Source organism: Colossoma macropomum, unplaced genomic scaffold, assembly GCF_904425465.1.
Source record: "Colossoma macropomum unplaced genomic scaffold, Colossoma_macropomum, whole genome shotgun sequence".
Taxonomy (NCBI): domain Eukaryota; kingdom Metazoa; phylum Chordata; class Actinopteri; order Characiformes; family Serrasalmidae; genus Colossoma; species Colossoma macropomum.
Window position 1 is genome coordinate 7,601,584 of NW_023494808.1, and position 144,179 is coordinate 7,745,762.

At 39.2% G+C, this 144,179-nt stretch overlaps 5 protein-coding genes across 5 annotated transcripts in view; all 5 read right to left on the minus strand.

The window, feature by feature from the left end:
- Positions 1-5,918, minus strand: part of samd1b (sterile alpha motif domain containing 1b) — a 13,681-nt gene extending 7,763 nt beyond the window's left edge. The window contains exons 1-4 of the mRNA XM_036557244.1: positions 5,038-5,918; positions 3,839-4,037; positions 2,283-2,586; positions 795-889 (exon numbers count right to left, since the gene is read on the minus strand). Of these exons, the coding sequence (XP_036413137.1) occupies positions 795-889; positions 2,283-2,586; positions 3,839-4,037; positions 5,038-5,918 (1,479 nt within the window). The remainder of the gene's footprint in view (positions 1-794; positions 890-2,282; positions 2,587-3,838; positions 4,038-5,037) is intronic.
- A 6,386-nt stretch (positions 5,919-12,304) lies between these two features.
- On the minus strand, positions 12,305-35,183 carry prkacab (protein kinase, cAMP-dependent, catalytic, alpha, genome duplicate b). Its single transcript, XM_036557093.1, has 10 exons — positions 34,983-35,183; positions 28,855-28,916; positions 26,709-26,837; positions 22,716-22,814; positions 22,531-22,613; positions 20,472-20,598; positions 19,424-19,519; positions 19,209-19,331; positions 16,831-16,995; positions 12,305-13,835 (listed from the first exon to the last, which is right to left on the minus strand). Exons 1-10 carry the CDS (start codon positions 35,026-35,028, stop codon positions 13,710-13,712), a joined length of 1,056 nt encoding a protein of 351 aa, XP_036412986.1. The 5' UTR covers positions 35,029-35,183; the 3' UTR covers positions 12,305-13,709.
- Positions 35,184-40,072: 4,889 nt separating this feature from the next.
- Positions 40,073-48,677, minus strand: asf1bb (anti-silencing function 1Bb histone chaperone). The gene is made up of 4 exons (XM_036557109.1): positions 48,060-48,677; positions 44,599-44,714; positions 42,842-43,018; positions 40,073-41,231 (listed from the first exon to the last, which is right to left on the minus strand). Exons 1-4 carry the CDS (start codon positions 48,166-48,168, stop codon positions 41,040-41,042), a joined length of 594 nt encoding a protein of 197 aa, XP_036413002.1. The 5' UTR covers positions 48,169-48,677; the 3' UTR covers positions 40,073-41,039.
- Positions 48,678-52,794: 4,117 nt separating this feature from the next.
- On the minus strand, positions 52,795-116,642 carry LOC118797790 (complement C3-like). Its single transcript, XM_036557057.1, has 41 exons — positions 116,468-116,642; positions 113,096-113,294; positions 112,599-112,770; positions 112,367-112,437; positions 108,428-108,507; positions 106,960-107,042; positions 106,735-106,822; positions 104,955-105,057; positions 104,380-104,500; positions 102,800-102,915; positions 102,316-102,462; positions 101,554-101,742; positions 100,870-101,061; positions 99,455-99,610; positions 97,804-97,933; positions 97,236-97,307; positions 95,863-96,057; positions 93,176-93,290; positions 92,131-92,210; positions 91,456-91,598; positions 89,911-90,120; positions 88,795-88,855; positions 88,010-88,096; positions 85,015-85,218; positions 82,415-82,490; positions 81,756-81,915; positions 77,190-77,273; positions 75,737-75,887; positions 74,549-74,712; positions 71,790-71,951; positions 70,569-70,628; positions 70,034-70,124; positions 68,363-68,411; positions 67,791-67,878; positions 67,564-67,650; positions 66,211-66,316; positions 65,796-65,888; positions 61,030-61,110; positions 60,746-60,829; positions 59,368-59,497; positions 52,795-53,223 (listed from the first exon to the last, which is right to left on the minus strand). Exons 1-41 carry the CDS (start codon positions 116,539-116,541, stop codon positions 53,079-53,081), a joined length of 4,899 nt encoding a protein of 1,632 aa, XP_036412950.1. The 5' UTR covers positions 116,542-116,642; the 3' UTR covers positions 52,795-53,078.
- Positions 116,643-129,221: 12,579 nt separating this feature from the next.
- On the minus strand, positions 129,222-138,553 carry LOC118797814 (complement C3-like). Its single transcript, XM_036557085.1, has 12 exons — positions 138,370-138,553; positions 138,006-138,065; positions 137,816-137,906; positions 137,653-137,701; positions 137,391-137,481; positions 136,904-136,993; positions 136,002-136,107; positions 131,734-131,829; positions 131,452-131,532; positions 131,221-131,304; positions 130,896-131,031; positions 129,222-129,541 (listed from the first exon to the last, which is right to left on the minus strand). The coding sequence occupies exons 1-12, from the start codon at positions 138,517-138,519 to the stop codon at positions 129,400-129,402; spliced, it is 1,176 nt and encodes a 391-aa protein (XP_036412978.1). The 5' UTR covers positions 138,520-138,553; the 3' UTR covers positions 129,222-129,399.
- Positions 138,554-144,179: the final 5,626 nt, after the last annotated feature.

The window sequence follows — 144,179 nt, forward strand, 5'->3', positions numbered from 1 at the left end:
TGGGGGAGACAGGGGGCCATCCTACCCACCCAGAGAGAGCGAGGCCAGTTGTGATCTTTTGGACTTCTGGCCACAGATGGTGAGCGTGTTTTTGAGTGGGGTTACCTGTATGTTGTTCAAGTGTAGATTTGAGTGGGTTACCTGTGTGTTTGAGAAGCGTAAATTTGAGTGGGATTACTTGTGTGTTGGGCAGGCGAAGATTTGAATGGGGTTACTTGTGTGCTTGGGACGTCTAGATTTGACTGGCTTACCTGTGTGTTGGTCAGATGTAGATTTTGGTGGGTTACCTGTGTGTTTGGTAGGTGTAGATTTGAGGGAGTTCCCTGTACCTTGGTCAAGTGTAGATTTGACTGGGTTATCCGTGAGTTGGTCAGGTGTAGATTTGAATGGGAATGGGTTACCTGTGTGTTGGTCAAGTGTAGATGTCAGTGGGTTATGTGTGTGTTTGGGAGGTGTAGCTTTGTGTGGGGTTACCTATATGTTTGGCAGGTGTGGATTGGAGTGGGGTCACCTGTGCGTTGGACAGGTGTAAATTTACATGGGGTTACTTGTGTGTTGGGCAGATGAAGATTTTAGTGGGTAATCTGTGTGTTTGGGATGTGTGGATTTGAGTTATTTGTTTGTTTGGGAGGTGCATATTTGACTGGGTTACCTGTGTGTTTGCTAGGTGTAGATTTGAGTGAGTTACCTGTATGTTGGTCAAGTGTTATTTCAATGGGTTACTTGTGTGTTGGTCAAGTGTAGATTTCAGTGAGTTACATGTGTTTGGGAGGTGTCGATTTGTGTGGAATCACCTGTATATTGGTCTGCAGTTGGTTTGGTGTGGCTGCCCTTTGTTCCTCTCTCAAACATGCTGTCCCAAAAGATGCCACCTGTTTCATCATGTCACCTACAGTGGGAAAGAGAGATGCATGGACATGTCAGATTCATTGGAGAGGTCAGGTTAGAATCCATCCAGGAATCCTCAACCTTCTTGTGGAGAACCCGTCAAAAATCCTGGCTGGAAATGAATCACCACAAAAAGCACACTCTGCATGGCATTTGTTGAAACTTAGCAACTGTGTCTGTCCAGTGAGGCAAGCAACCAGGTGATATTTAGATCAATCACAGACAGGAAGAGGTCATAAAACAAAAGACACCATGTTATGAGTTCTATTTGCACACAGTGCACCACAGAAATTTAAACCACAGTGTCTTTCCTGCTCAAAAGATGTCTTTGAGTTATTTTGGTGACTCACCTTAACAATCACAATGGCGCACAATTTACGTCTTATGTTTCAAATACAGTTATTATACACTATTTCTTCCCATTATTACCAAACAATGCAAAACAGACTTATGAAATATGTTTTGGGAAGAGGGCCGTGTCTGAAGCTCCTCCTTTTTCCAATCTAAGGTGCTATAAACTCTACCTTCTTGTTTCCTGTGAAGAAGTTTTCATACCACACCACCTCTCCAGGTCCTCCCTGTTCCTCAGTCCTATCTCTCCTACATCTGTTCATTAAGGGTGGTTCTGGTCTTCTAGCTTGAAGCAGAAGCTCAACAGAACTGGGGTTCAAGTTCTCAGAGTCATATTGCCCCTTCTCACAACCACATCGCTGCTGTCCCTTTTTTACACAGTGTTTGTGAGTTCAGACCATGCCTTCAACATGGCGGTGGTAGTATTAGGGGAGACTGATTGAGGGAGGGGGAGAACTCTTAGAATTTGGGCTGGAGTTCTGGGCAGCTTCTGCCTGTAGCTGGAAGGCCGGACCCCCTCATAGCTGTAGTAGGACTGATGCAGGGAGATAGGGAGGCGGTGGGGATTGCGAACCTTTCGTCAAGGGAATGAAAGGCAAGGATGTGGATTTATTGGCGGTTAGACTGGAAGAAGTAGGGGTTTCAGCCATGTTCCTCCCCCCAAACCTCAGTAACCTACATTAAAGGGCTGCTGCCGAGGTAAAATTTTTCAGGAAACCAAAAATCGCCAAAAAAGTGAGACACTTTTGTGTTGTTTCCACGGTGACAATATGTTGAAGATGTGGCTCGTACCAGCAAAACAGCATTTGGGGCTCTTTTGGCTCTATGAATTTTAGAAGGCAAGCCATTTCCTTTAGTATAACAATAATAAAATGAGTTCCAGACTTGTTACTCTATTTTTTTCCGGAATCTCTAATTGTGTAGTTCGGTAGCTTGGATAATTAACTGGATTTATTTATTTATATATATTTAACAACACTCAGTCTTGTCAGACATCAACTGTTTCTGTTTCACACAGTTACACAAACAGAGACTGGGAATACCTTCACTATCTGCTTCCTGATGAAGAGAATTGAGTTTTGCTGGTGGTGGTGATGCCAACAACAAAGACGGGCGTTTCTCCACTGGCATCATCGCTGGCTGAGCGTTTTCACTCGGCTTCACCTCCAGACTGACTGAAACTGGACTGTGCTCTTGACTCGTGACTCCTGCTTGACCTTCACCCTTGGTTGTCTGGGTGTCGACCGGTGTGGGACTTTCACCCTCTTCCTCCACCTTCTCCTCCTCCTCCTCCTCCTCCTCCTCCTCACTCTCAGTCTCCATCGGCTCTTCATCCTTCTCTTCTTCCTGTAGAACAAGCGGAGAGACTGTCTGTCAGACAGATGCTCCTTGTTTTTGAACTCCTCCTGCAAATTTCTCGGGGAACTCAGCTATGCAGTGATGATGTGCAGGAGTCCCTGCTCTACTGAAACGTCTTACTGATTTCTATCAAGCCTGACTGAACCAAATCAAGCATTTCATAACTGTCCACTGAGCTGAATCAGGTGTACAGTGGGTCTCCACTGCTGTAGATCACACTATACAAATGACTCTAAATGTACAGTAACTTACTGGCAGTGATTTAAAGTTTTTTGAAGGATCAAATACCCTAATAAAGAATCAACGGTTTTCTGGAAAAGAAAAGAAAAGAAAAGAATGAAAAGAAGAAAAGGAGGAAGGGAAAGGAAAGGATAAAAGAAAAGGAAAGGAAAGAAAAGGAAAGGACAGGGAAGGAAAGAAAAGGAAAGGACAGGGAAGGAAAGGAAAGGAAAGGAAAACTGATTCTGGACAAAAGAAATCGCGCGAGCTGATGAGTAAGGCTGTAGCCCGTGTCTCGCGCCCCGTCCCCCCTCCCTCCCTCCCGTCCGTAACCCGCGGATTCCGAGTCCGTCTTATTAGACCAGTAATGAGCGGCGCGAGGAGGGAACCGGCGCGCTCACGCCTCTCAGCTATGTCGCGCGCATTTCCGCCATCGCAGCATTTTCCCCCGTTTTTTCTTTTCCTGCTCCTCCTTTTAACCTCCTTCATCCCCCGCTTCTGTCGCGCTCTCCTTCTCTTTTTGTTCTCTCTCTCTCTGTCTCTCAATCATTCTCTCATTCACACTTTCTTTCTCATTCTGTCTCTCTCTCTCTTTTCTCTCTCTGTGTTCTCTCTCTCTCTCTCTTTCTCTCTCTCTCTCTCTCTCTCTCTCTCTCTCTTTCTCTCTCTCTCTCTCTCTCTGTTCTCCCTCTCTCTCTCTCTCTCTCTCTCTCTGTCTCTCAATCATTCTCTCTCATTCACACTTTCTCATTCTGTCTCTCTCTCTCTTTTCTCTCTCTGTGTTCTCTCTCTCTCTTTGTCTCTCTCTCTGTTCTCTCTCTCTCTCTCTGTTCTCTCTCTCTCTCTCTCTGTTCTCTCTCTCTCTCTGTTTCTCCCTCTCTCTCTCTCTCGCTCTCTCTCTGTCTCTCAATCATTGTCTCTCATTCACACTTTCTCATTCTGTCTCTCTCTCTCTCTCTCTCTCTCTCTCTCAGCGTGTTAGAGTTCAGAGGCGCCGCCTTAGTGAAAACACAACTCTCACGTGGAGGAAAATGAAATGAAACAATGCCCCTCCGGCTCCTCCGGCCCCGCGCGCGGCGTGGAGAACAAAACACATCGTCATTTGTCTCGCTCGGGCGGGGGTGAGGGGGGGGGGGGGTTGGGGGGGTCCGTTCTTCTCGGGGCTCGCGTTCGCGAGTATTTGTGACTGTAAAGGGTGAAGATCAGCGGACGAGGAGCAGCTGGAGCAGACAGACAGACAGACAGACAGACAGGTGAACAAACAGACAGACAGACAGACAGACAAACAGACAGATAAACAGACAAGAGAGACAGACAGGTGAACAGACAGACAGACAGACAGACAAACAGACAGATAAACAGACAGGCAGGCAGACAGACAGACAGATAGGCAAGTGAACAGACAGACAGATAAACAGAAAGACAAACAGAAAGGTGGACAGATAGACAGACAGACAAGTAAACAGACAGACAGGCAGACAGATATGCAGACAGACCGACAGACAAAAAGACTGACAAACAGTTAGAGAAACAGACAGAAAGGTGGACAGATAGACAGACAGACAGATATAAACAGACAGAAAGGCAGATAGACATACAGATAAAGACAAAGACAGACGGACAGATAAACAGACAGACAGACAGACAGAGGGGGCGCGAGCTGAGGCGGGAGCCCGCCGCACCTTTTCGTGCTGCTGAAGTGAAACACAAGCAGTCGAACTGTGTCGCGCGGGGCCGTCACGTTCGCAAAACACACATGCACGCACGCATATACACGAACATGCGCGCACGCACGCGCACGAAAACATGCGCTCGAGCGCGCACACACACACACACACACACACATACGAGCGCAGACAGGGGCGCTCGTGCACTGACACGCACACAACAAAAGAAGTCGCGCGCGCCTGAGTCCATGCAAAACAGACGCGCCACTTCAGCAAAGCGACACAAACACAAACAAACGCACAGACGCCGCGCGCTCGAGCCGCCCCGCCCCGCCCCAGCCCGCCGCTCTGCTCTTTCTCTCCTCCGCGCGATCATTTATTCAAACGCAGACATATAAAGAAACGAGCGCGCGCCTGCCCGTTTTCGCGGGACGTGCGCGCCATGTCAAACTTCACCTTGCTCTCGTCGTCCCGCGCGCCTCCTCCTCCTCCTCCTCCTCCTCCTCCGCTCTGCTTCTTCTTCTTCTTCTTTTTCTTCTTCTTCTTCCTGGACAGTCGCGCGCCTTCTGCTCCTCCTCCCCCCCCTCCTCCCGAGCCGGTGTGCGCGAGCACACACGCCGCTGTCCCGCGCTGCTGCTGCTGCTGCTGCTGCTGCACGCGGCCCGCTTTGTTCTTGCTCTTCGTCATCATCATCATCACCACCGCTTTGTTCTTCTTCACGCCGTTGTTCTTCTTCTTCTCCAGCATCTCGCGCTCCAGCTGCAGGGCTCGCGCGCGGCGCCGCGTCAGCGTCTCGTCCTGCTCGCGCGCGCTGAGGCAGCCCAGGATCTCCCTCAGTCCCAGCAGCGCGTGACCACCACCAGCGGCGGCGGCAGCAGCTGCACGAGCGGACAGACTCTCGCGCCCGGCGTCGCTCTCGCCGCAAGTTTGCCGCTCTCGCGCTTCGGCGGCGCTCGAGCCCCCTCCGCCGCAGCTCTCGCGCGACGACTTTGCAGAACTCTCCGAGCGCGAGGGCTCGGGCTTTTGTTGCTCGTGCTCGCGATCCGCGGGACCGAGCACGCGCTCGCCGCTCCGGCTGTTCCCGTCGTTGTTATTACTGCCGCCACTGTTATTAATGTTATTATTAACAGTGTTATTATTGGTATTATTAGTCCTCGCGCCGTCGTGCGAAGGGCGCTCGAGCCCGCTGTCGGTCCTCCGGCCCTTCCGCTGCACTCTGGCCGCGTTCCGGTACGAGATGGAGCCCTTGTAGCTGACTTTCAGCACCGTCCGCTCCTGGATCAGCTTCTCCAGCTCGGCGCGCGTGCGCTCCGGGTCCGAGCCGTGCCGCCGCCGCACCATCCGGCAGATCCGCTCCAGGTCCGGGCGCGCCTTCCGCGAGCGCAGCGAGTCGATGGTCTCCAGGATCCAGTCTCGGTAGCGCGGCTCCGACATGGCTCCGTGTCCGCGTGCGGCTCCTCCTCCTCCTCCTCCGCCTCCTCCTCCTCCGCCTCCTCCGGACACCGAGCACCGATCACCGCCCCGCAGCGCCGCCGCCGCTCCTCTTTTCTCTCCCTCTATTTTCCTCCTTTCTTTCTTCTCTTCTCGTTTATCTCCGCTCTGCTCCGAGCTGAAGCGGAAGCCCCGCTCTACGCCTGCGTTCAGCGCTTAAGGTGGAGCGGGGCAGATGAACGGAGCGCGCTTAAGGTGGAGCGGCGTAGATGAACGGAGCGCGCTTAAGGTGGAGCGGGGCAGAGTGCACTTAAGGTGGAGCGGCGTAGACGAACGGAGCGCGCTTAAGGTGGAGCGGGGCAGAGTGCACTTAAGGTGGAGCGGCGTAGACGAACGGAGCGCGCTTAAGGTGGAGCGGCAAAGATAAACAGAGCGCGCTTAAGGTGGAGCGAGGCAGATGAAAAGAGTGCACTTAAGGTGGAGCGGGGTAGATGAACGGAGCGTGCTTAAGGTGGAGCGGCGCAGGTAGAAAAAGTGCACCTAAGGTGGAGCGGCGCAGATGAACGGAGCGCGCTTAAGGTGGAGCGGAGTAGATGAACGGGGCGCGTTTTAGGACGATCAGGGCAGATCAAAAAAGTGCACTTAAGGTGGAGCGGCGTAGATTAACAGAGCGCACTTAAGGTGGAGCGGATATATTTATTGCTTTTTAGGCTGAACTGATGTTTTTTTTACAGCATAGAGAAGAGTGAAAGTGTACCAACCAACCCCGCTGAACAGAGTGATGAATAGAGTGCACTTAAGGTGGACCGGGGCAGATAAACACGGCGCTTTTGAGGTGGTCGTTAAGTATAATAAACAATTGATGATAATAATAATAAAGGCTATAAAAGGATGTGGCATGGTTGGTGAGTGAACAAATAGGTAAACAAACAAACAAACAAATAAAACTACTAAAAATACTAAAAATACTGCATAATAGAGTTACAAGCTGCGTCCAGCCTGACGTGCTATAGTAGCGGATGAGCTAGAGGAGCTGAATAAAGCCAGTTAAGCTGCTTTTGAGCATCTGAAGTTTTTCAGGCTGAAGTGTTTTGCTTACAGTGTGTTTTATGTCAGCCTGACAGAATCAGGCCTTATGAAAACAGCTGCTTATGGGAATAAACCTTTATAAATGTTTATGCAGGTTTATGTGGGTCTGAAGTGAAAGGCTGATGTAACTGTAGCCTTATGACCGTGACCTGCGGTAGAGGGTTCACGTTTTATTTACCACAGAGATGATTTTCTTAAACATTACATGAAGAAACACAAAGGTCTTCCTTAACTGCTGAACCACTGGTGTTGTTTTTGTACGTATGTGTTTGATCTGTGCCGTTAAACGGAACTTCACTGCACTCTGGACTAACATCACTGAAACGTTCAGTCGTTTGAACGGCACTTGAAATATGAAGTGACTCACCAGCTTCAAACCCTGAAACACCTTCACACTGAACTGGTTTCCATTAGCAGCTGCTGAATGCCGTCAGCATACTTACTACACAGTCTTATGCAAAAGTGTGTGCACCCCTGGTCAAAATACACATTGTGTTCACTTTTATAACTGCAACACAACCCATCCTCTAAAAGGTTCTGCTATTGCTAAAGCCATTTACCTGCTGAATATATATATATATATATATATTATATATATATATATATGTAATTTTGCATCAAACTTTTGCATAAGACCCTATAAACCACCCAGCAGATGTGTTTGAACTGAAAGCTACTTAAATAAACAAATAAATATATAAATAGACAAATAAATACGTAAATAAATAAGTAAATAAATAAATACCGCCCCATGGGTTCAATGATGTGATAGATAGACAGATAGATAAATAGATAGATAGATAGATAGATAGATAGATAGATAGATAAATAAATGAATAATATCCCATGGGCTCTATGATGTGATAGATAGATAGATAGATAGATAGATAGATAGATAGATAGATAGATAGATAGATAAATGAATAATATCCCATGGGCTCTATGATGTGATAGATAGATAGATAGATAGATAGATAGATAGATAGATAGATAGATAGATAGATAAATTAATACCACCCCATGGGTTCTATGATGTGATAGATAGATAGATAGATAGATAGATAGATAAATTAATACCACCCCATGGGTTTTATGATGTGATAGATAGATAGATAGATAGATAGATAGATAGATAGATAGATAGATAGATAGATAGATAAATTAATACCACCCCATGGGTTCTATGATGTGATAGATAGATAGATAGATAGATAGATAGATAGATAGATAGATGGATAGATAAATTAATACCACCCCATGGGTTCTATGATGTGTTTAAAACCATAACAATGTGCCACGTATTAAAACAGACAATGAATAATTAATTAATTAATTAATTAATTAATAATTTACAACAAAGATAAGAGTACTAAAATAACACAACATAAGAGAACCATTCTCCAGGGCTGGTAAGTAAGTAAATAAATGCATAAATAAATAAGTCCTATGCTTGGTTAAGTAAACAAATACATACACACACACACACACACACACACACACACACACACACTGTCTAAGCTGCTTATCCTTCTGGGTCGCAGGGGGGAGCTGGAGCCTATCAAGGTGGGCAATGGGCAGAGGGCAAGATACACCCTGGACAGTCCATCATAGCCCACAGACAGACATATACAGTCACACACTGGAAATAAATGGACAATACTTATAATAAACACACTGAACGTTTAGCTTTACAAGCTGGTCATGTTCTCATATTCTCTGATGCAGGATTAAAACCCGACATCCCAGATGTTGCGACCTGAACTGAGCCATCACGCCGGTACAGCTGTGGTATTTACACAGTAAAACTTTATTGGAATGATTCTTGTGGTGCAAAATATCACAAGAGAGCTCTGCTGCTGTGTGTTCAGTCGGTAACGCCGTTATATATTCGCTCTGTGGAACCTGGAGAGTTAATATAGACTCAAGTATTACAAAATCGCCCAGTTTCACTTTAACCATCCACGGAGGAAGGAGAACAGACCTTCAGCGGCTGAGGAAATGCAGAAATGGAGGGTGGAAAAGGGGAAGAAAGAGACGGGCTGTAAAGTCCAGGCTCAGCAGTGCAGTCGTGTGTCGCACTGATTGTATAAGATCAAAACAAAAAACTGTATAAAAAGTGTTTTTCTGTCGAGTGGTTGGCAAAACCTTCTGAGACACCTCTAACAGCCCTCTTCTTCACGTCAAGTTCTTTGGGCGCCTGAATGCAAACGAAATACAGCAGATATAACTAAACGCATCTTCACTATTTACTGGAAAAAGGCCAACTTGAAACAGAATTCCACCAACTCTTCTCCAACATCTGCAGAATTCAATGGCTCAGATGTAAACAGAGTCATTCAGAGTGGTTTGGTGTGAAACGCTCTGTTCTAGAAAAACTTACAGAGTCAGAATTGTTCACAGTGGTGGTGATAGGAACCAGACGTCCACCTCTAAAAGCTCCCTCACATAGTTATTACAGGACATGGTTATGAATTCAGTGCCTGATGACTGGCCACGCCATATTAACGCATGGGAACGAGATCCTAATGCATGGCCACGACTTACTAAGGCGTGGGAATGATTAAGTCGTGGCCATGACTCAGTAAGTCGTGGCCATCGAGATCATGCCTTATTAAGCTGTGGTCAAGGCTTAATCATCTCATTTCCACACCTTACTAAGTCGTGGTAACGCATCAGGATCTCATGGCCATACCGTATTAAGGCGTGGGAATGAGATCCTAGAGTGTGGCCACGACTTAGTAAGGCATGGGAATTATATAATTAAGTCGTGGCCATGACTTAGTAAGGAGTGGGAACCAGATCATGCCTTATTAAGCTGTGGTCATAGCTTAATCATCTCATTCCCACACCTCATGCATTAGGATCTCGTTGCCATACCATATTAATATGTGGGAATGAGATCTTGTGGTCACACATCAGGGTCTCATTCCCATGCCTTACTAAGTCATGGCCACGCATTAGGATCTCATTCCCATGCCTTACTAAGTCGTGGCCACGCATTAGGATCTCATTCTTGTGTCTTACTAAGTCGTGGCCACGCATTAAGATCTCATTCCCATGTCTTACTAAGTCATGGCCACGCATTAGGATCTCATTCCCATGCCTTACTAAGTCATGGCAACGCATTGGCATCTCATTCCCATGTCTTACTAAGTCATGGCCACGCATTAGGATCTCATTCTCATGTCTTACTAAGTCATGGCCACGCATTAGCATCTCATTCCCATGTCTTACTACGTCATGGCCACGCATTGGCATCTCATTCCCATGTCTTACTAAGTCATGGCCACGCATTAGGATCTCATTCCCATGTTTTACTAAGTCATGGCCACGCATTAGGATCTCATTCCCATGTCTTACTAAGTTGTGGCCACGCATCAGGATCTCATTCCCATGCCTTACTAAGTCATGGCCACGCATTAGGATCTCATTCCCATGTCTTATTAAGTCATGGCCACGCATTAGGATCTCATTCCCATGTCTTACTAAGTCATGGCCACGCATTAGGATCTCATTCCCATGTCTTACTAAGTCATGACCACGCATTAGGATCTCATTCCCATGTCTTACTAAGTTGTGGCCATGCATTCTTTTTATTTACACGGGATGTCACTAGCAGGGCTCCTGATTTTGGCCTAAAGCATATTTTTTTAATGTATTCATGGTTTAGGGGTGCATGCAGGGCGCAGGGCGCTTCGAAAACCATCAAAAACTCTCGTAGGTTCACTGATGGTTTTGGATAGTAAATGTCTATATCTGTGTTGTAGTCATGGCGACCCCTGGTTCCTATCAGCACCACTGTAAAGACATCTGAGTCTGTAAGTTTCTCTACAGTGAACCACTTCACTCGAAAACACAATGAACTCTGTTTACATCTCAACCACTGAATTATGCTGAGCTTTGAAAAATTAGTGACGTTCCCCTTCAAACACTGTTGCTAACTGCTACGCTAGCTGGAGGAGAATGTCTGAGGGGGGTTCATGGCCTTGATAAACATCTCAGTCAAGCTTTTTTGAATATTATGCCACACTGTACTTCCCAAGACCCACCCTGCTTCCATATTCCCATTCTGTAATAAGGCTACAGCAGATCCAGATACATGTAGAGTTCAAGGAGGCCGAAATCACGACTAGTGAAACATTAGCGCCATCAGATCAGTAGTGAGTCGCAGTAGCTTGGTGAGTTCAGCGCAATCTCATAAAGTCATGTGACTGCTTGCATAAAACATCTTAAGTGTTCCTCTTAAAGCTGCACTATGTACGATTTGGCGACCTCTCTGGTGGAAATGAGTAACTGCATGTGACGTGTGGAACAACATTCGAATCAGAACCATTAGCCTACTGTGTTTGCACACAGAGGCATTTAACTCATCCGTGCAGTGAAACACCCACAAACATGCACACTAGTTAACATACACACTAGGGGGCAGTGAGCACACCTGCCCGGAGCAGTGGGCAGCCCTATCCACAGCGCCCGGGGAGCAATTGGGGGTTAGGTGCCTTGCTCAAGGGCTTTTCAGTCACGTGCTATCAACTGAGGGGATCGAACCGGCGACCTTCTGGCCACAAGGCTGGACTTCTGTAACGTGGATTGTTGTTCTGATCCCCTTTCATGGTTTTGAATGTGTTGAAAGTGAAGTCAAAGCGAAACCTGGTTAAGGACTCGTCGTCTGAGGATGCGAGTGAATCATCTTATCATCTTATCTTCATCAGTATAAAGTTGACTTTGCTCATGAGGCCTAAACATCGAGCTGGACCTTCTTCCTGAGCCTGTGTGTGTTGATGTGGTGTGAAGAACTCAGACTTTTAAATATCACACTTCAGCCTGTCTTCTTCTCCTGTGTCAGTAAAGCTAATACTTTCAATTTTAACAAAAAAATTGTACACAGTGCAGCTTTAAGTCAAGCAACGAATTCAACTAATAGTTGCATTTAAGCGAATTTAAACATAAAACGGCCTGTGATTTAAATTCACCTTCAACATTTGATGCAAGCGGTCACTGCCATTGTAAGGCAGCTAGTGGAGTTCCCTTTAGGCAAAAGTGTCAAATAAATCAACATTTAATGATTAAATATATAGATTTTTAAATCTATACTTCCCTCTCCATACAATCAGAGCGTAATGTAACCTGCCTGCCCCTCCTAGGCATTAAAGGGCGGCTGGTGCACCCAGCCTATCACTTAACTGTTCAGCCAATCAAAGAGAAACTCCACCCATTTTTCAAAATCTCTGCATAATTAAGTGGTTAAGATGTAAACAGAGTCGTTCAGAGTGGTTTGGTGTGAAACGCTCTGTTCTAGAGAAACTTACCGAGTCAGAACTGTTCACAGTGGTGGTGATCGGAACCAGACGTCCACCTCTAAAAGCTCCCTCACAGAGAGTTACTACAGGAAATGGCTTTGAATATGCTGCTGAATGTCTGATACACTGGTTTATGGTAGTTTTGAGAATACTTTGTCTCTAAAACAGGTTCACTCGTGGTTTGGAAAGTAAACAAATTGGTTATACTGTCGTATGCAAAAGTCTGGGCCCCCCCGGTCAAATTAGCTGTTGAGTTTCTAAGTGAAGAGTTAACACAACACATCAGAGAAAACGTCTCTGCACATTTTAATGCACAATTACTGTCTATTTCCTCAATTTAACTTAAAAAATGACCCCCGCCCCCCCGCCAACATGTTCAACTTTATTAAATTTATGTTACATTATGCAGAAAATGCCATATTTAAGTGTGTTTGTAGATGATGTGTGAACTTTGTGAGTTTATAATTTATACATTTTTTTTAAAGGGGTGCTTAAACTTTTGCACACCACTGTATTTGCGTCCCCTTGGTTCCTATCGCCACCACTGCAAGGACTCGTTTCTCTAACATGGAGCATTTCACGACAAGCCACTGTGAATGACTTTGTTTTACGTCTCTAGAATTATTTAAATTTTGAAAAATTGGTGGACTTCCCCTGTAACACCCAAACAGTCCACCAATGAGCTGATTTTAAGTGTCAATTTATGGCACGTTTTCACGAGATTAATCAATGAGATATGCTGACACAGACACCCTCCCACAGACAAATAATAAACAAGAACAAATAATAATAATAATAATGATAATAATAATAATAATGATAATATTAATAATAATAATTCCTACACTCGGCACTAAAACATGACAGAATCATGGCTTTTTTCACCACCATTCAAAACCACTGTGACTCCTTTTCAATGTAAAACAACACAAAGGCCTAAAAGTAACACAAAGGATCCAAAATATGTCAATTATCACACAGGAATTATATATATTTTTGTCTTGGTGGTTGATATGACGGCCTAGCACGGCTCTGAACGGTCCTGAGGTGTAGATGAATGTCGCCGGAGCGCGCTCTCTCCGGACGGACGCTCGTTTTCGCGCCGAGCGCTCGTTTATCTGGTTCTCGACTGCTATCGGACACTTCACTGGCACCAGATCGTACGTGATCGACATCACATCAATGGAAATCAAAGCCAAAAGAATAAATATGAGCATCGGTGAAGAAACGAGATGGTGAAGGCATCGTTTGTCTGTCCTTCAAGGTCGTCGCTGTGCTCCTTTAGCTGCTCTCACTGATTCTAAACACAGAAAACAAATCATCCGTCATGCGTATTCTCCCTCTTCCTCTCTCTATCGCCCTCTCTCTCTCTCTCTTCCCCTCTATCCTCTATTCTCACGCTTTTCTAAAACTCGGCAAACTCTTTCGCGCATTTCTCTGTGACGGACACTCGGATCTCTTCCTCTTCGTAGTCGTCAAAGTTGCTGGTGTCGCCAGGGCCCCTGCACTTCGGGATAAACGGAGCCTCCACCTGTGGACGAACGCACAAAACACACCCACAGAGTTAGCTTTGTTCTCTACAACGGCGTTTCAGGGCCACTGTTAATAAAATAATAAAAATAATAAAAATAGTAGACTTCAAGAATAACGTCGCAATATTTCGAGAAAAAAGTCATAATATATTGAGAAAAAAGTCGTAATATTTCGAGGAAAAAAGGTCGTAATATTTTGACAACAAAAGTCGTAGAATTATGACATTAAAGGGTCATTAATACCAGGAAAGGTTGTAATATTGTGGCCAAAGCCTTTTCAAAGGGAAGCAGCACCTCCTGGTGTTAAATGAGGGGCGGTGAGTTGGTGGAGTTCTACTTTCATATCGATTTCACCCATAAAGAAACACTCAGTCTCCCTGTCTCTCCTGCACATCAGCACCAGCCTGTTATTAGTATAAGAACCGGCTGAAACAGCTGAGCAGGAAACTGTTTATCTAGAATAAAGAGCTAGACGGACTCGGAGGAAACTGTCTGTCTGTGGTGTTGAAGGAGAACCGCAGGCAGGGTCGTCTACACGGCTATCGGGGGCTACATCTCCCCCCATTCAAAGAGGGCATGAAGTTTCACAGACAGTGAGAATGATGATCAACATGATCCACAGAGAGACAGGAGTCAGTGGAGCTCCGGCGCCAGTACAGCAACCGAGACCCCAACGCGTTATGGTAGCCCCCTACAGTTAGCCCCCCTACAGTTAGCCCCCCTACAGTTAGCCCACTTTATCCCGGAAATATTACAATTTTTTCCTCGAAATATTACAACTTTATTTTTGAAGTCTACTGTTTTTATTTTTATTAACAGTGGCCCTAAAAACGCCGTCGCAGTTTTCAGTGTCAGAGACTGTTTAGTGATGTTTAATCTCAACTAACTCATGTTAACAGCTAAAATGTTAAACGTCCTTTGGTCTAAATGTCCTCTGAGCAAAAATCTGAAAAAATTTCTCAAAATCCATTAAACCACATGGCTAAAAAGAGAGTTTTATCTCTTAATTTATCATTAAAGTCATTCATTTTGGACACTTTGAGCTACTGACTTTGAAACCAGAAAATTCAGTACCACTTTAAAATAAGACTACACTTACAAAGCATTCATGAATGGTTTAAAATAAGTTTATTAATGGTTATTAATTAGGCCTTAAAATCACTAATAAGCATTTATAACACAATAAAAAGGGCAACAGGGACCTGTTATTTGCCAAATTGTGAACCCACATTCATTTGTACAGTTATACCTCAGATTTTGATGTTTACTGATCTCATTTTGTCATCATCAGTCAGCATTAAACCTCTCAGCTTCATCACATATTCGTATTCATCAGATACAACAGCTCACTTTTGCCTTTTTATTAATGTGTTGTAACCGTGAAGTGTTTATGACATAGCTAATAACCATTAACACACTATTTTTAAACCATTCATGAACGCTTTATAAGGATAGACTTACATTAAAGTGGTACTGAAAACTCATTTTCGATGTAACTGTAACTAAAAACAGAATTATTACATGTAATAAAAATGGTCAGTTGGTATTTTTTCCAAGGTATAACTATACAAAGTTTACACATCCTTTTCCACCAATCAGAACAAGTTCTGTAGTATTTCTTTCTATTCAGACTAAATTCAGCTGTTGGACATGAACGAACACATTTTATAATAAACATAATGTTATTGATACTTGCTTAATAATAAGGATGTCATAATGAGTTCTTTGGACAAAACCACAGAAGAACCACTTTTGTTTCCCTGAAAAAAGTATATTTTGGTTCCCTAAAGAACCTTTTAATGTTCCTGGAAAGAACCTTTCAAATGTATATGTTTTAGAGAATCATCTTTTGGTTCCCTCAAGAACCTTTCACTGGTCCTGTAAAGAACCTTGCAAATGTTTATTTTTTGGAGAATTATCTTTTGGCTCTCTAAAGAACCTTTCAAATGTATATGTTTTGGAGAATCATCTTTTGGTTCCCTAAAGAACCTTTCAATGGTTTTGTAAAGAATTTTTTAAATGTATGTGTGTTGGAGAAACATCTTTTGGTTACTAAAGAACCTTTCAAAAGGTCTTGTAAAGAACCTTTCAAATCTGTATGTTTTGCTGAATCATCTTTTGGTACCCCAAAAACTGAATGGACATTTTTCGTAGAAACACCTTTTGGTTCCCTAATGAGCCTTTCAATGAAAGGATCTTTGTAGAACCACTTTTGCTACGAAAACCTTACGATGTATGGTTCTTTAAATAGCCCTATTTTTTTTCCCTAAAGCAGCGGTTCTCAAACTGGTCCTCAGGGTCCCCCAGATTTACAATGCATAGTGACAGAGCGAAAAATGTGGACTGTCTGAGCCCTGAAGTCCGGTTTGACAACCACTGCAATGTGGACTCTTTCAACGGACGGTTCTTTGAAGAATCACATTTGTTTCCCTAAAGAACCATTAAAAAATGTGTTCATTCCTTAGTTTTCTAAAGAACCTTTAAACTGATGTTCTTTAAGAACCAACTTTTGGTTTTCTAAATAACATTTTAATATATGCTTCTTTGACAAAATCGTCTTTGGCTTCCCTACAGAATCTTTTAATGCATGGATTTGTGTATGATCACGTTGGTTTTCTAAAGAACCTCTCACTGAATGTTTTTTGAAGAATCTTTTTTTAGGTTTTTGGTTCCCTAAAGCAGTGGTTCTCAAACTAGTCTTGAGGACACCCCAAACGACACACATTTTCGCACCAATCTAACACACAATGCATAGAGACAGAGCGAAAATGTACTTGTACTTTCCAGTTGGTCTAGTTCTGTATGAATTTTAGAGAGTAACTTAGAAGTAAAGTAATGAGTAGTGAAGTTACTTCTTTCAGGAAGTAGTAAGTGCAGTAATCCTGTTACACTTTTAGAGTAACAGTAACAGTAATTAGTAATTTGTAACTGATTTCTTTTTGAGTATCAAACCCAACGCTGGCGTGTGTGTGTGTGTGTGTACGTGAACCTCACCCTCCGCTGGTAAATGGCTATCCAGTCAGTGGTAGAGAACCACTTATGACCCTTGATGTCGTTGACACCGTTCTTGAGGTTTCCGTAGCGCTTGGTGAGGTCCACCTGGAGCAGGTTCCTCAGCAGCTCCTTCAGGTCTGAGCTGAAGTGGGAAGGGAAGCGCACCTGGGAATAAAACACCACACGGATCAGCCCACCAGCTACTTTGCTACAGGTCTGGGCAAAAATAATTAGCACTAGATTTTCTTAGACCAGGAGTCGGCATCATGTGACCCTGGAGAAGCATGCAGCTCTTTCACTGCCCTGTTGCGGCTTCACAGCAGAATTAGATTTTAGGTAATAATAAAATAATCCTCCATTGCAGTAAAATAAAGCTCTGCTGATCGTTCCACACAGTTTAACAATAAATGGTCCTAAACTCTGGAGTTAATGTAGAAACGCTGATTCACCCTTTAACACTGAAGATCAGCGCAGACTGATGGTCACATAGCAACGCAGACAACAGTCTCACCTAGTTAGTAGCTAACAAAAAGGCAAGAAAAAGATTTAAGACGAATATCGGCAATTTGGAGACGAATGGACTTGTTTGCATTTTAATCACTCCAGCTGGTTTCCTGATACATTTAACCAACAACGAGAAACTGTCAAACACTAGAAAGTCACAAAGTTGAAGTCAGCTTCTCATTCCCCAGCTTCTTGTTCGAATTTTCCCGTTCCACCTTAAATGGTACAGTGGTAACATTTAAGGTGGAATGGGGAAATTTGAACAAGAAGCTTCAGTTTCTCAAGAAGCCAAACACTGAAAGAGATTTTACAAGAAACTGGGCAATTTAGCTCATTATATCGTACAACCTGGAATATGCATCACCACCAAAATCATTATGAACCAAGCTTTTGAATGCAAACAGCAGGGGGCGCTCTGATCACTGTCCTTTCCAGTAGTACTTTTGACACCCAAGCTAGGCTACCATTTAGTCATTATAAAGACATCTTCTCAAACGTCAGTTGGCCAGAGCCCACTGGCAGGCCTAAAGTTTTATTACACATTTATAACCCAAGAATAGTTCAACCAGTTTGCATTGAACTTCCCGTAGTTACTGAATAATAAGCCTTAGCATGTAATAAGCCTGGAATTAAAATGGGTTAAAAGAAAGCTTGGCTTTATGAATCGAGGCTACACATAAATTTAGCCTCAGTGGCTCCATTCTTTCTCCATAAAGCTTGGCTAAATCCAGTGGGTCATTTCCAAAACGCTTAGATAATGCAAAATCATGAAGCCTCCAGAGCTCTTATGATCATGGACCAGGAAAAACGGACTGACTGTGAGATAGCACAGATTCACAATATCTGGTGAATCTAACACTCGCCTTGCTTTTAAAATCCAGCAACTGCACAATAAAACAATGAGGACTTTCCCCATATGAAGCAATGAGGATGTAAACAAAGTGCACTTGATTATATTTATTTCAGCCCCGAAAGCTGCACAATGCACCCAAAGCCAGCAAACCAGCTTACGAAGTCACAGTGGAGCTTTACAGGCTAATTCGAGCACCTGTTTCTGACTCATTTCTTTATGCTTGAGAGCCATCAAGATGGAAAAAGGCTGTGTGAGTTTTTGTGGATGAGGAGGGAACAAACAGAGGAATTCTACATTTTTGGTGCCCATTTACTACATTTGACGTCCAATTATGATGTTTGTGTGGGTTTACGTACCAAAAGAGTCATAATTCTTGCTAACGTGATCATTTTCTAACCTCTCTTCATCCTATAGAACTTTTGTTAGTGTGCCTTAAAGACTGATATATCTCTGTTGTTGGAACAAAACCTCGTATCTATATTTTTGTCGTTTTTGAGTTTTTGATGTAGTTTGAAAGTGCCGGTTGTCCTGTACATTGTGTGTAAGTTTAATGAAGAATGGACCAAAAGAAACAGCCCAAAATGACTTGGAAAAAATTCTGGTTCCATTGACTTACATTAAAAGCACAGCATGTTTTTCCTTTTCCTGTAAAGTTACCAGTTTGGAGATACGTTTTTCTTCCGACAACAGTGATATGTAAATGGGGTCTGTTCTGATTGCCCTGTATTGTGCCTCATTTAAAAATGTTCAATTAATTAATAAAAAACAAATAATTAAACTACTATAAAGTATTCAGTAATGTCAAAAACGTATTCAGTACCTACTATGAATTACTCACCATGTATTAATTACTCCATAATTACTATTAACTGTTTAGTATCTTTAGTATCTGTTTAGAAACTTCTCAGAGCATCATGAAATCTAATATCACCACAAATCGATTCAATTTGATTCATTTGGCACAGTCTTTGGGTCATGCTTCTCTTGTGAGGCTGCGTAAGGTGAGAGTCGGTTTGCTGACCTTTCCTGAGACGATCTTCTCGTAGATGTGGATGGGCTGATCGGCGAAGAACGGAGGATAACCAGCAGCCATCTCATACACCAACACGCCCAGAGCCCACCAGTCCACCGCCTTATTATAACCCTGAGAGAGAGAGAGAGAAAGAGAGAGAACATCACTCATTCATCCACCGCAGGGAAGACAAAGGAGCTCCACTGCAGACGGCAGCAGCTCACCTTGCTCAGGATGATCTCTGGAGCGAGATACTCCGGCGTCCCACACAGCGTCCATGTGCGTCCTTTCACTCGCTTCGCAAAGCCGAAGTCCGTCACCTGCACCAACACCATAAAACGCTCAACGTATCGTCGCTGTCATGAAAAAACCTTTTCTCTTCATTGTTTGGTTTTTTACATAATGTGTACATAAAAACTCCAGCTGCTCTTTGCATCATGTTGAAATTTCATGATGAACAGACCAACAGAAATCTGCTCAAGTAAAAATATGCTCACTTATTTTCACTTAGATCAACTGAATGTGTAATTTGACCGGAGCTGTTCAAACCTTTGCATACTGTACTCTAAAAGAGCAGAACTTTTAGGTGACTCTGCCATTCTGTACTAAAATATATACACTTTATTTATTTTACTGCATTTAAACCCTAATCGGCGGCACGGTGGCGCAGTGGGTAGCGCTGTCGCCTCACAGCAAGAATAGCCTGGGTTCGATTCCCGGCCGGGTGACCCGGGTCATTTCTGTGTGGAGTTAGCCTGTTCTCCCCGTGTCTGCGTGGGTTTCCTCCGGGTACTCCGGTTTCCTCCCACAGTCCAAAAACATGCAGTCAGGCTGATTGGACGTGCTGAATTGCCCCTAGGTGTGAGTGTGTATGTCTGTCTGTCTGCCCTGTGATGGACGGGCGACCTGTCCAGGGTGTATCCTGCCTTCCGCCCAATGACAGCTGGGATAGGCTCCAGAAGGATAAGCGGTTTAGATGATGGATGTATGTATGTATGAAACCCTAAACATATCAATTATTTTTCTCTCTAATGATGATGCAGGTAGATATTTATTTATAATTGTAGTTATTTATTTAACATTAATGTGTCTCAATCGTAAAAGATAAGTACATTAAAGATATCAGATATTGGAATCAGCCCACAATTCCCACATTGGTGCATCCCTAATAAAATTTAAATTTAAAACATAAATATAAACTTGTATAATTCATAGATCCTTAAAACCACAAAGGGTTTATATCAGTGATGTGTGCATGTGTTTGCGAGTCACCTGTATGTAGCCCTGCTGATCAATGAGGAGGTTTTCTGGTTTCAGGTCTCTGTAGATGAGGTCCAGAGCATGCAGATACTCAAACGTTAGAACTATCTGAGATGCATAAAAGCGGGCGTGAGGTTCACTAAAAAACAAAAGAACAGAGAGAATAGTGTTATTACAGGTCACCTGTTTTCAGAGTGTATCATGAAGACTTCCGTATCATGGAAAACTGAATGTAGTACATAAACACTGTTAAGAGTTTCAAATCGTGCCATAGAAACTAAGCAGAAACAGCGTGTTTTTAATTTTTGACTTTTGAATTATGTATTACATACAGTCAGCCGAAAGCTGTTTAGCCCCGCCCAGTCACATTTAAGTGCTGTGGATTGTTCTTAGTGGAGGAATTCTCTGTTTTGTTTACTATAAACAATAGATAAAATTATTTATTGTACAAAGTAGTTTCAAATAAGTTGAGGCACTATGTGAAATGCTAATAAAAACAGGAAGCAGTGATTAGTATATTCTGTTTGGTCTGAATTAAGCTGAAAACAGTACAAAAACACAATATTTAATGTTTTAACTTATGAACATTATTGTTTTGTTGGGAATATAAAGCTCATCCGAAATATGATGCCTGCAGCATGTTCCAAAAAAGTTGGGACAGAAGCGTGTTTACCACTGTGATACATCACCTTTCCCTTTACCATTCATCCATTCATCATCTTAAATGCTTAATCCAGCTAGGGTCACATGAGGAGTTGGGAGAGCAGAGAATCCCAGATGACCCTGTCCTCCGCAACTTCCTCTTGCTCATTTCAGGGGACCCTGAGCTGCTCCCAGGCCAACTTGGAGATATAATCCCTCCAGCAGGTCCTAGGATTACCTCAAGGGTCTCGCCCCAGTAGGCGGTGCCTGGTAAACCTCCACCGGGGGGTGGCCAGGGGGCATCTGGATCAGATGCCCGAATCACCTCAACTAGTTATCATGTTGCATGTTAGCATGTGGGTCCTTGAAAAAGACGGTGTCTAAAAGGCAGCATATGTTGCTCCAAAATGTGTATGTAACTTTCATCGTTAATAGGGCTTTCACAGATGTGCAAGTTACCCACTAATACCCCCCCATATCATGACACACCTTGACCTTCGAACTTTACACTGGTAACAATCTGGATGGTTCTTTATGTCTTTGGCCCATAGAACACGGTAAAATACTATTACTTTCATAACCAATATGGTAGATTGACTCATCAGACCACAATACACGTTTCCACTGAGCGTCATTGCATTTCAGATGAGCTCGAGCCCAGAGAAATCGGCAGCGTTTCTCAGCGCTGTTGACAAATGGCTTCCACTGTGTATAGTACAGTCTTTCCCTGCATTTATGGATGCAGTGATGAAGAGCATGTATTGATAACAGTTTGTCAAAGTATTCCCGAACCCACATGGTGAAATCCATCACAGAAGCATGCTGGATTCTAAAGCAGTGCTTTCTGAGGGATCGAAGGTCACGGAAATTCAGCTGTGGTGTTTGGCCTTGCTTTTTATGGCCAGAGATATTTTCTGGATTCCCTGAATCTTCTATTATGCACTGTAGAGGGTGAAATTCCTTAAACACTGGCTGAGGAACGTTGTTCTTGAACAGTTGACAATCTGCTGAAATATTTTGGCAAGCCTCAACCCATTATTGCTCATAAAGGACTTTCCTGGGTGCTCAATTTATACCCAAGCATGATTACATCACCTCTTTTAAAATGTTTTCTGAAAACTTAAAATGCGCCTAGTCTTAACTTGCCCTTGTCTCAATTTTTCGGAACATGTTACATCAATTTCAGAATGAGCATTTACTTACACAACCAATGAAGCTGATAAGGCAAAACATGAATTATCTTATCTTTTATACTATTTTTGTTTAAATATAGGTCAAAGTGAATTTTCTAATCTCTGCTTTCTCAATTTTTGCCAAATCATTCCTACAAACGTGAAATGCTGTAAGGAGGAAAATGTTCAGCCATTCAGATTTTGGAATTAATCTGAAGCCAAACACAAACAGGTCTGAGCTGTGTGTAAAAACTCACCTGAACCTGCCGATTCTGCGCAGGTGTGAAAACATCTCTCCTCCCTGAACGTATTCCATCACCATGTACAGATTACTGTTATCCTACAACATACAGACAGACCATTCACATCACCATGTTCATCACACCATCCACTCACATTAAAGTCTCTGTATTACAAATGAGAAACACACAAACATACAAACCTTGAAGGAGAATTCCAACTGCACCAGGAACGGAAAACTGACGGCCTGCAGAATCCTCTTCTCATTCAGAGTGTGCTCTATCTGCTTCAGTTTAACCACCTGAGGGAGAGAGAGAGAGAGAGAGAGAGAGAGAGAGAGAATGGTTAGAAAAATAGACTAAACCTGTGCAAAAGTCAGAGACCACCCTAGTCAAAACAAAGGAAGTGCAAAGTATCCATTTTTCAAAGAAATCTGCAGGGATGTTTTTCTACTTTTCCAAAGTTCAGTCTTAGAAGCTGGTTGATCATTTTCTGAAGTAATCAAACACATTCAGTGATGTTGAGGTCTGGACTCTGGGGTGGTCAGTCCATTGTTCAGCTTCTTTGTTTGATGTGTCCGTCTCCTTTTCTCAGTGAGGTTCTTCTTGACAGCTACACATCCTTTCAGACCCACAGCGCTGAGTCGTCTTCTCTCAGTGGAAGGATGCACAGAAACACCTGTGGATGTTTTCAGATCTGAAGCAGCTTGATTTTCTCCTCTCTCTCAGAGATGAAAGCTTTAAGTGCTGTTTATCTGATGGGGGCAGTTTTGGTGTCTACCAGGTCTTCCAGGTGGTTGTTAGGAGGCTCATTTTCTCTTTATCATTTAAACATTTTTTATACTCCAATTTTGGAAACTCCTTTCAGAATAGCCACTGTTTATATTAACAGTTGGAGAGATCCCTGAACAGGAACTATTATGGCCCCACCTAAAATCACCCCTGAATGCACACCTATATAGTATCTGATAGGTGTTTCCAAAAACACAGGCAATTGTACTGAACTGCAAAAGGGACTCTGCTGTTAAAATAAAGCAGACATTCCAGTATGAGTTAATTCCCATCTCCTGTAAGATTGCACCCTTCCATCCACGATGGGGATGGGCATGTGGTCCCCACAATACTTAACAAACACTTCTAATCGGAAGAGTCATGTGTGTTCACTGCTTCAACGGTTCGCTTCATGCAAATCCATAAGGCTGCGGGTTCTATGCAAAACAGCTCCTGCTTTTATAACTGCCACGAGAACCAAATACAGAAGAAATCCTCTTTGGAAAGACAAAAACAGAGCTCAATATTTATCTTTTCACAGCAAAAACTGTACATTTTACATTCATTTACTTCACAAAGGCCTTGAAAGATGTCATTTTTAAAAACCTTATCTGTCCGGTTGCAGGTTTCTCAATAAAAAAGCAAAAATACTAAAGAGTCCATTTCATCCAGTCCTGTGTCGTATTCTTCATAACTTTCATATTTCATAAGCTACATTCAAAAGGTGGGGGTCATATGAGAGCTGTAACTGTCTTCTTTCCAGTCTAATAGATGGGTGATGTAATTCTAAACCCTTATAATAAAAGAAGCTGAACTCAAACAATTTTTTTTTCTACTGAAAGTCGACCCATTTTTCCACAAATCTGGGCTATAAACTATAAACAGATGGCGTCTCTTCAGTGATCTGCTCTGTAAAAATCATTTTTACAAAATAATACAAAGAGCGTCTAAGATTTTTGGCTTTCAGCAGTAAATTGTAAGCATATAGCAATATGTGTGATCATAAAACATGTTCTGTTAATTTGAGGGGAGCTTTTACAAAAAGAAAATAAATAAATAAAATAAAAATTTACATTTATTTCATGCAGTTACTGAATAATTTGCCTTACGATTTGGTCATGTAAATTCAGATGGACAAACCAAAATATACCCTGGTCAATAAGATGTTAAAATATATGAGTTTGATGTAGTTTGTAAGCACTGTTAAAGTACCCAGTACATACAGCCCATTTATGGAAATTAAGCTGCAAAAACAGCCTGTTTAGAATCCACTGTTGTTGTGATGTCACCAATAATGAACACGTGTACAGAGATCAGCCTATTCAGCCTACAGCAGTTAAGCTCCACCCACTCACAGTGAAGTTATAAGGAGTGTTTCAGTCCTGATTTCTGAATGAGTCACGTTACAGGGCAGCCAATCCGCTCACTTTCAAGTATTGGTCTTGAAGGCACAGTAACAACAACAGCCTGTTTAGCACTAATGGATAAAGAGAGGCTGGAAAACTGTAATATAAAAATGAATTATGACTGTTTTTAGTACAGAAAACCACACAAATATTATAAGTGGACCTAAAGGAGAAAAATAAAATAAAAATGTGGGATATGAATCCTTTAACAGATGCTAACTCATAATGTTGGGTCACAAGGCAATCAGTTAGCAAGTCTGAATGTGGTTCACAAACAGATTTTTTGCAAATCCGCGGCTCTTCAAACAACGGCCTCCTAAAACTTTTCGCAAAAATTCAAGAATAATTAGGGTAGCATACTTTTAAAAATATGCAATATCAGATTACATTTACCATTATCAACATTACACGTGAAAACACACAAAATATATATAAATAGGTTCACTGGTGGTTCTGGATAGTAAATAAAATGGCTATATTTGTGTTGTAGTCATGGTGATCCCTGGTTCCCATCACCACCACTATAAAGATATCTGAGTGTGTAAGTTTCTCTACAATGAACCATTTCACACCGAACCACTCTAAAAGACTCTGTCAAGGATTGAATTATGCAGACAGTTGGAAAAATTGGTGGAATTCACCTCAGGCCCGCTGGTGGGCCCAAAGTTTTATTACACACTTCTATAACCTAAGAATAGCTCCACTAGTTTGCGTTGAAGTCCCTGTAATTACTGAATAATAAGCCTTTGTATGAAATAAACCTGGAATGTTAATAGGTTGATTTGTCATTTTAATTACCTTTGGTCACATGGGAGCACTGATTTTTACCAGAACAACAGAAAATCCTATAAAAGCATGAAAACTCATGAGTTCTGTTAGATCCTCATCCATTATATACAACGATACAAGATTTCATCACTTAAGACAAATCAGAACAAGTTCTGTGGCAGTTTTGCTCATGATACTAAATTTAGCTATTAAACTTAATATTTAATTTTATGATTGTGCCCATGAAAAGTATGGTACCTGTGTCACTATGACTGATAACAATGGTTATGTGTAGTTTTGGGAATAAAGGCAAAGGGTCTGACTGCAGAATTCACACCCGCAGTTTCAGGCCAGTGGAACACATGCGCAGTTGGATGTCATGATTGTGGCACCTAAACAAAGTCCTTATAGTGTAGTTGAGCGTTACGAGCGCCTGGCTTCAGCGAACAATATGGCGTAATTGCGGAGAAAATGAACAACATGTCGTGCACATGGCAGCTGAGCGAACTCTGTGGACAAAGACGCTACACAACAAAGCCTCTGATTGGTCGGTAAAAAAAAGTCGTGCCATGATTTCACATTTCACGGTGAAATGCGCATTTGTTAAATAAACAATGAATACTTCCTAAATGTACGATATTAACTCTACTATTCAGTAGTACTAACTAGTACGAAGCACCAAAACATGCAGGTTATCTTATGTTTTGGTTCACAAGAGGACGAGGCTGAGGTTGGCTTTCTATTCACCAGCTTCTTGTTCGAATTTTCCTGCTCCACCTTAAATGGTGGCAGTGTTCTGAACTCAAACGTTGCCACAGATAGAACAGTGAAAGAATCGTTTTCCAGCAGTCATGAAGCTCATCATAAAATGTCATAGCATCACGTAGAAAGTATGCGAGGTTGTAAGCTCGCGAAGGCGCTTTCGGCTTCGCACAACCCCTGAGAATTTCGCTTCGCAAGAAGTACGCTGAGGCCTTTACACCAGGCTGAAACACTCCGTAGAACTTCATCGTGAATGGGCAGAGCTGAACTGTTGTAGCCGGAATAGGAAGGTAAGTGTACGTAAGTAGGTTGGTTTTTGTGACATCACAAAAACAATCAATTCAAATCCGCTTGCCCATATTTGGACTATACGGCCCAGGAGCGAAAGACACATTATGTATTTTCTCCTCTTATTTTTAGAAAATGAGCTCATTTAAAAGGAGGGAAGCAGCACTAGATGTCCGAGTGTCTCCCAGGTGTCATTAGTACCTTCTGCTTGTTGAGGATCTTCATGGCGTAGTGCTGGCCATTCTCTCGGTGTCTGACGAGCATCACTCGGCCAAATGAGCCCGTGCCCAGAGTCTTCAGCAAGTCAAACTGGTCCAGAGACGCTGTGTTCTGAGTGAGGACACACACACGTCCAGAGAAATGATGACACACTAATGCAATCCTGCAGCGAATCTGTTTCAGACCACCGCTTCATGACTCCAGCAATGGGCAGCTACTGCATTTTACCAGGACAGGCCAGAATTTCACATCTGATGTATTGGTAATCTCACACTCCTGAGATTTAGTCCCATTTACTACACTTATTACTCAAGTTATTTACTAACTATGCTAAATTATTCAGTTTCCACTCAAATTTATTCAGTAACTTATCAAATTATGTAGTTTCTGTTAGAAATTATTCAGTATCTACTATAAATTATTCCGTAACTACTAGAAATCATTTCCTACCATAAATTATTTACTACTTACCATAAATAATTTAGTATCTACTCTAAATTATTTACTAATTACCATAAATTTAGTATCTACTACAAATTGTTCAATATCTACTATACAGAATTCAGAAACTACTAGAAATGATTTAGTTTCTATTATGAATTACTCAATATCTACCATAAATTATTGTCACCACTAGAAATTATTTACTACTAGAAATTATTTAGGTTCTGTTATGAATTATTCAATATCTACTAGAAATTATTCAGTAACAACTAGAAATTATTTACTACCATCAATTATTTAGTATCTACTCTAAATTATTAAATAACTACTAGAAATTATTTAGTTTCTATTATGAATTATTCAATATCTACTAGAAATTATTTACTAATTATCATAAATTATCTAGTATCTACTCTAAATTATACTGTAACTACTAGAAATTATTTGCTACCAGAAATTATTTAGTATCTACTATAAATTATTCAGTAACTATTATGAATTTAGTTCATTTCCATTACAAATTATTCAATATCTACTACACATTATTCAGACACTACTAGAAATGATTTAGTTTCTATTATGAATTATTCAATATCTACTACAAATGATTCAGTAACTACTATCAATTATTTACTAATTACCATAAATTATTTAGTATCGACTACAAAATTATTCACTATCTACTATCCATTATTCAGTAACTACTATAAATTATTTACTACCATAAATTATTTATTATCTACTCTAAATTATTCAGTAACTACTATAAATTATTTTCTACCAAAAATTATTTAGAATCTACTATAAATTATTTACTACTACAAATTATCTACTAATTACCATAAATGATTTAGTATCTACTATGAAACTATTTAGTAACTAACATGAATTTATTCAATAACTACTATAGATTATTTACTAATCACTATACATTTTTAACCTATTTTAACCTAAATTATTCACTATTATAAATTATTCACTAATTACTCCAAATTATTCAGGACCTATTATGAATTTAGTTTCTATTACAAATTATTCAATATCTACTATAAATTATTCAGTACGTACTATAAATTATTTATTAATTACCATAAAATATCTAGTATCTACTATAAATTATTTAGTAACTAACATGAATTTATTCAATAAATACTATAAAATTTTAACTTATTACTATAATTTATTTAATACCTGCTATAAATTATTTACTTACTACAATGAATTATTTAGTATCCACTATAACCACTAGTATGAAAGTAATGTGTAATTTCTGTAGTTTTGAGAGTAAAGAACTGAGGTGTGGATCTACACACAGACCCTTATTAAACCTAACGTCATGCTGACAATCCATTCAGAGTCTTTGTGTTTGTCTCCTTTAACTGATTTAGCTCCGTCCTCCAGAGTAGCTGGTGAGCGTTCATGTCCACGTTGGTCAGTAAAATGGATTAGTATGTGGAGTGTTTGTTACATCATGCTCATTCTATTTTAAGAATAGTAAATAAAATGTAATCACGGGCTGCATGTAGTGCTACATGCCTACTGCATATTAAAATAAATGCAACAATAACATTAAGAATCACATTATGAACAGAGGAGATCAAGGGTAACAGAAATAACAGTTTTTTCTGCACATGCCTTAAAGGACTCGAGGTTAAACAGAGTCAATCTATCCTATAACTCTCACCTGTGCAGGATTCTCCCATTTCCTGAGGAAGTCTTCCCTGGCGAGGGCCAAGAACTCTTTGACTGTGGAGAGAAGCAGGTAGAGAGTGAGCAGTTACAAATAAAAACTCACTGTAATTTTATTCTAATTATTTTCTTACTTGTAGCTCATCAAAAAAGTGGAGAAATTGTGTGGAAAGGGCAGATTGTAAACTTCACTCCCCTACCACATTTGTGTGTAAGTAGAATAGGAGATATTTTAATCTGATTTGAATTTGATGAAAAGTTGTTATTGTATCGTGTTATGAAAGCATCTTTACAGTCATTGACATCAAAACAAACAGAAAAAGTCAGAAGTGCAGACTCAAATATGCTGACATAGAATGTAAATGTATATTATGTTCTAAGAACCTATGTAATTAACTGTGTAATTATGTGATTACAGTGAAATAAAAGAGCAAAACAACAGTATTAACATAAGACTTCAAGCATTCAAGCAATCAAAGACAAAAATCACTGTAATTTCCTGTAATCTTTCAGCAAAATGTGAAGACTTATTCCAAACATGCTTTTACAAACAGATACAAAAATACATACATACACATTATATATATATATATATATATATATATATATATATATATATATATATATATATATATATACACACATTGGGGGTTGGGGAAATGGTGCAAATCACACCACCACTGGACTGTGGAGCAGTGGAAATGTATTCTGTGGAGTGATGAATGACGCTTCTCTATCTGTCAGTCTGATGGACGAGTCTGGGTTTGGCGAATGCCAGCAGACTGCACTGTGCCAGCTGTAAAGTTTGGTGGAGGAAGGATAATGATATTGGGTTGTTTTTTTAGAGGCTGGTCTAGAACCCTTAGTACCAGAGAACAGAAATCTTAATGCTTCAGCACCAAGACATTTTGGACAATTCTATGCTTCCAACTTTGTGGGAACAGTTTGGGGAAGAACCTTTTCTGTTCCAGCATGACTGAGCCCCAGTGCACAAAGCAAGGTCCATAAAGGCATGACTGGGTGAGTTTGGTGTGGAAGAACTTGACTGACCCTCAAAGAGCCCTGACCTCAACCCCATCTAACACCTTTGGAATGAACTAGTACAGAGACTGTGAGCCAGGCCCTCACATCCAACATCATTGTCTGACCTCACAAATGCTCGTCTGGATGAATGGACAAAAATTCCCACAGACACAAATCAGACACTCTGAAATATAGAAGAAAGCTTCCCAGAAGAGTGGAAGCTGTTTTAGCTGCAAAGGGGGACCAACTCCATATTAATGCCTAAGGATTTAGAATGGGATGTCATAAAAGCTTTGTGATAACTTCTGATGAGTCTTTTACATCACTGTGGAGGAATTCTGACCCACTCTTCTTAGCAGAATCATTTTAATTCGGCTACATTGGAGGCTTTTCAAGCATGAACTGCCCGTTTAAGGTCTTGCCACAGAATCTCAATGAGATTAAATCAGAACTTTGGTGGACTTGCTTGTCTGCTTTGGATCATTGTCCTGCTGGATAACCCAACTGCGCTTGAGCTTTAGGTCCCAAACTGGCAGATGGACATTCTCCTTCAGGATTTTCTGATAGAGAGCAGAATTTATGGTTCCATCAGTTATGACAAGTCATCCAGGTCCTGCAGAAGCAAAGCAGCCCCAGACCATCACACTACCACCACCATGTTTCACTGTTGGTATGATGTTCTTATGGTGGAATGCAATGTTAGCCTTACACCAGATATAACGGGGCTCATATATACCTATCATGGAGGAAAAACACTGACCTAGTTTCACTCACAAATACGTCAGGAAAATATACTATGATTTCCCATTCACACTTTCTCTAAAAGCAATGTTTCTCCAGAAATGTTCTCATTTCCAAGATATAAGATTTTGTTTTCCCGGGCAACAAAACACTCTTTGCATCCAGAGCAATTTTTAAACAAAAACTTGGACTCCACGGCCAGAGCACAGTGTACATCCATCCTATAGCCATTCACCACCTTAGCCACAGCTGCCCTAACAGACATCCAATGATTCTGACATTGAATCATCATGATTAGTATTTAGCAGTATTCGCTGGCTGACTGTGCTCAGACTAGCCTAAGTCTGCAAGCCTAGGCCTGATCTATGTCAGAGAAGAAACCGAACTGTGTCCTTTAACTTGAAACTGGGTTGATTTAGCTTTTGTGGTGGTACACAATAGAGCTGAAACAATTATTTAACATTATGTCAACAAAAAACTGTCGGCAAATCTTTCCATTTCCATTTTCAAAGCTGTTAGAGTTCATGACTTGACCTGAAGAGGGCAGCAATTCACTTATAGTGCTGTACATATGTGAGCAGATAGCGAAAGAAAAAGAACAATTACGGCTGTGGGTTAAATGAAAGATAAAGTAGTCACACACAACATATACAAGTCTGACTGAGCTTTCTACAGAAACACAATGCTACCCTCGACCACCAGGGGAAAACAAAACACCTGTTGAAGCAGCAGAACGGTCAGTAAACGGTAGCTTTCCCTCCTTGCTGCTGATCTGGCAAACCAAACTCCTACCTGAGGATGTGCACTGAGTTCATGTTCCCCTGACAAATATCATTAAAGCTCATCATGTTACATTACCACGTTAGTCACTGGAATATTAAATAAAACTGCTTAATTAACTTAAAATACAACTAATTCTGTCAACATTTCAAATGAAAAAATGCCATCCGCTCGTCCTGGAAACCTGTTCACACAGAGCTCGTCTAGTGAATCATTAAGCCAGTGAAATGATGCAGCCTGAAGAGCTGTAATGTTAATCTAGCTTTATTATTACATCACTTATATTTAGCTATTGCTTATTGCTTACTGCAGCTCAAAATTATTGGCAGGCTTAAGACAGATGCATGAAACAAATGTGTTTATTTTCCATGTGGGTGACTTAGCTCTTCCTGAAAACTAAACTCAGTTTGTCAGAACATTGCAAGAAATTTTGAATTTTATTTAAAAGTTTGTTTTTTTTTCCCCCAAACATCAGTACAGTAATAAGATGTTAATAAAGTTGATATTCTACAATTATTCTGTTATTTTATGGAAAAAAATAAATATGTCAATTAACTAACATGAAAAATTGACTATGAAAACTATTTTAATGTATAGTGTAATAGGACTATTTTCTGCAGTCCTATTACACTATGTGCAGACCACTAGCCAATCCTGTGGCCTACTGCTCAAACTCATTAAAAAGCCCAAAAAGGGATGTTCAATGGCCAATCACTACTGCACTGCAACTGAATCCATGCCTAGGCTTCATCTGTGCCTGAAAAGCTGGCCTATTTATGAATCAGAACCAGGCTGTGTCCTTTAAGCTGAAACTGGGTTGATCTTGCATTTGTTGCATGCCTCTATGTCCATGCCACGAGGCCAGTTGTTGCTTTGGCCCATTACTAAAAAAGCTGAAAACAGTTTTCAGCAGTGAACGTCCATTGACACTGCTGGTTAGTCCAGGCCTAGGTTCCATCCATGCCTGAGAAAGTGGCCTATTATGAATTCAGACCAGTCTGAGTCTACATTGAAAAGGCTTTTCAATGGTGAATCATTTCAAATCTAGGCTTCATCCACGCCTGAGAAAGTGGCCTGTTATTAATCAGAACCAGGCTGTGTCCTTTAAGGTGAAACTGGGTCGATATAGCATTTGTGGCCACTAGTTAAACCCCTGTCTTACTGCTCTGGCTCATTTCTAAAATGGCCAAAAAGGACACTGAATTGTCAATCACCACTAGCCTTGACAGTCCAAACTCTGCTTCATCCATGCCTGAGAAAGTGGCCTGTTATAAAGCTAAACAAAGCCTGGTCCTTTAGGGTAAAGCTGGATTGAAATAGCATTCGTAGTGTTGCACTATGTACAGGCTAACTTCCTGGCTGTAGCTCATTACTAAAAAGGCCAAAAATGCTGTTGAATGGTCAAACGCTATTGGAGATGTATCTTAGTCCAAGACATCCATGCCTCAGAAACAGATAAGCCTGTCCAAATTATTACATAATCGTGCAATTGCAATTATTTTCCTCAGTTGTTGGCAGTCACAATCGCATATTTATGTCACAACAAACAGAACATGAACTGGCTGTGTTTTCATCAGATGAGTCTTATGAAAACACCACTGGTATTGCAACTAAACCCAAGCCTAGGTTCCATCCATGCCTGAGAAACTAATCCCAAACCAAAACGGATTTCCAACCATGAACCACCACCACTTTCGCACACTCATGCTATGTTCACATTACCAGGCTGAAGTGGCACAAATCAGATTTTTTGCCCTAATGTGACTCAGATCTGATGTTTTCAGGGCTGTGTGGACACAAATCTGATCTTTTCAAATCCGACCTGAGCCACTTTCATATGTGGTCCTAGATCGGATACATATCCGATTCGTGGCCATGTGAACTCAATGTGATGCTCAGATCGGAATTTATGTGTTTTTTTCCACTGCGCGTGACCATCATTCAGCGTTACCATGGCAGCAGCGCCGAACAGAAGTTAAAGCCTGTAAACAGTGGAAAAGCAGCTCATCTCACCTTTTTCTCCTTCGTCTCGCTCTAATAATGAAGCTGAGAGCTGATCAGTGTTAATGATCTTCACAGCGAAGCTCGTTCTGCTCATTAGCTTTTGTGCTGATGATGCACGTGATTCATTCACGTGACGTTACTGAGTAGGATGTGCGCATGCGGGTCATTTCCGGACGCCGGTTTGTCACATTAACGACAGATTTGAGTCACTTACCTAAACGAGTGTGAACCATCGTGTCAGAGAGATCAGATCTGAGCAAAAAATCTGATTTGAGCAATGAACGTAGCCCAAGACTGCATCTAGGCTTCATCCATGTCCTAGAAATTGGCCTCACGAATCAGAACCAGGCTGTATACTGTAAGACGAAATTGGGTCAATACAGCTACTGTGGCCAGTACCTCAACCACCCCGGCTTATTGCCCTGGCTCTTTACAAAAAAGACCAAAAAGAACATTCGATGGTCAATCAGTATTGGCAGTGGCACAGCCTAAAGCCACTGGCTTGATCCATACCTGAGAAACTGGCCTATTAGGCCTAGACTAAAAAGGACTTAATTGGTGACATTTTCTGATTGCTACTGGAACTGAGCCCAGGCCTAGGTTCTATCCATGCCTGAGAAACTTGCCTATTATGGATCCAGACTTGCCTAATCAAAGACCAATAAGCATTTCCAATCGTGATTCGCCATTGGCGTTGCTAATAAAACCGAAGTAGCGCATTATGAATCAGAACCAAACTAAACTGAAACTGGGTGATGTCTCATTTGTGGCTTTGCACTAGGCTTATATCCTGATTTGTTATCCTAGACCAAAAGGGGCCTTTAGTGGTGAAGTGGTGAATGTAGCGTCCTGGTTAACTGCTGCCAAAAGCCAAATGTGATGTTATGAGCTCAATCACCACTGGCATTGCAACCCATGCCTCTTCCATGCCTCAGAAACTGGCCTATTATGAATCCAGACTGGCTTAATCCCAAACCAGTAGCATTTCCAATGGTGATTCACCATTACCATGACTAGGACCAAACCCAGACTGCCGCTTAAACCTGAACCGGGTTGATCCAACATTTGTAGCATCACACTATGTGCACACCACTAGACTCACTGCCCATTATTATGAAACCAAACTAGCCGGGTCCTTGACCAAACAGAACTGTCAGCTGTGACTAGCATCATGGTTTACTGCTATGGCTCAAAGGCCAAATAGGGTATACAATGGGTTCAGTGGTCAGTTACCACTGGCACTGCACCTAAACCCAAGCCTAGGCTTCATTCATGCTTCAGAAAGTGGCCTATTATGAACCCAGACCAGCCTAATTCTAATATCTCCAACAGAGCGTTACCTCTGGCACCGCAAGTTAGTCTAAATCTAGGCTTAATCCATTTCCAGGAAAGTGGCCTACAATGAATCAGAACCGGGCTGGGTCCTTTCAGCTCATACAGGGCTGATGTATCAATGGTGGCACTATGATGATGGGGGTGATGATGATGCTCTCCTGGTATAAACAGTGGAGATCAATAGATCAACATGAAGAAAGGAACAGCAGAAATGACCAAGAGATGGACAGAGCCACCCACCGCTTTCCATCTCGTTTCCTCGCTTGGCAGCCGGCGTGTTGCCCATGACTCTGGGTGCAGCAGCTGCAGGAGGAGGGTCTCGATGCTGCTCTCCTCCTTTCCAGCCTCTTTCGACGCGATACAGCTGCAGGGAGCGCTCACAAAGCCGGTCGTGATGGAGGATGTGGCGGTTCGCGTTAGAGCCGAGGCCGACCCCCCGTCTGCATCTGCATCAGGCCGGGCTCAGAGGCTCTCCAGCCGGCCTGAGCCCCTCTGCAAGACCCGCTGTGGGCCCCCCCCACCCCCGGGGCCCTCGCACCGCTCCCTTCTAGCCGGATGCCTCTCGTCACGCTCCGGTTAAAGCCTCCACAAACCCTCCGCGGCTCTCCGGGGCTCAGCCTGATCTCCCCGCCCGGCGCTGCTCGAGCCTCTGCGCAAACGGAGCATGAAAAATAACAAGGCGGCGGCACAAACGCAGCTTCGCCGCGAGCCCCGCCCACAGGCGCACGCCACTGGTCGACTCCAGCATCCGAACGCTGAACGGCGCGCAACGATTGGGCGCTGACACAGGTACGGAGCCACACGATTGGTCGGTCAGGGCGGAGTCGAAAAGAGTAAAACAAAATATGAAATAATTACTCATTTAAAACCTTAAATATATTTCCTTCAGCGGCTAACGGTCTAATACACTGCAGCGGTTATACATTAATATTGTATGTAAATTATACACCATTCAATAAAGCATATTTATTAAAAAAAAAGCCTCAAATAAGCTTGAAATTGTGTAATATTTCATTCTTTACAATTTTACTCAACAGCAATTCACCCTCAAACTGCATTAAAAAAAGAACATTTTAGAAAAAAAGAAAAAAAAAACAACAACAAAAGATTTTTATATTTGAACTAGATTACAAGGTTTATGGCACATTTACGTTTAAAACTGTGTAAAATTTGATTCTTTACATTTTTACCCAAAAGCAATTCACACCCCAAAAAAAAAAATAATAATAATAATTAGATGAAAATTATTTTGTAAGGAAAAAAAATTCTATATTTGAACTAGATTACAAATTCTAAGGCTTAAATACGTTCGAAATTTTGTAATATTTGATTATTCACATCTTTACCCAACAGAAATTCACACCCAAACTGCATAAAAAATAATTATTTAATAATAAAGTTTTGTTGATTTTCTAAGTGAAGTCATTCACACTGTCACTCAAATGAATTTAAAGACTTAACTCAATAAACTGAGACTATTTATTTATTTATGCATTTATTTATTGTTCCAGTTTATTTCTATTGGTGGAAATGTTGATGTCATATTAGTATAGCTCCCATTAATTTAACAACAGACAGTGGTGTGCAAAAGTTTAAGCAACACTAGGAGAAAAATGGCATGTTGATTTTCTAAGCGAAAATAAGTTACACATCCTCCACATGGAGCACAATTCGGCCTATTTTAATACACGTTTACTGTTTATCTGCTGAATTTAACAGAGGAAAAACATCAAATGTGAGCTGTGCAGAAGTTATAGCATTTTTCCATTACATAAACCTCAGCAGATAAACAGAAATTGTGCAGTAAAATTCACAGAAAAATGCTGTATTTGAGTGTGTTCTCTGTGGAGGACGTGTTAACTTACTTTCACTTAGAAAATGAACAAAATGTCGTTCCACTGGTGTTAAAACGTTTACACACGTTTGGTCTACTGGTAATCAGAGTAACATGTTCAAGTTAAAGTAGCCCAGGAAGAAACAGCTTGAGTAGAAGTTCAAAAGCAGCAGCCCAGAAAAAAACTCTCAACTAACCCGTAACTTATTTTACTCCACAGAGCTTCTTAGTCCATCCAGCATCCGGTTATGTCTCTATTTTAATGTAAAATAAGGCTGTAAATGCTCCCGAGTGAGAGGTGTGAGCAACAGTGAAACAGTTCAGGAGCTGAACCGACACAACAGAATGGGGGGGAAAATTAGGAATTTACTGTTAGTGACTAAAATGGAGTACAGAGTAAGTAAAGGTGTTCTTATTTGATCTTTGTTTGTGTTAATGGTATCTGAGTACACAGAACACAGTAAAGAAAACTAGTTACTACACACTGACAGCCGTATTGATAGACTTCACAAAGCAAATCGCCTCACAAAACATTTCACACATCCCAAAATATTTACACTATTCACACTTTCGAACCAACCCATCATACGGCGCACAGGTCAATCCCTCACAGAAGACAGAAACAGAAGAAAGCAGCAGCTGATGCGTCTCAAACAGCCTCTTTGATAATATTCCACATTTGAGTTTGTAATTAGGAGAGATTTTAAGATTCGAATTGGACAGAAACAGAAAAAAAGACTCAAACTCAATTCAAAATGTAACTGTCATTAATTACTTAATGACATCTAAAGCTGCACTATGTAAGTTTTCTTTTTTTTGGCGAAAATTAAAAGTAGCATTACAGAGTCAGGAGAAACAAAACAGGCTACTATGTTGAACGTTGGCGATCCAAAGTGGGCGGAGTCAGCAACGTGACTAAGTTGAGCAGAGATTAACTTTATGCAAATGAGAAGTGAAGCGATGTGGCGATAACCAATAGGGATTGAGCATTTAGCCGCATAGTACTCGCTTTATCTCGGCCACTGTGAAACGGTACACTCCATTTTCGGATCCTAGATAACTGTCCCTACAACAGGTGGAATAAGGCGGCGGTGTGTTCGTCGCAAACAGAGAGTAAATCACAAAGACCAAATAGCGTTTTCCTCACAGACTGACTGCACAGACAGGGATTAAATTAAAATAAGCACACACAAGATTTCTCACCTGGATATTTATTTTTAGCGGGAACGCCTCTGATTTGTGCTTGGCGTCAGTGAAACCATGGCAACCAACGGTCCGCTCGGGTTCTGAAACACCCACAGGCGATGAGCGACCAGCGATCAGGGCGACAATAGGTGAAAAGTCTCTGCTGGTGTGAACGTAGGGTTAAACGCCACACGCCCAGGCTCAGAAGATCCGGCTCAATGTTTAGGTCTCAAATGCAAAATCAGCATTAGCACATAATTCACTCACATCCTCAGAGGACACGTCCCTCACCGAGCTCTCTCTGAATTCTCTTTGAGTCATCGGATTCATCCGCTCAAGGACGACCTACGTTACAGAATGTTCTTCCACACACTGCGTGCAATTCCACCTTTCCACCAGAGAGGCCTCCAAATCCCCAAAACACACATAGTGTAGCTTTGAATAATGTAATAATAAAAAACTGTAGACGTCAACCACATTCATAGAGACACATCGTAGAAAACCACCGGCGAGGTTAACGTCCACACAAGCATCACTGTCATACGGTATTTATGGGATGGAAGAGGGTACAAATGTTTTATGAAGTTAATAATAATAAGAAGAAAAATATGGGTCTGAAATGGTGTGTGGCTGTCGATTAGCCGTTCCTGAGAAAAGAACAGTAGTTGCACCAGAACACCAAAAACTGTATATTTAAGGTGTGAAAGTTTAGTGAGAAGTAGCAAATGCCACCAACTTCTAAGACTGAACTTTGGAGGTGTGTCTGCAGATTTCTTTGAGAAACTGAAAGTTAGTCTCCCGAAAACAATGGAAGCTGTAATGCAGGTAAAGAGGGACACATTAAATATGAAAAAGCCTGAAATTTGATTGAAGCTTCTGTGTATTTTTCAGTTTAATAAATCGCTGCTGGCGGAACAAAAGCTCGTATCTCCATTTTTGTCGTTTTTCAGTTTTTGACATAATTCGAAAATGCCTGTTGGCCTTTATGTTGTGTGTAAATTTCATGATGAATGGACCAAAAGAAACGACCCAAAATGACTTGGAAAAAAAATCGGGTTCCATTGACTTCCATTAAAAGTAAAGTTATAGTTAAAAATATAGTTAAAAGTTAAATATACACACATACACAAACTTTTCAGGAGAAGGAAAACAATCCTTAACTTGTAATGTAAGTTAATGTAAAAAATAAATAATAATAATAAATCCAAGTTACTTTGGATCATTTCTGTTGGTCACTATCATTGATTTTTTTTACCCAATATAAAAGGCAACAGGGTGTTTACAAATTGTGAAAACAAACAAAATATACAAAAGGGCAGATATGAGCTTTTGTCCCGACAGCAATGATATATAACTAGTACTTTTTCAGTATCCAACTCTTGTCCTAGTATTTCTGATACTCTGTACAGACTGAGCACCACTTTGAACTCGACCTCTTTAAGAGCGAAGATGAGGAACACACTGTTTTTCGGGAAAGGCGCCGGTACACGGTCAGGTTAGCCCAGCGTGTCGGAGCAGAGATGAAACGACAGAGCATGAAAAGAAAAAGGACGAGTGCAAAGGGAGAGACGGGACGAATGAAAGGATGAGAGTGTTTGTGTTTGGGGTGGGGAGGGGGGGGAGGGGGGCCGGGGTAGATCAAAAGGTAGAATACACCAAAGACGTCCCTCACTGCCGTTGCCTGGTAACCTGAGCAAAGCCGAAAGGACGTCACGTGTGAACAGTACAGCAATAAGAGAGAGAGAGCAGCGTTACAAACACAGGTATTTCAATTTATTAACTTCAAGCTTTTTAGGTTTTACATGTGTCACATCAGGAGGACACTGAGGAAAAACGGCAATCAAACTCACACACACACGACAAAAAGAGAGGAAATAACACCAAACTTGAGGATTAAGGCGAGCTCGTCTTCTGGTTTTTAAAAAAAAAAACATAATAATAAACAATCCTAAACCCGGAAGGCCTGACTGTAGCTTGTAGAGCAGAACTGATGGGTTCTTGTATCCATCTGATTATCAAAACCTCTGAGATGAACTGCTGAAGGTAGTTTGTGTCCAAAGCTGCTTCTTTGAGTCACAGAACACTGTAGAAGAACTGAGCTCCTGTAGGGGCTCCTCACGGCCCTCTAGTGGACATGAAGTGCATTGACGTGCCAAAACAGACATCCTGTAAGTGCTGTGCTGCAAAAAAATGTATCTTGTCAACAGAAATCATCTTAAATGTAGCATATATATCGCTGCTGTCTGAACAAAACCTTGTATCTCCATTTTTGTCATTTTTCAGTTTTTAACATAATTTGAAAATACCTGTTGCTCTTTACATTGTGTGTAAATTTCATGATGAATGGACTAAAAGAATTGACCTAAAATGACTTGGAAAAACATCTGTTTCCATTGACTTACATTAAAAATAAAGCAGTTTTTTCATTCTCCCATTTCTCCCATTTTGGAGATATGAGGTCTTTTTTTTGTTCCAACAGCAGCGATATGTGATATTTCATATTTCAGTTCATTATAACCTATTTCTAAATATTAATACTTGATTCCGTTAAGTGAAATTCTCTCTTTCCATTGGTAGATAATTGTGCATCTATAGTTCCTAGAAACAAGCAACATCTGCCCATGGAATTCAAGTGAAATAACTTAAAAATCTAGAAATAGGTTAAACATGATCATATTCTTACATCAACCTAACAATGAGAATTAGTAGCTATATTGACTAAATTTAAAGGAAATATGTTGTTTTAACTTAACACAATTTCCCACTCACCCTAGATGTAGTCAATCAGCCAAGACGCGTCCAAATTTCACTACTGTTACAAACTAACAAACACTAGAAATCAATAGTCACCCAAAAAGCACCAAACCTGAGTATCAAGGCAAGCTTATCTTCCACCTTCCATCTCCAAACCTCTCAACCTGCCGTAAAACACACTGAAAAGTCTGTGTGACCGTAACAGAGACCTGGTTGTGGTTCGTGGGGGCTGAGAGAAGTTTTGGGGATGTATTTACAGAAAGATTTGGGTGACTACTGACTTCTAGTGTTTGTTAGCAATAATAGACTCGTAGCTCTAGTGCAGAACAAAAGAACCAAAACTTGGCTGATGGACTACTTTTGGGGTAAACTGTCCAATGTGATCTTTTGGCAAACCATTTTTTAGATGTCAGCTGATTTAAGTTTTCGCAGCATGAGAGGTCAGAGGTAAGGTCAGCTGAGGACAGTATTCTCAGCGAAGTGCTGCTGACGGATTTTTCAGCCTACGTTTGTGTGGAAATTCTCTACAGGCAGTCCATGGAATTGTCCGGCATGAGCCCCAGGGGCGGGGCTTTTCCCGGCAGGCAGGTGGGCGGGAGCATGGTGTTGGGGGCGGGGTCTACGTTCTCGGAGTCCTCCATTTTGTCCGTGCTCATCTCCCAGTTAATGTGGAAGCGCGTGACGCGCGGGTTCGACGCCAGGATGTTCCTCTGCAACTGAGGATCGTCAACAAAAGTAAATGTTAATATGTAAGTAGTTCAGGTGGAAACAAAATTCAGAATTCAGTTCTATACAGTGGTGCCTGGATCACACACACTCACACACACACACACACACACACACTTTCTATGCCACTTCACACAGTAAGGCCCGTGGTTGCCAGGTCCTTCCCGACTGGGAATCGAACCCAGGCCCTTCTTGCTGTGAGGCGACAGCAGTACAAGCGCCTGGATTCAATAGAGTAAAAAATAAGACCGTCTAAAAATGTGCTTTAGGATTAAGATCTTAATGTTAATGGGAGCTAATTCCTCATTCCATGCACCCTTTTTTGTGGAAATGTTGAAAGTACGTACATTAAATCTGACATTTACACACATCATGGTTACAGTGTGCAAAAAGAGAAGAAGGACAGAAGGGAGGAGAAAAAAATAAAACATACACAGTATGTATACAGTATACAGAGTTTTTTTTCTTCCTGCTAATGAACACCTAATGTCACATAAAACAAAAAAAAAAAATTCACATAAAAATCACATAATTCACAGAAAACGTTTGTTCTTTTCCCTCTTTTTCTCTCCCCTTTTTTTTTCCTTTTACGGGCGGTTGGGGTTGGATGGGTGCTTTGTTGCCAACAACACGTTTTCGACTGATGGAACATCTCAACTAATTAGATTAACTGGCAACAGGTCAGTAACATTACTGGGTTTATAAAGAGCCTTTCAGAAGTAAAGATGAAGAGGGGTTCACCACTCTGTGAAAGACTGCACAATCAAATAGTGCAACAATTCAAGAATAACGTTTCTCAATGTAAAATAGCAAAGAACTTTTGTTTTTCATCATCTACAGAACATGATATCATTAAAAAGATTCAGAGAATCTGGAGAAATCTCTGTATGTAAGGAATAAGGCCAAAAACCAGTATTGGTTGGCCATGATCTTTGGGCCCTCAGGCGGCACTGCATTAAAAACAGACATGATTCTATAGTGGAAATCACTGCATGGGCTCAGAAACACTTCTGAAAACCACTGTCTGTGAAAACAGTTCCACACTGCATCCACAAATGCAAGTTAAAACTCTAAAACACAAAGAAGAGACCATATATAAACAGAATCCAGAAACACCGCCACCTTCTCTGGGCCTGAACTCATTCAAAAAGGATTGAGGGGAAGTGGAGAAGTGTCCTGTGGTCCGACAAAGAAAGACCACAAAGTTTGTTATCAGCACACAGTTTAAACGCCAGCATTCGTGACGGGATGGGGGTCCTTTAGTGGACATGACGTGGGACTTGCACATCTATGAAAGCACCATTAATGCTGAATGATATTTACAGGTTTTAGAGCACGCTATGTTGCCATACAGACAACGTCTTTTTCAGGGAAGGCCTTACTTATTTCAGCAACACAATGCCAAACCACATTCTGCATGTGTTATAACAGTGTGGCTCTGTAGTAAGAGTCTGGGTGCAAAACTGGCCTGCCTGCAGTCCAGACCACAAGGCTTGGGAAAAACACCCCGATCAGCTGTGATCCTGATCTACTGGACATCCCTGGATATCATATTTCGTCAGAATTAAATGTAAATCCCTGCTGTGTTTGTTTTCCTTACCTGTGAGTAGTCAGGTTTGATAGGTGGATTCTCCCGCAGCTCGGGGTCCGTGTACTCATTATTGACATAGTAACCGATGCGGATGAATTCCTGTCCTCGATAGGTGCAGGTGATCAGCACTACAGTCACGCCCACCGCGTCACTCTCAGGAATCAGCCCGGTGTTCGGAGCGTCGGCCTGACAGAGCAGTGGAGAAAAGTAATGAAGACAGGTTTGTACACCTATGATCCACCTGCTCAGTGTATGTACAGCCTAGTGAGGCCTTTGACTCTTCCTACAAAATAAAAGAATTTAAACTTTAAAAACTTTTGCAAGCTGCAGCTCCAAGACTCCCAAAATCTTACTTAATTTCATAAGGCACATTCCTTCTATCGTTCTTTTTAAGACAAAACTGAAAGCTTCATTTTCATTTACAAATAGCTTATAGTAAACACCTGAATGTGTGAAATATCATGGGTCTAATACTGTCTGTGAGGCTTTAAAGCATGCAGGCTTAACACTGGTTGCTTTAGAACTGCTAAACTGCACTCATAAAACAAGTAACATTGCATTCATCTGTACATTCTTTGTTATACAAGAAGTTGCTGCAAAGGACAGCATCTCAATCAAAGAGCATCACCACCAATTCCGTATCCTTTCCCCCTATAAGATAGAAAAGATATTGAATCTACACAGTTAGAAATAAAGGTCCTGTGCAGGTACATTTTTCGTTCATCAAGGTACAAACAATGTTAATGTTTCCTCAAAGGTACAACAGTGGCTTTAAGGTCCAATTGTGAACCTTAAATAAGTTTCTCCAGGTGAAAAGTTTGTATTTGTATCTTTTCATAACCAAATGTTTTAAAACAGAACAGTAAAATAAAAGCCTGGAGACGAGACGGGGTGTGTGGAGTCAGTACAGCTTAGAACATATCATTTCAGTGGATTATGGTTCAGTTATGACAGTTTACCACCTTTATTTCTGAGAGTGTTTTAGACCATGTAATGTGTATATATTCTGTTGTTTTCAGTTAAACTCCTAGTTAGCATTAATTAAGTCCCAATTTTGTGCATAAAATGTACCTGAATCTCAGTCAGTGGGGGATAAACTGTCTCTTAAAAAAACAACCCTGAGCTATTGCTGGACAGTTTTGATAAAATTTAATATCCAATTTTATTCCATGATTTGCTACTGTATGCTAATGTAATGCCTTACAAACCTGACATAGCTTGTTTTGTTCCTTCCAAAATGAAGAGCCCAGAGAATGAGATACACTCTACTTAACAGGCTAGTCCTGAATACCTTGTGTAACAAGTGCAAAATATAATAAAAAATGTATAAAACACTCAATGACGCAAGCGTTGGCCCTATGGTTGGTAGATCACAAGTTCATTGCCACAGCAGTAGGTGGGAGTTCAAGACTGTCCTCTCTCTGGCTGGGTAGGATGACTCTACCTCTCCCCCATCCCTCAGAGCTTGTGTTAACTGACCTAACAGAATAAGCAGTTAGTGTTCTCCTCCAAGTGTGTTGAGCTGTCCAATGAGCGGTTGGTTGGTGAATGAGGTCCAATATTACTAAAGCTAAAACAGGCGTCATGGTGTAAACACCCAAAACCAGTACGCCAGTAGTCATGCATCATCCACCACCACCCCAAACCCTGCTGACCATACAAACACACCGCTTGTGCTGCCAAAGACGCTCTATCCACAGCTGTTAGAAGAAGAAAGCACTGAACATTTTGAAGAATAAGTAATTAGTCAGAACCCTCCTCCTCACCTGAAACACAAACATGTGTCTGCCTGCAGGAACGGGTCCCACCAGCACGGAATCCAGGGTCTGATCGTACTCCTCGCTCTCTGCCGAGCCCACATAGATGATCTTCCACTCCAAATCTGCCTCAAAGATGAAGACAAGTGAAAAATGTCTAGAAATAAGCTAGATAATCTTGAATAAGTGCACAACCATCTCAAAATGGGAAATATTAGATAGACTAGATTTAAGATCATTTCACTTGAAAAGACACCATTTTTTGCAGTGCATAGTGGAAGTCAATGTACAAGGCAACTGGTGCTTACAAAAAAAAAAAAACAAAAAACAACAACAACAAAAAAAAACGGCATAAATGGAGATTTTGTCCTGACAGCAACGATCAGTTGATGAGCTCTGTTCTGATTGTCTGTCCTGTATTGTAGCTTTATTCAAAAAGCAGGCTGAAACACTTATAACTTCAGTGTAAGTGGGCGGGGCTAAACTGCAGTGGGCCGAATAGGCTGATATATGCAAATTAGCTGTTTTTTGTGACATCACAAATAAAAACTCAAAACAGGCTGATTTTCAGCTTTTCATATAGACCACATGTGTCAGGCTCCAGTCCTTGTGGGCCAAACCACTGCAGACTTCAGCTCACTGCCTCACTAAACACACCTGATTCAGCTCTTCAGCTGATTAGCAAGACCTTCACGAACTGAATTCAGAGCGTTAGACGAGTAAACAGCAATCTCTGCAGCTCTTTGGCCCAGACGGTCCCCAGTTTGACATACCTGATACTTTAGCAGTGTCTTCTTCGTATATTAGAAAATTTGGTTTTTACATGGCATAGTCCAGGAGTCGGCAACCCAAATGTTAAGAAGAGCCATTTTGTCCTTTCAACAAAAATCAAACCACCTTGAGAGCCACAACAATTTATGTCCATTTTACCATCTTGGCTGTAAATGTGTCTCAGTATGTGCTGATGTTCTAGTGTAGGCTAAAAATGTAATATAAAAGAAAATGCAGACTTACTTTGCGCTGCTTTAAGCTTGAGTTCAGCTATAGCCGCTTTTCTTGCATCTCTGGCAGGAAACTTTTCCACAAAAGTACAACAGTTTCTTGTAAAATGTCTCTCAATGTTTGACTTTTTGTGAAGCTGAAGTCGCTTCTCATTCGCCAGCTTCTGTATGTAACCGCTGCACCGTTTAAGGTGGAACGAGACAATTCGAACAAGAAGCTCTGCGACTTTTCAGTGTTTGACAGTTTCTCGTTGCAGATTAAACATATCAGGAAACCAGCTGGAGTGATTATAAACGCAAATAAGTCTAAAATTTATCGATGTTCATCTTAAATCTTTCTCTTTGCCGCTTCATTAGCTACTGGCTAGGTGAGACGTCATCTGCATTGCTATGGTGATCGACAGTCTGCGCGCCAACCTTCAGGGTTAAAGGGTGAATTAGCAGTTCTACATTAACTCCAGCATTTAAGACCGTTTATTGTTAAAACTGTGTTGAACGATCAGCAGAGCTTTATTTTACTGTAAAGGAGGATTATTTTATTTTTATCCTACAGATCTGATTCTGATGTGGAGCCACAACAGGGCAGTAAAAGAGCCGCATGTTGCCGACCCCTGAAATAGATCCTTCAAAGATGGCACTGATGCCAATACAGGACAGACAATCAGAACAGCGCTTGGTGCTGTCAGGACAAAATCTTGTATCTCTGTTTATGCTTTTTTTAAATTGTAAACACCAGCTTACATTGTTGTAAAATTTCACGATGCCATTTCTTTTCCACACATCCAGATCTGAGCACCCAATTTCAAGCATGGCCTATCAAAGCTGAGGGATATTAAATGGATATGAAGGGAATTTTTTTATGAATACAACTTCAAAATACTGCTCTCTGCCTATGATATGCAAATGAGAGGCTTTGATTTGTAACAATAGCTAATAAATCACAAAAGGTTCAGATGTGTGAAACAGAAACATATAAATGGACGTTATATAAATCATTCATGTCTATCTTTATGGAGCACACATATCAGGTTGGCTCCACTGCAACTGTGGCTGATCCAGGATCGTTTTTTTTTCTCCAGTCAGTCAGCAATCTTCACTTATTTACTTATTATTTATTTATTTTATTTTGATATATGCTGCAGTTTTCTGAGGTAAATGTGAGGCACGCAGGTCCATTGTGAAAGCTGCTGCTGCTACATCTGAACCAAAATGGTGTAGCATAATTAAACACGGCTCACTGTGCTAAACAAATTAAATATTTTTTATTTAATAATTTAAAATAATGTCTTATTCTGTTAAAAAGCAAGTAGTGTTATTTATGTTGCCTCTTGGGCTAACAGAAAGTTAGTTATTTTTCATGAGGTCTTTTAGCCCACAGCATGAGCTTCAGTTATTAAATAACATAAAATAATCAAAATAAAGAAATGGTAACAATTCAAAAATAAACAAATAAATAAATAAATAAAAAAACAAAAAAACACCAAATCAACTGGAATTGCACATTAATGATTTCATGATTGGGGCATCAGTAGCTTTACTCGATGCTTTAAAAAGGCCAACGCAGATGGTTCTTTAGTAAAGGCAATGGTTCTATTTAGAACCATGAGTTCTATGCAGGACCACTTCATGATTAAATGGTTCTTTGCATGGTCAAATGGTTCTTCAGATAGATGGAGAGTGTCCTGTATATCGTTCTGTATAGCTCTAAAAGGGTTCTGCTATTGTACCGACGTCAAGCTTGTTACAACAGAAGAACTCTTTTTGGTTCTACATTGGTTCTTCTTCTTCTATACACACACACACACACACACACACACACACACACACACACACACTCCATCAACTGGAAGAACCATTTCACCATGCAAAGAACCATAACCATGAAGTGGTTCTAAACAGAACTCATGGTTCTAAATAGATTGCCTTAAAACCCTTGAAGAACCATCTTTGGAAAATGTCTAGACTGGGTACAACATCCCAAATTAAAACCAATGAAATAAAAATAATTAAAAAAAAAACACTTTTTATCCCTCTGACCGATGAGCACACGCTGCTTCACATCGGTCCAATCAGGAGCCAGAAACACGAAGGCACCGACCACAACTTCGCAGCTCAGCCAATCAGAACACAGAACGTGGGCGTGAACGCGCAGGCTCCCTTAGAAACCGCGCCAAAAAACAGCAACAACAACATAAACTTGCCAAACTTGCAGAAATTGACGTTGAAATTGCGATAAATATCACTTTTCCCACTGAACAGGTTTCACTACTACGGTTCTAAACCGACCCAGAAGCAGTAAGAAGACCATAAATGCGAAAAGAACTACAGCCTGGTGGCAAAAAGTCGGTATTAATCCATCAAAACAAATGTTGCTAGCTAGCTGAGGCTCCCTCAGATGGGAGAAAGAGTTGATGAACTTACTGACAGGAAAGGTACGCAGGTAAACAAAAGCCTGGCCGCTCAGCTCACCTTCAGGCAAGTCCTCCATGCATTCAAACGTGATTTCAAACTGGAAAGGGTTCCCGAAAGGACTGGGGTTGTCCAGCACGGCCACGTTCAGCACCTGGACTTTGGCCATGACACAGAAACTTAGCTGGAAAACACGAACACAGTGAAGCAGAGCGGCCTTGTTGTTGGTGGTGGTGGCTTAAAGCTCACAGGCTCCTCTGGGTGAAGGATATGATATGATATGATGGTGGAACGAGGCAAAGTCAGACCAGTGAGGGGCAGAAAGGGCCTCCAAAACACGAAGACAGCAGAGATGCTCCAGAGAAGGCAAACCTGGCGCGGACAAAGAGGTCAGTCCAGCTCACATGTTTTTTTTTCCAGGACCTACTCAAACTCAACCATCACCACTCCGTCCGTTTTCATTGAGGAGGCATCTCGACCCTCTTGACCCCGCCGCGTCGTCGCTCCTCGTCTCGACCGAAGCGCCGCAGATCTTTATCTCTTAAAAGTCCCGGCTTTAGTCTCTCACACGAAGTCCGAATGGCGAGAAGACAGCAGCGAAGCTCCTCTCCGGTGGTGTCTTGTTCTCCTCTTCTCGTTTTCCCTCGTTAGTGAGCTCCAGCACATGAGCGCCGGGAAGTGGAGAAGGTCCACTGCTGCCCCTTAGTGCTGTGGCGGACGTGTTGGCCTGTTTAAAGGCGTGTTCAGCGCGGTTGGGCGGGCTTTGCCGGCATGGATGTTTGTTTACGTGCGATATTGAAAAAGAAGATATACGATATGGTCCAAAATTCTGGTTCCATTGACTTACATTAAAAGTGAAGTACCATTTATATGCATATACATCTATATGCATGCAGTTCTTCAGTTTTTTACATAATTTGAAAACAACTGTATCTCTTTACATTGTTTTTAAAATTTCATGATGAATGGGCCAAAATTACTTGGAAAAAAATGTGGTTTCTTTGACTTACTTTGAAAGTATATGCATCTATATGCATTTATATTTTATATATATGCTGCTGTCAGAACAAAACCTCACTTGCACTTGTTGCAGAGTGAACTTGCTGTCCACTCAATCTTAAACACACCTGCCTCTTTGGTCCACCTACACTGTTAGAAATAAAGGTCCTGTGCAGGTACATTTTTGGTTCATCAAGGAACAAACAATGTAAATGTTTCCTCAGAGGTACAACAGTGGTTTTAAGGTCTGATTGCACACCTTAAATAAGTTTTTCCAGGTGAAAAGTTCGTATTTGTACCTTTTCATAATCGAATGTTTTAAAACAGAACAGTAAAATAAAGTCCTGGAGGCGAGACGGGGTGTGTGGAGTCAGTACAGCTTAGAACATATCATTTCAGTGGATTATGGTTCAGTTATGTTCCCTGACTAAAGGTACGGAGATGTACCCTTGAGGAAACCACCCCAGTGACAGGAGGGTTCCTGCCCCAGTGACAGTACCTTTATTTCTGAGCGTGTAGGAGATGCAAAGTCAGAAATGAAAGCTCATCTGTTGTTCAAAGGCTAACAGTATGCAGAAAAACAGATGGACTACAGTCTGTAGTTGTAGAGCTACAAAGTGCATCAAAGTTGCGTACAGTCAAATCTGATGAACACACACAAATTTCAAAATTAGTTCTGTTATTGTTCAGGTTCATCTTTAGAGTGCGTGAAAATTTGAACTGAATAGTTTAACAACATAAAAATCATGCTTAGTTTGTGGTTAACTAACCAAAACTACTGTCAGTATCATCTATAAAACCTATAATAAGAATAAAAATAACAATAATGCTAATAATTTGTGCACATTGCACATTGCAAGTGTATATTTTATATATATATATGTGTGTGTGTGTGTGTGTGTGTGTGTATATATAAGCACATTGATGTAAACAAAGGCTGCAGCTATTCCATGTCCCATTTGAGGACATATTACACAGTGCTTTTGTTTTATTCTACTGACTCCTCCCAAAAAAGTAAAAGCACTGCATCTCATACACAACAATAATACAGCATTTATTATTATTACACTATGCAGTCACATCATTTTACAGTGTTAAAAACTGTTTATTTCACATTTTATTCTTTCCATGTGTTGTAATTTCAACACTATAAAGTCCGGTCAGTAGAGGGAGCTGTGCACTCACTACCCCACCTCAAACACCACCTGCAAGCACAGCTATTGTCTCATGAGCTGCTGAATGCTGTCCTTTTACTGGCTGCCTACCGAAACGTGCTGAAATTAGGGCGTGCTTAATGTGAATGATATGTAAATGAGGTGCTGGTGGGCTGATGCTTGATTTTACACTCTAAAGCAGATTCTTAATTATACCCTCAAATCTCTGCTTGTTTCCACGTCATATGAAGGTTTCAAGAATCAGACGCAGAATAGTTGAAACATCATTGAAGTCGGTCAGTTCTGGACTCTCTTTTTTCATGCAACTTTGATGAGTAAGGGTCATTGAATGTAGATAGGTGCACCTAGTGAAGTGGCCAGTTAGTATATCACTGCATCTCCATTTTTTTTGACATAATTTGAAAATACTTGTTGCCCTTTACATTGTATGTCAATTTCATGATGAATGGACTAAAGGAAATGACCTAAAATGACTTGGAAAGAATTCTGGTTCCTTTGAGTTACATTAAAAATAAAGTAGGTTTTTTCCTTTTCTTTTAAAGTTATCGTTTTGGAGATATGAGGTTTTTATCCGACAACAGCGATATGCAGTCAAAAACCAATATAGCTTACAAAAACCCAGTAAAAGTACCAAAGAGAGCCCAGAAGGCAGAGTCCAAGAGTTCAGAAGAAAGTCCATGTAAACCATGAGTCCAGTAACAGTAGTACCATCAGGCTCAGTACAGAGACAAACTACCAACATTTCACAGAGAGCATGTGTTGGTGTGGGTCCTATAAAAGGAGGTAGATGAGCTGCAGGTGAAAGAGATCAAGGTCACAGTGCATATCTAGTCATAGCAAAGAATGCCCACTTGTTAAGGGTCAAACTTCTGTCCTTTTCTGTGCTTCAGTTCAGAGCCCTGCTGGTGACATGCCATATAAATAAAAATAATGCGTGCTCATGCCTTATTAACACGTGGGAATGAGATCCTAAGGTGTGGCCACGATTTAGTAAAGCGTGGGAATGAGATAAGTCATGGCCACGACTTAGTAAGGCACAAAGTCATGGCCTCGCATTAGGATCTGGTTCCCATGCCTTACTAAGTCATGGCCACGCATTATTGGATGTCACCTGCGGAGCTCCGTACAGGCCCTGAAATACTGCAAACTTGTTGCAGCCAAAGCTTTTTCTCCCCAGCTACCATAACATATTTTACACAGTCAGCACTTCAGTCCACATGCATACGCCCTACAATGCTTACCTTGGGACTGGATTTCTGGCTGCCATTACATGTGTGCTCCATCATGAAACCTACGCAAGAACGTATGGCACATCTAGTTCAGACTAATGAATAATAGAAAGACTTTTTTTAGGTTAGGAGGAGAAAAACTTCATTTCATCTGCTAGTTTAGGTGTTGCTGATGTGTTGTCTCTGTACATTTGAACGTTCACTTTAATGCCTTATTTTGAAACCAGACTTTACATCCAAGCAGACCAGGGAGAGCTGTATTCTTCACAAACAAAAAAAAAGCTATAGATTGTCCTATTACAGTGTTTTTCACACTTGTGTTAAATGTGTGTAATAAAATATAGGAGAAATGCCCCCCGTTCTAAGAAGAATGTGTATCTGTGCATGAGTTTATCCTCATGATTGAGGATGTATAAACCTTTGCAAAGCCCCACTATCAGGGAAAGGAGCCCCCCCCAGCGTTTTCTGGGTGGTCCACTGGTGGTCAAGCAGAGTATTAGACAAAATTCCACTGATCATCACTCATTTTCCGCTCACAGTCTAATTTACTTAGTCTTCCTTTCTTCCTTTTTTTAGTTGCACTTTACTTAGCATAGTAAATCATTTTAATCCAGCTCAGTGTCAGCAACATTTTCTATAAAACCATTTTATATCAGGCCTAGTCATTATTTTTTTGTCTCAGTTGTTTGTAGTATTAGTTTATTTTCTAAAATAAAAGTCTCTGTGCATTTAAAGTCTGTTTAAGGAGATTAAAAACTAGTTAGAGCTTGTATGCAGGACAGTAATCTGGGTGGTCCGAGGGTGGACCAGCAGTGGGGTGCCGACCTTATCAAGCCAGCGGACTGATATATGCTCACTGCCAGAGTTAATAAAAATAGAAACACTTGAAATACCAATTAAAATAAGTTTGAATAATTTTAATATGGTTTTGTGATTATATTAATGATATTATGTAAAAGCATGTGTTATATTATTATTATTAAAAGTATTATTATTATTATTATTATTATTGTTGTTCTTGTTGTTGTTATTATTTTTATTACCATTAATAATAATAATAATAATAATAATAATAATAAAACACCAATAAAAACTATTCAAACTAAGCAACAGCTAATAATCTTTCTTTTTTTTCTCCTTTAAAAAACAAATGCATTACTCTCTTCACCCCCCCCCCAAAGACACACACACACCACACACAAGTTCATATTTTTCCAGGAGAGTCAGTCCCCCAGGTGGACCTCTTCCCTCCAGGCTCCTCAATCTCAAGCACATATAACTGAAGCATCTGTTACTTTGATTGATAAACTTGCTCAAATAATAGTTCAGATTAAATACAATGCACAATAGCAGTAAAATAGCTATGGCACAAACAGCATCTCCACACAGACATTTGATGCTCTCATTGATTTATTTCCATTTAAGTTTAAAGCAGCACGTAATGAACATGTGAGGCAGTCAATATCCAGCAAAGTCACTGCAAGTAAACATTACAACCAGTGTGATTAAAGATGTCACAGCCAAACGGAAAAGTCAAGAGTACAGGTAATAGTTACATGACTGTTGGAATTAATAAAAGTTGGAGATCAAATCAGCGTGTATCTGTTAGAGAAAGCGTACGTATGGCCAGAAAAGCAAAAAGTCATTGCAAAAGTTACATGCTTTTAAAAACAAGTTTAGGTGGTGCATCCAAGGGTGGTTAAAACATGGCTGAGTCCTCTCAGGCCGTTATATCTGTCTCTGTTTTCCTTGCTCTCCTGGCTTTCCCTGGTGGTGGGCCAGTATTCCACCCAAGTCCCTGATCCAAACAAATAGCGATATCTGATAAAACATGATACACACACAGTTAAAGGATGTCTGCACATGTGGAAAAATGAACATTTTTCTCTTTCAATGCGAGCTACTCCTAGTTCTAAGAACACACACTCACACTCCCCCAGACCGCCCTTCATTTATTTATTTTTTTATGATTTATTTCCAGTCAAATCCGCTTGCATAAACAAGGAGGAACATCAGGGGAAGATAAGTGAAAAAAAAACAGATTTCAAAGGAGGAGTTCAAAAAAATGATTAAAGCCCTGAGAACCTAAATCTGTGTTTTCTTTCTAAGTAAGTTAATCTTGCCCTTGTGGGCATCTCAATACACACATACAAAGTATGTCCTGTGACTAACTTTCCAATGATCAATAAATGGCCAAATTTGCCAGAATTGTCCTCATTCGCTATATAATGGCCAGTGCTAAACTTGGGTTGTGTGTATGTAAGCTGTATTCTCACCAACTACAGGGCTGATTTAGGTTGTCCCACCAACATATCTTTTACAAAACTGTTTGTCACTGGTGTCCTTTCTTTAAAAGAAAGCTACAAGAACAAAAAGCTAACCTAGAAAGCATAACTAAGCTAGCAGGAACATCCGTTCGGCCGTTGTATGTATAGCTGCCAAGAAGCTGTTAGTGAGAAAAATAAGTAGACAAAAAAACCCCTAAATATAATATAAATACTAAATAAATTAGATTGTATTATGTTGTTGAGGCTTCTGTGTAAGTTTTTGCTAAATGGATTTTCTTCTTTTTCCCTGATGCTGAAAAATTTATAATCTAAATGCAGTTGATTTTTGACAAAAGATAATATAAATCAGCCTAGTTTCAATTAGCTGTAATATAGGTGATCTCAGTAGTGTGGTATTTCAGGTAACTAGAAACTTGACATTACATGGTTCTCCAGGCTAAATTCCTCATGTTGAATGCGACTTGTACCAGCATTCCAGTAAAGTTTGTGGGCAGAGCATAGACAGGTCAGTTGTAGTAATCACTAATGAATATTTACTGGTTCAATCCAGGTATTAGTGGTGTAAAAATGCACTGATGTATTGTGATACATGTATCGAAGATACATGTATTGGAGATCGATAAAACTGTAAAAAATATATGGAGATGCACTTGGCTCTGCAAAACAGGGGACAACAGAAAGCCTTTCAAGTTGTGGTGCAAAAAAATAAAATAGCCAAGTGTGTGTTTTTGCATGGAATGCCACAAGGAAATTCAGTATAACAGTAATGGTAAAAACGTGCAACAGCCAGAACCCAGCATCTGGCCTCAAGGAAAGTGAATATTGCCAATGCCTCAACCTTCAAACACGCATTCAACGATGTTCTACTAGTCATACAGCCTGAACTGGAATCAGGTTGTTGGTATACTGTTGGATAACTGCAGTGTGATAAGAGGGAAGTTGAAGAGACATTTTATTATTGCTGGACAATAGCGGAGATACGGTTCACATGGTCTCAAATGCAGCCAAGGCCCTTTTGAATCCCTTCCAGGTATTTGTGGAAGTATTTGCTCTGATGTCTACCACAACATCAAAAAATTCCCCAAACAGAAGGAAGTTTTTACAGTTTCAGTCCTTACTTCATTTGGAGGATAAGAGCCTAGTATGTCCCATCAGCAGCAGGTTCCTGTAAATGATGGATGTGTGCAACAGAATACAGAGGCTTATGGATCCATTGATTCTGCACTTTTACAGTGTACTGTCTACTCGTGATCAGCACAAACACAGGTACAACTACATTAGCATTCTCTTTTTATACTTTTTATTTTCTCTATACTAGTTGGCCCAATCTGCAGAATCTCATGAAATAAGTCAGAACAAATATAGCTGTTGTCTGAAATATTCAGCTACTTTTCTAATCAGGTTCTATTGTGAATTTTAGGTGTACTTTCCAATTTTCCAGGTGATCCTGAAAGAGTTGCAGCATGAAAAGCCAATGACGAGACAGGGAACTCCTCTATGGGTTCATAAAGCCTGAAACCATCCCCTTAACTGTGTACTCTAACAAATGGTTGTTTGTGGGAAGATTCAGCTTCTTTGCCTTAAGCAAGGCAAGAGTGAAGAAGAAACCCTGGTTGCAGAAGGTCTGCAGCTCTCTTAGAGAAGGCTACATCAAGGCAGCAAATTCCTCAAGAAAAAACTTCCTGTCAACAGTAAAATCATCACCTCGTTGATGAAAGATTTTGAATACACAATCAATAAGTAAATAGATTAGACATGTAATCAATAACCAAATAGTTCAGCATTGGCTAAAAGGGAATATTAATGTCTTACTAAGAGGTAATATGGGACGCATTAGGCTATAGCCTGCCTGTTCAGAGGCTTTCAAAAAGTAGATAAACTTAGATGACCTTACACACAGGTGCACTCTCAGTGAACTCGTATGAGCCTGTATGATATATGGTTCGGTAAGGCCATGTGGGATGAGATAAACTGGTACGAACTGGATGAAACCAGCTTTTTAAAAGAAAGAAGTGTGTTACTCAGTGAACTTAAGAAAGGCCAAGTGATAGGGAAGTTTTTGAATGGGGTCTTATGGAACATCAAGTTTGAGGTGACATCATAACACCCCAGATAAAGTTATTTAAGGCGCTGCCTGAACACTGTATTTGTGCAGTTGGGGCTCTCGAGACCTGCGTGCCATCTGATAAAAAAGCCTTTTTCCCTCTTTCCACAAACTCAGCGTCTGAAGACTTTTTCCTTTTTGACATCTTTTACGAAGTTCGATTTAGAACAGTTATTAGTGTTTAGCCAGTATTGAAAGATTTCTGTTCTAATAATATTATGTTGGCTGCCTGGGCTGGAAGGGGATAGCCTTTGGTCCTGACACTGTGCTGACACCAATCAGTCCGAGGTGCATTCAACACTTTGGCCAAGGCCTTGCCAAAATGCAGTGAAATCTGAGGAGCTGGGTCAGCTAGATGAAGAGGTGTGAGCGTACCAGACTGACTCAGATCTAGGAGCACAGGCCAAATGCTTTGAGGATAATACTGCACAAATCGATGTTGACTTGTGGAATAGGATCTTTGCCATGAAGATGCCAGAGGGAGGGATGAGATTCCCCATATTAGGGAAGTTAACATCCTGGAAAATGAACATTTTTCTCTTTCAATGCGAGCTACTTCCAGTTCTAAGAACACACACTCACACTCCCCCAGACCCCCTTTCATTTATTTATTTTTTTATGATTTATTTCTGGTCAAAACAGCCATTACGTACAAGTTACTCATATTTTGAGAGATTTTTTGGGAGGTTAAATAAAAGATAATCCGCTTGCATAAACAAGGAGGAGCATCAGGGGAAGATAAATGAAAAAAAAAAAAACAGTTTTGAACAGAGTTCAAAAAAATGATTAAAGCCCTGAGAACCTAAATCTGTGTTTTCTTTCTAAGTAAGTTAATCTTGCCCTTGTGGGCATCTCAATACACACGTACAAAGTATGTCCTGTGACTAACTTTCCAATGATCAATAAATGGCCAAATTTGCCAGAATTGTCCTCATTCGCTATATAATGGCCGGTGCTAGTTAGATTGTGTGATGAGAGGGAAGTCAACAATAGCGGAGAAACGGTTCACATTCAAAGATTTTGAATACACAATCAATAAGTAAATAGATTAGACATGTAATCAATAACCAAATAGTTCAGCATTGGCTAAAACGGAATATTAATGTCTTACTAATAGGTAATATGGGACGCATTAGGCTATAGCCTGCCTGTTCAGAGGCTTTCAAAAAGTAGATAAACTTAGATGACCTTACACACAGGTGCACTCTCAGTGAACTCGTATGAGTCCATATGTTATATGGTTCGGTAAGGCCATGTGGGATGAGATAAACTGGTACGAACTGGATGAAACCAGGTTTTTAAAAGAAAGAAGTGTTGTATGGAGTGAACCTAAGAGAGGTACAGTGATGAGGAAGTTCTTGAATGGGGTCTAATGAAACATTAGGCTTGAGGTGACATCATAACACCCCAGATAACGGTATATAAGGCGCTGCCTGAACACTGTATTTGCACCGTTGGGTCTCTCGAGACCTGTGTGCCATCTGATGCTGGAATAAAGAAGAAGCCTTTTTCCCTCTTTCCACAACCTCAGCCTCTGAAGACTTTTTCCTTTTTGACATCTTTTGAGAACTTAGCCTTAGAACAGTTATTAGTGTTTAACCACTACTGAAAAATTTCTGTTCTAATAATATGTTGGCTGCCTGGGGTTGCCTTTGGTCCCCGCACTGTGCTGACACCATCATTGATTCTGCACCAATCGGTCCGAGGTGCATTCAACACTTTGGCTGAGGAGCTGGGTCAGCTAGATGAAGAGGTGTGAGCGTACCAGACTGACTCAGATCTAGGAGCACAGGCCAAATGCTTTGAGGATAATACTGCACAAATCGATGTTGACTTGTGGAGGATCTTTGCCATGAAGAAATCAGAGGGAGGGATGAGATTCCCCATATTAGGCAAGCTAACATCCTGGAAAATAGAGTCAGGCTGAACATTAAAACATATGAAGGCTTAACCAATATCAAGTCAAACATGAAAGCAATGGAGAAAACGGCCTCCAAAATGGAAATTAGCCCTGCATTGAGGAGCTTGTGCCTGTTTTCTTATAACAGACACCAAAATCTTCTGAAAAAGAAGAACATTGGCAAGTAAAAGTAAAGGAAACTGAGGAAAGCTGTGAAGTTTTTCTCAGCAGTAGGGTAAGAAAAGAAAGGAAAGGTTCCACCTCTTCTGCTCCTGCTACAGCCTCCTGTGCCTCCTCATCCTCTACTCCTGGAGTCAGAGCCACTGCTGCCAGAGCCTCCTAATACTCCTCTCCTGGAGTCAGAGCCACTGCACCTGCTACACCCTCCTCCTCATTGTCCTCCACTCCTGGAGCCAGAACAACTGCACCTATAGCTAGGGTCACTTTTCGGACGTGTTCCTGTGCTCAAGCAGTGATGTCCATTACAGGATCGTATCTGTTTTTAATGCAGTGCCGCAAGAGGGCACTCATTGCATTCTTATACAATTTACAATTTTGCACTGCGTCCAAACTTTTTGGGAAACGGGGTTGTAATTGTTTGCTTACATAAAGTGTAAGATTTGTCTTTTTACAATTACAATTAAGAATTAAATGAACGTGCTGAACTCAAATTACTACTGCATTTGTTGTAGCTATTATTTTTCTATTTTACTTCAAATTTCAATTAGTAAATACTAACTGAATTGATTTGATTTACATATGTGAAAATTACATATTAAAATTGGCAAGCAAAATCTCAGTTCTGACGCTTTTTACTAGCAAATGTCATTTTTGCATGTGTAAATTGTAAATTCCTTTGTAAAACCATTGTTAATAGAAAAATAGTATTCAAAGCTAAAACTGCTTTCAATAAAAATAATTCAAACATGTAATTACAATCTGAACATGTCAGATTACTCACTCCCAAAATATTTGGATGAATTAAAGTGTAAACGGTAAAACTCGCTAGTAATCTTCGTCCCTACAGGAGCTACTAGGGACCTCTGTCTAGCCATCTGGCTCTGAGCTCCGACAAACTGACTGTGACCTTCTTGAAAGGGGCATGAAGACTTCGTCCGTCTTCCGCTTGATCTGGCCACCACCCTGGGAGCTTCTCATGTACTGTTACTCTTTGAGGAATGCCCTGCCTCCCAGCTGAAATGGAGACTTTTGATTGGGTCTACCTCAACTCTCTGTCAGTTTGTATCTATAGGCTGGCACTCCATGCAGTTTAGGAAGAGCTGAGATTTTCTTTTTGATGTAAGCATCCTGAACTCAATCAAAAAGTAGTGGGTCATTGAGTACTTTAAAAAAATGGTGGCTCACCCACATGGTTCCAGGTGCCCAGCCCCATATCAAACCACCTATTATTATTGTTGTACAGTAAAGAGAAGAACGTAAAGCAAAGGAGCCCTAAACATTGTTTCAAGTATGTTTAAAATATTAGACATTTTGTCAACTTACTTAAAATAGGACTCTTAGCAATGGTCAGTGGAAAGAAACAAAAACCGTGCTGTTATCAGATATAACAGCATGGGCAGGACACATTTCAATCAGTTTGTGTGGTCCAAACTTCTAAGTGTATGAAAGTGGATGGACAAACCCTTGTCTTTTTTCTTGGAAATGTTTCTTACCTTTCTTGAACCCTTTTTGGCTCGGGCCCCATGAGGAGGTAGTCTTTTCCCTTAATCAGGTTCAGTTTAGTTCTGCACTTATCATGAGCCAAAAAGTCTCTCTGATCTTGGGGTTGAACCGGATCAGATCCTGAACAAACCAAACACACACATACATTAATGATGGATCCAATAAACCGCAGATGCACTATGTAGACTTGTTAGACCCTCTTCCCTAATTGAAGAATCAGAACCAGGGAGTGCAGCCTTGTGTCTGAATTGTTGATCTTTATTTCATTTTGTCACATTCATATTATAACACATTATACTGGACATAAAATTACACATAAAGCATATAATACAACAGATCCTTCAACCATGAAACTGATTCTGTTAGCACTGGTGACCCTTTGCTCTGCACATTTTTGTAAGCTGTGTCCCAAGAAATGTGAGCAGATGGTCTCATTTCAGTTCAGTCTTCGCGAGTCTACACAGCATTTGAAGGACACGCCTTTGTAGACCGCATCCTTCGAAGGATGCAGCCCCTGAATTGAGACACACTGGTAGTGTCTCTGCACACCTGACCCAGGCGACGAGGTGCTTGTTAATTAGTTAACAAGTCGAATCAGGTGTGCTTGACAAGATACAGTGGAAAAATGTTTGGGATTAGGAAGCCCTGCCCTACAGGAGCTGGATTAATTTGGTAATTCAAGTGATTACTGATCATTTCTGTGACCCCAACCAGTCTGGCTTCAAACAAGTGGCTGAGAAGCTCCAGGCAGCAAGATCAGCCAAACTGTCATCACGTCTGATTCTTTTTGACTTCTGTGCAGCCTTTTGACATGGTTAACCACAGGGTCCTCCTCTCTGTCTGCTCTAACCTTGGAATTGCTGGATCTGCACGGAAGTGGTTTGAGTCCTATTTTGAGAGGCACTCGTATCAGGTAACATGGAAAGGGTGCATGTAGGTCATCCACTGGTGTCCCACAAGGCTCGGCACTGGGTCCTCTTCTCTTCTCACTCTACACTCATTCTCTTGGTCGTGGAATATCCTCTCATGGCTTCTCTTATCACAGCTATGCTGATGACACCCGACTAATGCTAACAACTGGTTGACTGAAGCCAGTAGACTGGTCTTCAAATGTAAACTGAAGACCTATTTCTTTGAGAAGCACTTAAGTGAGTGCTAATGCATTAGCACCTATGTTGCATTATGTTGCACTTAAGCTTAAGTTAATTTTAATCCAGTATGAATCTACAGTGTGTATAATTTTTACAGTCTGACAGCAATAATTGTGGAGTGATTTTGATTCATTATGACAGTTAAAATAGTGCTTTATTTAAAACTTAGAAACAACTGAAATTGCTGATCTAGAATTTGCCAGCCACAGTTACTTACCCACTTTAAGAACTTCATTTATGGTGAAGACGTAGCTGTATGTGGACCCAGTTTCCTTAATGTCTTTCAGATTTGCCTTATAAGCTGAACACAAAAAAAGAGAAAAAGTCAAAGTAGGAAAAAAGATAATGTTCTGTATGTTCAAAATAGAAAGTTATAAATCTAATAAAGAGAATAATATTACATTTTTCACTAAGGACCCATCTATATTTAGTACAGTGAAATGTGATTTCTCCATGTTGATATTCATCAGCCTTAAATGCACACAAAGACAGAGTTCCTACCGAAATCCCGGTTTTTACAGGCTTCGGTCTTGCGCTCATCTTCAGTCGGGACCTCAGGAGCTTTCAGCTGAGGGCAGTTTGCTATCAGGGGAGTAACGGTTCGGTGAGAAAAGAGGTTGTTGGATTTGTAACTTATTTATTTTTTATTGTTTTAATCTCATGTTTCAAATTTCTCTTATTCACACACTCACACACATACACAAAACCACTCGCACAAACACACACACACACATTAGTACACATTAAACTTGCCTCAACTGATATTGACCTGTTTATACCCAAAAACATGCTTTAAAATATACAATAAGGAAATTGGCCACAGGTTTTTTTGTGTTTGACAAAAACAGCTCAAATTTTGCATCAGGGCACTTAGTGGCACTGTATATCTATATATCTATATAAGTCTGAATTTTGGAAAAAAAAAAAAGGAAAAATACAAAAATATTTCTTAACCAGGTGGTGCCATTTTTATTCCAGCTCATTGTAGTTTTTTTATATAAAAGTTATTTTTTTATTGTACTTTTTTGTAGTCTTTGGTCTGATAGGATTACTGTCTTGGTAAATTTTACATATGTTCTAAAAAAAATGAATGTTTTGTTTATTATGAATTGGTTAACAAAATTGCATGCTAAGCAAAAACCTAAGGATGGAGAAATGTTGTGGATATTTGGGATGTCTATTAACCCTTTCATTCTCATTTGGTTCTTAGAGCTCCACTGATATGAAAATGAAATTGAAAATTGTCAAAATGTTCGGGCTAAAAGTTTGGCTATTTGGACATTTTTTCACCAATTTTTGTTCTGTTTATCACAGTTTTTCATTGAATGAAAAAAAGGGTCATTTTTTACTTTCTGGCAATTCTTTTCAAATTCATTTTTCATGAAAATATGCAGAATTTACAAAAAATGAACCCTACTGGACCAAAGACTATAAAAGAACAATAAGAAAATGGCTTACATGAAAAATGCCCTGAATAAAAAAGTCTGATTCAGATCAAATTACAATAATATATGGGCAACTATTAGATATGTGATATTAATTTGAGAAATTATTGTTTTTTTCAAAAGTTCTGACTTGATTTGAGCTATTTTTGTTAAATAGAAACATATCATGTTTTTAATTTCCTTTTTTTTCCTTTTTTTAACTCTTTGAGTGTAAATGCATTAATCAAAACACAGACAGCAGTTAATGTTTCATCTAAATAAACAACAATCTTGTAAGTAGAAAAACCTAAGAGAACACTTAAGAGTACATAAGAGAACAAAATCTCACTGGACAAAAACTTCATGATTTCCTGTCTAACACTTGATTGTGTGTACCCATACCTCAATAACAGAATAAATCCTGTCAGGTAAGATAGTTCCTGTACATTCTAGCTCACTCTTTCATAAACTGGCTGCACATTTCAACCAGAGTTCCTGTGTGTCTATTAAAAGCTTTCATCTGCTGTTCCAAAATCAGAAATGGGATTGAAGTCTGGTCTCTCAAACGGCCACATACAGTCTCAGCCACATACAGACACTCTACAGTGGTCATCCTGGAATCTGGGAGAGTCAGTGTTCTGCTCAGACAAGTTGCACAAAGTGGAAGAGTGGGCTAAAATGGACTGGAACTTGATACTGGTGCTGTCCTTATAATAACACCAGACAGGATTTGTGCTGTGATTAAGGCTATTTAATGCTTAATTAACTAAGTATCAGAGAAGAAATGATGCATGCAAATATTTTATTTGTCCTGGGAGCTTCAGAACTGTACCATATTCCATTGCAGCTATATGAACTCCATGAGTCCAGGCTTTAATTTTATTTTTCTACAACCCCATTTCCAAAAAAGTTGGGACGCTGTGCAAAATGTAAATAAAAACAAAATGAAATGATGTGCAAATCATTTAAACCCTATATTTAATTGAAAATAGTACAAACACAGCATATCAAATGTTGAAACTGTGAAATTGTGTTGTTTTTTGAAAAATATAATCCCATTTTGAATTTGGTGCCAACAACACATTTGAAAAAAGTTGGAATGGGGCAACAAAAGGCTGGTAAATTTGTGTAATGCTAAAAACACATTGCTTGATTGAGAGCAGGTCAGTAACATGACTGGGTATAAAAAGAGCATCTTAGAGAGGAGGGGTTTTCCACTCGGTACTCTGTGGGCAAATAGTGCAACAATTCAAGAATAACGTTTCTCAACATAAAATAGCAAAGAACTTTTTTTTATCATCTACAGTACATAATAACATTAAAAGATTCAGAGAATCTGGAGAAATCTCTGTAGGTAAGGGACAAGGCAGAAAACAAGTATTTCCTGGCTGTGATCTTTGGACCCTCAGGCAGCACTGCATTAAAAATAGACATGATTCTGTAGTGGAAATCACTGCATGGGCTTAGAAACACTGGAAAACCACTGTCTGTGAAAACAGTTCATTGCTGTATCCACAAATCCAAGTTAAAACTCTAAAATGGACAGAAGAAACCATTTACAGTTATGTGAAAAAATTAGGACACCCTATGAAAGCTTGTGCTTTTTAACATATTTGGACATGTGGAAATAAAATAGCAATTTTAACAATACTGAGAGATTCAAGTGATATAACTAAACAATTAAAACTAAAGAAAAGACTTTAAAACTTGCTGTAAAGTGTAATTTAAAAAAAAATGCAATTTCTGGTGAGGAATAAATTAGGATAGCCCCACATTTATTCCCACTTAAAATGGCTAAAATCACACACAGGTGTATCACATCAGGTGCACATGATTAGGACAATGTTACTCAGCATTTTGAAGGAGGCTTGTCTTATTTAAACCTCAGATATTTAGTTTGGTGTGCTTCTGACTGTTGAAGTGAGAGGGAACACCATGGTGAGATTAAAAGAGCTGTCTGAGGCCATCAGAAAGAAGATTGTAGCAGCTTATGAGTCTAGTAAGGGATGTAAATCTCAAAAGAATTTGAAATCAGCCATTCCAGTGTCTGGAAAATAGTCTACAAGTGGTGGACATTCAAAACAACTACCAACATGCCCAGGTCTGGTCGTCCAAGCAAGTTCACCCTGAGAGCAGACCACAAGATGCTAAAGGAACTGTGAAACATGGAGGTGGAAGTATCATGGTTTGGGGATGCTTTGCTGCAGCAGGACCTAGCCAGCTCACCATCATAGAATCCACCATGAATTCTAATGTGTATCAGAGGGTGCTTGAGGAACAGGTGAGACCATCTGTAAAAAATTAAAGCTGGAGTGGAACTGGACCCTGCAACATGACAATGACCCAAAACACACCAGTAAATCCACTAAGGACTGGCTGAAAACTAAGAAATGGAGAGTCCTGGAACGGCCGAGTCAAAGCCCAGATCTTAATCCCATTGAGATGCTGTGGGGTGACTTGAAACGGGCTGTACATGTAAGAAACCCCTCAAACATCTCACAGCTAAAAGAATTCTGCATTGAGTAGTGGGGCAAACTTTCCTCAGACCGATGTCAGAGACTGGTAGATGGCTACAAGAAGCGTCTCACTGAAGTTATTTCAGCCAAAGTGGGTAACACTAGCTATTAGGGGGTAGGTTGTCCTAACTTTTTCCTCAGTTAGAATATGTATTTTTGTTAATATTTTTTGTTTAATGAATAAAATAAGGTTGATTTTTGTTGTTTACCTGCAATTAAATCACTTCCTTTTTTAGAGATAAATGACAACAAGATTACAAATTGATATGTGAACATTTCTTAATAAAGAACTGAATATTTAATGGGGTGTCCTAATTTTTTCACATGACTGTATAAATAGGATCCAGAAATCCCTCTGGGCTAAAGACCACTTAGCTTGTTATCAGTGCACAGTTCAAAAGACAGTATTTGTGCTGGTATAGGGGTGCATTAGTGCACATGGCATTGGTGATGTGCACATCTGTGAAGGCACCATTAATTCTGAATGATATATATGTTTTGGCAACATATGCTGCCAGCCAGGGTCTTTCAGGGAAGACCTTGCTTATTTCAGCAAGACAATGACAAACCACATTCTGAGTGCTAAACTGGCCTGCCTGCAGTCCAGACCTGTCACCACTGATAACATTTGGCACGTTATGGTATGAAAAATATGACAAATGAGACTCTGAACTGTTGAGCAGCTGAAATCCTATATCAAACAAGAACGAGAAAACATTTCACTTTCTACAGCAGAGTCTCCTCAGTTCCCAAACACTTACAGAGTGTTGTTAAAAGAAGAGGTGATGAAACACAGTGGTAAACAGGCCCCCGTCCCAACTTTTTTGGAATGTGTTGCTGGCATTAAATTGAAAATGGGCATATATTTTTCAAAAAACAATAACATTTCTCAGTTTCAACATTTGATATGTTGTCTTTGTAGTAACTTTTTTGGAAATGGGGTTGTTTTTCAAAATGTCACCATGTTGTGATGTAGACGGTACATTTACTTTACTTGTACCTTGTGTACCTAGGAAGACTATACTGAAATCTGCCATTACTGGTACTTCATTAATTACCACATCGTCACAGACATGCCAAAACCTTTATATCTAGTTTTAATGTCTTGTACTTTTTGCATAATTTGAACTCCACCCACCCTTTGCATTGTATTAGAATTTCATGGTAATTGGACGAATAGAATCAGTCCAAAATTACTTGGAAAAAAATTATATTAACTTCCATTATTAATTAAGAGGGTTTCTTCCTTCTCATGTAAAGAGAAGCAATCTCCATTTTCAGACAGTGATAATGTCTGTCACTCAAACACAAAGAAAATGGGACACACCTTCAGCACAGCTGCACACTTCGGTAGGGCAGAGGGTGTAAAGCGTTCCACTCGTTCTCTCAGCTACGTCATAAAACTTCACACAGCGGTTCTCTGAAATACAAATATGTGATTAGTGTGTGAGAGAGAGATTGAATAAGAAGATCTATATTTTATATTTCGCCTGCATTTTATTCTACCCTGAGGACTATTTATGAAATTTGTTTATGAGCTTAGGTACAAAAAACAGTCAGAATTAACCTCTACATGTTCATTCACTCTATTCCTAAAGATTAAACAGGCTGTTTTATCCCCCCCTCCAGCACTAGTACATGTAAATGAGCTCTTTTTGATTGGCTGCCCTGTATTATGTTTTTTACAGTTTTGACATTTGTTTATGACTGTATGATTGTTTTGTATTAAATTCATTTCTTACCAGGAGCATAATATTCATATACTGTGATTCCTACTGGTTGAGGGAGAGCAACTTGTAACATCTGGTGCATCCTGAAAACAACTCTCTCATTAACTGCATTTGAGACCTAGAGAGAGAGAGAAAAGCACAATATACAGTTGCAATAATATAAACAACATTACGAATTCTGTTGACAGCACAGGCTCTAGGCATGATTGTCCAAATACAAAACAAAACAGAAAAAAAAGATCTAAGTGATTAAAAAAAAAAATTAATGGATTTTATTTACATTTTAAATGTGGTTATTTGGTTGATTTTAGATTTTTGTTTTTAATACAACAACTTTGCAAATATTAACCTTTATTTAACAAAATACTGACCAACAAATGTTCAGAGTAACAGTCAACAATATCAGTACAGTATATTAACTTTAAAAGTAAGGGCTAGAAGAAAGCAGCTTTTTATTCACATTTTGGTGCCGGAAATATATGCTCTTCATGAAATCTGCCCAAAAATGTATTGATCTCCATTAAATTACTTTTCAGTGAATTTCTAAAATAATTCTAAAAAAAATGTAACTATGTTTAAAACTGCTTGGCAATTACTTACTCAACTTACTCAAACATTCAAAAAGCAATGACAGACAAAATTAATGGTGTAGGCTATTAACGGCAATATAAATTAATGCTAAAAAGCCCTATTTCCATCAACTGATGACGAGACTGGGGTTGTGCCGGCTCTTATTATGTAAAACCTAGAAAGAAAGTTGTATTCGGCCAGTTACAATACTTCCTGAATGGCACAAATATCTGTGAAATTGTTTCAGAAGAGGTTACAATGCTTAAACATCATTAGTGAAGCTAGTTAATGATTTCAGACTAAATGTTAACAGTAAGTTCTTCTCTCTGTCCTTTTTTTATACAATCTTGTGGTGATACAGAAGGTTACAATATATTAAATAGGCTTTAAAGCACATCTGGCTTGCTACATATTTCATTGAAAGATCATGTTTCTGAAAGGCAAGGTGTTTTCTGTGGTGTGCTCCAAGGATCCATACTTAGGCCCCTTTAATTTCCATTGCTAATGCTGTCATACAAGTGAAGATAAAGCAGAGTTCTAGATGTATTAACAATATTATTTACTTAGGTAATGAAAACATATTTATTGCAAAATATTTTTTCAGAATAACAATACCATACTGTCATATATTCTGCCCAACTTCAATTCACAGTTCTTATTTAATAATCAGTATTTCAATGTTTTGTGCAGTTTTATTTAACTGGGAAGGGTTTTGGGCTGCATTCTGCATAGATATGAGATGTGTTGTATAAAGAGTGTCATGATGATGATGATGATTAGTTGAGTATATAATACCTTCTTCAGGTAGATGATGAGGGATCCTCGGTCTGACAGTTGTTTGTCCATCTCAAACTTCTGGATATACCTGTCTGTTCCCATCAGCTGGAAAAATAAAGACCACACATTTTCCAAACTATCCTACAATTCCATAAAGCAGCTGAAGAAAGAAACCCTTCAGGGGAATATCTCAGTTTAGACAGAAAAGTTATTCATATCCTCTTTTTGCTGCACAGATCTTGTACCTTTTCCAGATCGCTTGTATCCGGAACAAACCCTGTCAGCAGGCCGATATCCAGAATTGTCATGCTGGATTCTCTGTCTTTCAGAAACCTAAAGTGGAATTAGTCAGCATGAACTTCACAGAGGTGACCTGGGAGCATGCAGTGAGCATTAAAGTGCTTTAAAATGAATAGCTCTACTCGCTCTATACTCCAACTATTTGAATTTTAAATGACAAGTTCCCCCTTTTCTTTCCACAAAAAATCACTGTACACTCACTGGATGAACGTTTCATCAAATTATATCATAACAAAACATCTGTTCTTCTATTACATAAAATAACAGCATGTTACTGTTACAGTGACTGCTACATCTAAGATTTAAATATAAGGAGGTTAAAGTGAAATGAAGTGTCTTTAATTTCAAACTATTTACATCCATAGGAAATTAACCCTTTAAAATGTGTAACAAATAATTCGATATACAATAGAAAGCTCTGATGGATTTAGGTGTCTACCAGCTAGTACTTGTATTTACTATTAGGGTAGAACTCCTGAATGCTTTTGCATGTGAAGCAAATCTATGTTTTACTTACTTGGTCTCTATGGAAAGTGTGTAACTTGCGAGTGCACCTGCATAGGAAGCTGCAAAAAGTAGATTATACATTCAAATAACTGTCTTTGATGTGTTCGCTTTATTCCTGACATACATTGCATACACACTATTGACATACAGCTAGCTTTGCATTCTGTTAGCTTTATCAGTGACAGCAGAGAAGAAAAACAATGACAGCAACAAAACATCGAAACACATAAATGCACATGGGTACACAATTCACGACTGGATGACCTTGCTTGCTGTCCGCTATCACGGTCAAATCAAAGCTAAAAAATTCAGACACATAAACATTTCGCAGGCCATGTTTAGATGTGTATCCTGTAAGTGAGTCTCCTCAGAGAGAGGACACACCACATACCTCCATGTACGCACCACTAGATACCTGTGCTTACGTGTGTGTACAGACCTGTGAATGCCTCATAAAACAAAGGCATAAAACAAAGCCTAATGGCATGATTGACCACTGAGCAATAACAAACAATACAATATGTACCATCTACATCACCACAGCACAGGAATAAACCAGCTTTTGCAGGAGAACTTCAAATCACGTCTGCCGTTATTTTACATTCAGCTTAGAACAGCGACACTTATGGCTTGTTTGAGAAGAGTCAGAACAGAGACACTCAGGAAAAATGGGGGTAACTAGAGTTTGCTTTGATCCAATTTTTCATATAAACTAATGCCACATAACGCAGCTCCGCTCAAACCTCAGATTTTGTTGTTTCAAGTGAGCAAAACAAAGGTTCCCCCCCAATTATTTGGATGCTGTTTGAGAGTCTGGTAAGTTATGCTTCCTCAGTGGTCCTTTGTAGATGATTAATAAACTCTTAACAGAGTATTAGTAACACATCAACAACATATCAGTGAAGTAGCAGTAGTGAAGTATCTGAATACACTGAAGTAAATATCTTGTAGATGTTCTGTTGATACATTACTTACATTAAGTAGATGTGTTGTTAATATGTTACTTACATTACGCAAAACCTAACCTTATCAACCTTACCCAAAACCTAACCCTCAATCTGGCCCTAATCTTAACCCTAACCTTATCCTCAACCCAAAACCTAGTCCTAACCCTCACCCTGACCCTAATCCTAACCCTAACCTTAACCTCAACCCAAAACTTAACCCTCACCCTGACCCTAATCCTAACCTTTACCTTAACCTCACCTCAAAACCTAATCCTAACCTTCAAATGTTTTTGGTATGTTGCTGAGAGTTAGTGTTTCATCTAAAAGGACCACTCAAAATAAAGTGTCACCCAACATTCAGCTGATGTGGTGGCCTATGGAGTTTACTAGGCACAAGTGCATTGTGAGATATTGTATTTCCCACAAAAAAAATTTTATGATTAGGTAACTTTATGATTAGGTAACTAAGAGAAAACTGGCTGACGTGTGAAACTCTGCTCTAATATGCAGATATGAATCAATTCCAGACAAAGCCAAAGACTGTAAATGAATCACCAGTGAAACTGTAGTGGTAAATATTCTAATAAAATCCATGAATAATTGTTTGTCTAGCAATGAGTTGACATGAGTAAGCTTTTAAAACACAGTGTACCCATTAAATCTTAAACTTGGTAACAGTGACAAGAAAAAAGTATTAAAAAAAACCCCAAAATATTCATGTTATGTGTACATACTTGTTCTGTTTCTGATAAATTTCACATCCAGATCGAAGTTCTTGCACCTTGTGGAGTTTTCGTCAGGTTTGACGTAGTACAGCGTGATGACCTGGAAGACACAAAGGAAGCAGTGAATTGCTGATTATATGTCTATAATTATTTCTGCAGCCCTATTAATCAAACTATTGTTTGATTTCTTAATAGGGCTGCATAATTGATCATGATTTTTGACTTCTTTAATAAATTAAGCATAATTAACTGTAATATCAGTGAGATTAGTTAAACTAAGCTTATTGGCTATTGGTTTGTAGCATTTGGTTGCATACTGTGGCAGCATGATTATTTGTTTATTTTGAATCTAATTTTGTTTAGTATTTAAAAGATACATTCAATTAATGTGATTAAAGTTTCACTCTTACTTTGACTGTTGGTTTACAAAGATATGCCGCAACTATCACAATTAAGCCAAATAATAGTGATCATTTTAGCCGTTATCATGCAGCCCTATTTCTTACTGTTCCATAAAGAGTGAGTATATAAGCAGTTAACTTACTGACATGGAACCTTCACCTTCCCCTGAAGCCTCCACTGCTAAATCTCCATTTGCTGGGAACTGTTGAATGCAACAGAACATTAAATGACACTGCAAAAAATGATCTTGACAAGTGAAATAATCGTAAATATCTATGTAATTGAATCTCTGTGTTGTGATCTCTGTGATTTTGACCATGACATGATTGTATTTCTATAACTGCTGATCTCCTTGGATTTTCACGCACAAGAGGTCAATGGAGAATGGCCAGACTGGTTTGACCTGACAGAAGGGCTACACAGTAACTCAGATGACCACTCTATACATTTGTGGTGAGCAGAAAAGCCTCTCAGAATGCACAACATGTCAAACCTTCAGGCGGATGGGCTACAACAGCAGAAGACCATGTTGGGGTCCTCTTCTGTCAGGCAAGAATTGAAAGTTGAGGCTGCAGTGGGCAAAGGTTTATGAAAACTGAACAGCTGAAGGCTGGAAAAGCATAGCCTTGCCTGATGAATCTCAATTTCGGCCGAGGCACACCGTTGGTAGGGTCAGAATTTGGCACCAATGGCGTGAATCCATGGACCCAGCCTGCCTTGTTTCAGCAGTCCAGGCTGTTAGAAGTGGTGTAATGGTGTGGGCAATGTTTTCTTGGCATACTTTGGGCCCCTTAATATCAATCAGTCATCACATGAATGCCACAGTCTTTTTGAGTCTTATTGCTTACAATGTATATCCCTTTATGGTCACAATTTACCATCTTCTGAAGGCTAGGTCCAGTATGATAATGCACCATATCACAAAGCAAAAGTCTCAAACACATTTCTTGAACATGACAATGAATTCAGTGGTTTTCAGTGGCCGTCCAAGTCAATAGAACACCTTTGAGATGTGGTAGAATGGGAGCATTAAAGTGCACCTGAAAAATCTTGAAATTACTGCATCATGTAACTGCTGAACTACTTCTTTTGTACTATAGTTATGATGATTTATATATATAATGTTCAAAAATGGCAGAGACTGCTAACAATCAAACTCAAGCCTGCCTTTCTTTCCTCATCTCCATGTTTCATTTCAATGTCAAAACAAAACCTCTCCAAAATGGTAATTTTAAAAGTTTAATGTAAGGTAATATAAAAGGATTTTAGCCATTTTCAAGCCAATATGAATCAGAAAATCAAACATGTTTTTATTGGTATAGTCACTATAAGAAAAATAAAGCACCAATAGTTTCCTCCTTACCCTGTCAGAACGCTGTAAACCTCTGGTGGATTTGGTGAACACGCCTTTAAAACTGCTTGATCTTGCAGTGGAGGTGACAGTGACCTCCATTCCTCCTCCACGGGATGGTGGTGGCATCTCTATTAAGTAGGTTGCTAAAGCCTGAAATACCACAGCAGTAGCCTGAGGGTGTAGAGGAGAACAAACAGATTCATCATTCTTACTGTATCAGTAGTGAACATCAGATGACATTCTAACAGGCCATCAGGTAAATATAAACAAATATCTTTGATGAAATATTGCTTGAATAAAAGTATTTTTGGTAACACTTTACAATACACTTTTGTAGTTAATAAGTAACTAATCAGGAACTAAGCAATGAATGAGTGGTGCTGCATTAACACTTAAGTAACTACTCTTAACTACCAAGGACTACTAGTTAACTACTCAGCAGGTAATAGTGAACTAATGATTAAGGTAGTTCACTATTAACTAAACAATAACTACTGAGTCTCATAGAGAATTACTTAGTAACCATGGTTTCTTAGAATAACTACTCACAAATTACCGATCAGTTCAACATTAATTGCTCAGTAACTGAGTCTGACAAGGTTCCTGCTGAACTACTAACTGATGTAGTGTATGCCAACACTTCTAACACTAGTGAAATACACTACACAGTGTGCAGTCTCTACAATATAATGCATTATATCCATCCATTTCTATTCACAGAAACAGGTATCCTCAGAGAAGACTGGGGGCATCACACCACACTCTACTGACTGGTGTCCCTCATGTGTTTGTTTCGATCAGAAACCTTCAAATGCTACAGCTTCATATTTGGCAATGTGAACCAATTTGCACATCAGCCTACAAATGGGACAACTGCTAAAATACTGCAGTATTCAGTAGACCAGTCTGCTTACCTCTCATCTTTAGAAAAGAAAACACCATTGCCTATGTTTCCTCTGAACAGTAGTTCTCCTTTAAAGTCCTCTTGAGGGCAGGGTCAGTTGAAGAGAGGGCTCATGGAAATATTTGAATGTGTATGTGTCCTGCCTTCAAATTCAGTTGGTTCACACTGCCAAATATGAAGATGTGCATTGGCGTTTTAAGGTTTCTGATCAAAATACACACGGTGTGGTGTGATACCCCCAGACTTCTCTGAGGATACCTGTTTTTGTGAACAGCAATGGAGGATATAATTCATTATATTGAAGAGACTGCACACTGCGTAGTGTATTTCACTACTGATAGAAGTGTTGGAATACACTACATCAATTAGTAGTTCAGCAGGAACATTATCAGACTCAGCTACTGAGCAATTGATGTTGAATTGATCTGTAATTCATGAGTAGTTATTCTAAGAAACCATAGTTTACTAAGTAATTCTCTGTGAGACACAGTAGTTATTGTTTAGTTAATAGTGAACTACCCTAATCATTAGTTCACTATTACCTGCAAAGTAGTTAACTTGTAGTTTTTGGTAGTTAAAAGTAAGTTCCTTAAGTGTTAATGTAGCACTACTCATTGGTTCCTGCTTAGTTCCTGATTAGTTACTCATTAACTACAAAACAGTATTGTAGTGTTATCATTTTCCTCTATCAACAGAAATATCTACTTTCACTTATGTCAGTCAAACTTACTTAACTAAGTTCAGTGCATGAACTTCTCAACTTGACACTCTCTACATCTTATATAAATCTATCTATCTATCCCATCTTCTTCTCTATCTTCTGTAAACTATATTTATTGTATTGTGTATGCATTCAAACTATTGTTACTGACCATACTCAGAATACACTATTTGGTCAAAAATTTTGGACACCGGTCTTATATCTAAATCATACACCACACACCACAGTCAATACACAGTCTGTCGCCAAAGTTTTTGGACACTGCTCTTATATCCTAGTCATACATAAAAGTCAGTATACACTATCTATTTTCTATGTTTTTTGGACACTGCTCAACAGCCTGTCTATCTATCTATCTTAAATGTCTTTCTATTCTCTAAATATTTTGATTCACATTTTATTCATTTCGTTTGCAGACACTATTTTTTCTTCAAAAAATGCATCTCTAGTTACTTCTAGTTATCGCTAAGAACACATCAGCCCTAATGTTTTGATCTTCACTGGGTGTCTTTAAAAAAGAATACTTTTTAATACTTTCACATAAACCCTTTTATCTTATATACCTCACTGGCCTTCCTCCTGTAGTGTTCCTATACACTTAGAATACTACATTCCTCCTCAGCTAGACTTCTCTACCTTCCACATTTCTGTCTCTCATCTACAGTTTGAAAACATTTTCTTCTTCTTCTATATTGTATAAGTGTCTTTTGCTTTTATTCATTTGTTTACCCTGTAATGAGTCTGTGAGATCTTGGAAGGTGCATTTAAATGAACTATATTGTTATTATATAATAATATTTTTGTTATATAATAATATTATTGTCTGAATTTTTCAGTAGATGTTTCTGTGTATCTTCACAGTAGCATAAATCAGCCATTGGACATCGACCATAATACTGACATGAATTAGTTGTTCATGTTTGCATGAACAAAGGTCTCCCTATTAGAAAACTGTTCAGAAAATAATATAACACAAATAATAAGTCACATTTTCTTTTGATACTTAAGTACCTTTAAAAGCAAGTACTTTTGTACTTTAACTAAAGTAGAAATATAAATAAGAAATATTATCTACTTGTACATGATTTTTACTTGCGCTTTGTCCACCACTGAGTGCTGGGACACAAACTTGATGTGACTCACCTGAGTGGAGAGGTAGCCACCCTCATATTTTTGATTAGTGTTTAGCCATTTCACAATTGGTGATGCATTTTTAAAGTCCCGAATCTTCAGTAGCGCCAGCAAAGCATAACCAGTGGCCTCCAGAGTAAACGCATGACTTTCCTTGACTGGCCAGTGACTGCCATCTGTTTGATAACACATACATGCACATTAACACACACACTGAATAACTCATCACTTCAACTCAGTGATGTTGGTGGGCTTTCTCGCATGAACTCCATGCAACTGCTACAGCATTTCTATTGGATTATGGTTCAGATTTCTTCTGCTACCATTCTTTGGTAGACTGACTGATGTGTTTAGGGTCATTGTCTTGCTGGCCCACCTTCTGTTGAGCTTCATTTCATGGACAGATGGCATGCTATTCTTTTGGAGAATTCCCTGATACAATCCAGAATATACAACACCACCAAATGATGGCAACCTGTCCTGATGCAGGGCAGCAAAACAGCCCCAAAACATGGTACTGCCACCACTGTGTTTCACAGTTGGGATAAGATTGTTATGCTGGAATGCAGTGTTTGCTTTTTTGCCAAATTTAACCAATAAAGTTATATTTTTCCACATAACATTCATCAGTAGTTGTCTGGCTCAGATAGTCATTAGGAAACTTTAAACAAGCAGCAATGTTTATCTTGGAGAGTAATGCCCCAAGTAGTGTAGTCATGGGCATTGGCTTTAGCCAGTGTGAGAGATTCTTTGTGATTTCCGAGAATATTAGATGGCTTAAACTTTTTTGGAATGGGTTGTTGATATCAAATTCAAAATGGATATATATTAAAAAAACAATATTTTGTTCAGTTTTAGCATTTGTTGTCTTTGTAGTATTTTCCTTTAAAAATATGGTTTAAATGATTTGCACATCATGGCATCCTATTTTTATTTACATTCTACACAGCGTCCCAACTTTTTGGTAAATGGGGTTGTAGATCAGGTATGTCCTGGAGATCTACTACCCTGCAAAGTTGAGATCCAACACACCTAGTTCTGATATTCAGTTAACATGTAATAGTTTGGTCAAAGTTAGCTGTAAATGTGTCTACTAAACAAACCTAATGGTCTGAAATTAATAAGAATATCATGGAGCTTAGTGAGATTTTTTTTAACTATAATGGCTTGTTTTGAACTATGATGAGTTTTTCGACTTACCTTGTGAAGCATAACGGAACAAAACATCAAGTTTCAGTTTATTAGCATTTGCTAGAGCATAAGACACCATGGCCACAGCATAAGGATCGCTTTGAGAAGCGACGTTCTGCGCAATATACTCTGTTGCCTTGTCCATGCTCTGCTGAAGACTCTGAAATTGACCAAAATTGCATTAGAGTTAATGAACATTATTCAGTTTACTGTGAGGAAAAGAAAAACATTTTGGCCATATTTATATTCATAACCATTTCATGTAATAAACTTTTTTAACCTAGCTTTTAGAGACATCTGGATCCTATCAGCACCACTGTGAACAATTCTGACTTCATATGTTTCTCTAGAATGGAGCATTTCACATTAAACCACTCTAATTTACTTTTGGTACCATGATTTTAAGACTGATATATGTAAACAAGCTCTGTTCTGATTGGCTGCCCTGTATTGTGCCTTGTTTAAAAAGCAGTCCAGACTGAAACACTGCTTATAACTTCAGGATGAATGAGTGGGGCTGCTGTAGTCCGAGTAGATATTGTCAGCAATTCACCATCTGGCCACCAGAGGTCTCCCTCTCCCGAGTACTCACCCTGTTCCCAAAATCAAGCCACCTGTACCTTATCATCTCTCTAATCAGTCACACCTTAAATACTCCTCCCATTCAGCCAGTCTGTGTAAAGTATTGCCAGTTCCTTTGAGTTTGACTACTGAGTGTTTGTTTTGTCTGTCTTTCTGGTATTTTGAACCTCTGCCTGATCTTTTGGAATCTGCTTTTGCTTTTTGTCCCTTTTGCCTGGTCTTTTGGACTGATTTCTCTGTTACGACCTTTTTTTGCTTTGCCTTTTTTTTTACCACGAGTTTTGTACTGCCCTATTGTTAATATATCTGCACATGGATCCTTCACAAGTTTCTGAGTCTGCTTTGTCACAGATATATGAAAATATGTTGGTTTGTGTAACATCACAAAAAATGAATTCCAAACAGACTGTTTCTGCAGCATCATTTCAATATATGGACTGTATGGACTGGGCAGTGAACAGTATGTTTTAAAATCACAACTGTCTTTATGTAGTACAAAGTATTTTATGTCAAAAACATAAAAAATGTAGGTTTTCCAAGATATAGGCCCCTTAATTGGTATAGAACCTGTGCATTATATGCAGGCTCTTTTAGCAAGATTCTTTACATTCACATATCTCAAAAATATATGGTTCTATAAAAGAACCATCCCTTGAAACACTAAAGACCCACAAAGAATCACTTCGCTCCAAAGAATTCGTTTTTGTCAGCTTGATTTTTAAAATGCTAGTGGGAGAGACTTTTCTTTTTCAGGGCCATATTTTCTCCCTGACTTTCCATGATGCAACATAATGAGTGGCTAAATAAGGATTGCAGTGCTCAAATACTGGCATCTAGAAGTATTTCCATTACCTGTCCACATCTGTATATTTGTACTTACACTGACTCTGTCGGTACAAATCAGCCTCGCCTCCTGTAATGCGATGAGTACAAAAGCCGTCATTGACAGCTGCGTAGCTTTGCCCTGTATGAAGTGAGAAAAAAACAAATTCTCTGGTCAAACACTGTGATGTTCCCTTGCTGCTTCTTCCAGTGCAGTGATGTGTAGAGAACAGTGGCCACCAACTCTGCTCCTGGAGAACTGCCTTCCTGAAGCGTTAATTTCCAAACCTGATTGTGTATATCTGCTCCAGATCACCACTGCTGTTCAAATATTTGGAATCACTTATAACTCCACATTTCAGACATTGCTAAAGTGTATTTGCCCTCCCCAACATCATGTCGAAAAACTTTGAAGCGTGGCGACAGCAGAGTAGTATCACGTTCCTTGCAGTAGAAAACGCCACCAGGGCTGTTGATAGAATGTGGAAGCATGAGAATGATCTATTGCAATTTTATTGGACATTTCTCATATTTCTATTGAGGAAAGTTATATCATGATAATTATTGTTATCATTTTATGGCCCAGCCCTATTTTAAGGTATGTTTGAATTCTAGAAAAGTGAAGTTAAAAAATTTAGATTTATCATGAGGCTAATTTTTAACCAGCGCCCAACGTTTTCATGTCGCTACTGAAGCACAATGAGTTTTAGTCTCTAGGTGGAGACTTATTTTAGCCACACCCCTGCATTTTAGAACAGGAAGTGAGACTGCATCCCTGTCCTTCATGGCCACATGGTGAGCAATTAGATCCCACTGTTTTGAACTGAATGTGTCCCAAAGTCTGAATATCAGTGTGGAACATTAAGAATTGTCACTACTGAAACACACATTATCTGTTTTATTGAAAAAAACTATTGTGATTTTATATATGCACAACTCTTCAAAGCTGTGTTTGCTAGTGATGTACTAGTTAGCCTTCCTGAATTATGCTCAAAGTTAGCCAAATTTGCCACAACCAAAACATTTGGTAAGTTTCAGCAGTGCTTTTTTTATTCTGACAAAATGGAATGTTCAATCATTCAGTTCAACAAAATAAACATAATTAAGGTAAAGGGCCAAAGCAAAGGGATTTTATAGCAAGTCTAAGTCAGTTAAAAGTCAGAAATGTGTTGTGAACTTTGAACTAATTTGCTAGAATGATCCATATAGGGCACCAATTAGGTCATGAAAGTATGACTTCTACACACAAATATGCACTGTATGGCTATAGAAAGCTCTGTACCCAGTAGCTAAAACACAGATAGCTTTGTATTTAGTATGTTTCACATTATTTGGGGTGCAGAGTTTATAATTTCAGTACCTGTTTAATGCACTACATAGGGAGCCTGGAGCCATTTTGGATTCACCAGATGTTAGAGAGTCAGCTAGCACTATTCCACTTTGCACTTTAACAATTAACTATAAAATGTATGATGTTATTCTTGCCATGGGGGTACCCCTCAGCAGTTGGTGGTCCAATGCAACTAGTAAGATTAGGCCCTGCAGGCATATCAGATTTGGGCTAGAACTGAACTGGTAGATCTAAAGGAGTGTTGGTGACCACTGGTGAAGAAGAACAGTCACAAAGCACAAACATAGTAGCAATGTGTCAAATTGTCATTCAGACATGTCAATTAGAAAACCTTTGGTTGCATAATATTTTTTGCATGTAATAACGCCCCAAGCAATGCAACTCCTCCAAAATTTGAAGATCGCCCATAACTACCCTAGAGTACTTGCCTGTGAAGTTCTGACTGGTCAAACCATTTCTGAGTTAGGATGATTTATGCCTCATAAGCTCCACCTATTTTTTGGGTGGTTCCTGGACTCTACAAAGTGTTCAAATTCTAAGATTTGTTTTTGATAATTACTGAAGTTCAGCCTCTTCAGATTCTTCAGACAACAGATTTGTGAAGACTGTGAGAAAACCCAGGGAATAGTTTGTGCTCAATAATTTACGTGAATTTGCATGAAATGCAAATTATCTCAAAATCAAGAAGGCAGAGCTATATGGTTCTTAAAGCTTTTCTGTAGAGCATGAGAATCAAAGCCACAGGGACAAAGATTTTGTCCAGGAGACCAAAACGTTTAAAGCTTCAATATAGCGCCACCATAGGAGTGGAAGAAGAAGAAGAAGAAGAAGAAGAAGAAGAAGAAGAAGAAGAAGAAGAAGAAGAAGAAGGAGGAGGAAGTGGAAGAAGAGGAAGAAAAAGAAGAAGAAGAAGAAGAAGAAGAGGGAAGAAGAAGAATAAGAAGAAGAAGAGGGAAGAAGAAGAAGAAGAGGAAGAAGATGAAGGAGAAGAAGAAGTGGAAGAAGAAGTGGAAGAAGAAGAAGAAGAAAAAGAAGAAGAAGAAGACTTTTGACTTTTAACCCCCTTTTATTGAAGCATTAATAATTAAAGGATGTTACATCCTACAGCAAAGAGCGATTAGTTATATTAATAATAATGAGGATCCCCAAAGAAAATCCACCCATCCACAAAGATTCACCAATGAAATGATATCACACCCAGATCACTGACAGATACTATACATTCACCAGCGCACCACTTTTCCTCAAAACAGGAAATGTTCTGAGTACTTTGGTAAAAAACAAACTCAACTCTAATGCGTGACTCTACTAGAGCTCGGAACAGTTTCAAAACATCCACCTCCTGCCCTTCAGACACCAACCTGAAGGACTTCCACACTGATAACTTAGCTTGTCCCACTAAAAAATTAGCCAAGGTACATTTATAACGCTGAGCTTTAGAGTATTTACAGCCAAAAAAAAAAAAGAGTCTGGGTGAACAGAAACCCCAGCCCTCTGATTGCCCTGTCCAGGAGCTCGAACAGAGGAACCAGCCCTCTGAGCGCCCTGTCTAGAAGCTCGAACAGAGGAACCAGCCCTCTGAGCGCCCTGTCCAGGAGCTCGAACAGAGGAACCAGCCCTCTGAGCGCCCTGTCTAGAAGCTCGAACAGAGGAACCAGCCCTCTGAGCGCCCTGTCCAGGAGCTCGAACAGAGGAATCAGTCTGACAGTCAGAAAATGCATGACAAACAGTATCAGGGTTATCACAGAAAATGCAAAGTGGTTGAACAGCAGGGTTAAATTTTGACACAAACCCATTTGTGGGTACAGCACAGTGAAGGATCCTCCACTGGAGGTCTCCTGAATGTTTGGGCAAGGGGCTTTTGTACAAGAGCCTCCATGAAGGCCGCAGACCCTCAGGGACAGAGAGATGGGCTCTCCATTTGGAGCCACATCTCTCCTTCAGCTCATGAAAGTGCAAGTATTTAACACAGCTCTGGTACAAAGCCTTCTTTCCAGCTGTTGAGAAAGGCAACTTTTGTAACCCACTCAGAGAGAGAAGCTGCCCCTCAGTCAGTCAGAAGAAGAGGAAGGAGTGGAAGAAGAAGAAAAAGAAGAAGAGGGAAGAGGAAGAAGAAGAAGATGAAGAAGAAGGAGAAGAAAAAGAAGAACAAGATGAAGCAGAAGAAGAGGTGGAAAAAGAAGAAGAGGGAAGAAGAAGAAGAAAAAGGAGTGGAAGAAGAAGAAGGAGAAGTAGAAGAGGAAGAAGTGGAAGGAGAAGAAGTGGAAAAAGAAGAAGAGGGAAGAAGAAGAAGAGGGAAGAAGAAGAAGGAGGAGTGGAAGAAGAAGAAAAAGAAGAAGCAGAAGAAGAAGAAGAGGGAAGAAGAAGAAGGAGGAGTGGAAGAAGAAGAAGAAGAAGAAGAAGAAGAAGAAGAAGAAGTGGAAGAAGTGGAAGAAGAAGTGGATAAAGAAGAACAGAGAAGAAGAAGAAGACAAAGAAGAAGAAGGAGAAGAAGAAGAGGAAGAAGTGGAAAAAGAAGAAGAGGGAAGAAGAAGAAGAAGAAGAAGAAGAAGAAGGAGGAGGAGAAGAAGAAGAAGAAGAAGAAGAAGAAGAAGAAGAAGAAGAAGAAGGAGAAGAAGAAGAGGAAGAAGTGGAAGAAGAAGTGGAAAAAGAAGAAGAGGGAAGAAGAGGAAGAAGAAGAAGGAGTGGAAGAAGAAGAAAAAGAAGAAGAGGAAGAACTGGAAGAAGAAAAACAAGAAGAGGAAAAAGAAGGAGAAGAAGAGGAAGAAGAAGAAGTGGAAGAAGAAGTGGATAAAGAAGGACAGAGAAGAAGAAGAAGAAAAAGAAGAAGAAGAAGAAGAAGAAGAAGAAGTGGAAGAAGAAGGAGAAGAAGAAGAAAAAGTGGAAGAAGAAGAAGAAGAAGGAGGAGGAGGAAGTAAAAGAAGAGGAAGAAGTGGAAAAAGAAGAAGAGGAAAGAAAGAAAAAGAAGTGGAAGAAGAACGTGAAGAAGAAGAAGAAGAAGAAGATGAAGAAGAAGAGATATCAATAGAGATGTACAATAAGATTCCAGCACTACATGCTTGAACTCCTAACAATAACATCACGGTTCACTTCCCTCTCCCACCACCGCCGCCTATCATTGAGAGAAAATGGTCAGGTAGTGTTTTCTCTCACAGTATGGAACAATGCATTTCATGTTGTGCCAGATTCACTGTTTGTAATTGTATGGATAGAATCATACAATCATACAGCTTCAGCATGTTATACAAAACCTCATCTGCTGTCATAACTTACCCCCATAGCACTGGATGAAACACTGTACAGCTCCCTGAAAACACCATCAGGCATCTGTGCATTCAAGATCAGCCATTTGACGGCGTTACAGATAACACCGTGGTCTATTCTGACCAGACTCTCGGCCATACTGAACATTTTGACAATATATGCAGTCAGCCTGGAGGGAAAAAACATACAGTGACAGTTACCCTCACTGAAAGAGAAGATGCAGAGGGACAAGAGGAAAAAAAATAAAAACTGCAAAACTAAAGCTGAAGAAAAGAATTAGTCATTGATCCGATGGTGCTGATTCATCCACATAAATGGTAATTAGTCATAATAGTATTTAATAAAGTATGTGCTCATGTTTTGGACAAAAATACATTTCCCAGGCTGTTTTCAAATGCAAAAAAGTGTATTGTTTTAGTGTATTGTTTACATGTTCCACTGCTATGTAAATCATTTTTCATTCAGCGTATTTTTACAATTATTAATAGTACAAAAATAATCACTCAAATCAATGCATGGTGAAATCTGAGATTTCGTGTTTAATTTAATAATTTCTTAATGAAAAGCAATCAAACTGAATTGTTGTTAGGTAAGAGATTTATACCAATAAAGAGAAAGTGGATTATAGGCATAGAGAAAAGTCTAAACAAAATAAGAAAAGAACTGACCAGGTGCTGCCTGAGGCACCTGAAAAAACTGCAAACGATCCATCTGGTTTGAGAAATGTGAGCTCTCTTGTGTAGCCTGAGACGAGACAGAAACCATTTCAGAGCAATTAAAACGCACTTCTGTAATGCATATCTATAACAGTGCAGTTGACCTTGTTCCATGTTTTTTCATAGCTACTGTTGTGAGGTTGAACAGGCTTTAGCAAATGCTGTTAAAAATGCCATAAAGCTTAAACAGAAACTGTAGCACACAACTCAGTTTTTGACACACCTACATTTGGAGTGCGATATTAATTTTGTGGTGTTTTATTTGTTTGGATAGATCCAGCATAGTCATTTTTTATGTTTTTGTGTGTGTAGTCTCACCCTACCTTACAGCTGCATCAAGGATCCATAAATCATTTCCTAACATTATAGAGACATTTGTTTTGCCATAATGTCGTTATTTTTGCCACTACAACAGGGAGAATGGTGGAAAATCCCTTACAGTAATTTGCTACAGTAGCCAGCAGAGTAGGCTACCACATAGCTTAAGTTGGTGAACTTTATGATGAACCCATGTTTTAATCATTAAAAACCTCAAATAGAAAAAAAAACGACACCAGATCTATCCTAAGTAGAGATAGATCTAATATAATCCAGTCCTGTAACAAATCTGTCCTGAAATGGCACTCAATTACACTGTGTAATGAGACACTGATAACTGTGCAGTGCTTACTATAGTGGTAGAGATATTAAGGGGTTTAAGCAGTTTGAGCATGATAGTCCACTATAAGACGTTTGCTGGGTTGCTGGGTTCAGGCAGTTGGGTAGTTTTGCTGGGTTGTTTCTCTCCCTCACTCACCCCATTACCCAACATCTGGGTTAATGGTGTGAACCAGTCGCTGAGTTATTTCCTTTACCCAGCAGTTGGGCTACTGCATGCTGTCTCCACTAGTTACCTTTCTGTGTGTATGTTAAGTTTAAATGTCTAACATTTACAGCAGAGAGCAACAGACACATTTGGAAGTATCACAGATTGTTTGAGTGTTTGTGATCAATTTTGATACATTTCCTAAGCTTGTGCCCTAATTTCCTACAACCTAGCTAGCTAACTCTATCGTTGTAGAATAGAATACCACCTATTTTAATTCTTATGGTCATCCTGCATGGCCAGTCTATCTAGCAAAGTATTCAAATTCAAGCTAGCTGGTGATGCAGCTGTTACCTCAGTAAAATGTTTGGGCTGAGGGGAGAGTAAACGTTCATCGGTTTACCACATAGATCCTTGTTTTCAGTACTGTTTATGATGTTTTAAAAGTACCTTGTTCCATTATGATGTCAAAGTCTTTATTATTGACTGAAACAGCAGGCAGACAGGCAGACGGACAGACAGACGTGAGAAGTGAGAATGAATGGGAGGATGGTGTCATATTCCGAAAATGAAGTAATTATCATTACCAAAACTTTATTAAAGTATTAAAGTATCAAAGTAATTCACTCTAAATCATCACTGATTTTCTCTTAGACACAAAAGATCATTACTGCAATGAAGATACTGCACCAGTTTCTCCCACCACTAGTTTGCACGTCCTACTGTGGAAGAAGCCAGAACTGTAAAGCTGGTATGTAAAATATCAAACTAACACCAGCTTCTAACAACCTCAGCCTTCAGAACTAAATGTACTGACTATTGTAGGTTTGCACTGTATAATATCCAATCCAAGTTCTGACTTTTCAGTGTCTTCATTACTCTGGGACCAACATACTAAATAAAATAAATTAAAAAAAAATCAGAGAAACAGAAGGAGACCTTCCTCTTTGTCTTGGAGCTTGGAACTGGATTTGTCAGTATTTTGTACTGTGAATGAGCAAGATTTGGAACAGACTCCACAAGTCTGACAAGTCTGTTTCCAATCTTATTGTTCTGATGTGCTGTTTAGTTCAAGAAATTTGATGGAATTGTGAAATTATCAATAATACAATGTCAAAGAGATTATTATTATTATTATTATTATTATTATTATTATTATTATTACATTAAATTAATCCAGCACTGTGCAAAACAACCCCAAAGTTGGGTCAATTTAACTACCCAGCATAATGGTTAAATTATTGCAAACAACCAGTCGTGTTAAAATAACCCAGCATGTGTTCTGTCCGATTTTTACCCAGCGCTGGGTTGCCACATAACCTAAGCTGGGTTGTTTTCAGCCCAGCATTTTTTAGAGTGTAATTTTTAAATCAGAGATATCGGATTGCTATAGGTATTGGAACTGGTTTCAATATGGTTATCAAAATAGCAAAAGCTGTAAAGTGCCACTCACAAAATAAATACAGACACATACAAAAATAAATATAATAGAACATCACAAAACACATACTATTTGGATGTATTTTTAACAAAAACAGAGTTATGTGCAACACTTTCTCATTAGGTTGAATCAGACTTTTGCCAGTGTTCTGTAAATCTTGGCAAACCTAGAAACAGTTGCTACAAAAGAATGCAGAACAAGGACAGGTCAATTTAGAAGTTTAGAGTTACTTATGTATTTATCTAACGATGCTAAACAGCTTCAGTCTAGGTCACATGACCTTGTACAGTTTTATACTCCTCTGACCTGTAGTAATGTACCCCAATGCTACAGGGCGTTTCTCCACTCCTACATCTTCCCACTGGTTGGCTTTTTCCAGGAAATTTGCTGCAAGCAGAGGCAGGACCATGGCCATCAGGTTTTGTTCTGCACATCCTGAAGGCTGCCTAATCAAAGACTCTAGACCCTTTCCACTGATGGCCTCTTTTATCAGCTGTGCCATCGGTCTGCCTGCACACACACACACACACACACACACACACACACACACACACACACACACATACAAACAAAAAAAAACACACACACACATGCCATAATATCAGTGTGTGCCATATCAAGATGTATTGTGTCATCATTACCTGTGGGGGCTGAGAGGCAGGGCTGCTGTTTCTCTGGACACGTGCAAGTCATTATTTCCCTGAAGGACATCTGAGACTGACTGTGTAAGGAGCACTTTGATAAGTAAAAATGTGACTCTCCTAGACAGTCGGGGAAGGGGCTGAGGCTGGAGACCCTTGTGTGAAATTGTGTTGTGCCTTGGCCTAAACAGGCCATGTTTCAGTTGAAGTATCAGGTTTAGTAGGTTAGTCCTACATTTAGCTTCCCAGTCAGCCAATTCCTGGGTCAAAGTCACACTGATGGGGAATGAGGGTACTCACCCACTCTACCTGCCTGCCTTTTTTCCCACTCTTTAGCTTCCTAGACAGCCTATTCCTGGGCCAAAGTCACACTGATGGAGAATGCAGGTACTCTCCCACTTTTTTTCCCACTCTTTGTTTCAGGAAACAAAGGAAGGAAAAAAGAAGCAGGCCAGCTCAAAATCAGGCATCCCCTCAACGTGCTTTATTGGGCTTTCGTGACTCAGGCTCACTACCAACGGGATGGACTGACTTGTCACCAAGACCAGTCTGGGAGAACAGACTGCAAGAGGAGTTGCCGGAGCTCAGCTGGTGAGAGTGGGGTTTAAATCTGAATCACCACTCAGCTCACAATAGCTTTATGGAGCCAGGCTATTGTTGCTGCTGTGTTAGTTGTTTTATCAACTGGATAAAAACATTATACCACTCACCTTCTGCCACAGTCTCTACAAATAGACATATATCCAGACCCTTTCAGCTACAAAGAGGAAGTCAACAAGGATGCCCTCTGTCACCCTTATTGTTTTGTCTTTTTATTGAACCCTTGGCTGCTTCTATCAGACAGTGCGATAAAATCTCAGGTATACAGTAAAAGTCATACCACCATAAAATCAGTCTATATGCAGATGATGTTTTACTATATATCACTAATCCTTCACTGTCCCTTCCATCAGTTCATCAGATCAGATCTGATAAATAAGTATAGTAGGGTGTCTGGCTATTCCATGAATTGGTCCAAATCTGCCTCTAAGTAAATTCAACTGGGATGACGAGGTCTATGATATACCATCTGAACATATCACACAGTCTATTAAATATCTTGGTATTCATATCTCTTCTAACATAAATGATTTGTATAAACTTAACTACATACCTTTTAATGAAAGAAATAAAGGATAATCTAGAAAGGTGGCATAAACTACCATTAACTCTAATTGGCCAAATATCAGTAGTTAAAATGAATATCCTCCCTAAAATCAATTATCTGTTTTCTATGACCCCTGTTACCCCACCGTCAGCCTGGTTCTCCTCTCTTGACAATGCAGTTACTAAGTTCTATTGGAAGCACCAAAAGCCTCGAATCAAGTTAGCTACCCTCCAGAAACCTAAACATCTTGGAGGACTTGGAGCCCCAAATTTCTACTACTGCTTTCTATCACATCAATTGCTTTACATTAGACATTGGACAAGTAGCTCAAACCAACCCTGGCAAGACATTGAGGAAAGTTTAATTCAAGAACTGGACATTAATAGTATTCCATTCATAGACAAAGCTATAATTTATAAATACAGTACAATAAGTACCACCCTGAATACTTGGTGGAGTTCAAACAAAATTCTTAAATACAGCCACTGTCCCTCCAGTCAAACTCCTCTGTGGAACAATCCCATGTTTTTAATAAATAACAAACTTTTATATTCTTAGCCTGGAAACAGAGAGGAATAACCAGCCTGGCACAGTTGTTCTCTGGTGGCTTGCTCATGACCTTTGATGACATCAAAGAAAAATACAATATACCAGATAATTGTCACTTTCAGTATATACAACTCAAAGATGTTCTAAAGAAAACAGTTAACAGTGAAAATTTCTGCAATCACACTCCTCCCCTACTTAAAATTACACTCCCTTAAACCTCAGAAAATGTTATCATAAATATATAAACATATAGCCTCAAAGGACAACACAACCTCACTCCCAACTAAAAAATGGTGGGGTGTTGGGTGGTTGTGGTGTCAAATCACCTTTTATCTATATGATCATTAATAAATGATGAGTTGTGACATTAATAGTGTAGTTAAAAATATAAAAAAAAATAAAAATAATAAATAAATGATGTCCCCTGGAAAAGGGGTGGTGGTGGTGTGGCCAAGGAATGTTGGCCTGGGAATATTTAAAAAAAAAAATCCAGGACTGACTGGATATACATAGTCAAGTGAAAAAGTAAATACATGCCATGTAATGTTTTTCTTTTTTGAACATTTGTGTACGTATCAGTATTTAATCTTCAGTTAAACAGTATATATAGATAAACATTATTTAATAGAACGAAAAACAACAGAAATTTGACTTTGCAATCATATATTTACCAAAAAATTAACTGAGATTTTTTGGCTGTTAAAAAAATTAAGTACACCCTGGCTTCAGTAACACATATGGCACCCTTTGGCAGAAACAACTTAGGTGTTGTAGGTGTTTCTTATTCCTGATGGCAGCACTATGCTACTCCCAGAGTGACCATGGTTAGACAGTAAAATGACAAACTGACATATCAATAAAGTAGATAGCCACACAGTCAGAGTGTCTTAATTCCCAGACCATATATCACACATTTGACCGATTAATTTTAATACATAGATTTAGCAATGTTTAGGTGTTTTACCTCTTACAGCTATGTAGGTGTACGCTTCTGTGTCTGGCATTTGATTATCCAGGAAGGACCTCCTAATTTCTGATCTTTGTGTTCCACCTGATAAAGACAAAATAGGATTTACACACAACATGTACAGGTGTTGAAGAAATGCAGCTGCAAATCGAGGATTGTTATTCCATGTTTAATATGTCAGAGTCAGACCATTAAGACAATGAAAATGAAATGTTAAAAGCACTTTTATGACTTAAATTACAATTATGAATATTGCACACTTACACTGAAAATTTGAATGTATATTTAATTGGCATTTTCAGATTTGCTAATGAGTTAAAAAAAAATGTGTGGAATATGCTGCCGATTTGGATTTAGAAGACTATAGAAGATATCTAAACACATCCTGCTCAAAATAAGAAAAGATCTGGATGACCCAGAAAAATCTGTGCTAGAACTGCTCAAACACTGTTCAGGCATGCAAAGCAAAACCCCTACATCACTGCCAAGGACTCGCAGGAAGATTTGGGTAGCACTAGAATAGTTATGCGTAGGCCATCTGTGCGGTGTCATTGCACAAACATTTTCTAGATGGCATTTTGGAATCAAGTGCTGTGGACTGATAAAGTAAGTTTTTTGTAGCTTTTTTTGTGTCACTAGCTGCTGTGTATAAAATAACAAGTCAGTGTATATGAAATAATAGGACAACATGTCCTCAATTATGTCCTGTAGGGTTTTAGATTCATCTCTGTTGCATTTGTCACTGTAGTTTCAGTAAACTGAAAGGTCTTTCAGTCACTCACCATGTTTGACAGGCTCCAGAATTAGAGTCTGCTCTCCAGTAGACCGCAGAATACCCTGGGTCTGTCACCACAAAAAAAAAAAAAAGACAATAGGTAAAAAGAAAATAAATACAGTTACTCTACACATATCTTCTTCACTCTGTTGAACTCCTTACAAACAGTTTAAGAGCAACTGGTTCATTTATGACTTTTCAGCATCACTGACAACCAGGGCTCAACTATCAAATCTTTTCGTTTAAAAAAATAGAATTTCAAATGCTAATTTTCAGATATGATTTTGAATAAACTGCTTAGATATCACTAGTCTGTTTGATTGAAATGAAAAGAAGCTAAACTGGGGAACTCCGGGGCCAATATGCTGCAGAGATTAGCATTTACCCTCACCTAACACTCTAAATTCACTTTATTACGGCTTTGCTAATTAGCTGATGAGCTGAATCAGGTGTGTTTAATGAGGCAGTTTGCTGAAGTCTGCAGTGTTTTGGCCCATGGGGGATAGAGCCTGACACATGTGGTTTAGACTGATAAACAAAACTTTGCTTCCTGATGCATGGAAGTGTATGCTTTTGTAAAAATAGGTAAAAGTAGTGGTTATTCAAATGGCTTTCTTGTTCAGAATTTCAGCAAATATTCATTGCAGCCACCATGCATCATTTTCATCTTTTTATCTACAACACTAAGAGTTTGAGTTCATGCCAAAACAAATCATCGCGGTCAGATCAAAACCTCATCTCTCTTTTTTCCAGCTATTTTTTTTTCTTCTTCATCATTTGAAAAACCCAGGTGTCCCTTGCATGGTAAAAATGTAATAATAACTGGGCCAAAAGAATATCTTGATACATTAATGCATACTGTAATATTTCCTTCTCCAGAAAAATGACAATTTAAGAGATCAGACATTCCAAATGCATCTAGATATTTTACAATCACTGTCTTGTCAATTTTAAAGAGTACGTAATTTAAAATGACTATATTATAATAATTAAAAATAAAATATATTATTTTAGTCCAATTATACAATTTTACATTATATTTCTGCTCCTGTTCATTATGGATTTTTGTTGTCAGTTTTTTTTTTCTCTATTTGTTCAAGCAAATAAACCATAAATAGCTCACCACTACTTTCAGTTGTTTCCGCACACCATCTGACATTCCATTGGGTTCCTTGATTGTCACCTCGATTTCATGTTCGCCTTTAACCAGCGGGATGATAACGAAGGGAACAGCGCGTGATGATTTGCCAGGTATGCTCACGGTGGTGCGATACTTCTTTTTATAGCTGGCCAAACTGCATACAGACTGAGTCTCCTTCAGCTCCACAAAAACCTGCATTGAATGAAGGAGTTCATATAGAATGAGTTCTACAGGTTAACTATGGTGCTGGATCACCAGCTCAGTTCAACATTCTGACATCCACATTAGATGTACACTCTTAAAAATAAAGGTCCCTAAATTATTTAGAACCTTTACATCAAGTGGGTTCATTTCAACTTTAAAAAGATTCTCTACACCAACATTACAGAAGCAGTTTGTTAAAGAGTAATGATTCCCCAAGCTCCTTAGTGGGAAACCGTATGGTTTTATGCTCACTGTAAGTGCTGCTGGCTATATTTGCCTCTTTGATTAGTGCCTTGCTTTGATCCCTGCAAAAGAAGCCTTTTCAGACTCTGAATATTTGTTGTTTTATAACCTAGGCAATGCTAATCTAGATTTTTGCTAACGTGTGTTACGCTTGGTAAAGCCCATTTAATGTTTCTCCATGTTTTGGAAGGAGCTTGTTTAATGTGAGTGCTTTACCACATGTTTGTGACCTTATCTGTGCATTTAGGGTTAAGCTTCCAGCCACTCCTGTATCCTCAAGACACTCTTCACGTAAGTCTGAAGGACAACACAGGAGAAAGTGGTGGGAGGAAAGGGTCTAACTGAAGAGTATACACCAGAGTAAGTTAGTGGTGCAGAGTGGAAGCGGGGCAGGGAATGGAGCAGCATGATTTTCCTTAGAGCGTTGAATGACTTCTCAGAAAGATAAAGAAAATTGCATTTAAAGCATTTCCTTTTGTTTACTCTCAGCAGTTTTCTTACTTGTGATTGGGCCATTGCTTCAAGCCTACTGGAAAAAGCTTGTGTAGGGCAGAATGTTTAATTATTTTTTTGTTTAACTACAGACATAAATGAAATAATTCATCTGCACATCTGCGGGTATCGAGCATGATCTCATTTACATGTTTTCATTTCCAGGAATCTCAATAAGTAAACAAGAGCAGGTACCTTGTATTTCTCCCAGTAATGTTATTCTGATTTCTTTCGCTATTATCAACCAACCAATTAAAACATCACTCTAAAAAATTTTTGGTTCATGTGGGTTAAATGGACTTTGGACCCCAACGATTGCCTTAGCCACCTGATTTATACAGTCCTAGAATCGCCACTTTAAGAAGTGATGTAGATTTGCACTACAGTACTCGTCATGTGTGCCGATATCTACGTTGAACCATTACATGAATCATGCTGGTGTCATGATTACAAAGAGATATATTTCAAATACTGAAAGGTTCTTTTTCAAGAACCAAAGTAGTTCTTCTATGGTATTTCTCCAATGAACTCTTTTCAGCATCTTTATTTTTGAGAGTGTGACAAACAAAATAAAGAAGGATAAACCACCCTATTGAGTAGAGAATTTCCTAAGTTGTGAACGACAGCCTTGATTTCTATTTGCTCGTTGACTACAGCTGAATAAGGCAACTTCAGGTCGACAAAGAAACCCTTCTGAACTATAAACTCCACTGAATCTGCCACACAAATACCTGAGAAAAGATAGAAAAAAAAATTGTGAAGACACAGGACATAAATACACATTTCACCAGTAGTCATTGAAAAGTTGTTAAAAAAATGAGTTCATTATCAGTTTAATATACAGCAGTTAGTTCACATATAATGAGTAATAAAGCTGTGAACTACTGACAAATTAAACTATCATTTGACATTGTACTCAATTACGACTTACTAAGTACTTAATCAGTAACTAAAGCCTAATAAGCAGGTAATTAACGTATAATTATTAATGCATATTTAAGTGCTTATTAGCATATAATTACCAATTAAACTGCGACCCTTAATGTAAAGTTTTACCAGCCTTGGTTTAAAAATTGCCAATAAAAATCAACCACAATTCGGCCAACTTGGCTGTAAAGAAATCGGATTCAACCATAAAAATTAATGGTTGATGCATGCGTACTGTGCTGTAACTCACCCTAATTCAATGAACACAGCTCTGCCACTTTTTCATACACACACAAACACACACACACATACTCGCAGATACACACACATACTCACCATACTCGTTAGACATGCTGATGGCAGTCATCACCCAAGTGGTGATGGATTCTGGAAATCTCTGTTTTGTAGTAATGCCACTGTGTAAAACAAAGTCAGACTACAGTTTTAGTCAAAGTGCCCAAATCTGACATTTTTCTTCTATTTTTTTCCCCTGATATCCAAGATAATAACAAGGTAATAACAGCGCAAATAGTACTAATAGCAGTAATAATTCATTTTTATATGGCCATTTTCCAACCTCTGTTTATCTCCTAGAGTTAAACTGACCTCATAAGTTTACATAATCAGGCAGACTTAGTAAGGTGTGTGCCATTTTAAAATAAAACATGAGTAATCAGGCAAATTTACACATTTCATCATCAGGCAAAACACAGCAATAAAGAAAATGCTGAGATGGTCCCAGTTCAAATTTTTGTTTACCCTTACTCCTTAATACTGTGTATTGCCCCCTTTAGAATCAATGACTGCGTGACGTTTTTTTGTGATAGCTGTGGATGAAGTCCTTTATTTTCTTAAGTGGTAAAGCTGCCCATTCTTCTTGGCAAAAAAGCCTCCAGTTCCCATATATTTTTGGATTGTTTTGTATGAACTGTATGTTTGAGTTCTCCCCAGTTATTCTCCAGTATCTTCCTAAGTTTTTTTCTAAATTGGTTTTCAAGAAAGGTCCTAAGGTCTACATCAGATTCATGACGCGTTCTTAAACTGCAGGACTGTTCACACTGTTTTACACTTATGAGTGTGTGTAGATTCTGCTTTTACCTAAGAACAAATCCCAAATAAGAAAACACTGGCAAATGTCAGAATCTTCATGAAAACTATGTGTGTTTTTAGAAGAAATTTGCTCTTAAGAATGGCTGGTGAATGAAGCCCAATGATGTTGATTGTAGATTTATGCATCAATGCACTTTTTGTCATACTTAACATTTGGTAGGCTAGCAAACTATACTGTATTCCTAATGTTGCAGTTTAGTGAGCAAAACTGTTTTTGTAGTTGATCACTCTGTTTTCTGTTAAAACTCAATTCTTAAATTCTCCTACTGACCATTTCTCTTTATCTTTGCATTGAGGGAGCACTTCATCCATCCACATCCAGCTCTCAGGAAAGTAGGAACGTGTTGTAAAGTCATCAAACATGTCATCACCGTCTTCCTCCTCGCCTTGAAAAAAAGAAACATTGTTTAATATTTTACATGCTTAGATTCATTTCTCACATAATCTTTCTGATAAAAATGATAAAGATCATCACAGCAGTATACAAAATATATCAGTCTTGGTGAAAGTGCATTCTTCAAGTAATTTCTAAGCATCAGAAAAACAAATTGTGTCTAAGTAAAAGTATTTGTTATACAGTGTCAATGTCAAACAATCAATAAGGTTTGTGTATACACAGTCCTGTGCAGAAGTTTGAACACCCCTCATCAATATAGTTAAAATAGTTCTATGAAACGTTCTGTAAACATTTGGGAAGTAGGGGGGACGAGTGCCATCTGTTTTCCATCACCTTTTCACCTGGTTTTAAAGCACAGAGACAGGTTAGCTTTTTGTATATTTGTTTTGTTTTGCTCTCAGGTTTAGTTAGTTTATTGAAATCAGTAGTACTTTTGGCTGTTACTTTGGCTTACGCTCGTCCCTGAAGCCATCGCCCCCATTTAGTTTAGCCTCTCGCAAACTTGCTCACTTTAAAGACAATCTAAATGAACCTGCAGTTTTCTGGTTTCAGTGGTGTCAAGCATTTGGTCTGGCAGCAGGTCTAGGGAGAGAGCCCACTCTCATTTTCTGTTAAGGCCTAACCTTAGACTGGGTCGTAACACAGAAAAAAAGACATTTCCAGACATTTTATGACCTTAATTTTTTTGAAATCTATTTTAAGACTTCATACATTTTTTTTAGGCATCCACAGGAACCCAATGCTAAAGTTGTACTATCTACACCACTAACTGTACTGTAAATTTAAAAAACACATCGTTTAGAAGAGACCCCACTGAAAGCCAGATTGAAATTCACACACTTTGTGGGTATGTTTTTTATATTCCAAAAGTGCACTAATGTATATATTTAAATGCATTTGATACATTTTAAATGCATTTTTCATATTTCACCATATTCTTTCATATGGGAAGAGGTGATTCTCAGCCAAATGTGAAAGTGAAAAACACTGAAAGAAAACTGCAGTATGTATAGAAGTGGGGATAACTTGTAGAATTATATGCTTTTTTAGATGAGGAGACAGAATTGTTTGGCCCCCATGAGCTGGGAGAGCAGCTTCAATGTCTCTTGGCATAGTTCCTATGCCATCGACTGTCCAAGTCTCTGGAACATCAATCTGCCAATATGTATTACCTTAATTGGTGTTTTGATGATGGTGGTAGAGAGCAGTGCCTAAACTGTTCGTCCAGAATCTCCCTTATGTGTTCTATTGGATTAAGATCTGGTTCCATTAGACAAGGGCGCACAGCGCATGACCGGTTTGAAGGAGGCAATGCATCATAAAATTAAGCAGAGCTGAACTTTATGCAAATGAATCTGGCCAAAACAATGTGTTTCCCCAATCAGGAGGCAGGTGGTGTTTGCATGATTTGTGTCTGAAGCTCAGTGTATGAAACTTCAAATTTTCAAATGTTCCCGTGCAACATGGAAGACCAGTGGCCAAAGCTTACATATTACAGATGTAATACAAAATTACATTAAAAAAATCATGTTAATAAACTGATATGCATGATGATGACTGCAAGTGATAATCAATAACCTCTGCCAAATATGGAAATTTGGAAAGTATTAGGTCAATAATACATGCAATACTTTCTGATTATTCAGAAACAATAAAAACATTACATGCATGAATATTGAGCAAAGCTGCAGATTAATTGGCTTTTGCAGTTAACTGAAGGTGGGTGATGCATTCACCTCTGTCACTGAGCTGGACCAGTTTAAATACACCATAAAGGGACAAGTGGATCCAAACCATGTGAGCAAAATGCTCCCCACAACATCACAGGGTCACTAGAGCCCCTCACTCTAGAGGTCAACGGTTTACATCTGTTTGTTCTCTTGGTGTGCGCTGCACGTACAATTTCACTTACATTTAGGCCTTGTGTAACATCCTTCGATATAAAAAAAAAAAAAAAAAAACAATGACTACCCAAGAAAGGTATTCAGGTAGGGGCCCACCAAACATTTGCACACAAGGGCCACCAATTTGATGCTCTGGGTCTACTTGTATATAATATATAGTAATGTCTCCTGTGGTGGTGTGTCTGTATTTATTTGTATTACTTGTTTACTAAGTATATTCTCTTTTGTCGATTTATATATGTACCAGTTTCATGTAGATGCAAATGATCTTTTGGTATCTTAAAACAATCTGCCAAAATCCTAGACCTCTGTAATAAAACTTGAATGAAAAACATAAGAAAACGAAACTGTAAAGCTACGCAAATAAAATTCAACTGTTTCCCAAAATTTAAGTTAGTTAGTAATAAAGGTTCTGTGCAGGTACATTTTTTGTTCATCAAGGTACAAAGGATGTGTTCCTTCAAAGATACAACCATGGTTTTAAGGTCCAGTTGTGCACCTTAAATAAGTTTTTCCAGGTGAAAAGTATGTATTTGTACCTTTTCATAGCCAAATGTTTTAAAACAGAACAATAAAATAAAGAGCCTGGAGACGAGACGGGGTGTGTGGTGTCAATACAACTTAGAAAATATAAATGTAATAGCAGAGGTTCCTTACTTCTGGCAAGGATCAGCTCCTCCTGAATTGCCTCCCGCTTTACCTCGGCCAGTTTCTTGCAGCAACTCAGGAAAGCTTGACGGCAATCGTCTCCATCCTCAACGTACTCAGCTCTGCGTTCACACGTGTAACCGAGAAAATTTTCCACCATTCCATCCATGCAGCAGTGCCTCAGGTCCTCACTGTAACTCCCCACTGCATAAACAAATGAGTGAAGAAAGTTGTTTACACTCACACATTTACAAAATGGTCCATCGATTAAGAGACTGACCCAACAGTTCTTCAGGGGCATCGCTCCAAAGAACACTTTTTGGCACTATTGATTGCAGTCTTGGTGGACCACAGATTAACTTAAAGATTTCTCAGCTCACAACTATCGTGTTTACTTATATTCAGAAAAGATGCATCTTATCAGGGTGTCTAAAGACATCATGATTGAAATTTAATAGCTTCCCAGATAGAGATTAAGCTTCACAGCTTCTCCACTGACAGGAAGATTCTTTTCAGGGCTAGGCTTTCCTTGTCTGGAAAATCTACTATTTGAGACTTCCTACGACCACTTTATATGTAATTTAAGAGACCAAATTTGCAGTGAAAACATATCAAATATAAAACACTCTACAATGTACCTTGGAACCATATCGCTGTCTTTGTGTATGCGAGCTTAAAAGAATGGGTGTGTCATGATGTCAGATGTTTTCTAAAAAACTTAAATGCATCTGGCTGTGTCCTAAAATCAAAGACCACATAAATCTGAATGTATAAATTTAAAATGTATTTTGAGAGAGACTTTTTAAAAACCTAATGACACCTTATTTCCAGGCCAGCTGGTGCAAATAGGCAACAGTCTAAAGATACCCCTGACCAAGACACAGCCAGAAACAAGCATCTGAGATCTGCATGCAAAGGTACACAACACACATAGATTATAGGACCAATATGGAAATGTCCAACTGATACTGATAGCCAACTATTTAGCAAAAACACTGCATAATACTGATAGTTTAGTAGTTTTAAAGACTAGAAGTAAACCATAAAAAAATGCTTCACATTTTCTTCTTTATACTTAAGAAATAGTATTTTAGGTTAAAGACTACACATAGAAACATCTCTTCAGATACACTTCTTAGGCTATTGTATCTGCACAGGGTAATGGTCACTCATGAAAGATCACAGACCTATTTGCGATTATGTGGAATTTTTCTTCATACCTGCTTAACATTAAGTGCATTTTTAAACAGAAAATGTTTCAAGACGTGTGAATACAGTAAAAAATGTTGTTATTGGCCGATGTTGTTATTGGCTGATGTAGGCCCTACTGAATCTGAGAACATTGCATAAAGCCTTCTTTCACAATCATAGGTTGTACTGACCCAGGGTCTTTTTGAGTTCTATTTTGGTGAGGTCACGTCGTTTTCTTTTTTGTTCAGATGAGCAGGAGGGCTCTTCACCAAGGGAAAGAAAAACAGAACAAGAAAATGAAATGTGTTTCATTCATTTTTAAAAGATAAATGTGCACAATACACTGGAATAACATTAACATCTCATACTCAAAATAACATAAGTTTGGAGGTAATTAGATAATTCCAGATATGTAAGTTAGTATAAATTCAGTGCTGCTCCTCTGCGCTAAAATAATTTCCAACAAACCTGACACTGCTTGTTTCGATTGGAGTGTTTTGTTCTGCCTTCTTCTCTTAAAATCAAACCAAAGGGAATTTTAAACTGTACTGTAAACTTTAATCAGTCACAAAACACATTTCCAGAAAGAAAACCTATTTACTTCTTTTTTCCTGCATGTTAAACTGTTCTTTCAGCAAATTCCATGCATAAGTTAACTAAGCTTTTGTTTTCTATGAAGATGACTAAATTCAAAAATCAATATCACTGTGCGACAGTCCCAAAATAAACAAAATATCACATATAGCCCTGCTGCCATACCTCTTCTGTCAGGGGTGCTTCCTGCAGAATTAGACATGAACAGGACTCCTGCATCATAGAAAACTCCCATACTGTCTTTGCCACTGCCAGCTGTACAGGCAAGGTCATGCTTCTCAATGGTGTCCCAGACCTAGTGATAAGAAAACAAGATATATACTTAAATATATACATACACTGCACACTAAAATCACCACAGTTATCAGAACTTCAGCTCTCACAGAGATTTTAAACTGGCTTTGGTCTGTGCACTGTCCAGTGGGAAACAAATCATTTCTTTCAAATAACTGTTCCTCAAGCTAAATACTAGTAGCCATATTTAGAGTAGTACGCGGTTGCATCTCTGTTCAACAATCAACACTTCAGACCAAGGCAAAGTCTTAATCATAATTAATGATATTCCACTTTAGTACTTCATTTCTAAATTGTGTTTGAAAGAGTAGACAGCAGGTAAACAAGATATCCCTATGCATTTGCCGAGTGCTGTGCTAAGTTTGATTTTGTAACGCCGGTATACCAAACAGTCTATGATTAGGTATCATGCATGTCAGTCAAATGGCCTTTTAAACGGTTCTCAAGCCTGTATTTTAGCACAGTCTTACTGAAATTGCAGTGGAATTAGTATCATTTTGTGTCCACACTAATGAAGTACTTTGGGCTTTGACTGCATTTTTTACCACCATTGATGTAACTGAACAGAACCAGCCAGACACTTAAAATAAAAATGAAGAAATGAGGCTTTACTAAGAAAGGGCTTGAAAATACTCGTAGTGAAAAAAACAGGCGGTGGTCAAATCTAAAAAGGCCAAAATACAGAAAAAGACAAACATAACAAACAATATCAGGCAATCAGATCCAAAAGTACAAAGACAAAAAGGCAAAGTCAAAATGTCCACAAGTGAAATACAGACAGAAACACTCAGTAGCTCTACGGAAATAAGCAATACCTCACAATTAGACTATGCTGAAGCCCGGGCTTATGTACAAAACGACATCTAGGCATATGACGTACACATTCGGGTTAGTATTTGGGTGAAATGGAGCATTGAATGGTGGATTGTGGAAGTTCATGGTTCATGTGATATCCCAGAGAGTTCTGGAAAATGGAGTCTTTATGGACGTCAGAGCCGAGAGGATAGTAGTAGTCAACTGCTTTGCTCAAATTACGTAGAAAACTACAAGTTATATATATATATATATATATTCCAATATTTTCTTTCTGATGGCTGATGCTACAGTAAACTATGCTTAAAGACAACAGTGGGCATTATGATTTTGGTTTAGTTTCTGTGCTGTTTTTGTTTTTAGTAGAAGTAGAAGCAGAATGCCTAATGATTGTGCTGGCTGCACTACCTGCTGGGGTTCATTATTTTTACACTGCACTAAGTGCCACTGACAGCGACACAACTCACACTCATTAAACACACTTCAGAACACTGTTCCATGATTGCCACAGAGAGCATACAAGTCCCCTTACACCTCTGTGCTATATGTGATTTCCACATATAACAGTACAGAAAGGTGAAAATTTAAAAGAAAAAAGGACATAAAGTGTCTTAGTATGTTCTTTGGCCACTACGAGATGTTTATCAATGCCAGGATGTAAACACAGACTACAGTGATAATTAAATAGAGTTTGCTGGTAATCACTGACCTTGGTCTGGGTGAGTCTGTTCTTGTTGTTGAGGACGTAGACGCCCTTGTCCACAGCGACCAGGCCAACTTTTGCCCCAGGATCACCAGTAATTTTCAGATCAATAACTTCATTGGGGGTATATGCTACTTTAACATCCTCTACATCAACTTTGAGCTTTGTGCATTAGAAAGAGAGAGAAGAGTCAGCAAAGGTTCACACATGTTGACTTGTTAACCTAATGTGATAATTTGAAAATTTTGAAAAAAAATGTCACATGTTCATTTTAACTGCTATCACTGCAATCATATAAATAGTAAAATGTATATAAGATTCAAATGTTCATATCATGTGTCTATATTTGTCCAAAGACTATGTAACTGACTCAAAGATTTCATGGTCATGGCCCAGAAATAGGTCAATTAGATAATACTGGTAAATCATACAGCACACCTGTTTCTGAGCTTGTTTGCTAGCGCTGAGTCAGGGAACAATTGTTGGAAAAGTGTAAGTCTCTAGAACCAGAAACATCAGCTTGGACAAAGATATACAGTACTATGCACTCATGAACCATCCAAGAAAAGTATATTTAAAACTTTTTTCTGGGCAGTAACTATCTGTTTAAAAAATAAGCTATCATTAGAAAATAAACAATTCATTGTGATTGTTATGTGTAATTTTGTTAGCTAAATTATTTCTTAAGCACACCATAAAGAAGTCCAGTATTTACATTTACCATTCAATACCTAGTTTATCTAATTAATATAATATTAGGCTTATCAGTCCAATATATCCAGGAAGTAACTTGTGTTTTCCTAACTGTATTCTTCTAACCAACATATTGACAACTTTTTTAACAGCAAAAAAATCTTATTTTACTGTTTGATGATAATTTGTATTTATTCTAATGGTATATCTTGTTTTACAGGCAAAAACACCTTTATTGCCAAATTAGACTTATAAACAATGTTCATGGCTGCCTAAGATTTTTGCACAGCATATCCAACACGCTTTTAGTATATTTGGCGTACATTTGGTTTTATTTGAAGCTACTTTCAATGAGCTAAGAGTGACACTTTGTATAATTCTCACTAGTAGCTCATTGTCAAAGCAGAGAAATCATGTGGAAAGTGCAGATTCCAAACTTTCAATCCATTTTACCTTTGTGTCTGTAAGTAAAAGAGGAGGGATATTTTATGATTTAAATCTGATTAAGTTAATGTCTGTTATTTACAACAAATAAAACAGAAAAAAATTACAGACTCAAGCCTTTTGATACAAAACATAAATTGAATACAAAAGTTATTAATTATGTGTGTAAACATTTTTGTTAATGTGATTACATATAAATACCAAAGCAAAACAGAGGTAACTCTACAACAGCTAATTTCCCATTTGCTGTTTCAATGACAAACCTGGGTTAGTAATTTACTTACCGATCCCATGCATGTGTCCTCCACATCAACCCAGATCGAGTCAGCCACGACCTCAGAGGATCCCACATGGTAATACGCCACCACACGGAAAGAGGGAAGCATTTCTTTAGTCACTTTGAGTGGCACAGCTATCACTGAATTACCTGACTTCTGATATCTCGAAGCTGTTACGATCCGTCCTTTACTTAGAACCTAGTTCACAAAGAGCAGAAACATAATGCAAAAGTAAAAACAATGCAATACATTTGCCAGATTCAAATGTATACATCATTTCCACATGAATAAAATATCTTCTTACACATTATAAAAAACACTTGCTAATTGAACTTTCATTTGATTTAGTTGACTACAATTCTAGTAGGAACTATCTAGTAGGAATGTCATAAACTAAACACTTTTTTAAACACAGAGTAGGGCTACTTAAGTGACATTATGTATGGTGTACTTACTGATTGATTGATAATCATTGATAAAAACATTTTATACCTGATTTTTTCATTCTTAATAATGAGGTCTTTTCATACTTGTAGATTTTAGCTTTAATGCACTAAAATGTAAAACGTTTGATGCACTTTTTATTTGAAAATAGCCATGTTTACACGCAGCCTGAAGAACTAAAACTTAATATAAGTGATTGAAATTCTAGTAGTGTTAAATGATGTTATGTATGTTTTAGGTACAAACCATATAAGTGAAGTCTTGGTCCCCAACTGCGCTGGAGCCTAGATTCAGCTTGAGGGTAACTTGATTCCCAACTTTCAACAATCCAGTAGTTATGTCTATATGCAGGTAGTTTTGGGAACCACCTGTAGGCAGGTAGGCATGTGCTGTCATCTTGTTTTCTGCCGGTATTCCCTCAGTGACTGTACGTACCTTTGAACAAAGAGATTGAGTCTCACTTTTACTACAAGATTTGAACAAAGATGTCTAAAAAAATAGAAGACACATTTCACACTGGACTTAATCTTAAACTGTGTGTTTGTTCATGTGTCAACGAATGCTAAAGTCAGCTCAGTCCCTCATCCCTCACCCCTCTGATGGCTCAGCACATGGTCACTCATTAATAATGAACTAGGAGTTGATGATCAGGAACAGCATTATAAAGTGAAACACATGGTAACTCATTACTAATGAACTAGGAGTTAATGATGATCAGGAACAGTATTATAAAGTAAAACACATAGTAAATCATTACTAATGAACTAGGAGTTAATGATGACCAGGAACACTATAATACTGTTCCTGAATGTCATTAACTCCTAGTTCATTAGTAATGAGTTACCAGGTGTTTCACTTTATAATATTGTTCTAGATCATCATTAACAGGTTGGAAGCCTGTAACCTTTGAAACTTTCAGGTCTTCAGTTTTGTTTTGCATTGTAGTTGAGGAAGGGATGGTAGGACAGCATGTTACAGAAAATCAAGACTTTAGAATGTGAGGCTTACAGTGATATCTAGAGTGGAGGCTCCTTTCTGGGTGTTGATGACGATCTTGGCAATCCCGTTCTTATCAGTCCTTCCTGGCACATTTCCTGGTGTCACCAATACCTCAACATTTTCTGCTGGTGTCTCATCAGGGTTCGTTACATACACCTTTTGGATATGATCAGAGAGTGAGATCCATTAAAGGAATACTTAAACCAAAAATCATTACATTGCCAACAAAGAATGCAAAGTAGAATTTTTTGGTTAGCCTTTAACAAAACAAGAATCTTTAGTTAGGATGGCTTTCTTTTTTGCACATGTTCAAGTAATTCTATGAATCAATATAAGATACTATGATCAAGCTTTTATGATTACAAACATTATCCCACAATACAGCCATTGAGAATCTCCCTTTAACAAAGCAGCAGTTTTTGAAAATTACAGTGTGTATTTATAGGATTTTTAGTTCTTGGTTAAAACAGGTGAATGTGTGATGTTTCTGTACCCTGAAATCAAAGGGCATTCCAGGTTTAAAGTATTTTGGGGTTCTTGTGAAGTGAATGGTATATGGTGCTTTCACTATATGAATTCCTCTTCTCTCTGCCTCCACCATTTCACTTCCTGAAACACAAAGAGTTACATCACTTGTTGTAAGATGTTCATGCATTAGTGTGATTTAAATTGCTGTTCTGAGTTAATGATAATACTTAGAGTCTGATTTCACTTGTTATTTTATTACACTTTCCTTTACTGCCAATAAGAAGAATTTTCATCTTTTAGAAAAGTTTTATTAATCCATTCAATTAAAACAGAAACAAAAGCTACCCACTAATTCCTAATACATTATCATCTGGAGCAAAATCCATATTTATTATAGAAAATTGACCCCATTCTAAGTGTTTTTTTTGACCAAAGGTAGTAAGTATAGTATAAAAAGAAGAGAACCAAACACTGAAGCATGTGGCACACCAAGGACTTGAAGATTAATTGAAATTTCAGAATCAAAATTTGAAAGAGTGCAATTCTCAAATTGCAAGAGCTAAAATTTTTATTAAAGCCTACATTGTTTACAATGCTGTATTAAATTGTTTTAAGTTACTGTCGTCTAATAACACTGAGTACACAAACAGTCTGTAGATGAGTTACAGCAGGTCTACAGCACGATTCAAGCCTCAAGCCATACAAGGGAATACACTGGTCTTCTTGGGCAAAAAACAGACCTGGGCCTCAGTTTATATAAATTAATTGCAATTTATATCACACACAATATTTGTCAAAAAATGTAGTTAGATATTTTGCCCAAATCATTCAGCCTTAGGCACACCAAGGTAAATTTCATGTTCAGTTTTGAGACTGCACGTAAGCAAATAAAGTACCAAGTTTAATTTACATACGTATCAAAACAATTATAGTTGATTTTAGAATTAGCTCCTATATTTAAAGTAAAAATAACAACATTTCTACACAAAAGTACAGGAACTGCTTCAATAATAAATACAGAATGTAGTCTTTTATAATTTTTTATCAGAGCTTTTACCAAACTATGACAGGCTCTGGAACCAGAGTGAAACTTTAAAACATTTTTATTTATAAAAACTGAAAACAGAATGCAATGAATAAGGCACATAATGTGTGCTCAGCACTCCCTGTTACTGGTAGATAGCAGTATCTATCCAGCAATTTATATTGCTTTCAGGGACACTTTTAAGTCTATGGTGTATGGCCGAAATCGGAGTGCTAAAACATTTAAGCATGAGTGAGTTCGATTTTAAGTTTACATCAGTTCGAGTGAGTTCGATTTTCGGTTTACATCATGTTTTATCAAACCTTCATCGAAATGTTACGTTTGAAACATTTTACAGTCTGTGCAAATTTTAATATTTGGACTACATTTCATTTAATGGCAATACATTGATACATATTATGAATACTGGTTCTTCTACCAGGTGAGACATCCCATCAGAGGGCATTTAACTAGCATAAATTTGTTGTGCTTCCTTTCTTTATGAGCCTAGTATGCTTTATGCCTGAGAACACTCAAACCAATACACAAATAAAGCTGCTAATAGGGTGCACTCTACTTACCACTTTCAGTTAGTACACTGACAGACACATACATTGTTTTCCCAACAAGTTCATCAATATTTTGGAAGGTCTGAAGGATGTGGTCTCTCTTGAGCACTGCTTTACCTTGTCCTTTACTGATCTACAGAGTTCAGACCAGAAAAATGACATTTTAAGCTGTGTATGTACATTACCGTAAAGATGATTAAGTCTTATTTCTTGGTTATGTTTTAACCTCTAAAAGTTGCAGTTAACAAAAGCATGCTGGGAATGCATGTGAAGATTCTAAACATTCAGTCCATACCATGTTTGTCTGTGTAAATCGAATAGGAGCTATTTTACCATTCAGTTTGATTAAACATTATTTATTTATTTAATATCTTTGCATGTTTTTCTTGAAAACTTTGTGAACAGATAGAAAATTGCCACCAATACAGGGTGTGTATTAAATATAAATGTAAGTCATTAGTAATGTAACTATATTTATATAATCATGTTACATAAATGAAGTCTATAGCACAAAAATGACAACAACAACTCTGGACTCCTAAGGATAAATGCATGTAGTTCTTTTGTATGTGTGTCTCCAGGCTTACGTCAACTCTGGCAAGAGAGCTCGGAATGCTGATCTTTTTGCCTTCACTGAAGATGCCAAATACTACAAAAGCAGAGCCTTCAACATCTTGACCAAACAAATACCTGAAATGCAGTAGGATAATAAATAAGAGAGTAAGAGTGTTAAAATGATAAACATATCAGCAACATAATACATAGAAAAACAACAAATGATTTTGAAGCTGTCAAACTGCATGTTTTTTTCTGATTTTCAAGTGAAAATAATATAACACAAAGAACACCCTTAAATATGGCACTTTTTAGTGCACAGCCGAGTTTAACATATTGGATATAATAAACATAAATTTTATTGAATTTTTTTTCACAATATGTTAAATAACCATTTAAATAAACAGTAATTGTGCATTAGAATACACAGAAGTGTGTTCTCTTTAGAGGATGTGTTAACTTACATTCACTGACCAAATCAACAAAATGTAATTTGACCAGGGGCGGCAAAACTTCTGCATGCAACTCTACTCACTCAGCTGTAACTGTAAATGTACTAATTCATCTACTGCAGCAAGTTTTATACATGTGGCTGCATTAAAAGCCAATAGCACACTGACCAAACAGACATCAACTGACACAAACTTTTTTGTATGTTGTACCTGTGTTTGATTGTTTAGGAGAATCTGCAATCTTTCCCTGTCACACTGTTTTACAATGCATTTCTTTAGAACATTTTCCTCCCCATATGCTGTTCTACTATGTTCTCTCCCCATTCACACTGTTCTAGAACATGTGCTCCCCATTCATGCTGTTTTACTATGTTCTCTCCTGATTTAAACTGTCCAAGAATGCTCTCTCCCAAATCACAATGTTTTAGCATATTTTCTCCCCATTTATGTTCTACTGTGCTCTTGTTAAAATAGTTCTCAATATCCATTAAGTAAATTTTAACTGTATCACTAATGTAAGTGCAACTAGGCAGTTCTGTGCAACCCTTATTAGAAATGTTTGACAGTATTGTTCCGTTTTTCCACTGATTTCCAATCCAGCATTTTCTGCCTGTATTTGCCTAATATCAGATCAGTGTTCCACCTGCATAAAGGCCTGCATATTAGTGCACCACCTCCATATCTGTGCACCATGCTTTGACACCCATTATTGGTGCTTGCATTTGTATGCACTGAATTCACTCATGGTCCCTTGGCAACTCAGTGGTTAGGACAGTCCTTAGAAATGAAAGTGTTCTATGAAAAATAGCATCAATTTCATGCAAAAACTAGGTTATAGTTTACTGATATCTTGAACGCTAACAACAGCAATTACCTAACCTTACCATAACCTTTTTGTATCCTATGTTTGACAGCTAGTGAAGAATAAAAAATCCAAATATGCAAACATGAAACCAACTTTACTTCTCACTTTCAACTGCATGAACGATTAGTTAACATTAGTGACAGCTCATTACACTATTAAGTTGATTTATCATGTTAATGTTAGAATTTTAGTAAGCCACAAAGGGGAACAAAATAATTCCAAATCAATTCCATGTAGCATCTGATGAAAATCAGGGTAAAAAAGAAACTGAAATATCAAAAATAAAATAATATAAGGACTGGTCAAATAAACTGCTGCTGTGCTGTGCTTCACATAAACGGCATGTTAATTATTCAAAAGAGGTTTTCATGTACATGTAATGGAGCACTCTGATTTTGGATGTGAGCAGAAAAAAGAAAGATATCTCGAACATGGGGTTAAACGTATTTAAGTAATAGTATACCTAATAAAATATATATGTGAGTCAACTCTTACTTGGCTTTAATTTCAACAGGGAACTCTTTATCCTCCGTGTAGAAGAATGATTTCTTAGGATCCAGCTTCACTTCAAAGCTGGGCAGCACTGGGGAGTGGAGGTACAACTTTCAGTAAAGCAATGCTGAATACAATATATTGTAGATGTATTATTTTATCTTTAATATTTAAATAAACAGGTAGATCTATCTATTATTTTATTCACTATAAAGACAGTTCACTTACCGTACTCTTTGACTTCAAACTCTGCAGTGAAATTCTTGTCAGGACTGTCCTTAAAGCTTGCTACAATTTTCCAGATTCCAGTGCTTCAAAAACAGAAGATCAATACACAACACAAGATCAATCACGTGTAGTATTACAAATAAAACATTCATTGAACTAACCTATTTTCAGAAGAGTCACAAGAATATGACATTACATTTGGAAGTATGTTTTTCAGTAGCACAAATGCTTTGTCTTTTTTCTTCTTTTGTGTCCATGTAATGGAACACAAAATTGTTATCAAATATATCAATCAGAGAATTATCACTTTTGTAGAAGTGGTTCACCCTTTTCACATCTTGGTTCAACTTAGGATAAAATTGAACCATTTTAAATATCAGATTTTTAAAAAATATTTGCAAAACATCAGATTCACGTCTTCTTTACGATGACCCTAGATCACCACTCCTAATCTAGTTGTGAATACAAGACCAGAAGTCTTTCCCAAAAGAAAATTAAATAAATTACTTTTAATGAACAAGAAGGAGACATAGGAGTATGTCAATGATCAAGGATTCAGCAGTACAAGAAGGCCTAAGAAGTTTCCAGGCTAAGAACAACATGGTGAAGATGAACCAGAGGTTAACCTGTGAAGTATACTGAGCAAGCTTAAAGACTTCAAATGGAATAACAAGCATCAACTGACTGACATCAAACAAGAACTGAGAAGAATGAACATCAGACTAGAATAATCAAAAGAGTGGATTGAAAGGGCAGAAACAAGGCTCCAGCAGCAACACTACTTAAGTGCCTTCTACAATGTCAAGCAGACATAGAGGCTAAACTAACCGATCAAGAAGGTCGACCTCACAAAGACAATATTCATATTAATGGCATCCCTGGAGAAGCAGAAGGGATACAAACTTAGCGAAAGGATATGAGCTTAATGAAGAGTGCACTTGGTTTTTCATCTGATTAACAACTCAGAATTGAGAGAGCACATATAGCATTAGCCCCAAATCCAACTGGTCATGGGGTGGCCACGATCCATCGTTGGAATATTTTCAAGTTATAGAACAAAAGGAGGTGCTCCGCAAAGCCTGGCAAAAAAGGGTATGTTTTCTACGAATCTGAGTACATTTAAATCTAAATATTAAACACACACACACATTAATACAGATGACTACACAAAGAGCTGTTAAAAAAATACTGAAAAAAACATAATACATCAGCTTGCCTAAAAAGTTTAAGGTCTCTTAACAGTATAATTTTTCAAAGTCATCTTTTTTTTTTAGTGTTTCGTGTCCACATACTGTCCACAAAATTATCAACTAAATCTTTGAGAGTTATCGCTATAAGCACTTTCTTCAATATTTACTGTTATGTGCATCTATGCAAGCATGCAGACTGACATACAGGATGGAGTAAATTAGTGAGCAAACACTCAAAGCCTTTCAAAGCTGTGATTTAGCTGTACAACAAAACCAACCTGATGGGACTCCCCAGTTTATACTCCAGGCTCTTGGACGAAGTATACTGGTCTCTTTGAATGATGATCCCTTCTGGTGTCTACAAATCATATAAATACAGTCATTATTAACTTGTTTAATCACTATTTTTCATTCTATTCTATATACACTACCACTCCTAGACAAACCTGCTCATAGAACTCTTATGTATTACTATTTGCCACATTTTACAATAACAGTGAACATGGAAGCCATGAAATAACACAAATGGAATAATGCAGTGACCAAACACACTGTTAAACAAATCAAATCCCCCCACCTTGCTGCAGGTTTAAACACATTTGATGGTCATTATTGTAATTTCGCAATATAACTTGTATACACTGGAAAGAAATGCCGTTCTTCAGGCCCCATGGTGCAACACACAACAGCAGCACATTACACAGGACTACATAATGATACGTGCAACAGTCTGAAATGAGTACAGAATATACCAAAAATACACCAGACAATGAATATACAGAACAATAAACACCACAACACAAATACTTGACAGGATTTAAAAAAAAAAAACAATATTGTTGGAAAAGCCATGGGGTCAACCAGCCAACCAGGAGCAGGCATGTAGAGATCTGCACAGAGGGACTTATGGGAGGCATGCATCCTGGTTGAAAAAAGGTACTGTTTGTGTTGATTACGTTGCTTGTTGTTTAGTTAAGGTATATGTGTGTTCTAGGTGTTTTGTTGTTTTGGAGTGTAGGTTTAGTTGCATGAGTTTTCTGTGTGGGGGGGGGATCATGGTCAGGGTGAAGCCTGTGACTAGTGGTGACCTCCCCCATGAGTTTGTGATGTTATGTGTTTTGTTTTTTTTTAATCTGAGCAGGCAGAAAGGGGGTTTAAAAAGAGCAGAATCACGGCTTCACTCTAGTTTGACTCTTGGTGTCAGAAGTGGGATAGCACTCTCCAGCAGCCAGGAGAAGAAAGGCACCACCTTGAACTCAAAAATAAACAGTGAAGAAGAAAAGATAAGAAGTGAGACGAGAAAAAGAAGAGGCTGACGAGAACATGATGAGAATTAGTGAAGCCCAGCTGGAGCCCTGTGAGGAGAAGACAGCCTGCGGCATGTCCTGGACAGGCAGAAGCAAGAGAGGAGCAGATTAGCTTGTTATCAGTGAGCTATGCACAATGATTCAACAGGCATACCCGCTGCTCAACAGAGCTGCGCAGGAGAAGCTGCTACTTTTTGTATTGAGTATATCTCTGCCATGATTGGATGGGCTGCTTGCGTGCATCGTAGAGCCTTGTACTATGTAGATCCTTGTGTGGTCTTCAGTATACAAAGGACTCTTAACTCCATACCCAGCACTGTACAGAACTGTAAAACTGTATCCATTTGTACTGTTTTGTGTCTGTGCTGTTATCTGGTGTCGACCAGACGAGGATGGGTTCCTCTTTTGAGTCTGGTTCCTCTCAAGGTTTCTTCCTCCTGTTGAGGGAGTTTTTCCTTGCCACTGTCGCCAAGGCTTGCTCACTGAAGGCGTGGACGCTATATAAATAAATTTGACTTGACTTGACATTTGACTATTTCCTGAATGTGCAGTGTCCAGAGGACCTGCAGCTACAGGTGCAGCTCACAAAACTGGTTGGTCTTCGAGGTGATGACGGTAGAGCTTGATCTTAGTGAGGAACCTGCAAGGCGAGCAACAAAGTGTGTCGCGACGGAGGAGCTTGCTACGTAGCTCCAGAGCGAACAGCAACACAGCACAATGTAGTGGATAAGCTCAAGTGGAGGTGGCATGCCATCCAGCCACCGCACCAGCAGCTACACAGGACCTGGTGTACTGGTGATGCAGGAAAAGGGGACACTAACAGAGAAACGGAACCCACCTGGGAAGCCTGGCTGTCGTCGCAGGCTTGAGCTCATACCCACATGGCAGGCGTGCATTCTCAGCTTGGATTTCGTGGGCCATGCTTAACCTCAAGAAGGAAACGCTGGGCTTGGCAATGAGACAAGTGAAGCTGCTCACTGCGGCTAGTAGTATGGCTGAGGTTGAGAGTAGAGGCAGCACATATGAGTAATGGCCACACCAGCATCGTCAGCACGGTGGACGACAGAAAAGGCAGAATGCAGCAGACAGGAGCACTGCTGCCACTGACCCCAGAAGCAGCGCACCTGGTGCAATGGGCAGTGTGGAGTACAGCTGCACTCAGGAGCAGGACACAGCGCTGTCTTGCCCCTCTACTCTGGTGCACCAATGGACAAAATGCCCACAGAGCTTTCAGTTCGTCAGCCTGCTAAGGTCGAAGAAAGGAAGCATGCTTGGAGTGGAGTGCACGTGGCAGAGAAGAAGCATGCGGCCAGTGCCGTTTGTGTGGAATAGGACAGTGGATGCTCTGAAGCCCCTGCTTTAGAGAGACTGCAGGGGGGTCACTTTGGATTACCATTAAGCAGCATCAGAGTGATGAAGTCTTTGGTGTCTAGAAAGTGTTGGTGAATTCTGATCCTGGGATAGGTTGGCTCTTACTGTGCTGTGTTGTGTTTGTCTGAGTTGAAGGCAGCATGTCAGGTTTTTAGCAGCGCACACACCTCAGCATTTAACCATGGCATCTGGTTAGCATGTGGTCATGGTCTTGAGGGAAGTCACATCATCTAATTATTTGCCAATGTAGCCACCGTAGTCACCATATTTCCCGCCAGCACTCAATGGGTGTTTGTCCCTCCAGCTCAATGTGCGATGTGATTTGTTTTGCAACTAACTTAATAGGTAAATAAATGACACTTGTTTAAACATGCTGGTGCTTGTGTGTGTGCATCTATGGTCTTGTTGGATTTCCCAGTCAATATGGATTGACCCTGTTCCCAGGCCAGTGGCACAAAACACACAAGCCACCACCACGGGTCCAGTGCTGCTACCGTGTCAGTGTAGTGTGCTGTTAGTCCCACTAGCTGGATGGCCATGGCTGAAATGCTGCCTCTGAGATGAAACAAAACAAAACAAAATGCAGCAGTCCCAGAGTTCACTTTAGGATGCTAGTTGTAGCCTGAAGTGGTCCATTTCATTGTTAAGAGAGCAGACACTGGAAAGGAGAAAAGAGGGCAGAGCTGAACAGCTAGGGTTGGATTTAGCCTAGCTTGAATCCCTGAGAGTTTACCATTGTTGAGAAATCTTTTTTCTTGTTTGCATTATTATTAATTGTAAGCAGTGTTAATACCAAAAGCTTAGTTTGCGACAGTCCAAAGTGCATTTTGTGACGCACCCTATGGAGAATTTTGTCTTCCCTGAACAGAACATGTACTCTGTTCTTTATGACCTGTACAAAAGGCCCCTGGTGGTGGGGGTAAAAAGATCTTTTTCTAAAACAGCTGTTCAGACTGGGTTTGAAGGAGATGAACAGTATGCGTTCTCTTCAAATAAAGAACATCTTTTCTGCAAACCTGTTCTCCTAACTTCTTTCATTTGGCAAAGACAAAGGTTTATAACACCGTGTTTTTGGCACAATGCTTTTGACAAATCCTCTCCCGGCCAGCGTAGTAATGCAGTATCACAGCCCTGAGGTCTGGTTTGCATAGCAGCCCAAACCTGCGCAGCGCCTCAAACAATCTAAATCTATTACAGCTGAACACTGTTCTCCAAAATCAAGTAGTATCTGGCAACTTTAGACATGTTCACCATGTTCTGATGCACATCCTGGACAAAACCTTTTTGAAAAACTAACTACAACAAACAAAAACACTACATTTTCAGGAACCAAAGCAGCTGCTGCATCAGAAATGCACCACCATTTTGGATGTATAAAGCCACCTAAGATGCATATATACATACGCTGAGATCTTGTTGGTGCTGAAAAATATTTAAGTATTTAAGCAGATTAAAATATCTTTATCATTATGAAAAATGAATATTCAGTGAGGTGTGACCAAACTCTGAAGTGGTAGAATAACTTTTTTAAACACTTACCACAATCTCCACCACCACAGGACTCACTATTGCCTTTGCTTCTGTGGTCAAAGGAAACACTCTGTATCGTACTGGAGAGAAAATGTACAGCAATTTGAATAACGTTGTGCCACTCAAACAAGTTTTAAAACATCAAGAGTCAGATTTCTCAGTAGAGAGATAGAAAACAACCATCTAGCGTTTGATTGTGGTTTCAGTAACTGTAACATATTTAAAAGTACCACTGTCTCACCTGTGCTATCAGGAGTGTATATTGTCTTGTCTGTCTGTACAAAAATATAACCCGACTGGAAGGAGACCATGACAGTTTTCTCCAAGGTTTGAGGTCCATCAAAGGTTGCACTCAGATAAACATACTGTTTTATCTCTGGGTCTGTGTCAAAAACGTCATCAAGAAAGGGGATCTACAAAAAAAAACAAAAAACAAACAAAAAAACAGGCTACAGAATGGTAGGACTGAAGGGTCAGATGATAATTTACAGCACTAAAGGCTCTAGTTTCCGAGTTAGCCCCTTAAAATTAGAGGCTTATTACATACTGAGGCTTATTATTCAGTAACTAAAGGAACTTCAGTGCAGCCTGGCTGAGTTATTCTTAGGTTATAGAAGAATGTATTAAAACTTAGGGTCGGCCGATGGGCCCTGGCCATTTAAGGGGTTAATAAACTAACACTTTGAAACAGTTGCATCTTATTCAACAATATTACCAAAAGGAAAAGTTAAGACTTACATTTATATCAACAAGAGCTTGAAAGTTATCTTCAGGCCTTAGGGTCACCATTGTTGAGATGAGATCTCTGTCTTTTCGGGGAAAGCTCATCACTCTGATATTTACATTTATGGCCTTTTGTTCTTTGTAGTCCTGAATCTCCACGAGCACACGCTCTTGTGTGCCCACCCTCATTATCTGGGGGGCTGATAGAATGTACCTAAGAAAGTAAAAATAGAAAGTTATGTCTGCCATTTAGATTGAAAGGGCCATATTGTACATTTTTCTTGAATACAATTTTTCCTGAGCTCCTTTTATCGTGTGTGTGTGTTTATGTACCAATTCAGTCATAATTTATTTTTACATGTCCATTTTCAAACCTCTCTTTATCCTTTATAACTAAACAGACTGTGCTTTATATGGTGCCTCAAACAGTCCAGACTGTTTTTGTAGGTCTGTTTCCATATACGGACTGTATATGGACTAAAATATACTGTTGTTTACAACAGTATTACAACAGTACATTTTGAAACTAAAAATGTTTTCATCTTAAATCAAATTCCATGATATGGGCCTTTTAACGTTATGAAAACAAGATTCATTCTGGATCCAGTATTGCTCAGTAGACATCAAAGATCTGGTGTGCCACTGTGGTTTGATTGCTTACAGTGGTATATGTTGTTTCATTCAAACTAGTTCACTTCATGCCAAAAATATTTGTCCAACTAAACAACAATACAAAGTCACAGGATGTAACCTTTCAATTAGCAATTAAATGAAAATGCTTAACTTCAAAAAACTTCAATAAAAGTACTTTTGGATTTAATTAGAAGTGCTTAACACTGATGTATGTTAATGGGAAAGGCAGCTACACCATTGATGGTGAAGATGTAGATTTTATTTTGTGGCAAGAATGATTGAAAAACAATATTTTATGCATCTTCATGTTTGATTATTTCTTTAGCCAACATTATAATTTTTCCTGTACATTCACAAGTAGCACTAGCTTAATTAAATTTGAATGTAATCTAGGCTTGCGAAATCATTGTTGGGGAAAAAAAAACATTTTTGCATGGTCAACATTGCAAGAAAATGTGTGTATATACACCACAACTCCTGGCACATCTTTATCATGTACAGAAGAGAAGAGCAAGTGTTGCCTGAGAGACTCCAAAATCTGAGGAGCCTCTCGATAGAAATTTGTACCACTTTTCTTCAGTAACTCATTTAAGCAATAGAACACGAGAGGGAGTGTGTTAAGAAATAAATAAATAAACTGGACAGTGTACGCGGCATTAAATATGTTTTAATGTTAGCAATTCCTTCTGCCAAATTATAGTTCCTTAAAAAGCAGCTTGTTGCTACGTCAGAGTAACGAGCTCCACTCACTCGCTGCCCAGTCTGCTGTAAGCCTCACCTTTTCAAGTATGGACTGAGCCATAAAACTGCCGCAATATCAAGTTTAGCTCAGTTTTGTCATTTTATTCCAGATCAATATTAGTGTTGTTTTGTTCCAGCCAGTCTGTAAAGCATCTTACAGCCCATTTTGTTTGGCAAATGGTGTTGGGTTCATTTCTGGCTAATTCCAGGTTGTTTAGCTGTTCTTCTGTCTCAGCTGCCGACTGAAAAGCTGCTCAGTGGTGATGACAGTTTGGGAATTTAGTGTAGTCTCATCTTCAGAGTCTGACCGAATAGGCTGTCGGTCAAATGTGATCTTAAAAGTATCCATTTTCTGTTTGTGGTAAAGTACGAAGTAAAAACGTTCAAATGGCTTAAATGTGTCCTACAGCTGTTAAAGTCGTTGCTTAGCAACGGCGTCTCAGCGGAGTGATACAGTGTTTGTGAAAAAACAGTTAGTTCCGGCCATGCAAGCTGACTGATTGAGAAGTATTCTAACCGTGCTGTTATGGTGCAAAATGTTATGGTCTAGTGCGATTAGAACGCTTCTCAACCAGTCAGCTTGCATGACCTGGAAATAGCTGTTGTATAATTCAGCATAACAGATAATGTAGTGAAGGCACAAAGAAGCCTGTTCAAATGAGAGAACATAAATATGCTTTTGATACACTAAAGTTTGGTACACTCTTAAAAAGATGGTGCTTCGAGGGTTCTTTAGTAAAGAAAATGGTTCTATATAGAACCATGAGCACTTAAGGAACCCTTTGAATTAAAGGGTTCTTTGCAAAGAAAGAACTGATGGGGAATGTGCTGTAGACAGTTCTATATAGAACCTTTTTGAAAACACCAAAAAGTGTTCTATTTTTACGGTGTCAAGCTTGTAGCAATAAAAGAAACCTGTTGGGTGCTATATAGAACCCTTTGCAAAAATGTTCTACACAGAACCGTCTATAGCACATTCATGCATATTTTCCTTCAACCTGAAGAATCCTTTCATGATTCAAAGACCCCTTTAATCATGCAAAGGGTTCCTTAAGTGTTTGTGGTTCTATATAGAAGCAATTTTTCTTTACTAAAGAACCCTTGAAGCAATATGTTTTTAAGAGTGTAGTTCTTGCTACAGGTTTAAGAAACTACATATTTACAACTTCGCTGTTGTCGGAAAACAAAACCTCATATCTCCAAAATGGTAACTTTACAGGAGAAGGAAAAAAAACTACTTTACTTTTAATGTAAGTCAATGGAACCAGAATTTTTTCTAAGTAATTTTGGAGTTTCTTTTGGTCATTCATCATGAAATTTACACACAATGTAAAGGGCAACAGCCATTTCAATTTTGTCAAAAAATGAGGAAAAAATGGAGAAGAGGTTTTCTTCTGACTGCAGCAACTTATTTAATAACAAAATGGCCAAAGTTTACTGTGCTGTGTTATTGTGAGCTACTAGATGATTATGCTAGGCTGTATTTAATTATTTTTTAACAACTTTGCCATAACCACCAAGTCAGAATCATCAAAAGCCACTTTCATATTATTGCAGGGTAAAACATTCCATACATGGATGGTTGCAGCACAGCTTATCTGTTTAGCAAGAAAAGTCATGGTTGATACAGAACTTGGATTATACATACAGATCACAAGCATATATAAGCATACAAAACAGTACTGGCACCTCAAACGTACACATCCTTAACTGATGGTGTAGATCATTGTAATAGTGTAATAGTTTCCAAATTTCAGCAGAATCTGACAGTTGGAAGGGCGGATGTCCAGGACACACAATCGACAAATGACTTGAGAAATTCTACAAAGCTGAAGTTGGCTTCTTATTTGAATTCACCGTTTCACCCTAAAAGGTGCAACTGTCACTTTCAGGCACCATTTAAGGTGGAACAGAAAAGACAAGCATAAAGCCCATGAAAAAGCCAAGCTTGCTGAAATTCAGAGGTGAAACAACATTTATAATACAATAAGATTAAATGTGTGATATACTCACAGTGGTTGACATAGAGTGAGCAGTGGTGAAGACAGAAGAGCAGCAGTGATCCACAGCAGGTCCACCTGCACCATCCTGCCTGTTTGATCCTGCCTGTATCTGAATAAATGAAACTGAATCACCACTACAGCTTTTATAAACACACACACTTCCCCCTCACGTACAACTCAGCACAGTTCAATGCACCATGGTTCACAAGACTATGTGCGGATTCATGCCCAACAACGCCCCCAAATTTCTCCACTCAGTGACAAAATAACACACACACACACACACACACACACACACAGCTTTACTTATTTACATTTAAATATTATCTTAACATTTTTAGAAAATGATCTGCTTCAATTCTTCAATCATAGAATGTTGGAATAACTCAAATTTTCCATGTAGTTACTGCAAAATAAGCTTTAGGATGAATAAGTCTAGAAATTTAGGAGGTTAATCCTATTTATTTATTTGTTTGTTTGCTTGTTTAACTAATTACTTTATTATTATTATTATTTTTACTGTTATTATTATTACAGAATCCCATGATCTTTTGTAATACAGCTGTATCTGGGTTACTAATCATTAAGGGAACTCACCATAAAGGGTTACTCTTCAGCTGAATTTCTCGTAATCTCAGTGTTTGACTTTGGTTTCTCATTTTAACCTTTGATTCTTACTCTTTCTCTCTGTGCCCACTATTAGTTAATGTTAATGCAGTATTACGAGGATGTATGAAGCTATCAGAGGGGTATATAAACATATATATTGCTGCTGTCGGAAGAAAACCTTCTATCTCCGTTTTTCAGTTTTTGACATTATTTGAAAATGGCTGTAGTCCTTTATATTGTTTGTACATTTCTTGAAGAATGGACCAAAAGAAACAGCCCAAAATGACTTGGGAAAATGTCTGTTTCATACATTGATTCTTCCTGGCAGATCTCCAGGTTGTTCAGGTTGGTTGGATGACACTTGTGGACTGCAGTTCTCAAATGGTGACACAAATTCTCGATTGGACTAACATCAGGACTTTGACTTGGCCACTGTTCAACCACTTCTGTGTTGATTTTGCCTTGTGCTTGTCGTCACTGTTCAGCTTGAAAGGCAAAGTATCTCCCTGTATTTTTCACCATCTACTCTACTTTCAATTTTAACAAGATGCCTAGTCCCACCACTGAGGAAAAGCATCCCCACAACAGTATGCTACCACTCCATACTTCACTGTTGGGATGGTGTTTGTTGAGGAACTGGCTATGTTAGATGTGCACAACTCAGAGTTTTAAATTTTGGCCAAAAAGCTGAGAACAAAACCTTTTCCCACAATTTAGCACAAACTGGTGCTTTCTGGCAGTTTGTGCTAAATTGCTTCATTCTCATAGCTTTCCTTCAGATTCACAGTTGGACTTACCAATGTTACCAATGTGTGGATATCTGCACATGTACAGCTATCCACACCTCTCATATGTGTAGATATGATTAAATGTTTGTATAAAAATGTCATATAAGAAGTGGAGTTGATGATTGGGTTTGACTTTTTTCTCCCAAAACAAATATATTGAATATTAATATTTATAACATACTTTTGAAATGCCCTCCAACCAGTAGTTCATGTGGTCTATGTTCTTCATCTCCTCTTTTCCCTCAGCTCCTCATGAAGCTGCTTGTGAGACCTCCAAGACTTTGTAAACCTGCATCAAGACAAAGCAAAAGGGGTGATTCTACTGAAGAATCTAAAACAAATGATACTTTGGATTTCACACCTTTATAATTCAGTGTATAAGCACTTTTGTGTTTTCCACAGTTCTCATGTCCACTACTGTATACTGTGGAACAAGAACTGGATTATGAAAACAAGTATTCTCGACCTTAACCATGTGCCACATCATAAAACAGGAACTGAGACTGCAGACTCATGTCAGGCCTAACAGCCTATTGCAAAACTTTCAGAGACTATTTGGTAAAGTGTGAGTGACACTGAGAAGGTTGTATAAAATTAACCTCACTCTGTGTCCAAGATCAATAAGAAAAAACTTTCTCGCCCACATTTGTATTACTATGATTAAATATCACTGTTACCAGGAGCCTAAAGGGCTCAGATATAATTGTATGATATTGTGGAAATATATCACTCATATATAATTTTCAGAAGTTTATTCTCTCTCAGAAATAGTAAGTTGCTTTAGTTTGTTCCAACTTACACAACAGTGGGGTATAAAGTGGATGGAGGCTATCTGTGGGTTTGTACACTGGCTGTTCCTGGGGTCCTGATGGACTGGGCAAGAAAACATATCTGACTTAAAAGAGGACAACCTAGAAAATCTATAAATCATCTATAAATGGATCAATGACAACTTGGAACTTGGAAGTGGTTTTGTAACAAAAATTCCTTTTTTTTTAAATAAAAATATACCTGATTTTTTTTGTATTCACCTTTAATACATGTAACATTACCTATTGTCACTGTCACACAAAAACCTGGTATTTCCATTTTTGTCTATTTTGTTTTGGTAATTAGTAATTTGAAAACTCCAGTTACCCTTTTTGCGCTGTCCTGAAATTTATGATGTTGGGCCAATAGAAATAGACCAAAATTACTTGCAAGAACTCGTGTGACATTAACTTTGATTAAGAGTTAATGTTTTTTTCTTTCTCCAATAAAATTACTACTCTGAAGATATAAGATTTTGTTCCAACAGTGACAATTTATATGAATCATTGGTTTGTCAAGTCAAGATTTTTTTATGTAGCACAGTTTACAATGGCCATTGAGAAAGATAACTGATAATATTGCAACTACATATATATATATATATATATATATAGTAAGGAGGAAACAAGCTCAACTCAACTGTTTACAAGTCAGGTGCTTTATTGAGCTGTATCGGCCACAGCTTCACCATTCACACATAATCAGGATGCTAACATAGCTCTCTAGTTAGCTGTTGACTTTATTAAAGGAGAAATGCTGTTCAACTCTACCCGGCCCTATGTGAAAAAGTAATTGCCCCCTTAGCCACTAAATCAACCAGTTTACCAAATTCAATTGACTACTGACTATTGAACAAGATCAAGCACAACCAGCAAAGATACATTGATTTGGTCAGGGGATGATGAGATCATTTACTACAAACTCCAAAAAATTTGGGACAGTATGTGAAAGGCAAATGAAAAAAGAAAGCAGTGATTTGTAAATCTACTTCAACCTGTAAGAAAATAAAAGTAAGCAAGAAATGCTCATGGTTGTGGGGGCTAGACTGGCCTGCCTATTTCCTAATGAAAATGTGTGGTGATTTATGAAGTGCAAAATACGACAATGAATGGTTGTGCAGCCAAAGACTCCTATAAAAAATTCCACTTTCAAAACTGGACACTTGGGGTCTCCAGTTTCCAAATGTTTTTTAAGCATTAAAAAGAAAGCTGATGTAAAACAATCTCCTGTCTCAGCTGTTTTGGAATGTCAAGACAGGAGAACATTACAGTAGTCTAAACAGGATGTCACAATTTCATGCCAAGTGTTTCTATGTCTGCCAGGCTGAGGAATCACTGGAGGGAGCAATATTACAGAAAATGGTGTCTTAACTATATTGATATGTCAAAACAGAGAGTGGGGTCATAGATAACTTCAAAGTTGAAGTTGTAAGCAAAAGGTATTACCAAAATCCCATCAAAATTGATGCCAAGGCCAAATGAACTAGCTATCAGTGCTTTAGAGATGATTAAGAGCATCTCAGTTTTGCTAGCATTCAGTTTTAAAAAGTATATTCTCATTCATGATTTCATGTTGTGAATACTTCACACTGCTGGAACAAAACCTTGTATCTCCATAAAGGTACAGTGGGAGGAAAGAAACTGAGGATGGAAGTTACATATGTTTTGTTACTAACAAAGTTTTTCCATGTCCTGATTTGTCATTGATCCATTTATAGACCATTTACAAATTTTCTAGATTGCCTGCTTTTAGGTCAAATTTAGGTGACACTGTTGCGTTATGTGGTATAAATTTATTTAATAATAATCCTTCATGCCCCTGATAAGGGTGATATTTTACCACAGTATCATTAAACACAACTTTTTAAAACATCATATTCAGCCTGACTCTGAAAGTTTTGCAAAAGGCAGTTAGACATGCCATGAGTCTGCAGTTTCAGCTTCTGTTTTATGATATGGCAGCTGCTTCCTGTCCTATTCAAAATACATGTGTTTAAAATCCAGTTCTAGACCTATTTGTAAAATTATTGAATATATATATATATATATATATATATATATATATATATATATATATATATATATATATTCATATATATATATTCATCTGTATCTACTGTATACATTAGTGGACATCAAAACTATTAAAATAACAGATAAGGACATATGCAGTGATATAAAAAAAGGCCTTCTTTACTATTTAAGAGTTATGGCTATTTTGGTAGTCATCTTTATTAATTTTTGTAAAATTTCATTGAAGGGATTTTTTTAATCTTGAGAGACATTGGGGTTATATGAATCTAGTCCACCAATCAAGCTAATCTTCCCTTTGTGGAAAAAAAAGTAAACTAAAGTTGTGCTACTTTATTTTGGAACCACTAATTTGTAGTAAATCAGTACAGATAATCAGTAACACATCAACAACACATCAGTGAAGTAGCATCTGAATACACTGAGATAAATATCTTGTAGATGTACTGTTGATAGATTACATACATTAAGTAGGTGTGTAGGCTTAATATGCTACTTCCATTAAGCAACACCCAACCTTACCCAAAACCTGACCGTTACCCTGGCCCTAATACTCTTATACTTTTGGGCCTACTTTTAACCAAAGCCTAATCCAGTTCAGCTCCAGTTACAGAAAAGTGTCAGCAGCATGTCTATAACAGCTTGTTGAGATGTTGCTCAACAAGCTGTTATATTTTATTAATACTAATATTTTTTATTAGTACCACTTACTTTTCCAGCCTTTTGTTGCCCCGTCCCAACACAAAGCTCACCTTGCATTGGTCAAAAAAACATCTACATGACCCCCAAGACTTTTGGGATTATATTTTGTGGACTAATGAGTCAAAGGTGGAACTTTCTGGAAGACATGGGTACATCTAGTGTTAAGATAACATTCCACCACAAGCACATTATAACAACAGTCAAGCATGGTGGTGGTAGAGTGATGGTTGGGGCTGCTTTGCTTCTGCAGGACCTGGATGACTCATCATATAGCCGTTTCTGAAATGTATTTTCTGGATGGGACAATATACCTGGGCTCTAAGTGATCCAACGTAGTTGTACTTCCACCCCTCGGCAAGGCGGCTTTACACTGATTACAAGCAGCTGTCTTGCTTTTCGATGTTTCCCGGTCCTGGTGCTGTGCTGGACAGTCATGCTGTGGTCCATGTTTCATGAGGTCTCTTTTTCTACAAAGGACAGTGCTGAAAAATCTGCATGACCACTAGAAGGAGAGAAGAAAAGAGAAAAAGAAATAAAACTTTGTTATAAAATAAGCAATCAAATCAGAAACACTCTCTTCTCTATGAGATTTCTCGATATCTTGTACACTAATCAAAACAGAATGAAATAATAATTAACAATGTGACTTCTTACCATTCATTTGTGCAGTCAATCTCATCTATTTTGGTAAAACATTTCCAGCAATTTGAATTTGGTCAGAGTAAACTAGCAGCTATTAGTGTTCAATAAAGTACATGAAATTTATCAGCGATCAATTTTCATCTTTCAATCAGAATTTTTCACTCATTATAAAAACTTCCAAAAGCTCATATAATTTCAATAGCCTATTAATGGTTCTTTAGCTATGAGTTTTTATTTATTTTATTATTATTATTATTTATTTTTTGATAAATCAGAATCATTCTATGTTCATAGTTTTTGGAACCCCTAAATTAGTCTTAGGCACCCCGGACACCCCACAAGCCCTACAGATGACACTTCACGCACCACAGAAACATTAGTCCAGTAATTCTAAATATAAATGAATGCCAAACTGTCTGATCACATTACTGAAACCATATGAACTGCTGCTTTTTCACATCTCTGAATAGCGCAAAACAATGTTGAAGATGTTATTACATGAAGTTAACTTGAGGGAGAAAATGAAAAGAAAAACAAAAAGAGTGCAAGCATCATCATCATCATCATCATCATCCTTACTAGCTGTAAATGTAAATGACATTCATAAATTATTCTCAAAGGGTGATTTATCAGCATGAGCAATATTGTTAATCTTTATACTCATTTTACGGAAGCTAGCTTGTGCTAGCTAGCAAAAAATTAGCTTACTTGAGGCTTGGAAGCAGCGCTAATGATAGGAATCAAAGTACAGCAGGTTTAGAAATTTATCCACATGCAAAACAGCTGGACAGACAGTCACTGCAGACTTCCATTTTTACTTAATTTTAAGACAGCTTACCATTAAAGTCCTTTGTCTTCAACAGTCTGTGTCGCCATGTCTGAGCAGAAAACAGAAACTCTCTCACAGCCTCGTTCGAATCCTACAGCTTTAGATCATGTGCACTGCAGAGACAGTTCACCTAAATACTGTATGGGCCTTAAATTTAACTTAATGTTGGCACCACTCATGATGCATGGTTGTGGTCCAGTCGGGGGTGCAGTTTAGATCAGAACTGGGGGAGACTGTGCGTGGCCTGTCGAGGCTGAACTAGCCAGGGTAGCAGATACAATGAAAATGGACCGTAGTTGGATGTTGGCTGGACTGAATCAGCAGCAGAAGCAGGCAGATGGCTGATAGGGAGTGATAGAGAGTGACTTTGCAGAGTGGCTCGTAGCTTCATGGGTGTCTCACCGCTGATTGCAAACACTTCGTCACAGGAGACAGAAGGTGATGTGAATTTATAGAGCGTTAGTTTGGAAGGAACAGAGGTGTCAGGCATGTTCCTACTCCCAATCCTTAGTTTCTCTATTTAAGGCAAGGCAAGTTTATTTATATAGCACCTTTCAAACAATGCTGTCATTCAAAGTGCTTTACAAAAGAGAAAATTCAGAGTTGTTTAAAAAAAAAGTAAACTAAACGCAAATACATCATCTAAACCGCTTATCCTTCTGGGTCGCGGTGGGGTGCTGGAGCCTATCCCAGCTGTCATTGAGTGGAAGGCAGGATACACCCTGGACAGGTCGCCAGTCCATCACAGGGCATAAACGCAAGTAGAAAAACATAATTAAAACATGATTAAAACAATACATTTCAAAGAGAAAATCATTATATTAAAAATCAAATACAAAATTAAATTAGGATAGTTAAATAATCAAATTAAAAAACTGAGCTAGATTAGGATTTTAAAAAAAGTGCCGTTACAGAGGAAAAGGAGCTAGAAATGTGTTTAAACTGAGCTGAAAGCTGCTCGAGGAGGAACGTTTTCAGGCTGGATTTAAAAGTGTCCAGTGTCGGGCTCTTCTAATGCTCTCTGTCAACTGGTTCCAGCATAGTAGCCAAACACTGCTTCTCCATGTTTAATCTTCACTTGCGGCAGGACTAACTGACTGGTTCCTAATGATCAGAGAGTTCTGCTCGGCTCATATCTCTGCAACACATGAAATAAATATGCTGGTCCTGCACCATTGAGCGATTTATAGACCAGTAATAGTATCTTAAAGTCAATTCTGTAACAGACTAGTAGCCAGTGTAAGGATTTAAGAATGGGGTGGTCTTTCTTTTACTCCTGGCAGCTGCATTTTGAATCATCTGAAGCTGTTTGTCTTTTTTGGGAGTCCAGTGAGGAGACCATTACAGTGATCAATCCTGCTAGAAATAAAGGCTTGGATGAGTTTCCCCAGGTCTGCTTTTGATCAGAGAATCTCTGATCTTGTTGATGTTCTTAAGGTGATGAAAAGCTTATTTAGTAATTGCTTTGACATGATTTTTAGTGATGTGCTCAAGGCACTTACAGAGTGAGTCAAGGAGTCATTTTACTACTATTTAACAACCTTTCCCAACCAAGTCAGAATCATCGAAAGCCATGTTTATATTTTGTGAGAGAAAACATTCCGTGCATGGATGGTTGCAGCATAGCACACAACCCTAACTGATAGCATGGATCATGCATGGATGAATAGTGTAATAGTTTCCAAATCCCTCTGACAGTCAGAGTGTACAGGATGCACACAAGACAAATGACTTGAGAAATTCAACAAAGCTGAAGTTGGCTTCTTATTTGAGTTTCCCATTCCACCTTAAAAGGTGCAGCTGTTACTTTCAAACATAAAGCTGTCAAATAACAAACAAATCTCAGCCTTGTAGAAATTCAGATGTGAAACAACACTTATAATTCAATAAAAGTAAATGTGCGGTATACTGTGTGAGCAGTGGTGAAGACAGTGGTGAGGTCTGATTCTTCCTGTGCCTGAATCAGCACTGCAGCTTTTAGAAACAGAGACACTCCACTTTCACCTTCAGCTTAATACAGTTCAGTACACCACGGTTCAAAGGATTGTTTGTGGATGCACGTACAACACCACCCCCACCACCACCACCATTTAGGCACTTTGTGACAAAATACATGCACACACATCTCTACTTATTTATATTTAAATATTATCTTTACCCTATTAAAAAAAAACAATCTGCTTCCATTTCTCACTAAAAGAATGTGGGAATAACTGAAATTTGCCTAGCTTTCTATGCAGTTACTGAAAAATCTGCTTCAGGATGAAAAAAAGCCAGGACATGTAAGGACTGGTTAACTTTAATCATTTATGCATTTATTTATTTATTATTATTGTTTATAATCTCACAATCTTTTGTTTAACAGCTATTTTTGGGTGGCAAATCATTAAGGGAACTTCCAGTCAAGGGTTGCTTTTCAGCTGGATTTCTTGTAATCACAGTATTTGAGTTTGGTTTCTCGGATTAACCTTTGACTGTTGAAAACCCTGTCACTCCATGTCCACTATTGATTTTTTGTGCAGTATCATGACAATATTTAAAGCTATTAGGGGCATATATATATATATATATATATATATATATATATATATATACATATATATATTATTTCCAGTCAGAATTTTTATTACAAACTAATATGTAAAAACTAAACTTTAACTTAATTTTCAAAGTCAAAACATAATTATTTGTCAGCAGATCTTAAAAAATAAATGTTGCTTGCATAAGTATTCAACCCTTTCAAACTAGCTCTCAGTAGAACCACCCTGCCTTCAGTCTGCTGGAGTAAAATTATATCAGTTTTGCACACTTTGTGGGAGTGACTCTTCCTGGCAGATCTCCAGCTTGTTCAGGTTGGTTGGATGACACTTGTGCACTGCAATTTTCAAAAAGTGTGTCATGGACTCTCGATTGGACTAGGATCTGGACTTTGACTTGACCTTTGTTCAACCACCCCTGTGTTGATTTTGTCTTGTGCTTGGCGTCATTGTCCTGCTTGAAAGGTAAAGTTTCTCCCAAATTTTAGTTTGTTTAGCAGACTGAAGCAGACTGTCTTGCAGTATCTCCCTGTATTTTGCACCATCCATTCTACTTTAAATTTTAACAAAATGCCCAGTCCCACCACTGAGGAAAAGCATCCCCACAACAGGATGCTTCCCACCCCATACTTTATTGTTGGAATTGTGTTGGATGTGGAATGGGCCGTGTTAGGTTTGAGCTTGGTGTGTTAGGTAAACTTGAAGCTTTCTTACATAAAACCGAAAACCAACTCACTCGTGGGTGCCCTCTGCTGTTTTGCAGTTATGTTTTTGATATAACAGGGGAAAAAGAAAAAGTCAGGCTCCTCATAAACCGGCTCTCTTATAAGGTTCGATGATGAGAGAGAACAATGGGGCTGCGTTTGGAGCAGAGCGGGATGAGCTGACAAAAGATGAGTGAAAAAAGAGGCATATATTACGAGATAAGACACAATAAAACAAACCTAAATATCAATAATAAGGGTTATTAGGGTAATAAGAATAAGACTGCTAATAGACTCACCTTTCTTCTTCAACATGACGTCACAATATCATATGGTGCACTGATAAGAATACATGCACAACTGTTATTACTGTTATTGCTGCTGTGGACCAGGTCAATGTTCCCCTATCACTTTCCTCAATGTCTAATCCCTAATGTCCATGTTTGCGTAGTTTGTATTTCTTGTCTGTCTGCAATGTTGTCTGCTGCCATTTTATTTCAAAAGTAGCACCATCTCCTGGAGAAACTACATTTCTTTCCTCTCTCAACTTGTTGTCTTATGTTTGCTTGGTGTTTTGTTTCACAGAACAAAAGGCCTGTTTTGCTGTTTTCCTGGTTTCCTTTGTGCTCCCTTGTCTTTTGTTTTCTTTTAGTTTAAGTATTTAAATAAATTTTATATTTAGTCTTGTTCTTTGTTTCCTTTATTTTGTTTTGTTTCATTTTTTTTTGTTTTCATCTCACTCAATATGGCAATATTCCATAGAAGGAAAGACAGAGTGATTCAGGATCATAACAATAATAATCTACTGAACTCTATGAACTCTGAGTTCTATGCATTTAGTGTCAACCAAAATGGTACATTGTGACACAAACTAAAAATCTACATATTTTCAGATTTGTTAAATCATTATTTGCATGCTAAAATGGTAATAACCTTACTGACCAATCATATTGTTATAGGTGAAGAAGATAGAGGGTGTGCCTTGGCATTAAAGGGTTCACCAAGAGTAACTGAAAACAAGTGAGAGTGCACAGGCCAAAGCTCAAAATTGAGCTGAGAGAGACCTCTGGAGGTGGGGAAGGGCCTCCCCAGGTGCCAGGTACACAACTCTCCTTCTCCCATATGTACACACTCAAACCTTTCGCAGGAGGGTAAATATATACATGATATTTGCTCTATTTACTTCTAATGTTAAAAATTACTCTCATTTTTCCAGGTCAGGTTTCGTGACCTTTGCTCTGCCCTACTGTTATCCTGCTCGCCTGTGTTTAGTTTGTAAACCCTCCTAGTAATTATAACCCCCATCTGTTCCTCATTCCCATTCGAAGAATTCACACACCTTGTCCTACGTATTTTGGTGGTTTTATATATTTTTTTTGTGCCGTTTTCCCCTTTTCCGTCTTTTTATGTGTTTTTCATGTATTTCTTTGTTTTGCTTGCTTCAATTTTTTCCTTGTTGAGTGTTCTGTTTCCGACTCAGTGTTGCTTGTGGAATCCACCAGGCTCACAGAATTTACCCACTCTGTCGTGAACTCAGACTCCAGTAATCCACTCACAAACTCACAAGTACATCCTGCCACCTTGACTGTCTCAGTGTTATATCACCAAACTTGCAGAACTCAAGGCTTCCTGAACTGAGATGCATGTGCAGGTAGAAAAGTGCGAGACACAATCAAGTAATATTGTTTAAAAGGCAGTTCAGAGTCATGCAGGTAATGTAGATTTCCCACCAGATTTTTCCTTATAGCTCAACCACCATTTTCAGGCCTTATTTCGTCTGTCCTCAGAAGTTAAGCATACTGTAATTATATTCCATTTAGAGTGGGGCTAGGAACTAGAGGTCACATTGTTTACAACACAAACATGGTCATTTACTATCCAAAACAACCAGTGAACCTACACGTGCCTTCTGTGTTTTTATATGTAACGCTGATGGTGGTAAAGTATTTAAGAAATTATATTGCCTTACAACACTCTGCATGTACCTCTCCACCAAGTTGCAAGGTTTTGGTTGAATATATATTTTCAAAAATGATTTCAATAATATGATTTTAATGAACAAGAACATGAGTATGGATGGTAAAAGCTAATAGTAAACATAACAGAAGATGGTTGGCTTTAAAATAAATCAGTCAAAAAGTATAATTGTGTCATTTCAATAGCGACTTTGATCAAAAGTTTGACCGTGAAGGATAAAAGACTAGAAACAATGAAGTTTATCAGTCTACCAGCTAAGAGATGAAAGCACAAGTACACTATACTGTGCAGCAATAGTGAACTGTTGCTATTAGAGCTACGCCTTCAGTTCAGTCCACAAATGTTAAAACTTCAAACCCAAGAAAGTCAAGACTCTTGCAAGACTAATAACATGCTAAAACAACTGCATGAGTATAATAAAGCGAAGGGTAATCCAGTCACATTATTAAGTTAGTTAGTTGTAAATGATTAGTGTGTGGCAGCCATGTGATAACAGTGATTTATGCAGAAACCTTTTCATTTACTTTATTTGTGTTTTATTAATCTGGCTATAACCACTATGGTAATGCTAATTTCCATGTAAGAGGATTTCAGTGCCAAGCTAACATTACTCTGCATGTTGTGGTTTCACAGTGACTTCTACAGTTAATAAAACTGAATTTAATGAAAGAGCCTGTTAGCTCTGCTCAGCTAAGCATATATTGCAGAAGGCCTATAAGGACACTTTTCACTCATTGGGAATTAAAACATGATTGGTTGATTCCTTTCATAATTATGTTGGTTGTTAATCTACTGTATAAGGCCTTCTGCCCAGCTCCTGAGGTCCTAACCAATGCGAGAGCTTGCTTGGCTGTATCTACCTAGATTCCATTGGACATTTTAAGATTGTACCCCTTATGTTTTCAAACAAAACTTAGCAGCGAAATAGGTATACTACTACTACAGTACTAGCAGAGATAAAATACAATGATTATGATGATTATGTGAGTTAAAAATGAACTAAAAACATACAACATACATGTAATTTCTCAGTTCCCAGAAATCATTTGGCCTTGAAAGGCCCAAAGAGTTGCCCTCTGCTGTGCAGCTAATTTGACATATGTTAAAGATTTAACAGAATGCAAGAAACTTTAGGGTATGCTTTCGGAAAGTTTATTTAATGGCTTTCTTCAGGTATGACATGCCAGACAGATATTATTTTTGGAATAAATGTTTCTCTTGAGCAAATTTGGAGGCATAGTAAAAGTAAAAACAAAGAAAAGCTTGTGGAATATTCAGCAGAAATAATGACTTATTAAATGTCACTGGCGACATTTATGTAGTACAGCCAAGGGACGTGAGATACTGAGCAAGTCCAGTGATACCCACATATTTCTCCCTGTATTGTGGAGTTTGACCTTCTTGGCTTGTGGGCCAGTATTCAATCCACGTCTGCTCGCCCAGGATGTACTGCAGCCTGATAACAAATATGAGAACAATGAGGACCCAGACACACATACCATCAACACCACACAAACACTTCGCTCACAGTAAAAACACAATACCTTACATACTCAAAACTCACACATTAGTTCAGTTCTATACACAATAACCCTTAGAAGAACTCTGGAACTGGGCCGACACTACTTATACACATTTTAGCCCGATTTGAACCCCAATTTGCCCCTTTTAAGAAATTTTCATAATCTGAAGCCATTTTGCAGGTTGAGATCAGAAGTGACAAAACGGATGATCTGGTAAACAAGGCAACAAAATGCATTGATTTCGATCAGATTAATTTATCCATTCATATAACTTCCAACTTGGCGCTCTAGCATGTATAGAGGGCAGTGCTGAGTAATGTTTGTTTATTTCTTGGCTATATAGCCGATTCTAACGTTTTAGCAAGCATGCTGGCACAACTAGTGTTTTATAGATGTTTCTTTGCTTGTATGTGCTTTTTTTACTCTTGTAAAGAACATGTAGCTTTGCTGAACTCTACACATAATTCTGTGTAAATGTATGTTATTATGTAAGTGTGAGTACTGATTGGACAGTACAGCCAGTGTTAGCTTCTAAGTAAATATAGCTAGCGAGTAAAGTGGCTAATCAGTCAATTTGGCCACTTTAGGCTTGTGTTTTAATACTTGCATACAATGAAGAAAAGACCGTTAAATAGTCAATCCCAATTATTTGTATGTGTCACGCATCCCTCCAGCTCTGAGACTCTCACAAACTCCATCTCCCAAAACCCACATGACCGATGATGCCTCTCAGTGCTCCAATCATTGATCTCATTCTCCTGAATGGTAATCTTGTATACCTGTTCTTTTCAGTCATGTGTCTAGTTAGATTTAGTATAAAGCCTGGGCTTTTAGACTAGTCACTTTGCGAAGTATTGCTTCTTCGAGTGAGAGCTACTAAGCAGTTTTTCTGATTGCCGTCTCTGCCTGCTTGTCTCTGCCCCTTTCGATTTGGTTGCCTGGTTGTTAGGGTTTTTCTTTTCTGTCTTTGGATCTTTCTGGATTTGACCTCTGCCTGTTTCACGACCATGAGTTTCGCCCCAGCCCTTGACAATAAAGCCTCTCTCTTAAATTTTTACCACAAGCGTTATATGTAACTGGTGTTATTTAAATAATATATTATTAATAATATATAATAATAAAGTATTTACACTATGATGTATTTGTAGTGAAAGAATATATGGTGGAAAAGTGTTAAGAAAGGACATACAAGTATATAGACTTCTTAGGATCATATTAGAGACATATGCAAACCAAAAGCAATTCCGTGCATAGGAAGGCTTTTACACATAAATGCACTAACATTACCTTCCACCTATCTTTGGTAGGTCAGCGCTTTGGCCCATGATGAGGTACGTCTTGCCTTCCTCCATTCCAAAAGATCCTCTGCAGTTAGCGTGACCCATGAAGCGTCTCTCTTGTCCCTCCACACCTGCATCAGTGCCTACATAAAAATAAAAAAAAACATGATGAAGGTGGGGCTAGCCTTCTTTTGCTGTGTTTATGCATTAGTACAGGAAGTACTGTGTCAGTGTTTCATCTATTTACAACACAGATTGGGATGCATGCAGCCACTTTTGTGTGATTGATAGTCACACAAACTACTCATAAAAAAACAATGAAAAAGTTATACCTTCTTTCAGAACCTGTTCAATGTTCACGGTGTAGTAGTCTGTGTATGGGCTCAGGTCAGTCTTCACAACTTTTACTTTGTAAACTGTAAAATGCACACAAAAGCACAAAGTTAATTTGTTCTGTTATTACTCATGTTACAAATGTTTGGTTCATTATTACATGAAACGTAAATGGTGAAGGTGTGTGTGGTAAAAGTGTATATATGTCACAGTCAGTTCTAAGTATTTACCGTAATCCAAGCCAGGTTCACAAGCCTTTTTCTCCCGGTCATTGTCGTTGATGTTCTGTTTCTTTTGGATGCTGCAATTTTCTGTGAAGATATTGAGTGTTTAGACTTCAGGTAAAATTGTAATCAGTTTGGACCATTTAAAAGTGGCTCCTATTTATATTGAATGAAAAACACATAGGTTAGTTCACATAACTGGACTTCTAACTAAAAAGAAATTTAAAATGTTATTGAATTATGAATTTGCTAGCTTTGTGTTGGCAGCATAGCTGTGAATGCCCGTACCTTCAGCACAACGACACAGACCCTCCTGATCATTGCACAGTCTGCTCAGAGCTCCATCTTTCTTCACAGGATGGTAGAACTTCGTACAGCGTTTATCTGCGATGACACAAGCATTTACCATTATGGAAGCGTGTTTATGTATGTGTCGGGGCCTTGAGGTGTAATCTGATGACAGGTTTAATTTGAGGACGCTGAAGTAAGAGCAGGAATCATGGGTGAATATATGCAAATTATGAATTATTTATTTCACTTTTGTTATACACATTTATTTTAAGGTAGGTTATGTGATAGCTTTGCACTGTTGTCATTTTGAAATATGAGCAGATCACAGACAGGGAAATAATGATCTTCTCATAATGTTAATTTATATTGATGCGGAACATCTCGCTTTTTGTTTGAGTGCTTCTGTTAACAGGTCAGAGATTCAGAGACCACTAAAGTGTTTGGAGAATAGGTCTGGAGCAAAATACAGTGAAATAAGCCATAAGAATCAATGAAAATGAAACAGAAAACAAAACTTCTAAAAATGCAAATTCTTTTATTCATGAATGTTATCAAACAAAGTAGTAGTTAAACATTCCAACATTTTTTTTTGAGTTTTTTTTTAGAGTGGTTGATTTCAGATGTTGTAAACATCTGTTTTCAATTGCACTTTTTCCATAGTTGCAGTTCATTTTCACTTTTTCCCATGGCTGCACCCTGCAACTTAAACTAGCTGGAAAACTGTGAATCTGGTGACCCTGCGTGACAGGGAAAGTGAGATAAAACACGCACAAAAATGCACAGTGTTTCTGCTTGCCGTAGAGCTCCTGCAGCTTAAAACCACTACTGTTATATACAGTTACACTATAGCAGCTGTTTTCAGACTGTATGCAGTTTAATTACCATGACTTTTCTTGAGCTTTGTGTTAGAATTGGGAGGACATTGGCCCCCCCTTCTTATGTTTTGGCAGGGGGCAAATGACCAGATGATCCGGATGAAAGTCTGAGGTTTTTGTGACATGTCTTTCTTGTTCTGGTTACTTCAGAAATACAACAGCTAAAGCGTACCAAATTACACACGCGTGTCCATTAGTCAGAAATTTTTGCAGAGTACAAGTGCTCTGTTCCTCTCACATTTGCTACCATTTGAGCCAAAAAACTTCTACTTTGCGTGAAAAACAGAGGCAATTAAAGTCTATGTGTATCACAGTCAAAGCAATAATAATACAACATGCTTGATATTTGCTTCCTTATGACTGGTTTTTCAATTTGGATTTAACCAAACAGTTCACTGATGCAATATGTTCCAAGATTCATTCATTCATTCATTCATTCATCATTTTTAACCACTTAATCCAGCTAGAGTGGCAGTGGCAGTTGGAAGAGCAGAAAATCCCAGTTGACCCTGTACCCCACAACTACCTCCAACTCATTCCAGCAGACCCTAAACCGCTCCCAGGCTAACTTGGAGATACGATCCCTCCAGCAGGCCGTAGAACGACCTTGGGGTCTCGTCCCAGTAGGTCATGTCTTTGAGAACCCCCATGGGGAGGCAGCCTGTAGGCATCCTGATCAGAAACCCGAACCACCTCAACTGGCTCCTCTCAATGTGGACAAATTGTGGCTTTACACTGAGCTCCTCCCGGATGACCAAGCTCCTCATGCTATCAAGTGGAGTGTAGCTCACCACCCTGCGAAGGAGGCAACCATGCGATGCGCCAAAAGGACAACATCATCTGCAAATAGCAGAGACACCACCCCCTGGCCTCCACACTTAATGCCCTCCTGAACTTGACACCCTGTCCATAAATTAAAAATAGGGACCACAAACCTGGTCTGCCAGACAAAGCATACTGTTTCCGAGGTCCATGCAACACTGCAGTGGCATGTCAACCAAGAAAGCCCCACAACATCTAGAGCCTTAAGCATTTCTGGGCAAATCTCATCCACCCCCAGTGCCTTGCCCCTGAGGAGCTTGCCAACTATCTCAGTGACCTTTGCCAGGGAAAGTGAGTCTGTCATGCCAGAAACCTCTGGCCCTGACTTCTGTGAGGGAGGCAGGTCTCTTGGGTTTTGAGAGTCCTTCAAATTGCTCCTTCCACTGACCAACAATATTCTCATTTGAAGTCAGAGTTTCTCCGTACCCGTCGAGTACAGCTTGGGCAAAGCCCAGAACCTCCTTGAAGCCAAGCAAAAGTCTTTTTCCATGGCCTCACCAAACTCCTCCTATGCTCTGGATTTTGCATCAACCACCGCTGGTGCCTTTTTTGCCCATCGGTACCTGTCTGTTGAGTCGGGAGTCCTCTGGGCCATCCAGTCCCTAAAGGCCTCCTTCTTCAGCTTGACTGCCTCCCTCACCACCAGTGTCCACCTCGGGCTTCTTGGGTTACCACGCTGATAGGCACCAACAAGCTTTTGGCCACAGCTACGCCTGGCGGCTTCCACAATGGAGGTTTTAAACAGGGTCCATTCAGAAACTATGTCCCCTACCTCCACCGGAACATGAGAAAAGCTCTCCCAGAGCTGGGAGTTGGAATCATTCTGAACAGGGGCCTCTGCTAGTCATTAAAAGCACACCCTCACAATTTGCTTAGGCATACCGGGTCTGACCATCAGTCTTCCTTGCCATCTGATCCAACTCACCACCAGATGGTGATTGGTTAACAATTCTTCACCTCTCTTCACCTGAGTGTCCAGAACATGTGGTCCCAAGTCAGATGAAACGACAACAAAGTCGTTCATTCACCTATGACCCAAGGAGTTCTGGTACCACATACACCTATGAATGTCCTTGTGTTCGAACTTGGTGTTCGTTATGGGTAATCCATGTCTAGCACAGAAGTCCAATAACAATTCAGGCCGTTCATCCCAATCATTCCCATCCAGGTCTCCCAATCATTGTCAAAATGAGCACTGAAGTCTCCCGGCACATCTATGGAGTCTGTAGGCTTGCTCCAAGAAGGCTGAATATTCACAACAGTTAGAGTTTTCCTCCCTGTGATTTTAATTGGCATTAAGGTGACCCTTTCATCCACTGGGACAAACTCCAACTGCACTCTTCAGTAGGAGAGGGACCAACCCCTATCAAGGAGTTTGGTTCCAGAGCTGACACTGTGGTGGAGGTGAGCCCAGCTATCTGACTGGTACCTCTCAACCTTCTGCACAAGCTCCAGCTCCTTTCCCCCAGTGAGGTTACGTTCCACATTCCAAGTGCCAGTTTCCTCTGCAGGGGTCCATGCTGCCAAGGGTGATATTTGCTTCTACCAAGAGTCAGACGTTAAAAAAGGCAGATGATATGGACAGTACAGCGCTGAAGCACTGCTAGAGGAAGAGGAAAGCATGCTCTGATTTCCCTCATTTGGTATGGACCATCACAAAAACACATTCCCATCACTAGCAGACTGAACCAGGGCTGATTTGGAAGCGAACTGAGACCTGCGATTTTTGCCAGACCATGGTTCATTTGTTGAGTATGCGCTTGAGAATGGAAGGAATGTCCACACCTGTCAAAACAGGCCGAAGTAAAAAAAAAGTTTAATAGGTCTGCACTAAACAAGGTAGATGTAAAAGTGCTCTTAAATAAACAAGAGACTGACACAGGTCTTCTAAGAACATTTTACATTTTCGACAGTAACTATGACAACATTTACAAGACTGCATCATGCTGTTGATGTGCAAGTAACTCAGGGCCTCTGGCTGTTTCTGTTTTTGGATTTTTTCTTTAATGGGATTCATTTCCCCTTCAACCATCCACACACATACACATGTAATGATTGGATGCTAAGTGCTTTAAACTGACTGCCGTCTCAGTGCAAATTTCACACATGTACTGACTTTGGATTTTAGCGGTCTGGTTTTAGGTTTAGAACTAGTTAATGCAGTGATGGATAAATGATGAACAGCAGTGCAGAAAGCTGCTGACTGGCTGCAGCAATGTGCACTTTCATTAAAAACAAAGGTTTTATGTTTTTGGACGCTGAGGGTCGTTAAGTGTGCTGTTAAATTAGGCATTGGTTCTGCTGATTGTTAGATAATTGACTGCCTCTTTCCATGCTTACTGGATTTGGTGTATTTTTGTCCACATCAGTCAGAAGACAACTCTCATCTGTCATTGTGAGTGATACTGATTTTATGGATTTTAACTAGACCCATAGGGCCCACAAGCAGGTTAAAGCAGGTACCCTATCTGGGACATAATGAATGTTATCTGGCTCCCACAACCTGTAATCAGGCCCCTGTAAATTGAAATTGGCATATGTGCATTGTGTGTGTTTCTATGAACTTGCCTGGAGAGTAGTACTCGTACACAGTGATGCCAGCAGGTTGAAGCATAGCCACTTCAGTGATCTTATGCACTCTGAAAGCAATCCTGTCTCTCATCCCATGAGACACCTGGTAAGAAGCAGCAGTTTTGCACACTCATGTGTTTTCAATGTAGTTTAAAATACCATGTACCAATATAGTGTATAGTATGTAAAAATGTTTAATAAGACAAAACATAAATCGCTATATTATACACGTAGCAAAGTTTGAATAAAATACAAGAGTTTGTGTGCAACTTGAGGAGAAGTATAAACAACAGCATAAACCAAAACATACCAATGTAGATGTTGTGTATGCTGGTGAATGCAGGTGTTTCCATAGTGGGTCCACATTCACCAGTGGTGACAGAAAGCTTTCAGTGTTTTATATAGAGGTGTAATGATTTTTAAGGGTTCAACAGAACATGGCATAAATTTTTACAATAAGAAAAACTTAATGGGAATAACCACATTATGGGATGTGATTCAGATGTTGCTGGATTTTCAGTCGGTATTGTGAAAAAGGGGTCCTTGAGAAATAAAGCTGAGCTAGACATGAGCCGAGCCACAAGCTCTACTCCAAGGCAAGACTGAGCCTTGCTGCAATAGCTGTTGCAGATTGGCTATTTAAAACTTAATTGCTGTTCATGCCTACCAAGAGTGCACTTGTATAGACTGAGAGTTTATCTGTGCATGTGCCTGCACCCAATTTACATTGAAATCAAAGAGATCTTGGTGAAGAACATGTAGACGTTCATAGGTTATTCATGGGACTTTGTATGTGCATGTGGTGTGCCCACAAGACCAACATTAACCTAATCAGAAATCAATCACCAACATAAATATGGGGTAAAATGTGTCTGATAAAGGGTTGTCTTCATATGTACCTTATCTAGATAGAGGATGAAGGAACCTCGTTCTGAAAGCTGTTTATCCATCTCAAACTTCTGAATATATCTGTCGCTCCCGGTGGTAAGCTGTTGTGAACACAAGGAAAAATGTCAAACGTGAATTTCTTTTTTTAAATATGTGAAAGAATTATGCAAAATACTGGTAAGTGTAGGAAAAACTACAGAATAATGCTGAGCACATACATAATTTACAAGGTTTTTCTTTGTAGACGTTAACATGTTTGCAAAATAAAATAAAAACAAACTTGTTACAACATACACAACAAACTGTAAGGAACACTAGCTATGTTCATCAGAACTGAACATATAGCTGAAAATGTTCACCCTTTTCCTTGGTAACAGTTTTCAACAGTCCATTCCACTACATTCTGTTAAATTCTATTTTGGAATAATACGCTTAATCTTATGATCTTATTAGGTTTTGAAATGTTAATGATGTATTATCTGCTAGATATTTCCTTACATCGCTGAGATCATTTTCATCCACCACAAATCCTGTCAGCAGGCCGATATCCAAAATAGACATAGTGGCATCTCTGGTTTGACTCTTATAGCTATGCAAATGAATAAAAAAAAACAACAACATATGATTCATACATTTTTTATAGTTCTAAAACACACACTCAGTCAATACATAATCTAAAATATCATATTTGCTCAACCCCTCAAAAAAAATAAATGCAATTAATTGTGCATGCATGCAATCCATATTGTGATATACTCACGAGGTTTCAATGGTGAGCAGATAACTTTCTTTAGCTTCAGGATATGACACTGAAATGAGAGGAGATGAACATTTTACAATAAAATATAAGGAAACCGCTTGGCTCTGTGCCACAACAACCACTAAAATTGCACACAGAGACACATTTGAGTCGTGAATCTTACCTTCACGTTGTCTTTCCATCTTAACAGTAAGATCAAAATCTCTGCAGTCACTTTCCTTCTCAGTGGGTCTAGCATAGTAGAGTGTTACTACCTATAAGAAGGATATTTATTAACAATTAATCAACAAATATACCTATAAATACAAAATTTTCAGAGACACAAGACTGGGGTAGCATGTGTGAATACGCACTTTGAGAGATCCCACACCATTTCCCTTAGCTGTAACATTAAATTCTTGCTTGAGGTTAACCTGTGAATGCACAGACACGGAAGCCTTTCATTCAATCTTTAACAATTTCATGATTAAAAATGAAAGAAAAATGTATATTTAAAATATTTATGCAGAAGTGCTTCAAAAGAATATTCAAAATTCTTACCCTTAAGGGCTTAAACCTGAATTTATTTTTTTTTATACCATTAGTTGTGTATGTATGAAATCTCAAATCTCAAACACAAAGCAACTTAATACCACAAGTAATGTGTTGATTTTTCCAGTGTGAAAAGAACAAAACAATAATGATCATAAAGAAAAGTATATGAAGAGCATGATTAACCTTGTCTGAACGGGTGAGGTGTGAGTTTTCTTTTCTTATATTCCATTGGATGGTTTTGCTTCGGCCACTCACAGACAACTCCACATCCAATTCCGCATTCTGAGCTCTCCTCACTTGCTTGTAGTACTCAGCCACAGATTGGAAGACCATGATAGTTGCCTGGGTGACAAATAAACTACAGTCAAACTGTAGAGTTTACTTTCTTTCTGTAACCTTTAAAGTTTCAAATCAGTTAAATAAAACCAAATATGTTTCAGCAAATGACCAAGACTGCATGAATATAATGTAAATTCTTTCCTGTTCAGTTGAATTCAATTCTCTTTTAGCTTTTACAATATTTCGAAGGTCATCACTTCTAGTTCTCTCCAAATAAGATGTAATGATGTTCAGGTACTCGTGTCATTAGGGTGACTCAGGTTAAGCAACATTAACCACTCTAGGTTAGCACATGTCTAGTTGGATCTTAGCATATTCCTCCATGGCAAATTGTTCCAGCTCATCCAAATTACACGGTTTTCAGACACTGACCTTAACTTTGAGCTCCCGCCATAGATTCTCAATAGGATTGAGACCTGGGCTTTGAGAGGACCACATTAGGACCTTAGTTTTGCCCTTCAAAAGGTTTTGGATGAACTTGGATGTGTGCTTTGGGTCATTGTCTTGCTGAAAGACCCAAGAGCAACCTAAAGTCAGACTGGCAGCAGATTTCTTCACATTATCATTCAAAATGTCAGCATAATCTTTCTTCATGACCCTATGCACCTTATCACCTATGTACCTTTTCTGGGCCTGAAGCAGCAAAACAGCTGCACATTATGCTTCCACCAACACCAACAGTGGAAACTGTGTTTTTAAGGTTGAAGGCCTCTCCCTTTCTTCGCCAAACAAAAGCAACATCCATGTGCCAGAACAGATCCAGTTTAGTTTCATCAAACCAAAGGACAGACTTCCAAAACTCTTCCCCATGTTTCATATGGTCCCAGGCAAACTTCAGTCTTGCTTTGATGTGCTGCCGTGTGACCAATGGAGTTTTCCTTTGCCGATCCCATACTGCTTGGAAATGGCAGGATAGACACCCACTACTGTCTGAGGTCCGGACTTATTTCTTTGCATTTTGGTATGATTAAATTACTTGTTACAAAAAACATAAAAGCGGTGCCTCTTAATCCAGGCTTTAAATGCCACTAGCCCTGTTCACTGGAGTCCATTTAGTAGAGTTCAATGTTTAGTGATAACACCAGTCAAGTTAGATGGGGCTCAGATGTGGTGTGAATGCTAACAATTTCAATTGGCTTGAAGAAATTTCATTTTGCTTGAAGAATTCACATTGGGCCTTGTAATTTTGTAGTCCATCTGTTTCACTCCATACTTTGTTAGCTCCCTTTCAGGATTCCCACAGGACCCCCACAGAGAGGTATTATTTGGGTGGTGGTCATTCTCAGCACAGCACTGGCACTGACTGGTGGTGGAGTGTTGGTGTGTGTTGCAATGGCATGTGTGGATCAGACACAGCAGTGCTGCTGGAGTTTTTAAACACCTCAATGTCACCACTGGACTGGAAAATATCCAGCCTACGGCATCCTGTGACCACCAATGAAGGACTAGAGGATGACCAGCACAGACTGTGCAGCAACAGATGAGCTGCTGTCTCTGACTTTACATGTACAAGGTGGCCCACAAGGTAGGAGTGTCTAATAGTGTGGACAGTGAGAGGACACAGTGTTTAAACACTCCAGCACTGCTGTGTCTGATCCACTCAGACCAGCGCAACACACGCCATTGTTACTGTAGTGCTTAGAATGATCCACCACCCAAATAATATCTGCTCTGTGGTGGTCCTGACCATTGAAGAACAGGGTAAAAGGGGGCTAACAAACTATGCAGAGAAACAGATGGACTACAGTCTGTAATTGTAGAACTACAAAGTGCACCCATATGGTAAGTTGAGCTGATAAAATGGACAGTAAGTGTAAATACAAGGAGGTCTTCCTAATAGTGCACAGTGAGTGTGTGTGTGTGTATATATATATATATATATATATATATAGATATATATATATATATATATATAATCAGTTCTTTTTTTTTTTTCATCTCATTCCCAGTGGCTCAGAAGTTTACATACAGTACACATGGTTAGTGTTTGGTAGCATTACCTTTAAACTGTTTAACTTGGGTCAAACATTTTGCTGGAATTTTGGCCTATCTCCTGACAGAACTGGTATAACTGAATCAGGTTTGTAGGCCTCCTTGCTTGCACATGCTTTTTCAGTTCTGCCCATAAATTTTCTATAGGATGAGGCTTAGTGACGTCACTGCGAGCGACAGAGAGCACGTCACTGCGAGCGACAGAGAGCAGCACACCTTAGAACTTCAGATCGAGCAGCGTCCAAACTTTACTTGAAAACTTTACTTGAAAATTAGTTGAAAATTCTGCAGTTAGCAGGCCGCTAACCCCCTCACGCCTCTCCCTCTTATTTTGTCTTCTCCCTCTCTTTTTCTCTATCTATCTCTCAGTTATTCCCTCAGCCCATCCACCATGGCGTCCGCCCAGAAACGCGCCCTCCAGACTCTGAGCGTAGAGTTGGCCCGGCTGGACCGACAGATCACCGTCCTACTGAAGAAGCAGGACGAGCTCCTTCGGCAGAAGTCGATGCTCGAAGCCACCCGGGAAGTTTCCCCCTCGGTGGTGGCGCCAGCGTCGTCTTTCCGCACGCCGGGAGACACCGTTCTCACGCCAGCCCCGCATGGTCCCTGGGAACGCCAGCGCCGCAGAGGGCCCTGCAGACCCTCACCGCCGCCCCAGCCGATCTTCACCTCCGGCAACCGTTTCGCCGTCCTTTGTTCACCGCCTACGCCCTCACCTACGTCCCGGGCCTCCTCGCCGCCGCCCGCCCCAGCGCCCCGGACCTCGTCACCCGCCCCGGCGCCCCGGCGCTCTACACAGGACTCTGTTTACGTTATTGGTAGTTCCATTGTCCGCCACGTTCAAGTAAAGGTTAAAAACACCCATGCCACTGTTTCTTGTTTTCCAGGTGCTCGTGTCTTAGACATAGCCAGGCGCCTCCCCTCGGCTCTCAGACGAAACGCCTTCGGGACCGTGGTGATCCATGTCGGGACCAACGACATCCTCGACCGGCAAAGTGAGGTCCTGAAGGAGCACTACCAGACGCTGCTGGACACCGCCAGGAAGAAGACGGACGCCAGGATCGTCATCTCCGGACCGCTACCCACCTACAGGAGGGGATCCGAGCGGTTCAGCAGGCTCTTCGCGCTGCAGTCCTGGCTCCGCGGCTGGTGCGCCCTCAACGGCTTGACCTACGTGGACAACTGGGCTTCGTTTTGGGAACAGCCAGCGCTCTTCCGGAGGGACGGCCTCCACCCCAGTCGCCTGGGATCCATAGTTCTCTCACAAAACATCGAGAGGGCCATCCGCTGACTCCAGAGCGAAGGCCACGTAAGTACCGGCAAAGATAGAAACGCTACAGCTCATTATGATAGTGCTACTGCTGAAGATTATGCGATTGCTAGCTTTTATACTGTAAATAGGGTAACAAATGCTCATTCTATAAATATAAATGCTCATAGGTTTCTCCCAATAGAGACTGTGTCTGTTCCCCGAATAAAACAAAGCATCAAAAAGCCTCGAAAAGTTTGCTTCAGTAACTTGATTAATATCAGACCAGTTACACCAGTTTGCAGTGACAGCACCTTTGGTCTAAAACTAGGACTGCTTAATATAAGATCCCTTACTCCTAAAGCTGTCGTTGTTAATGAAATTATTACCGATCACAGCTTTGATGCTCTGTGTCTCACAGAAACGTGGATTAGACCCGATGAATACTTTAGTCTAAACGAAGCCACACCCCCAGGCTACAGCTATGCACATAGCCCTCGTTTAAGCGGCCGAGGTGGAGGTATAGCAACCATCCATACTAAAGCTTTAGGCGTGAGGCAGAAAGTAGGCTATACATTCTCTTCTTTTGAAGTTCTTTTTCTTAATATAAGTGATCAAGGAACACATAAAAATTCCTTTACACTAATTACAGTCTACAGGCCACCAGGGCCGTATTCTCAGTTCTTACAGGAATTCTCTGAGTTTCTATCAAGTCTAATAACGCTTTCAAATAAAATAATAGTTGTCGGAGATTTTAATATCCATTTAGACAATCCCCAAGATGCACTAAGCAAGGCATTTATATCTATCATAGACTCCATAGGTTTCACCCAAATCATAAAGGGGCCCACACACTACCACAACCACACTCTAGACTTAATACTGACTTTTGGTGTAAACATAGATAACTTAGCCATTCTCCCCCAGAGCACAGCAGTCTCTGACCATTACTTAATCTCTTACGAAATTCACTTTAGTGGTAATGTGCGTTCATCACCATGTTATTGTGTCAAGCGGACAATAACTCCCTCCACAGCTGGTGGCTTTATTAGAAACCTTCCTAAATTATCAGCCGCTCTCATCTGTCCATCTAATCCTACTGAGCTAGATGCTATGACCAAGCTCTTAGAGAATAGTTTTCGATCTACTCTAGATAGTGTGGCCCCATTAAAAAGTAAAATAGTAAGGCAGAAAAAACTCGCCCCCTGGTATAATGACAACACTCGGGCTTTAAAACAGAACGCCAGACAACTTGAGCGTAAATGGCGCCTGACTAAGCTAGAAGTGTTCCAGTCCGCCTGGAAGGAGAGCCTTACAGACTATAGACAAGCACTTGCTACAGCACGCTCAGCTTATCTCTCCTCTCTCATAGAAAACAATAAGAATAATCCTAGATTACTTTTCAGCACAATCTCTAAACTAACAGAGAACAAAACAGTTAGTGAACCCCAGATGCCATCAGCCTATAGCAGCAACGATTTTATGAATTTCTTTAGTGATAAAATTGAAAAAATTAGGCAGAAAATTCAGAATACGCAATTAAACTCTAGAAACCTGCTTCCCCATAATGCCAGCCTCAACCTTGAAAATATTATAATTCCTGCAGAGAGGCTGGAATCGTTTACCTTACTCCAAGAAAATGAACTATTTAAAATAGTCTCTTCCGCGAAATCATCTACCTGTATGCTAGATCCGATTCCTACAGGTTTACTCAAGGAAATTCTGCCAGAAATAACCAAGCCTATTCTGTCAATAATAAACTCTTCTCTTAGCCTTGGGTACATCCCAAAATCTCTTAAACTAGCAGTAATTAGACCGCTGATTAAGAAAGCGAACCTCGATCCATGCGAACTTTCAAATTATAGACCCATCTCGAATCTCCCCTTTATATCTAAGATCTTGGAAAAAGTTGTAGCAAAACAGTCAAGCTCCTTTTTACATAGGAATCAAATACATGAAAAATTCCAATCTGGTTTTAGGCCACATCATAGTACAGAAACAGCACTAGTAAAAATTGTAAATGATCTATTATTATTTTCTGACCAAGATCATGTGTCCTTGTTAGTCCTCCTCGATCTTAGTGCGGCATTTGACACAATAGACCACACTATCTTACTAGACAGACTAGAAAACCTTGTAGGGGTAACAGGAACAGCTCTTTCCTGGTTCCGGTCCTACCTCACTGATCGGTATCAGTTTGTTAATATAAACGGTGAATCATCTGTTCTCACAAAAGTAAAATATGGTGTTCCACAAGGCTCTGTTTTAGGACCTGTATTATTCACTTTATATATGCTACCACTGGGCACCATTATCAGTAGACACGGCATAAACTTCCACTGCTATGCCGATGACACTCAGTTATATTTAGCAAGCGACCCAGATGATAGAATTAAACTTAGCAAGATCGAAG

What these genes read in the sequence shown, in the direction of transcription:
- prkacab (XM_036557093.1), bottom strand. Translation starts at nt 35,028, where the DNA reads ATGGGCAACACGCCGGCTGCCAAGCGAGGAAACGAGATGGAAAGCG. An exon ending in AGGAAACGAGATGGAAAGCG is followed by an intron (nt 28,917 to 34,982) that starts GTGGGTGGCTCT and finishes TTCTCTCCACAG; the next exon opens with TCAAAGAGTTCTTGGCCCTC. An exon ending in AATGGGAGAATCCTGCACAG is followed by an intron (nt 26,838 to 28,854) that starts GTGAGAGTTATA and finishes GTCCTCACTCAG; the next exon opens with AACACAGCGTCTCTGGACCA.
- asf1bb (XM_036557109.1), bottom strand. Translation starts at nt 48,168, where the DNA reads ATGGCCAAAGTCCAGGTGCTGAACGTGGCCGTGCTGGACAACCCCAGT. An exon ending in CATGGAGGACTTGCCTGAAG is followed by an intron (nt 44,715 to 48,059) that starts GTGAGCTGAGCG and finishes TCTTTGAGGCAG; the next exon opens with ATTTGGAGTGGAAGATCATC. An exon ending in TCAAACCTGACTACTCACAG is followed by an intron (nt 41,232 to 42,841) that starts GTAAGGAAAACA and finishes GACGATCCTCAG; the next exon opens with TTGCAGAGGAACATCCTGGC.
- LOC118797790 (XM_036557057.1), bottom strand. Translation starts at nt 116,541, where the DNA reads ATGGTGCAGGTGGACCTGCTGTGGATCACTGCTGCTCTTCTGTCTTCA. An exon ending in GGAGCTGATCCTTGCCAGAA is followed by an intron (nt 93,291 to 95,862) that starts GTAAGGAACCTC and finishes CTTTTTTTCAAG; the next exon opens with GCGAGGAGGAAGACGGTGAT. An exon ending in CCAAAAAGGGTTCAAGAAAG is followed by an intron (nt 53,224 to 59,367) that starts GTAAGAAACATT and finishes ATGTTTTATCAG; the next exon opens with ATATCGCTATTTGTTTGGAT.
- LOC118797814 (XM_036557085.1), bottom strand. Translation starts at nt 138,519, where the DNA reads ATGGTCTTCCAATCTGTGGCTGAGTACTACAAGCAAGTGAGGAGAGCT. An exon ending in GATGGAAAGACAACGTGAAG is followed by an intron (nt 137,702 to 137,815) that starts GTAAGATTCACG and finishes CTCTCATTTCAG; the next exon opens with TGTCATATCCTGAAGCTAAA. An exon ending in ATGAAAATGATCTCAGCGAT is followed by an intron (nt 136,994 to 137,390) that starts GTAAGGAAATAT and finishes TGTTCACAACAG; the next exon opens with CTTACCACCGGGAGCGACAG.